This window comes from Nipponia nippon, unplaced genomic scaffold, assembly GCF_047370975.1.
Source record: "Nipponia nippon isolate SJK-2023a ecotype South Korea unplaced genomic scaffold, ASM4737097v1 scaffold_2, whole genome shotgun sequence".
Classification (NCBI taxonomy): Eukaryota; Metazoa; Chordata; class Aves; order Pelecaniformes; family Threskiornithidae; genus Nipponia; species Nipponia nippon.
The window spans coordinates 112,724,563-112,868,741 of record NW_028262336.1 but is presented as its reverse complement, the minus strand read 5'-3'; the positions used below and the strand labels follow the sequence as shown (position 1 = coordinate 112,868,741).

The 144,179-nt window shown below is 41.3% G+C and overlaps 2 protein-coding genes and 1 long non-coding RNA gene across 6 annotated transcripts; 1 reads left to right on the top strand and 2 right to left on the bottom strand.

The window, feature by feature from the left end:
* The first annotated feature begins 22,827 nt into the window (after positions 1-22,827).
* ZC3H12C (zinc finger CCCH-type containing 12C) lies at positions 22,828-70,267 on the top strand. 4 transcript variants are annotated; one of them, XM_087758662.1, is made up of 6 exons: positions 22,828-23,314; positions 44,857-45,623; positions 58,088-58,227; positions 61,114-61,348; positions 62,271-62,377; positions 63,138-70,267. In XM_087758662.1, the coding sequence occupies exons 1-6, from the start codon at positions 23,252-23,254 to the stop codon at positions 64,532-64,534; spliced, it is 2,709 nt and encodes a 902-aa protein (XP_087614788.1). In that variant the 5' UTR covers positions 22,828-23,251; the 3' UTR covers positions 64,535-70,267. The 4 variants fall into 4 exon arrangements, with proteins under 4 accessions (XP_087614788.1, XP_087614789.1, XP_087614792.1 ...); XM_087758663.1 differs by having other exon boundaries at positions 22,828-23,474; XM_087758666.1 differs by lacking the exon at positions 22,828-23,314 and adding an exon at positions 23,810-23,949.
* Positions 70,268-77,576: 7,309 nt separating this feature from the next.
* LOC148055926 (uncharacterized) lies at positions 77,577-84,272 on the bottom strand. The gene is made up of 3 exons (XR_015704486.1): positions 82,676-84,272; positions 81,927-82,008; positions 77,577-78,251 (listed from the first exon to the last, which is right to left on the bottom strand). It is a non-coding gene; the product is annotated as an uncharacterized LOC148055926 (long non-coding RNA).
* Positions 84,273-85,514: 1,242 nt separating this feature from the next.
* On the bottom strand, positions 85,515-127,662 carry RDX (radixin). Its single transcript, XM_087756142.1, has 14 exons — positions 127,356-127,662; positions 119,371-119,442; positions 108,661-108,744; positions 102,963-103,058; positions 101,072-101,346; positions 97,095-97,178; positions 96,461-96,607; positions 94,906-95,002; positions 94,105-94,268; positions 93,327-93,457; positions 91,044-91,204; positions 89,972-90,064; positions 88,880-89,122; positions 85,515-87,901 (listed from the first exon to the last, which is right to left on the bottom strand). The coding sequence occupies exons 2-14, from the start codon at positions 119,380-119,382 to the stop codon at positions 87,737-87,739; spliced, it is 1,752 nt and encodes a 583-aa protein (XP_087612268.1). The 5' UTR covers positions 119,383-119,442; positions 127,356-127,662; the 3' UTR covers positions 85,515-87,736.
* Positions 127,663-144,179: the final 16,517 nt, after the last annotated feature.

Here is a 144,179-nt window from a genome sequence, read left to right as displayed (position 1 = left end):
TGCCTGCAGCTCTCACAGAGGGGACTCTGAGGTAAACTTTCCCTGGTGTCACCTCTCCTCCCCTGACCTGCCCTCCTCTCCCACAGCACATTAATCAGATCAGCCTTCACTACCCTGTCCCAGTCTCACCTGAAGGGCATCTGCCTCTTACTCCATGTGCTGCAAAATCAGGGTGCAGATGAGGAACAGCGAAATATAAGGAGGGAAGGGACAGCATGTTGAGTATAAATGAAAGGAGCTATATGAGAGGTTGATGACTCTGCTAAATTCATTCTTGCTGTAATCCCAATACAAGTAATAAACTGCAGAGAAAAACTCACCCCAATGCCCAGGGGCTCTTGTGAATTGTCTCCTGTGGGCCCAATCTGAAGGCTATGGAAATCAACGCATCTCCTTCCTGTAACTTCAATGATCTTGAAGTGACCTTGGCATCATTTCTTCTGCTTCCCATTTTTAATTCTCTATTTTCCCTCTGCTGCAAATTTTTACTGCCTTAAATATGCTGTGAGTTATGGCAACCAGCCACAGAAATCTGATTCTTTCAGGAGTCTGTATTATGTTCTGCCAGATAATCCATCTGTGCAAATGAGCCTGAAAACAGGAATTTAGCCCTGCTGAAATTAAGCTGAGAGAAAAGCCTAAAAACAGGAATTTAGCCCTGCTGAAATTAAGCTGAGAGAAAACAGAACGAAATTACCATTTGAAATGCAGATCTGCTACTGAATTTTAAAAAGATGTGGCCATGATCTCAGTTAATCTGTCCTACCTGTGACACTCTCCTACATATAATACCATTTTCTCTGGGTTTGCATGTCTTCATAAATCTACTGCAAGTGGACAGTGTCAAATTTTAGCTACAAATGCTAAAATTCTTTATTCATCTATTGAACAAGCCCCAAGTGCCACTTTCTTCTCTTATTTCAAACTTAGGGGAGCTGGGCCAGGCTTATACATGAGTAACAGGCTAAGTCACTTCCCATGTCCCTCCTACCATGGGGGACATGCCAGTGATGCATCCAGCCACAATGCATCCAGCTAATTTGTATTATCCAGACAACCAAAAGACACGATAACAGCTTTGAATTAGTACAGCTGGGGACTTTGCTATGAATTAGCCAAACCAAGGTGAAAAGTGCTGCCCTTCTCTCCCAAACTCCTGTGTTGAAACACATTTCAACAAAGACAACAAAAACAGAAATAGAAAAAAAAAAATCAGAAAAAACATTTCTGTTTTTCCTCAGTATAATGGATATACTTCCATACTTCCATAATTCCCATTTACAGACACACATGTACAGAAAGAAAGATGAAGCACTGCTCAGGAAAGGGTACCATTAGAGAAAAGTACAGGATGAAGAGAAGCCAAACTCTTGCAAAAAGACACAAATCATCCCAGCAGTGAATAAACTGGAGATGAGCGGGCAGGAAAGCCGTAGAAGATACCGACAACCTGCTCAGAGCACATGAGGCCTCAGCTGAACCCTGCCCATCCTCATCATCCTTAAGAATATATTGGAGAAACATGTCTCAGGGATGTCATAGTTACAGTTCATTTTTCCTTGGGTAAAAGGACAACTGTAGGTGACCTGTAAGGAGCCATCCAGCCTTGGTTTTTCCAGATATAATTCTCAGCTATGTAGGAAATGGCACAAGAAAAGGGGCCAGTGCATCCAATATCATACCTGGGTTCCCATCTAGGAATGAGGAGTATGGCATTTCCCATGATATCCACAGCTTTGACACTGCTAGGAAAAACATCTGTTGGGAACGGCAGGAAGATATGCCAGGGGAGGTTTAGGTTGGACATTAGGAAAAGGTTCTTCACCCAGAAGGTGGTGGAACACTGGAAGAGGCTCCCCCAGGAGGTAGTCAAGACACCAAGCCCGACAATATTCAAGAAGCATTTGCGCAATGCCCTCAGACATATGGTGTGAATTTGGGGGTTGTCCTATGCAGGGACAGGAGTTGGACTCGATGATCCTTGTGGGTGCCTTCCAACTCGGGACATTCTGATTCTATGAAAACGATACTGATTCTGTTTCCATTTAAAACAAATAGCACTTGACTTCCTATGCTATTTCATATAAAGTAACAAGTAATTGTTTAAGAGGCTTCTTCAATAAAGGCGTCAAAGTTTTCTTTGGCTGAAAGCTGTTAAATATTACAGTCTTTTTACAATGAAAGCCATGAGTAGAAAGCAAGCTCTGTTGTATTGATTTCTAAGTACATCGCAAGGAGCATCTCCTATGACCAGGCTGAGAGTTTGCAGACTTGAGAACTATGGTACACTGCAGAAATAACCTGCTGGATTTCCTATTCTGCTATACTATTTAGCAATTTCACTGACTTCAACAGAGATTGAAGTTAACCTAACTAATCCATGGTAGAGCTTCATCTGTATTAGACGGAATTCCAATGGAGTCATCTCCTTGGTTTTGAAGGACCATGGGATCAGGCATTTGTACTCTTCCTGAGTCAGAATCTGGCCAGGAGAGTTAAACTCAGATTTTATACTCAGGATGTTGCACATCGTACATGTACTGCACACCGGACATTTGGGATACAAGTCTCATTCTCTTAACAGTGAATAACTGACCTTTTACTGCCTCCTGTAAAAAATATTGAATCATTTATTAAATTACTGTTATTAGGGCTGTCAGACAGATAATGGTAAATGACTGAGAATTTTTTTTTTCACCTTTGTGTCCTATTTCATTGCTGCCATGCAACACATGCCCTTGTATACCAACTGAATGAGGAAACGTTGCATGGTGTAGCAGCAATGAATTGTTGCTTTGTTTAAGGGACACTGCCCAGTGCGGAGACCAGGATTTTGTATGGTAATTAATGACCTTCCTTTACTTTGAGTCCTCAGCTTTAACTGATTGGCTTGGGGAGACAGTAAAGAGGGCAGTGAGTGTTTCTCTGCTTTATCTCAACAAAAACGTAAGTGGGTTTGCTGGAAGGCTTAACTGAAGGGGCTGAGGACTTTTTATCCTCCAAGATGCCCATTTATCTCAGTCCTCTCAAGACGCAGTAATTTTAGAAATGACTAGGTTTCTGATCCCAGTTCCACTCTTAATGGGAATTTATCTGCATCCCAAAAGCTGCCAGCTTCAGTCAGCAGGCTGGGACAAAGGGCAAATGGGCGGCACAAGACAAGCATCATGGCTCAGTACCTGAGACAGCTGGCTAAAGATAGCCCACGTGTTTGCCCTGTATGGCCATCACTCCCATGCTTGTTTGATAGATGCATTTTCGGACAGATCAAAACCACCATAACCCCTCCAGAAGGACTCTGTGAAATAAAAATTAAGTCCTATATATCATCTCGTGGTCTACAAATTTATATCACTTAGGCTTTGTGAGTAAACAGAGAACATCAACCACTAAATTGTCATTCTGCATCAACTCCTGAGCAGTCAGTGCTTTACAGATTGTCACTCAGTAGGTGATACGATATTGTTCATTACGTTCGGTGGGAAATGACACTACATTTTTCACAGTGCTTGAATGTGATTTGTCCACAGCACAAGTACATGGTGAACACTGCAATTGCCATTTCTCACTAATTATGTGGAAAAATCCACTGAGGGAAAAGAAGCTCTTGCAATAGGTTCTTAGCTAACAAGAAAAGGAAAAGGACATGAAAAGTAATTGTACATCTTTATAAACAAATAGAATATTTTCTCCATCCATAAAAAAGCAGAACTACTACCAGCAAATTGTTTTTCGCCCCCGAGGGCTTTGAAGAAAGAAAAGGGAAGGTTAGATTCACGGCGAAGTGTGAGGTACTGAGTCAGTGCACAGAGCATGACGAATCGTGCCCAAGGCATTGCTGCTGAGGCAAAGCTACTGGTATTTAAGGTTGATTGAACAGGACAACAAACAAGGTTGTGTTCAGGTGCTGTGGTTCCTACAACGGGGTATGTGGGCGAAGGCTTTGTGGGGTTGCATTCAGGAGATTACACCAGAGATGTCAATAGTTCTGGTTCAGAAAGGGGATTGAAAATAACAGTAATTAAAGTTTTAGCTATGTTATTAACTTTGTGCCCATAATTTCAAGGACAAAATGTTCAGACTGAATTTCCCCTCTCTTGCCTACTGTTTCTACAAATTAGATCTGGGTATCACTGCAAGTAATGACCACAGGAGCATTCAGAGGTGTTAAATGCAAGTAGATTTCAGCCCTGCCACTGGAAATGACCTACCAGGAGAGGAGTTCAGCTAATGGAAAAGCTACATTTCATAATGGGGGAAAAAAAGATTTTTATTAAGTTTTTAGGGCTCACCCATATTCCATTTCTTTTTCACAATCCTCTTAGCCAAAAAACCTACAGACATAATAAATGATAGTCCAAATTTTAAAAATTTTATTTTATATACCAATTTTCGACATCTTTAAGGGGCATGTTTTGCAGAAGATGAGTGATGAGCACTGGTTTTATTCACTAATAGAGTTAGTGGAAAAGAAACATCCTGACAGCATTGGCCCCGGTCAGCAGTGTCCCCTTCAAGGCATTGCACTCTCCTAAATTCATTTGGAGTTTATCTGAATGGTCTTTCAGGTCTAGCTAGCAGGATGCAGTATAAAGTGGACTCAGAGCAAGCCCATGCAGGACACCAACTAACAGCAGGTCTAATCCTGAGATAGACAAGGCAAAATGTCTGCAACAGGCTGATAGCAGTCATCAGCAAAGACATAAGAAAAAACATATTTTTCCGGGCATCTTAATTATTCTCAGGAAAAAAAATCCCAATCCTGGACCAATTTTAAAAATAAGGTAAGTACTTGCCACAGGCAATCCCGCTAGTGAGTCAGGAAGGAGGAGATATCACAAACACTTTGACACTCCTTAATGCCTCCTCAGATTTGCAGAGCTACAAAACTGATCGTTGAGACCCTCATCCTCAGCCCTGCTTCTCTGAGCCTGCTAAAATAGATTTTGCTGCCTGTTTTTGCCTTTTCCCTCTGCCCTCTGAACGCACCTAAAGGTCTGGGAGTGGGCTCTCCACCCTCTGTTGCGGCTGAAGTCCCTGGTGTTGGCTGCCACACTGTTATCCTGGCTCCTGCCCATTCTTGGCTCAAAGCCCAGGGCCAGCGGTTGGGCAAGGAGCTTGGCCTTTAGTGTAAATTAATCCCCTTTCTAACTCTTGCCGTGAGGGAATAGAGTATGGAGACGTGGCCAGGGAGTGGGGAGGGAGGGGCAGAAAATAAAATATATCGGCGTTTTAAAGAAAACATCACCAGTTTGGCAGGGGGAAATCTGAATCACAACTTTTCAACAACTGAATCTGGTAATTTTGTGAACATCTTTCTCATCCGTATCCCCACCCCATCTCCCTTGAGCTTCTGCCCTTCAAAATAATCACTTTAAAAGGGCTACTAGCAGCAGGAGAGAGAAGGGCTTCAGATCCCTGTTCCTCCGGCCCGCACTTCACCCTGAGCCAAGATGCTTCAGATATCTGATTAGCGGCATCTTGCTCTGGCTCCTGCAATTCTCTGCTGGCACATTTGACCTTTAATTTGGAAAGGAAACATTCAGCCTGGCCTTCTACCTTGGAAAGGATGCTGACACCTGCCACATACTTTCACTTGGAAGAGAAAGTAATTCCTGGTCTCTTTAATACAGTAGATAGCTGGGGTGACCTATGGGACAAGCTAGATGGATATTTTGGGAACGGTGATTCTTAACTAAAAGCTCAGCTTGGAAGGGCTTTCCACATTTGTGAGTCAGTTTGGTATTTATTTAGTTGCTAGTGTGTGAGTTCCTCTGACACTAAACAAGCTCCAGCACATTCAGGGCTTTAAATATTCCTCTCTCAGACCACGGTACTGCCTTTGACCTTGAGGGAGCTGGAGTACGCCTGGCTACGGCAATGGCCCTTCAGGGCCTCATGAGCCCAGGATGTCCTTCAGCAGAGGACATCTTCCACCGCACACCACACCAGGACCAGTGGGGGCCCAGGAAGCTCAGGCCAGGGTCACAAAGGGCTCTGAGGGGACATCGTGAACCAGGCACTGTAGTGGGAGGGGAGACAATACAGAGCAGAGCACAGTCATGAAGCAAACACATTGTCACTTGGCACAATCAAGCGTTGTTGTTTTTAAGCTGATTGAGACCTCATAAGTCATAATGAAGCTGTAAGAGCTCTGGCGTAAGGCACATCACAGTTCAGTCTGTGTCTACGTGATCGGGGCAGCCTTCGGGCCAGCAGGGATGGAGCAGTGCGTTGTACTCTTCCAGTTGGGCTATGTGTTAAAAGTGCTGCAGGGGAGACCAAAAGGATTCCTTGGATGCAGAAAGAGCTGCTTTTTGGATGGTTACACACTACCTGTTTTTTTTAAGAGGGCCTTATAAACGCTTTTCCTTATCTCAAACAGGGAAACAAAGAGGAACAACAGGCAGGAACAACAAGAGGCTCGCTCACTCCCAACAGCAATTAAAACATTCACATGCTTTGCAATATGGTAATGCATGCCCTTGATGGCACAGTTATTTTTCTCCTGTCATTTACTTTGGGGAAGCTGGCTTATATGCATTTACTTCTTCATGCTTTTTGAGTGTCATCTATGCTGAGCATGCAAGAACATTAAAGTAGGAAAAGAAATGGCAGAGATACATTAAACACAGTGCTCCGGTTTGATAAATAGTGCTTAAGTAGCCCTGGTAGCCACATTTTCTGAGCATCTCAGAGCTTTTTCTCAATGTATTTATTCTTATAGCACTCCTGTAATACTTTCTAAACCCATATGACAGAAGAATAATTAAAATACAGATAGTGAGGCCCATTAGACTATTTATCACACCACATCTGTACAAGTAAATGAAATATGCCAGGGACTCTTATCTGACCAGCTGGCACAGTACAGCTCACATCCATGTAGATACCCTCCATCCATTAAAGCAGACTGACCTCATCCAAACTGCCTGCAGGGAATAGTCCCAGGCCTGTGCTAAACCACGCTTTCCCAGACGCAGCATCAGCTGGCCCAGGCCAAAACGATGCGGGAAGCGTGCTACGAACTCAGCACAAACGGAGGGAACGGTGAGACAGTCACGCTGAGCACCCTGAGCTGCCATTTGGGAGCACCCACTTCCTGGCTGGGGCTGTGCATGGAGCCAGGCACCTGCAGCTCTGAACCGTGGCTGCTCGGAGTGGTCACCCGCAGACAGTGATGCCACCAAATGTGACAGCAGTTGAGGATACTTTATCCAAAAGCAACACACATCAGAGCTCCTGTGATCAACACCATCTGACAGGTTGTAGCAACAGTTTTCTGCAATGCATGCAAGTGCAGAATTAACAGAAACATGACCCTGGCTGGTTTGCAAGTTACTGCAATAAGCCTGCGATAACTTTGTTTTAGTTTAATGCAAAATCCATTAGCAGTTGCATTTGAAGCGAACAGGGCTCTTCCCATAACAGCTAGTACGTAACCTCTGTGATCAGTCATTTTTCCCTTAAATGTTGATACCATCGTTGAATGCTTTCTCTGGACAGAAAAACAGATCAGCATTTCATAAAGCCTGGCACAAAACCACCAAGCAGAGGGGAAAAATAACCCTCTATCAAAATCCTTCCTGGTGAAACCACATTCACCAAGTAGGGGGAAAAATCTGGCAAGACAAAACGATTTTTCAAGGTATCTGTTAAGTACTGCACTTCTTGAGAATCAAAAGCAATAAATAGCACAAGTAACAGGTGCAGAACATCACACGGTATGAGTAATTAATGCCACCCTCCCTGATACTACATGGATGTCAGGGTCCAGTGAAAGAAAAAAGGCATTCAAAAACATACCTCATTTGATTGTTACTCACTGAATAAAACAAGGAGTTCACAGATGAATATGCAGAAAGTATTTAATTTTATAGATAGATAGATAGATATAGATATAGATATATATATATATATATAAAAAACCTCCCCCCAGCATTAGCTGGAGCTCTTAAAAATACATGAACATACATAAGATATCTTTACTCCAGCACCAGCTGGAGTTATTGTGGTTTAAAACAAAAAAATTAAAAAAAAAAACCTTCCAAAAGGCTCAGTTTCCTACGCATCCCCCACAACAGAATGGTGAAGTACGAGTGCCATCAGGCCAGGAATGAACAGTGAGAAACTGCACCATAAAGCCGCTTTCTCAGCTGAACCAGGCACCTCCACAGTAAAGATTTTGTGACTGCATCTGCTCAGTCTAAAATGCTATTTCACGTGCAATGATCAGTGGAGTTGCCAACAGCACAGAACTAATTGCTTGAGGTTTTATCAGCTTTCTGACACACAGCATGGTATCCCAGTGTCAGAAAGCCAGACCTGTGGGACCACTGGGAAAGAGCGGAGTCATTTAACACCAATATGCTATTGCTCCCAGATTCATTTTGATATCTTCACAACAATTATCTATAAAGCATCAGTAATCACTTTTATTTTACCCCCTTTTACAAACATAAACATTCTGCCTTGGAAGTGATATGCAACTAGTATGTTCATATAAAATTCCATTTTCAGTGGCTACTTTATGAAGGGTTATGTACCGAGTTGTGAACTGTACTCCAAAAGACCACAGAGAGCTTTATGGAGATTCACTTGAGGGCTTCCTTGAAATCTTCCTTGAAGGCTTCTGGAGAAAAATGGTGACATAAGAATAAGTTTGAACCCAAATCAGAATCCATTTCAAGACAAGCAAATTTGAAGGTGAGACTCATCAAAGAACTGGATTCAGTGAGCAACCTGAGAGCTTTGTAGCTGAACGAAAAAGAACAAACCTCGCACATTTCTGTGTATTTGACATTAAACAAAGCAATGACTTTCTCACATCTTCTTCTTTAGTGTAATATGTGTTTTTTTCATTTTTGTTCTTAAAAATGCAGTTCCCATAGTACTGATACTCATAGTGCTAATGAGTGATTTTAGGGTAGCTGGAAAAGTAGAGACAAAAATACGGTGAGAGCTGTTGTGACATCTAAGGCAAGGACCTGGCATTTTCCTAATATAGAAGATTGTCGCCTGTGTAAAAATAGCAGATTAATCATACTGATTAAGTGTGATGCACATATACATGCAGTAATACTAGCAGATGATCCTGAAAATGTATTAACAGAAAATGAGACAAGAACAGCAAGTTTCATTCAGGCTTGCTGCAAGCTCGGTTCAGATAACAGGATACAAACTTAACCTTATGCAAACCATTACCGGAGTATCATCCTCCTGCAACCATAGCCTTCAGCAAGCCATTTGGAAGAAGCATACAAAGAGGCCTGGTTCATGCAGCGATATGCCTAGAGCCAGTCCTGGTACATATTATGGTAATATTTTGGCAAGATGCTTATAAACTGTTATCAAGATGGCTAAGCCAAGCCTAAGCTGCAAGGTTCTAATCTTTGGTTAGCAATGCCTCTTGCAGAAAGAGGTAAGACTGAATTCATGGTCTGACTGATAATGAAGAAACTTTCTCTTATGTTAAAGTCTCACTGCTACCGACTAAAAAGCAGCAAATATGAGTACAAGTGATTCTCTTTTGAGTAAGATGTACAGAAGGCAAAGACAGTAGCCTTGTGATTTCTTTTCGGGACTCTTTTGGTTCCCCCTAACATGACGTAAGATTGTTGCAGGAACACCCCACTCTGTCTCTAAAAGGTTACAGCTCTAAGAAGCAGCCTGGGGATTTGGTTTTTCCATGGTAGGGAACCATTCCTCTGCTCAACAAACCAGCACGGTGTGGTTCTTTGTCGACCAAAATCCCAGTGGAGAGAAACTACCCAAGGCTACAAAGCAAACATAAACCTTGTGCACAACACCTGGGTGCCAGAACCCTGAACACACGCAGCGCACAGGACTGTTAGCAGGGCCAAAAACCACAAATGGACATGAGCTAAAATCAAAGCTGTTTAATATTGCGATCAAGCAATTCTTGCCATCCCCAACAATAAGGATCCTACAGCATCACATGGATCTGGGACACCAAGGAGCTCGCTATTTCTCCCATCTACCCCAGGAAGAAAGTGGCTCTGCACTCATGCCCTCAGCAAACACCAAGACACATTTGCCTCCAGTAAGACAAAGCCACTGAGGATTTTGCAATAGAGGCCTGTCCCAAATTGGCCGGGATTTCATTAAAAGCAGCACCACGAGTGCTCTGGTACCATGGAAGATACATGGCCCAGACTCTTCCCACCTCCCTACCTCCTGCTGGGTTAGTCATTGTACTAATGTTATTTCATTGCCAGCCTGTATCTCTCCCAAGGACAAAGCATGGATGTTTCTGGTATAGGGTGGAGCCTCCACCACTAGCTGCTGAGCTCTTTCATGTACGATCAATAAACAATTCATTGAACTCCATAAGCCTTTGAAGCTGAGGATATGCTTGTCAGCCAGACCGTGTTGTAGCATACATCTAAGGTGTATTGCTCTTGGGGCCGTTGGTGCAATGAGCAGCATGGACTCTTAGCACTTCCCAGAATAGTACTCTTAACAAGTGTTCATTTTCCTTTGAACACTTGCCGCAAGCAGTGAGGCAGACGAGTCTCCCCCATGCTGTGCATGTTTATGTATAAATGTAAATCTTTCTTACCTTTCATCTGTGAAAGCTGAAACATCACCAAATGTTCTCGTTTACTGAAAACCCACATGCTGCTGCTGACAGAGAAGCAGCTTTCCATCCGGCATTATGTACATTCCTCCAGACATGCACTAAATTCATTTTGGATTGTAATGACAAATTGCAGCATTATTTTTACTTGAACCAGGGTGGCGATCACAATATATTGTATTTAATGTGCTGTATAGACAGTGAAATGCAGGAAAACTTTTGGAGACTTCAAGACAAAAAGAATAATCATGTCTAGGGTAGGTCTAGCATGGGGCAAGTGTATTTGGGTTAGGAAAGCATTTCTGAGCTGTTTTTTCACCTCTGCCTAAGATGTCACCCTTTTATAACATGTTTTGCATAACTAATTTTGGCGAATTGCATACACAGCAATCAAGCCAGTGAATTTTGCAATAGGACATATTAAAACATCAAATTGGAAATCATTATGCCTCTTTAATGTGTTAATCTTTTCACACTGTCACTTTTAAATAGATGGTGAGATTTCACCCTACAATGGTGTGTCTAAACAATAACAAATATTCCGCTAACATAGAATCAACCCTACTTAGTGTCACTCTGCCTTAGGTTCAATAGTCTACAATGCTGAAGCAAATTCAGACCAACTACAGATAGAACACCAAGTAAAAGCAACAGTGGTAACTAAAATTAACCTGACCTTTGACAAGAGAAAAAGAGAACCAGTGTCAGGGCCTTTTCTACATCCTACCTCTCAAATGCTAAACAGTGAGCCATGGTTTCAATTTGTTCATACCTGCTTCTCACGGTGCTTCTAGAGAGAAGCTGTCCTTTAACACAGGTCACCTACAACATGGTTGACTCTAAATTTTGAAAAGCACTAGTGGCATGCTTAGTAAATGCTATTAATTAAGTATTACTTGGAAGAAGTCAAAATCAGGGAAATCAACTAGAAAATTGCTTGATGTTCATGAAAAGTGAGCTGTATAGTTCATTGTACACATCCTTGTATCAGTGCAGGTTGTACCACGAGACCCAAAGAGCCTTCCCTCATCCCACTGTCCTCTAGGGAAGAGGAAGATGGCAAATAATTTTCCCATCTGAGGAAAATTTTCAAGAACTGAAAAAAATTCTTCACCCCAAATCAGTATAAGAAGTGCTCGTGTCAATTTAAAAAAAAAAAGATGAAATTACCTGGGTTTAAAAAGAGATTTCAATTTAGTTTTGATGATTTTGGTTTTTCACCTTGCGGTTTCAGTAGGAAAGTCACTTTCAAATGAGAGAAATTGAATTGTCTACATATAAATCTTGAAATATCTCATTTCATATCTCCAAAACCAATGGTTGTTCAGATCACACGCCTCTGACTGTGGCACCCATCTATCTTCACTTGTTCTAAGTTATGTGCTATGGAGGGGACAGAGATCTTCTTTTCATTCTGTGTTTGTGTAACACTGAGAACAACTCCTCAATCTACTACTACTAAGCCTTTAAGTGTAACAATAATACAAACAATAAATAATAATTGAAAAACTGGAAGAAGCAGGTTATCCTTTATGTCAGCAAGTCCTGAACAATGTAAAGCTTTATAAAGACAAAACTCATACCCGAAAGGCCACTAGGTTTCTACCATAGAAGCCTTCAGTCCATGTGTCAGGTCACATGCCATTGCTGGGACTCATCCAGGATCTTGGCTCTGCATCAAAACAACTGATCAAAAAGCCCACTCCATGCCTCCAGTGGGCTCTGCCCTGAGGATTGGAGGTGCAAGAACAGTTCAGACTTGAAAATCTAATTCAACTCTGTCTCCAATGTCCTGTCTTTCCTCTCAGATGATTTTGAACCCAGAACATCAAAGCAGCAGGAGCTAAATATGATGTTTCTAGATGAACAAACAGTGGCAACAGCGTATGAACTAAATTTTCTGTCTTCTGTCTTGGTTTCTGTCTTTCAAACTGTGATGATTTCTCTAAACCAACGATATTCATGTGAAATCCAGAATCTCAGGTTACATGTGCATTATGGTCATTATTTGCATCATAATGTTACTAAAATCAAGGTATGATCAAAGTGGTATGGATTTACCACAGACGCTCTTTGCAGATACTCCTGCATTCTCCAACAGTCCTAGTATCAGTCTGGTCATTTGTATTTTCTTTGTATTTCCCTTGTATTTCCTTTGACCTCAGACAACTCTCTCCACTTGAAGTTTGTTCCGTTATTCTCACAAAACTGTTCTGAGTTTGATTGACACACGAACAATTAGAAGATTCAAAAACAATTATCCTCCATCATAAGATGTACTAAAGTAATAAAGAATTTTTTTAAGGAACTATTATAAATCATTTAAGCTGTTTATAAAAATAGAACTGAAAAGAGTAATATTTCTGAACACTGAGCTACAAAGGAGCATATTTTTAGATTAACTTGCTTTTTAGATATATGTAAAAAATCCACTCAGTATTCCTCCCCAACAGGTGAACTTGAGAATTTACTCCACAACTTCAAGAATGAAGGCAATACCTTCTTAAACTAGTGATCGAGATAATAAAGTTTCTTACGAGCACTTCCGGCATCTTATTTTTGCAAGCATCTTTTTTAAAACATTGTAGACATAAATCATCAAGTAACAGCAAGCACACTTTTCCTGACATGATGCTTGCTGATTTTGATACTCTCCCACCAGGCCTTGTGGCTCACTGGTATCCAGCCCTCAGCTATACAGTAAGTATAGCCTGAAGCGAGCGCTACACAGCTGCACGTATTGCTTTTGCTTCAGCAGTGATGTAATGGAAGAGAGTAATGGAAGAGAGCTTTTCCTCCAGTTAAGTTCCCCACCCACTGTCCTAAAAGATAAGCTGGGGTTCACACAGTGTACATTTAATACCACACAGTCTCTCTTCCACCACGTGTTTAGTTTCGAGTTCCTTATTACGAGAACTACGTGAACCAGCTGGAAGGAGTCCAAAGAGGAACAAAGAGGATGATTTGAGAATAAACAGTGTTTAAAGAAATAGTGGACTTGTTTAGCCTATAGAAGATGAGAGGCAACATGATAAATAAGGGTAAAAGGGTACAACAAAGAAGAAAGGAATAAATTGAACTCCATACCTGTCCTATGGATGAGACAGAGCGAAATGGCTTTTGGTATAGGTTAGACATTAGGATGCTCTTTACACCTCAGATGGCTCTCATCACCTAGCTGTAGACAACTGAATCAAGATCCAGATCTCCAATTCTTCTAGCAGAAACTTAGAAAACTACAGTATTTGTAGATATATACCCGTAGACATCTCCACTTAGAGAATTAGTCCCACAGTGACTATTTGAAAGACATTTCCCAGGGAAATTATTCAAACAGTACAGACCAGTCAGTGCTGGAGCAGTTTGTCTACAGAGTATATGGTGCCTCCATCACCAGGCATTATCAAGAAGTAGGACAAACACCTTCAGGACTAATTTAGGTGGCGACAATCCTGCTGTGGAGTATAAAGATGGGCCAAATGATGTCTCTTCTCATACTATTTTCTATGATTTCTACGATTCTGCTTATAAGGTCGTACAAGGGTGGCCAGGAATGGCGGAAATAGGCCCCAAGAGGCTCAAAGACTGGAGCAGATAAAAAAGTGATTGTGTAAAGTCATTATTGCCTCCTGACTAAAATATAGACACTGGAAACTGTTCTGTTGGTTCTGTTGGGTGGAAGTGTTGATCTGCTGGAGGGTAGGAAGGCCCTACAGAGGGACCTGGACAGGCTGGATCGTTGGGCCAGGGCCAACTGTATGAGGTTCAACAAGGCTCAGTGCCGGGTCCTGCGCTTGGGTCACAACAACCCCATGCAACGCTACAGGCTGGGGGAGGAGTGGCTGGAGAGCTGCCTGGCAGAAAAGGACCTGGGGGTGTTGGTCCACAGCCGCCTGAACAGGAGCCAGCAGTGTGCTCAGGTGGCCAAGAAGGCCAAGAGCATCCTGGCTTGTATCAGAAATAGCGTGGCCAGCAGGACCAGGGAAGTGATTGCCCCCCTGTACTCGGCACTAGAGAGGCTGCACCTCGAATGCTGTGTTCAGTTTTGGGCCCCTCACTCCAAGAAGGACATTGAGGTGCTGGAGCGTGTCCAGAGAAGGGCAACGAAGCTGGTGAAGGGTCTGGAGCACAAGTCCTATGAGGAGCGGCTGAGGGAGCTGGGGTTGTTTAATCTGGAGAAAAGGAGGCTGAGGGGGGGACCTTATTGCTCTCTACAACTACCTGAAAGGAGGCTGTAGCGAGGCAGGGGTCGGTCTCTTCTCCCAAGTAACAAGGGATAGGACGAGAGGAAACAGCCTCGAGCTGCGCCAGGGGAGGTTTAGGCTGGATATTAGGAAAAATTTCTTCACTGAAAGGGTAGTCAGGCATGGGAACAGGCTGCCCAGGGAAGTGGTTGAGTCTCCATCCCTGGAGGTATTGAAAAGAAGGGTAGACATGGTGCTTGAGGACATGGTTTAGTGGTGGACTTGGCAGTGCTAGGTTAACGGTTGGACTCGATGATCTTAAGTGTCTTTTCCAACCTTAACAATTCTATGATTCTATGAAAATTGGAAAAGAAATCAAAGTGAACCAAAATCTGAGAACATGGATGCTCAGTCCCAACTATCATAGTATTGCTATCTCAAATACAATGAATAAATAAATAGATATGATTTAATGCTTGTTTGCTTTCAGGGCTTTGTTCAAAAAAAGGGGGCAGAAAAATTATATAAATGAAAGGAATAAAGAAAGTAGAGATTTTCCTCTCCCGGGAGACGAGGTATAAAGAACAGCAACCATTAGGAGAAAAGATATTACTGCTATCTCACTAATGACATGCAAAACCACTAAGAAAATGTAGTTAGCAGCTTTTGGCGAAATTGCACAGTTCCTGAAAACAATGAATTATCACTGCAACCGAAAGCCATCTTGTTCATTTGTGGTAACTGTTGTGTTGACTTCTGAGACACCATGAAGCAGAACTATATATGAAATATCCCCCCCCAGGAAAGAAAGTACAAGCATTGATTCTTTTTTCGTCAGTAACATCAGACTTCACCAAAACAAAGGAAAAAAAATGGTATCACTTCACCTTACAAAAGCACCAACTACCCACAGCACTGAGCTATAAAACTTATAATAAAAAATACTGTCAAGTGAAACAGCACACTATGACTAAAAGCCATATTGGCTGCAGGACAGAAAAGAGCTTATTGCTCTGTAGTTCTCTGCCAATTTTTGCCAGCTGGGAAAAATATAAAAGATCTAAGGTCAACATTTGATTATCTGAAAATTATCACCCAAGTGCTCTTTCATTTTAATTTTTGGCATTTAAAATATTTTAAGATAAACTAAAGGAAATTTCAGACTGAAAACTTCTTCCTAATCAAGGAATCAAAAAACCCCACTAAGGATGGAAACACAAATTATTTGACTTAATGAAAACTCTGTAAAATTTATGCCTCCAAAAGTGCTCAATGTTTTAAGGTTTTTGACTCAAAATCTGAAATTTTGAATTTTCATTGCTTCAAAATACAAACACCCAATAGCAACTAAATGGGATGAAGGCATTTTACACTCCCATATCCTTCTCTCCCTTATTCATTAAACAGCAGCATGACAGTAGCAATAGATGAATATATGGAGTAATAAAGACCTTCCTAAAAATTATTTTTCTTACGCTAACATTGGGATTCTCCACTCCCTTCTCCCAGTGCTCTTCCCAGCCTAAAGGGGATCACAGGTATGAAGAATCCCTCAGCACTAATCTTGTTCCTCTGGCTATACAGTGTCTCACAATTCTCCAACAAGTTGCTGCTCGAGGTGAATTCCGTCCTTCCTGGTCTCCAGAAGCCAGCACGTATGCATCCCGCTAAGTGAAAGCCTGTTTAATATTCCTGTCAGTCAGACATTTTCAAACATCAAACTCTTGCTTTGCTGTGCTCTGCTGGGAAGAAGATTCCCATGCTAGTTTTCAATCATATCTCTGGATGTGTTGACAGTGGATAATTCTCCTTCTTGCTGATGCTCTGGAAATTTTGAGAACAGTGAGCCTGATCCCGGCCCTGACCCACTTCAGGGATCCCCCAAGTGATGTCTCCCAGCTGCAGAAAGTAGGTTTGCATCCGCTTGATTCACTCTCCGGCAAGCACAGTGAGGGAATTTCTTCACTGCTTTCCCCACCCCCAGCATTATTGACCCATTTTGTGGCCTCAGCATGCCTTAGGATTTTGCTTGGCTTTTTCATGATGAAGGAGAAGGTGATAATGGAGTCAGGCATCTGTCCATGCTTGTCTGTGTCCACAGATGTAGGAGGCAATCTTTTTTTTTACTAAAAAAAAAAAAAAGCTCTGACTTATCAAAGGCAGATTTCTGCCTCCTGCTTATTCTTTTGATCAGTTCCCAGGCTAAGTGTCCCCCACAGTGCTGCAAGGCTGCAGAAGCACAGCCCCAGACAAGTCAAAGGGTTTCAGAGCTTTCTCAGTGAGCAGGCTAATAAACAACAAAGTGAGAATGCTCACACTGGGACACGCATCTCGGTCCAGCCCAGAACCTCTCTGTGACAGTGGCCTGCTGAAGATGTCCTCTGCCAAACACAAGAACTAAACAAGTGTATAAAGGCTCCAGTAGGGCTGGAACGTGGGGCTTGGGGCTGTCTTAGGGACTTGTTGAAAAAGAGATGTCTGTACTTTAGTTTTTAACAGCTCTAGATGGATTTTTATTTCATGAACTTATCCACTTGCTTTCTGAAAACATTGGTAGTTTCAGGGAATTTCTCCTTTTGTATCTCTGAAACCTGACAAATTTATCTGATGCTCCCTAACTCCTATATTAAAAGAGACAGTTAGTCTATTCATGGGGTTTGTGCCATCCATGGTTTACAGATCCCTTTCATAGCCTCTCTTGGCTATGTCCTTTTGAAGCTGAGGAATTTGTCTATTCAGCCACACCTCACAGAGAAGCTGTCCCATACCCCTGGTCACCCTTATCATTCTTTTCTAGTTCTGCTGCATCTCTTTTGAGATATGAAGGCAAGAGCTGCTTGCAGCATTCAAAAAACTGGAGCACCATAAACTCGTACAGTGGCATAATGATGCTTTCTGTCTTCTTTCCTTAATATCTATGTCTTTCAGCCATGGCTGAACACTGACATTTTCATTACAACACCAATGTCCTTTGCCTCACATGAGGTCAATAGTTCTTCATTGCTGGATTTTAGTTTTTATGACCCTGAGAAACCCAATATTATCACAAAATTTTGCTGCTTTATTCCCCACCTCTTCTTCCACATCACCTATGAATATGTTGATCAGCACACGTGCATGGGCAATGCATGTTTTGTGTAGAAAAGCACAGTATTAATCTTTAACAAGAAATCAGTACAGGAAGAAAATCCTCATTCTCTGAAAGGATGACTATACTATTTGCCAAAGTTGTCCTTAAAGGGAAAACCAGGTAGGTTTAAACTCCTGATGGACATTGTCTTTAAAAGCTCTGCAAGTAATAGATTCAGCATTGAGAATTATTGCAATAGCTTTTTTATTCTAGGGTGCCCAGAATGTACACAGGTCTGCTCTCACAGACATGCTGATTTAAGCCTATAACAGCAAAAGTTTGTAGAAAGAAGTAATATCTAATTAGACTAGATAACGTGGTTGGAAAAATAGAAAACCTATCAGGCATGCTGTCTGTTGATTACATCTGCCAAGTAAACAAATGGCAGTTGTTCTTGGTATAAGCTATTTATGTATAAGTGAATGTTAAACTACATTTTTTTAAAATATACAAGACTTTGCAAAAGCAAATCATGTCTAGAAAATAAGTAACATAGTACAGTTCACATTAAAAACTTCTATGGGTTCCTTGCAGTGAAGACTGGAGAATTTAGGATTGTGTGCATGAGGTAGGTCTGGGATACAATAACATTTTATGAATTGAGTAATTTTATCTAGTATATGTCTAAAGAATCTCAGATTTATGTTAACATTATGTAGGGTTTATGTGGAAGGTGTTTGAATAGACCCACAACGGTCACCTAAATAATTGTTATGGCATGTTTGACTCACATGAAATTATCATAGTTATCTCAGCAGCTCGCTGCGGTACAACTCACCAGTCTGTGTCCGTTGCAGGCTGTCAGGAAAACAAGAAAGGCTTCGGTCTTCGCCCACACTCAGAGAAAAATGGGACAAAACATTTTTTTTCTTCCAAAGAACACAGGAATGACTGGGGATTCTACTTGAAAAGAAAACAGAAAGTACAATGGGACTAGATAAAGGAATGATGATCAATGAGAAGCCTCAGATTATATGTAATCACAGAAAAATAGTTCTGGAATGGACCTTGATTAGTCACCTAGTCCATCCTCCAATTCCAATGCCAGATCAATAGTACTTACTATTTGTCCACTATGTACTTAAAGACATCCAGTAATGGAGACACTATTACACCCTCTGTAATATAAAGCTGTGCCTCACTAATGTTACCATTAAAAAAGCTTTTCCTCCTTGATGCAATTTAAGTCCATTACATCTTACCCTACCTACCAAGAATAGATTATTCCCTTTCTCTTTGCAATGGCATTTTAAGTATATGAAGACTTTTAGCGTGTCTTCTTCTGCCTTCTTTTATTTAGCCTGAACAACTCCAGCTCCTTTAGTCTTCCCATCTCCTGCTCATTCTTGTTGCCACTGCCCTGTCTCCTGTTGTTCACATACTTCCTGAGCTATGGTGCATAAAACTAGCCCTTCCACTGCTGCTCCACAAACACTGCATAGAGCCCACAGACCGCTTCCCACACATACATCTTCCTGGGATGTTGACTGGTTTTGCCATGAAAACACATCGCTGACTCATATTCAGCTTGTGACTTACGGTAGACTCCAGATGCCGTTCTGGAAGATTACTTTTCACCAGTTGCACCTTTTCCTGAATTTGTGCAATTTTTTATACCTGCCTAGCTTTAGCAGCTTGCTTTTGTCCCCACCAAGCTGTGTATTTGTCAACATCCTAATGGGGTGGGAGAGGAGTGGCAGGAGAGCTGCCTGGCAGAAAAGGACCTGGGGGTGTTGGTCCACAGCCGCCTGAACAGGAGCCAGCAGTGTGCTCAGGTGGCCAAGAGGGCCAATGGCATTCTGGCTTGTATCAGGAATAGTGTGGCCAGCAGGACCAGGGAAGTGATTGTCCTCCTGTACTCGGCACTAGAGAGGCCGCACCTCGAGTACTGTGTTCAGTTTTGGGCCCCTCACTCCAAGAAGGACATCGAGGTGCTGGAGCGTGTCCAGAGAAGGGCAACGAAGCTGGTGAAGGGTCTAGAGCACAAGTCTTATGAGGGGTGGCTGAGGGAGCTGGGGTTGTTTAGCCTGGAGAAGAGGAGGCTGAGGGGGGACCTTATTGCTCTCTACAACTACCTGAGAGGAGGTTGTAGCGAGGTGGGGGTCAGTCTCTTCTCCCTAGTAACAAGCGATAGGACGAGAGGAAATGGCCTCAAGCTGCACCAGGGGAGGTTTAGGTTAGATATTCGGAAAAACTTCTTCACCGAAAGGGTGGTCAAGCATTGGAACAGGCTGCCCAGGGAAGTGGTTGAGTCTCCATTCCTGGAGGTATTTAGAGAACGGATAGATGTGGTGCTCAAGGACATGGTATAGATGGACTTGGCAGTGCTAGGTTAACGGTTGGACTTGATGATCTTAAGGGTCTTTTCCAACCTTGACGATTCTATGATTTTAATCCCCTCCTCCAACATGCCTGCACATTGCAATTCCTCCCAGAACTGAACAGAACTGGAGTTAGATTCTAGAGGCTCCTACTTGGTAGACTCATTTTGACACCAGCCATTGATACCTACTCTGTAGGCACGGGTGTCTACCTGGTTAAGCCCCAGCTCCACAGCAGCTCTACACAGATGATGTTTCCCTAGCTTTTTATCAGAATATCAAGGTACGGTACCAAACTATGTAACGTTACATTTTCGCATGACTCAGTTGCTGTGGTAACGTAAATTAACAAAATGTACATTGTCGTAGCAGCTTTGTCATTTAAAGTCTGTAGGCTTTTCTACGCAAATAATGGCAGAAGGAGCACAAGACTCTGAGATTAAAAAGTTACTGGACAAAACGTGGTGGCTGAAAAGGGAAAATAATGCCAGGTGGAGGCTAAAGAAAGAGCTGACAAATCATCTAGGCATTTCAAGGATGCCAGTTTGGAATCAGGGATCATAACTGTGGTTAAGTGAAGAAAGGAAAGGATGAGGGTCTACCTGCAAAAGGTACTCAAAAGACTGAAGCAGAAAGCCAGCAAGAAGGAGACTTAATGTTTAGGATCTTCAAGTAAAGCAGCAGTTATTTAAAAAGACAAAAGCAACAGACACTGATAGTGATGACATTCTGCTGAAATCAGTTATCTGCTCTGGCACACCTGATAATCTCAGGAACAAGCTGATCAAGAGAGTTTTGGGCAGGGGTTACCCGAGAAGTGGGCTGTTGTGAACGGAGGCACAAAAAGCAGGTTTCCCAGGCCAAGAGGGTGAGGAACAGGTTGTTACACAGGCTGGCCAGCTCGTCGGACAACTGTGGGAATAAAAGAGGCATTCTCTGTGTTACAGGCAGAAAATATTCCAGTCATGAAAAACAGCTGTAGCTCATCAGGGGAGCACAGAAATGGCAGATGAAATGCACAACACAATTGAGAAGGTAAAGAAATTTTGAAAATACGAATGTGTGGGGTTTTAATAAAAAAAAGGTAACTGTTTTAAAGGTAACTGTAAAGCTGCTAAAGCAAGTCTGACTTGACAAAGATTCATAAAGACAGAAGGGAAATCAGAGTTAGCATGTACAGGAGGCCCGTTCTATAGAAAAAATATTGTTTATAAACTTTTGCTATTCTGTATTGTTACGTTGTAGTTACGCAAATACAGATTCTGGAAACAAAGGAGGTTCTGGTTTCAGAATGGGGCAGCCGGTCCTGTTTTCCCTCTTCTTGCTTTTAAGTACTGATTAATCCCATGAGTACGTTCTCATTTATTAACAACTTTTTTCTCCGTTTGCTGACCAGGAAAGTGTTGTGCAACATGTGAAAGTCCCAGAGAAGCTACGGAAATCCTGAGTTTCGGCAAAACCTGAAGAACAGTGATGTGGGAAAGGCTGCTGACATACAATGGGGAACCAGACCCAGAGGAAGAGAGAGATGTGGGAAGTGCTGGAGGCGTATGAATCCCCAGCCCCTGACTGTCCTATCCAGAGAAAGTCTTTTAACGCTTACAACCCCCCCTTCCAAGGTACTACTGCTGTTTTGGGGGTTTGTGGTCATGGGACAGAAAAATCCCGGATTCTGACTCCCACATGTCTGTTTTAATTGGGAAGCAACTTGCTTCCTAAGGCAATAGAGAGGAAATGAGGTTTTCCCAATAAGCAATGTAGTGACATCAAGCAGCTCACTTAATTTCGAGAAAGGCTCACATTTGAGCAGACTTAACTCGTGCTTATAACTAGCACGTTTTAATCAATTACAAAGGTACGGTAGGCTTACAGAATCACAATCTCTTCTAAACAGGAGATGAGGTCAAAAAGATCCTTTAGACAAACTCATCAGGAACTACAGTATACTAAGGAAAAAAAGTTAATCTGAAACTCTCTTGTGACTTTAAGTAGTTTCAAAATCAGTTCCACTCCGTATTATTCTGTTCTCTCTTATTCTGATAATTGAGAACCATTTTCTCCAGCGCTACAGTGCTTTTAACTGACTCATACGCTCCTCAATCACTGGCAAAGGCTTCCATAATAAGCAGCGAAGTAGCACTGCAAGTGTCTAATTCTTTAGTCTTGCTTTCACCGATCTCCTCAATTAATTTAATATTCATAGTTGCATTTGGACACCGCTCTGACATTTCTGAAACAGCATCAGCATGTCTGGGACTGAGGGAACAAGCATTTTATTTTGTTTAGTAGAGGTCTCAAACTCCTTCTGCACAGCTAAGTAACTAACCAGAGGAGAGAGCCAGCCTCTTGCACCATGAGCTGAGCCCTCCAAACTCACGCCCAAGATGGGGATGAGATACACTGAGGAATTCAACAGACCTCGTACTGAATGAACTGAACAGGCAAAATCATGCCATTGCACTTACAGGCGATGTCAGGTCTAAGAGGGAGGGTTTATTGAAACATACATAGCAGAGCAACATACCGCTCTTCCTCTTTTGTGCAAGCAAATCTATCACATTTTATTGGAAAAATAAACCCTGCAGAGCAGCCCTTCAGACTCATATTTCTGTATAGGATTTGCGTAGATGAGATGCAAAATTTAAAAAATTTAGCCCGTTTTCTGCTGGGTACCAGAAGAGTTTTTTATAAACTTCAGTAGTAGAATAGGCGCGAGTAACAATTATACACACACACTTCCCGTCTGTGAGTAGCAATAGCTGTATGTCGTATCTTGTATACGATACGCTCAGTCAGCTCGCAGGCCGTAATCACAACACCCGAGTTTCATTCATATCCTCCAAGCAGCCTCCTGGCGCTCAGCCGCCTCGGCAGGAGCACAGAAGGCCGGGTGGGATGGTGAAAGGTAGATTACTTCATCTGCATAAAAGTAACTGCGGGGTGGGAGGAAACATCTCATAATTAGAACACGGGACGGAAACTAAGGTTTCTACCAACTCCGCCGCAGACTGAGTTTATGATCCTTGGCAAAAAGCTCTCCGACGACCTCCCTTTCTCCATCTACGAAGACGGGGACACAGTAAGGCACGGGGAGACCTGAACAACAAAGGTCCATAAGCGCCCGGACATCTTCTCGGATGGCAGCAGGACCTTTGCCAGGCCGGGAGGCCCCCGTCGCCCACCCCCGCCGGCCGGACCGCTTCAGCGCCGCGCCCCCCCTCTAGCCCCGGCCGGAGACGGTAACGTCTGGGCGTTTCGGGAGGGTGTGACTACGGCGGCCTTCGCCCCCGGGGTGGGAGTCCGCCACAGGGCCGGTGGCCCGCGTCCCTCCGCCGCCCACCGCCGAAGGCCGCTGCGGAGGCCGGGCCGGGCCCTCTCCACGCGGCGCCGAGCGCCGGGGCGGGCGGTTCCCCGGTCAGGCTTCGTCGCACCCCGGCAGCAGGTGCCGCCCGCCGCGGCCCTGCCCGCCCCGGCCCGGCCTCCCAGCGGCGCGGCGGGAGGCGGGGAGGTGGCGGCGGCGGCGAGGGGGCCTGGCCGGCCGGTGGCAGGGCCCCGCGGAGCGCCTCTCGCAGCGCCGCGGGCATGAGGCGGGCGGCAGGAGGCGGCGCGGCGGCGGGCGAGGTGAAGGCGACCTTGCCGCTGCTCCTCCCGCCCGCAGCGGCGGGGCGGGCCGGGCCGCCCTCCTGACGGCATGCGGCTGCCGGCGGGCTGCAGGTGGGTGGCTGGGGCGCTGGGGGCCCGGCCCCGGGCGGGGCGGGGTGCGCGGCTGCCCGCGGCGATGGCGGCGAGGGGAGCGCCCTGCCCTGCCCGGCCCGGCCGCGGCCGGCGGCGGCTGCCCCGCTCCGCGCTCCCGCCCCGGCGCCGCCCATTGCCGGGGCCGAGCCGGCGCGTGTGCCAACACGGGGCCGCGGCGCCGGCCCTGCCCCCGGCGCCTCCCCGAGGTCGCCCGGCGGAGGTCGCCCGGGCGGCGGAGGCCGCGGCGCGGTGGGGAGGAGCCGCCGCCGCCGCTGCCGCTCGGCGCTTCCCGGGGAGGCGGGAGGCAGCCCCGTCCCTCTGCCCCGCCGCCCGGGGGTCCGGCGGGCCTCGGCAGGCCCCGCGGCCGGCCCCTCGGCGGGCCCCGTCCCTGCGGAAAGTTTTCCTCGACCTCGTCGCTGCCGACCCGGGCGGGAGCGGCCGTGCCTCCCCGCGGCGGCGGGTGGCCGCCCGCTGGGCTGCGCCCGGGGCTGGTCCTGCGGGAGCGGCGGCTGTCCCGGGGGACGCAGGTACCCGCCCGTACCGGGAGTCTGAGAAGGCATTTAAAAGTTATTTCAGGTACTCTGCCTACCCCGCCGTTCCCTGCTTCTAACTTTTGGGTTTGGGGGTTTTTAATGGTTCTGTGAGAACAGCGGAGATTCCTTCTCTGCGCTTTGGGTGAGAGAACCGGCTGCGTAAGTTGGCTTGCTCTATTTAACCAAACCCTTTTGGGCAGAAGCCTCTAAAAGCATTGGCTGAACCATTCTCAGATCCAGCTGTGGCTTTTAAGTTGCAATTTCTCTTAAAAATTAATTTTCATTCACCTGTGTGTTTTGGACCGAATTCTGCAGGCATGTCTGAGTAACGCCGGGCATGTATGGTTGTATTTCTGGAGCGGTGACGTTATTTTATAATGTCCCCGGGGGAGGAAACTCTGCTGTGCTGTGTTTGTACAGCACCTTCTGCAGCCGATCCCGGTCCTGTCTGACGCTCCCGTGCCTGACTCTGGTTTGGTAGCTTTGGCAGGGCCAAATAGCCCTAATGTGATGGCGTTGCTGAAAGTTAGATTAAGTGAACCCGTCCTGCTGAACAGCAGACCACACTTTAACAGCAGATGTATTGAAATGTCTCTGTTTACTGTGTCTTGTCCTCTTGGTTTGTGTTTGCAAAGCGGAGACATAATTCATAATTGCGGCTCTTAGGGTTATGCAATTAGCAACAGACATAAGGTAGCAGTAGCTTAAGTCTTTTGATCTGGAAAGAAAATAAACCATTCAAGTATGTCTGGGTTTTCAAAGTGGCAGAGTACTTCCTCTTCCACCTTCTCCTTACCACTTAGCATTTGCCCATATAGCAAGCCAGTGAGTTCACAGTAGCACTTCTTCCAGTACTTTGTTAGATAAATCTTAATGAACTAAACTTTCTGTCTGGGGATGCTCCAAGGTGAGATTATGCTTCAGCAGAGTACTATAGTGAACGGATCAAAATGTGAGCATGTTGTCATTTTAAAGAGTATTTGTTACATCAGTATAAAACACATTTGCAACTGTTTTAGGGAAGTAGGGAAAGGTTTCTGTGTTTTCTCTGTCCCCCTTCCCCCTTCTTTTTTATTAATTAGACCAATTAGTCTTGAGAATTCAAAAATTTCTCCCCCCTCAGAGGTAGTTGAACCAATTCAAGGTATTTCATCTCTCCACAAACCTTGCCGTATTTATGGTTTTAGTCCAACATGGTTATTACACCTTTACACTAGGCTTCCATAGAGCAGCAGTCAGTGGTCTGATAATTACCATTACCATTTGTGATCCTTTTAAAAAGGCAGTTATTATTTATGAGGTCCTGATCAACAGAGCTCCACTAACAATATTTTTAGTCATCTGCAAATCAAAACATGCTTTAAAAAATGTCGTCTTATAATGTAAATGCAAAGAGAAGTGGAGTTTATTGACGGTATGCAATTTAAAAACAAACCCCATACTCTGAACCTGACAGAGCATGAAGGGATTATCCAGACTTGATTCATCTGTGTAAATTGTGCATTTCAGGCTGACTGCTGAGCTGAGCAGCAGTCCGCTGAAGTGATTTCACTGCCTGCTTCTCTGGGTTGTACCAACCTTTAAAAGCATTACTGGTGTTCCAGAGCTGGTTTTGTTGGGTTTTTTTTTTGGTTTTTTTTTTGAAGAAAACTAGCCTCGCAGTCGATGAGACTTGAAAAGATTGGAGATTCAGTTTGATATTTGATGAAACCTATTTACTGTTCAATTTTACATAGGTAAGTTGCAAACCTTACAAGATTTTCTTCTATGAGATCTTATATATCCTATGTGCAGTTGAAAATACTCTTTAAGCGAGCTGGAAAAAAACAATTCAAAGTCAGCATGAAGTGAAATGAGGAACTTGCTTGGCTCAGGTCAGTTTTTGTTGTACTCAGAAATGGCTATGGCTAAGCAGCTCTGTGTTCAGTAGAAAGGAGATGTGTGATTTAGTTTGACGTACTTCATTAGAGAAGTCATAAAACTTGGTATTTTCTGCATCAGATTCATAACTTCTGGCTTGAATCAGTAATTAAAAAAAAAAAAATAAAATCTTCCCTTGAACACTTGAAGTCTGTGTAGTTTTTTCACTGGTTGCACTTTATTTTTTAATTAAAACAGATCCTAATCTGAATTTTGCTAGCCTCAGCTTCCAATCATGGATTTCTTCATGGTCTGTATTTTAAATAATTCTTAAAAACTAAAGTGCTTGAAAGAGAGTGACAGTAGTAAGAAAGGGGGAGAGGGTGTTATAGTAACTAAGAGGAAGGTTAGAAAGTGTGTGATATGTAAGGTTATGGTGTAAGACTCCTCTTTTTCCTGTTCTGTAAATATTATTCTGCTGCTTCTGCTATTCTGTGAAGCAGTGTCCCACATGTAGCTAGGAAGTCATGGATAAGGGGTTTTTTAAGTTATTCAAGAGAGGTTTCATCGTTCATTCATTTCCGTAGTGTTTGTTGCCATGGCAGCTAGCCAGCGGCCTTTTTAGTGATTAAGGTGGTTACACTTCGTTTTCTGTCTGGTGGTACTGGAAACTGTATCTGAGGTACCGTGAGAAACAGATGCTGTACAAAGACTGCAGTGAGTTGTTTCTATGAAGAGACTGAAATGTTTCTGTCTTCGGACTGAAGTTATTGTATAGTGATGCTTTATATCTCTTACTATGTATAGTTATGTTTAAAATGCCTCCTGTCTTCAAGCTTGCTAAATATTTACAATAAATGTACTACTTCTACCATATGTTTGAAGCAAGAAACCCATTAATTGAACAAGCCCGTATTTTTATGCTTGAAAGAATTGACACTTACTTCATTTTAGTTACTAAATTATATGTTAAAGGTAGAATATAACAAAAGCAGAGGTGAGGTGGTGTAAGAAGAAGCAGAGTCATTTTTCTTACCTCCTGGTCTCAAACCGTAGTCATTCCAGTTAGCACATAGATAGAAGATCAATTGTAATCTGCTCATAATTGCCTTCCTGATAGAGTTATGAGGTATTTCTCTCCCCATATCTCTCCCCCCGCCCCGTCTCTTTTTTTTTTTTTTTTTTTTTTAATTATTCCCCCCCCCCCCCCCCCCCCCCCCTTTCTCCATACTTTTTCCTCTGCATGTCTTGTGGAATAGGCAGCTCTCCAGAGTTAGAGGAGAAAAATACTGTATGGATATTTTTCATTGTAAAGCTCTGCATCTTTAAATGTTTTTGTGTAACAGCTTGAGGCTCTGTCAAAAAGCATGTTCCTTACCGTGTTGTTTAGTGACGAGCAGAAATTGAGGAAGGTTTTCATAACCTTGGGGCTTTCTGTTTAGATGAATTAGGCATTTCTCTTTTACCTATCAGGATCGATTACTTCAGGTTAGATTACATTTCTTGTGTAAAAGGCTGAACTTGCATTACCAAAAATCCAAACTGTATTTTGCTTAGTATGAGGTGCTGGGTTTGACACTTGATACTGTCTTTCCCATTCTGCAAGGATATTGTATTCCTCAGTTAAGGAATTACTTTAGCTTTTTGGTAAACTCAAGCTCCATTCATTCTTGAATCATAGCTGCAGAATGAGACTGTTCTGAAAGAGTACTTTCATTTTAAGACTTGTACTTCTGCTGTCCTGACTGGAAAGGTCTGGACAAGACCTTTTCAAAGTTTGCCCTGGGGAGTAACGAAGCTCACCCTCTGCAACTGTGAGATTCATCATTCCTCCAGGCTTACCTCACAGCATGTGCCAGACTGCCTCTCCTGACTGCCTGGCCATTTTAAGGTTGTATTTGCTTGATTTATGATACCGGTGTAACACTTTAAAATTTGACATACATCATCCTCCTCCCTGGGAGGGGAGATGTCTGTTTATGTATATATCTGTACATGTATATGTATGGGTAGATAGATAGACACAGAATAGAATGCTAGACCATCCCAGGGTCTGCCATCCTTTAAATGTAGAAAGCTCCTATGTGCTCACAAATACAGCTCCCAATACCTGTTTTAGACCGAAGTGATGTGGTTCTGAGTTCTTTCAGGATAACTATGTCCTTTGCATAAAGCTTCTGCAAGATTATACAAAGTACTTAAAATGTACTCTGTGTTAAAATTATAGTTTTCTTGAGGGTAGCTAGTGAGGAAGCTAAAGCTATATTCAGGAGGAGGGATTTTGCTTAATAAGAAGTTGATATCTTGAGAAAAGAGTGGGGAGAGAGGACGGAGAGACAAAGCAAGACATTCAGTGGTTGGGAGTGCAGGAGAGTTTAATGGACGTTACTAACCCTCCCAATGAAAGAAATATAGTAATTTCTTTTGGTATGAAAGGAATGTCTTGGGAGGTGGTTGAAAGTTGCAGAGGGGTGCCAGAGATTGGGGAAGTCGGCGAAGCTGGAGGTGTTCAGCAGTAAATGTGACACAGATTATTGCAGATACCTGAAAAGCGATCTGCTTGCTGCAAGCAGGTTGGGAAGGGGTGAGGCTGGGAAAACTCTTAAATCCTTGAGTCCTTTATTAGTTGACAAAAACTGTCATGATAGTTCCTAAATGACCATTTGTGTGAGCCATCCTCCCCTATGAGCTGTAAAAAGTAATGTGTTAAGTTGCGAAATCAATGAATCATTACCATCAAACTTTGAAGTTTTGTGATGAGCTGAAAATTTCTGTGGTACTGCGACTTAGACCTTTTATCTTAGGACTAATGAAATTTGGTGGTTTGGCAGAGATTGGCTGGAAAAGGGACAGATTGCATTTCCTTTAACAGAAGCTACTTTCCTACTCTCCTTTTGTTCTGCAAACTGTTAACGTAAATAGCTGGTATCTATAAATCCTCACCTCTCTGCTTTCCTAGTCACCATTATAGTTGGTGCCCTGACTCTCGACAGGTCTCTTCAATCCTTCGTCATCTGTAAAGCTAATGTTTCAATCACTGAGTTATTTAACTTTTCCAGCATCAATGCATGGCCTCATCCTTGAGGAGAGATATTTCTCTTGTAAAAAGTACCATCATGAAGACCTCCACGTTATCTACGTGGAGGGTCTGAGGGCCTCATAGTTTGCAGCAACATCCCCTAAGGTCTTTCTACCTTAAAATACTCAACTGATTTGAAAACCTCAAATGATTTCTCCTTCAGCAATAATTCCAATACGTACTATTTGTAATGCCAGATACACCTGTGGAAACAGTTTGTTCTGGCTAGGGAAGGGCTGTGATGTACAAGTGCCCAGGGCTGTGCACCTGGGTTCATGAGTCTCTGTAGCAGCTGCTTCTGGGATTGCTGCTGCCGTTCTTGCTGGGCTGCCAACTGGGCTTTTGCCGTTCTTGCCGAGCTGTGAGTTGGACTCATTAGTGTATCTGGAACTGTCGCTGTTGGGATTACAGTCTGGGTTTCTTGGGCTGTAGCTCAGCAACAAGCTCATGCTTACTGTTGAAAGATTAAAATCAGAGTTTTCTGCTTCAGCTGTTGTTTCCCCAGCCACTTTTTCACTTGTGTGTTAATAGCGTTTTATTGTAGTCGTCGTGTGGAAGAAAATAACATCTGGTATCATGCATGCATTGATGCAACTTTCATCTGGTTCCAGCAAAAGACTGTGTGGCTCATAAATGTGTTTAGGTAGTGCCTGCTAGCTGGATTTTGGCCTTACTACCGAAACTCATTCAACGTGAGCTCTCTGCCTTCCTCTCTGACTTGACCATCACTTATAAGTGAAACTTGGTAAACCGCCCTTGCCTGACAGATTAGGAGAAATTAAACTACAGATCTTCACAGAGATTTAGCATGTGCTTGCATTGTGGAATTACGCAGCCAGTCTCTTTCAAGACTTAAAATAATTGCTCTTCGGCTTTGATAAGTTTAACTGTGTTGATGCCATGCATGGTCTCTCCATAAGGTTTTGTTCAGTATTTGGTGATGGTCTTCCATGTGATTTGTTTCATAAAACCAGCAGCTCCAAAGTTTCATGAGTCTGTGGTAGCAGTCTCTGGTTCACATGGGACACCTTGCTAAAATTCAGATATTACTGTGTTACAAATTGGTTACCTTTTGATGTATACAGCTTTTGCAAGAGAGACCTCAGATAAGCAAACTCATTAGTGTGAAAACAAGCATCATCGTTTTAAGGCTGATCTTTCTTGCTGTGCTCTATGTACTTCTGTGAGCAGTTTGAATTGTTCATCTGCAGCTTGGATGCGCTCATCGGTATGCCTGTGGGAGCTCTGGAGGGAAAACGTTTCTAGCAGGCAGACTGAAAACAGATGGCTCCAGTGGCCATTGTAAATAGAGTTTAGTTCATCTGCTGACGTGGAATGCTTTTGTGGAAAGTAAAGCCTCATCCCTTGGTAAGTGCAAGATGATGTTGCAAAAATAGGTAATAAGGCCAAATAGGCTGTATTAGCAAAAGCATAGCCAGCAGATCAAGCGGAGTGATCATTTGCCTCTTTCTGGCACTCATGAGATTGCATTTGGAGCACTGCGTCCAGTTTTGGTCCCCGAAGGACAGGAGAAGACACTGACTTACTGGAGCAAGTCCAGTGGATGGCTACCAGGGTGATTAGGGCGCTGAAGTACGTCACGTACAAGGAGAGACTGGGAGAGCTGAATTTGTTCAGCCTTAGTAAGAGAAGACTAACGGGCATCTTATTGCTGTCTTCAGCTGTGTAATGTGAGGGTATAGAGAAGACAAAGTACTCTGTTTGGAGGCATGCAGCAAAAGGACAAGAGACAGCAGTTGCAAGTTACAGTGAAGAAATTCTGGCTGGAGATGAGGAAAAATGTCACCATGAGGATACTTAAACACTGGGATGGGTGCCTTGGGAGGTTGTGGAATCTCCAGCCTTGGAGATGCTCAGAAATTGGCTTGGAGAAAGCACTGAGCAACCTACTGTGGTTGACCCTGTGTTGGGCGGGGGTTCGTTGGACTAGCTGACCTCCAGAGATCCCTTCCAAACTAAATAATTTAATTCTAAATGTTAATAGCATCGCCAGTTCTGAATGAAGTCTTCCCATTTGCATCTGTCATTGTCAGATCTAACTTCATGATGAGGTGGGACTCTGAAAAGCAAAATGTGAGCCCTGGGGGCCAAAAAGGGTTTGCAATATTGACCTTAATGAAGGAATCTGCACAGGTATTCACAGGACTAAAATCTAGTTGGCTTTCCAACTTAAAAAAAAAAAAAAAAAAAAAAAAAAGGAAGAAAAAAGATTCATAAAGTGGAGGCTAAACATAAGGAAATTTGGTCTGTAATATTAATTTCTACTTTGAAAGTTGCAAACTTCTGAGTTCAGAATGAAATGACTCTGAGACTCTGAAGACCTACAAAAATTATGTGAAATCACTCACAGATGGTTTGTCTCTTTCTGATATATTAGGTTATTAAACAAAAGTGAGCAAGCTGTTTTACTGATATATAAAATACTAGGATTTCAAAGCCTGGTATACGTAGTTCAGTGTGGGGACTTCCTGGTGGTCTCTCCTGAATTCAGGGATACAGTAAATCCGAAGAAAAGGCATACCTAAAAGAGAGGTAGTAAGATAGACTTCTGTGTAGCTATTTTCTTTCTATTTATTTTTGAACTTGGATTTGCAGCTACAGTAACCCAGTTTCTGTAAGATCTGGCTATTGTTGCTACTTGTCAGGTCTATTAAAAGCTTCCCCAGAAAGTAAGAAATAATTATATGCTAAGTGTGTCTCAACAAACCGCATGACCATCTCTGTCTTCCCCAATTCTTAACTTACTAAATCCGGGTGAAAAATTGGACCTTAACATATTCTCTGGCTCTTTCATCCCCGTAGAGAGTAAATGGCAAGGCTGAAAGTCTTGCAGAAAATCCACTGCTGGCAGCTCTCTCGCAGAAGGCTCCCGTCCAAAATGACAACTGCAGCCGTGTGGTACGGGCACAGGAATTGTCTCTCAAATAAGCATAACCCTGTGAAGCCATTTAGGGCGATGCAGAGTCCAACCAACACCTTGAACTCCGTCCAGGAACCCTGGAGATTATGGAGCTCTGTTGCCAGCAGCATGACCTGAAACACAACCTGGCCATGTCGCTAGACAGTTTGAGAAGCCTATTTTCCTCTGACGAGCCTTTCAGACTCTTAATAATAGTCTGTGGCACAGATAAAAGATGTTAGGTTGACTAGCTAAATCTCTTAAATTTGTATTTAAATGAAGAGAATACTTTTTTTTCACATAACCATGTTAGTTTTGTTAGAGGATTTTCTTCTGACAGAGCAAATTTGAATAAAAGTACTTTGCTAAGCATGATGGCGTACACTTTGTACAGTTGTAGGCATTGTCTGGCTGCCCAATATTGTCACAGGGAAAGTTAATTAGACAGTTCAAATTTTCATGCTCAGAAAGCATCCAGACAGCGTGACTCATTCTGAAAGTGGGAAGAGATCAGATCTAATGTGTATTGCTGGAAACTTTTTTTCTCCTGGAGAGCTTTGTATCTCAGTGTCTCTGCTTCAATGCATAAATAATAAAATTAAGAAAGAAATTAAACAGAGTGCCCTCCAGCGATAATCTTAAAATAATCACTGTTCCCCCATTTGTTGCAGAAATTGGCAGTATGTTCCGCGCTGCCCTGGTCTTGATGAGAGCGGTTGCTTGACAGCCATCTTAGTGCATGGCAGGGGTTTTCAATGTTTTCTGGCTTGGAGACCCCTGAAAACTTTCTGGTAGGGCTGGAAGGCCCAACATCAAAGTAGCCAAACTGTAGGTTGGATTTTCTTGGGTTTCTTTGGCAAAGTGTGTAAAAACAGGATAGACCCTTCGGTGTCTGTAGACTGGAATTTGAAAACCAGTGGCAGGTGATTTTTTTTTTTTTTAAGGATTTTTAATTTGGGTAATATTCTTAATAACTTAAGACATTTTAGACTCTTGCATCCCCAAAACCGGCAGAAACAAATACAAGATATTAAGTGCAGTTCTAAAGAAAGCTAAAAAGACTATTAAACCTACCTCTAGGTGCTAGTGGCAGCTGTTGTATTTTTTCCTTATATTTGCATTTTTAAATAAAATAAAAAGATTATTTTTTTTTTGGATAGGAAATGGTAACTGAGGCCTTGGTCCTAAAGGAAGACTCACAGAATGGAGTGGGTCTTACACATGGCTGCATCAGAGTAGGGAGTGAAGGGATCTACCCCTACGAACACAGGCATAGTTGCAAAATTGAACCTTAATCTGCCAAACTGTGGAAATGGTCACATTGCTTATGTGCCTAGTGAAGGAAAACATTTCCCTGACGCATTTGGTGGAATGCTCTTGGTTGTCTATTCCAAAAAAAACCCCAAGAATTTCTGTCCCTTGGAAACAAGACTTCTGCGATCACGCTGCCTGTGTGCGCACGCCCTGGTGTACTTGTACAGGTGTGGTTGTAGTGACTTGTATGTTTGTGCCGGGTTTTAACCACACTTGAGTTGGAGCATCCACTTAAAGATGGGAAAATCCTTGAGCCTGTGATGCGTCGTTGTGGCAGAGGTGGCTGGCAGTGTCCTGGGCTGCGTTAGGAGGAGTGGTGCAGCAGGCCAAGGGAGGTGATCCTTCCCCTCTGCTCAGCACCGGTCAGACACACCTGGTGGGCTGTGTCCAGTGCTGGGCTTCCCAGTATAAGAGAGACATGGAGCTGTTGGAGTGAGTCTAACAAAGGGCCACAAAGATGATGAAGGGACTGGAGCATCTCTCCTGTGAGGAAAGGCTGAGAGAGCTGGGACTGTTCAGCCTGGAGAAGAGACGGCTCAGGGGGATCTTATCAATATGTATAAATACCTGAAGGGAAGGTGCAAAGAGGGCAGAGCCAGGCTCTTCTCAGTGGTGCCCAGGGACAGGACCAGAGGCAATGGGCACAGACTGAAACACGGGAGGTTTGCTCTAAGCATCAGGAAACACTTTTTTACTGTGAGGGTGACTGAGCACTGGCACACGTTGCCCTGGGAGGTTGTGGAGTCTCCATCCTTGGTGATATTCAGATGCTGTCTGGACAGGGTCCTGGGCAACTGGCTCTAGGTTGCCCTGCTTGAGCAGGGTCTTGGACCAGATGACCTCCAGAGGTCTCTTCCAACCTCAGTGATTCTGTGATACTGCGGAAGGAGCATTGCTTAGGGATCCACGCCTACAATGGGTATCTGAAGTTATGGTGCTGAGGCAACTACTTTTTCATTATCCTCTTAGGTGAACATAGTGGGTTTTTATTTTGTAACATGCTCAAAACCATTCGCTTCTTTCAAAATGAAAGTCTTTGCTTCGGAAAGCATATCTCATTTCAGGAGCTACTTCTCAGTGTGGTACTGACGGGTGATGCCAGTGCTTTTGCTGTTGCAGAATGCTGCTTTATGCTTTCTGCATGGTTGGCTGTTGTGGCTCAAGCCTGTTGGGCTCCTAATGTAGGCAAACTGCAGTTAGGTGCAGCTGCAGGCAGGCACCTTGTTGTCTTGTGATGAACAGCTCATGGTCACGGCCTTTGTCTACCCACAGACAAGAAAAGACTGGATCTGTTTATACCCATGGTTAGCAAAAAAGTAATCACTACTTATGATAAAACTTACGGTTTTCCCCTTCTCTTCAAAACATATCAGAGGATGTCATGATAAATGTTGCAACCATTTGCTCAAGGCTTACATGCAGCCAATACTGATGATCTAATGGGATTATACTAGAAACTGTAGACCTTCTAACCTTCTTTTAAGATGATGGCCTGTGGGAAAATGCATCTCTGCTTTTTTGAATTTTAAGGGTAACTACAGACAGCTGAGTCTTCTTTCGGAGTGAAAGAACTCTTTGCTGCTTTGTTTTAATGCATTTGAAAGTGCATATTTTTCTATAGAGAAATTACACTGCATTTGAAAATGCAATTGATCCTTTTAAAATATTTTTTTTTAAGGCTAGTTATTCTCTAGGCAAAGCATTACTTATCTTTATCATAATATGAGTTTTTCTGAATTCTAGGCACTTTTTACTGGTCATTTAATTCACTGCTCTGTATGGCTGTAGAGTGGTGGTGGGTTTTTGTTTGTTTTTATGACTCTGTGTAGATACAGTCTAGAGCACCACTTACTATTCCTCAAAACTAAGTAAACTTCTTTCAAAGTGTTCTACTTAAGGTAGTTTGCATCTCAACATAGTAACTGGAAAAGATGAATTTCTGTTGTATTGCCACCTTGTAATTTTAAAGATAAGCATCTCCCTTGCAGCTCCCAAGTCCAACAGTAAATGTAGGGTATTTTGCAATGGCATAGCAGTGAGTTTTGTCTGTAGCATTTCTATTTCATAAATGCAGTGGTATGTGATTGATTTAACTTATGCAGTGTATTCTTGCAAATGCATCATTTATTACTGGAGGCTTAGCATAAAGTTCTACAATAAAAGATAATGAAATACTTTAATGGGACAAGTTGTCTTTCTAATTGCTGCAATAATACCACTTGAGTTACAGAAGGACCATTTTGTGTGCTTGCATAAAATAATTTATTTTTAAATAAGGCTTTGTTTTCAACGTGTTTGAAACAACAAGAGTTGGCTGGAGCTAGCAGCTTTTTTTTAGGGTGGTTTTTTTCCCCTTATAGTAGTGCTTCCCTAATATCTTCAGCCTACGCTGTCTGAATTTCCCAGCTGCTCCAGCTCTCCCTCCTTTGGTCTTTCTGATCCTCCCATGCGTGCTTTTCATACCAAACTGGGCAGCGGAGGGGAGGGGATGCTCTCCTTCCCACCCCTTGCCCAGCTGAGAGGTTCACCCTGGTCCGTGTTTCTCTGCAGCATCCCATCACCTTGCTGTGTGCCGTTCAGAAATCTCCTTCCATCATGGAGTCTCTGAGCCCATCACCTCCAGCCAGTTCAAGGATTTTGTGCTGGTCTGCTGTTTAATCAAGTGGCTTTAGGGACCTGATGAGCACTGCACACAGTGTCCGATCTCTAGGAGCCACAAAAATAGCTGTTTATAGCTTACTGATCTTGCAAGACCAGAATGTGAAGAGCTGTTAAGTTTGCTGTATTTTGGGGACTGGATTTAACTTACTGACTCTTTGTATTGTAGATACGGTAATAGGAGATTGCTGAATGAGTCAGATTATTGAATTTGGAGGTTTCAGCACAAGAAGTAGAACTTGCTTTGTCCATTTGCTCTGTGTACCTCTTAGTGATGCTGCTATAGCCTCTCACAGATGTGATGGGAGAGGCACAGCGTTTCTTACTAAGGTTTTTGTTGAGCTCATCATTTGCAGAAGGAAGCCTCGTGTACTGGTTAAACCTTAATATGCATGCTTTTGTGTCATCACAAGCGTGATTTAATAGGATGATCTGACACCTTGTAAACCATGGACAGTCCAACTTCTTTTAGGGAAGAGCTGAGGAGATGCTCCCAGAACAGACAGCTGGTTTAAGTAACTGATTTTGTGCAAAGGATAGAACTAGAAAACGTTGTCTTAATTCATGCAACTACAGCTTGCTAGAATAGTTTCTGTAAATTAAACAATATAACGTAAGTCTTCAGATTGTGTCTGTTCTGACTTTGGACATAGTCAGTGCTGCAGCATGGCATTAGCATGAACATTAATCTGCAACTAAAGTTTAGACCTGGTTCCCTGAAGACATGCACTTGGAGTATGGAGAGTTGTTTGGGGAGGGGATAGTCATATTGTTACTGTAGAAGACATTGAGGGGGCGGGTCTTTGCAAGTAAACCTCTTACAACCTTATTTTTAAGGCACATTTTTAAGCCCGATCATACGCTTGCCCTAGTTGAGCTTGTAGAGCCCTAAGTATACGACGTCTGTGCTACAGAGTTCTCGGTTTGTTACAGATGTACATAAAGGGTATCATATGCATCCTCTGTATGTGTATGATACAAGCATTTCTGGTATTGCAGAAGTGTCTGGCTCTAATTAGGGAGGTATTCAACTAATGACTAGCCAAGTGATCCTGCTTGCATTTAAGGGCAGTTCTTGGACATAGGTGAACTGGACTGGCTTCCTATTTTGCCTACAGAAGTTTTAATATGCTTAACGTTATCCAATACCAGCAACTGAGGTAGTCTAAATACCACAGCAGGGACTGATTAGCTTTTTCAGATCACTGCTTTTATTCGCTGTTTGCAAAGAGGCTTAATCCAGTGCTGGAGATCAGGCGTCCCACTGTGCTCGTGGGTAGCTTTCTCTCACTCTTTGTGTTCACAGTGGCAGAAATTAGTGAGGAGTCTCCTTCTGCCTCCGACTTAAAAGCTCCAAAATAGCGGTGTTAGTAGTTGTTCTTAGGAGTGTAATGGCCAGTGCAGAGAAACTATAGTTGATGTTTCTGCTTTGCAGCTTAATATCTGGGCTCATGATAAATGCATCAGTGTAATGGCATGATGATATGTGATTTCATTTACTATGTTGAATCGCTTTAATATCCACATAAAGCTTGGGAAATTACTCAAAACAGTTCTAACAAACCTATTCTCATTCTTTTCTTCTTTTAAATCACAGTAGATGTTTCCCAGCAGATCGCCTGTCCTCCCAAGCAGAGGAGGACAGCTGCCTGTGTGGTTCTCAGTATTGCTTTTAGTCATGTAATGATGCTAAAGTTCAGTAAATATGCTTTTCTAGTAGTTACTCAGATGAACATTTGCAAATGTAGAATCCCCTCCTTCTGTGTGCTGAGCTGTCTTCACTGAAGTTACCAGCAGTGGCAACTTTTTTTTTCAAAGTCCACATTGCTTCACTTTTTTTTATCAGGCATCAAACCTTGCTACCATTATATCGCTAAATGTGTGTGTTGCAGGGCTTGGTGGTATTGGAAATGTTGGGCAGTGAGGGGAGGGGAGGTGTGGACTGGAGTTTTTGTTTCCATGTGGCTTACTTCAATAAAAATAAAACCAATAAAAAGCTGGCTATGGCCTAGCTCCTGACTTTTGTTCAAATATTTCATCGTTGCAAAAAGACAGGAGGATCTTGGCATCTAGAACAGATCTGTGAAATAAGAGGGAAAGAAGTTCTGTTGCAAGCAAATATGAGTGACTCCAGAACAAAAGAGTGGTTTGTAGTTCCTTTCTATCAAGTGCCTTAATGTTTCAATGCCACTGCTTAAAAATTTCTCTTATTCCATATATTAATATTACGTGGCTTTAGTTTAATCAGTTTCACCTTCCATTGAAATTACCCACAAGTACTCTGTTAGAGTTTTGTGTGTAAATGCAAGTTTATTACATTTATTGACTGGTGTACAAAAGTGTTGGGAAATTCAGAAAGCGGTTTCTGAATACATTTCAGTGTTTAGCGTGGTCTCCTTTCATACCTCCTTGCACTTTATACCAATATGATTAATTCTGCTAACAAGAAAAGGGGACTACAATAGCTACTGATAGATTTATTTCTCTTTAATATTTTTCCTTACAAAGAACTTTCTGTTTCCATAATAGAAGGGATTATATTCCTTAAGACCGCTATATTTTAATAGGAACTCACAACTTTTACTACTTAAAAATAATTCCTTTCTTTGTTTCATGAATTAGAAACAATGAGGAGAAGCTGAAGTCTGCCCAAGCCAGGTGTTTCTTGTTGGCAGCCTGCTCCCTAATGACTCTGGCTCTCATACAGCAGCTGCCTGCTAGTCTCTTTTGTATGGCCTATTGTTGCTGCACACCCCTCGTTAATACACATGCTGCCCGGGGCAGACCCTGAGAATGACATCAACTTGCTTATCTTAGAAACCTCCGAACCTGATGCAGGGTGGGGAGGTTGCCTTGCATCTGCCCGGCCAGCTAATTGTGAGCTCTGCCAGTCGTGATTGGCTCCGCGGCCGCTCAGTAATAGGTTAAGCAAAGACATTGCGGGTCCATCTGTTCGTCCATTCATTGTTCTGCTTGCTTGCCTGAAGTCTGCAGCTGAAATCCTGTTAAGGAGTTGCTTCTGGAACAGCTACAAGAAACCAATGTCTGTGTGTTTTCCAGCGAACGTAAGTATACGGGCTTCTCTCTGCAGAAATGGGACGTTTCGCCTTTCTGGTGTTTCAGCATATCAGTTTGCATTTGGACAACGTAGCTAGCGTGTGTGTCGGCTGAGATTGGCACACTTTGAGTGTCTCTTGGAAAAAGTGGGAAAGAAAAAACAGTTATGTCTGAAGATTAAGTGTATTGACGAGCAATGATCTCACTGAGTGCGTTCTATTAAGGAACTTTCGAAAGCATCAGTAATGGTGTATTTCCAAGAAATTGAAAATGGTAGGCAGTAGCCATCAACAGAACAAATTCTCCTCTAGCCCCTTGGGGGGAAGGGGAGGTTTCAACTTTAAGTTATAGGTATTTACCCTTCTTTGCAAACAAGCTATTATTTACTTTCATTTGTGACTGGTAGGAAAAGCTTTTAAGAAAAAAAAAAAATCAAACAACTTTTCCATTATAGCATACAATAGGTGAAATTTCCTCTGTTTGTGAAAATAGGAATAGCTCCATTGTGGGCTATCTGAAGATACTGAAGTGCGAGATAGGGTGCTCTTAGGTGGGAACATGTTCCAGTCAAAGGTTTTGTGCTTTGAAAGCTATTTGTAAGTGTCAGATCTAGCCTGGCTATTTTTATAAATTTTCTAATCTGTTTTGTTTTATGTTTTGAGTTCAGATGTTAGGCTGAAGAGCAAACACTGTATACTCCATGAGCCGGTGTTCCAAGGATCCTGTAAAGAAAAAACAAAACAAAGACCTTCATATATCAGTTGGGAGGGAAAGAGAGCATATAAAAGGGTTAAAAAGAGGTTTGCATTTCTACCACATGCCCTATTGTGTGAACATATGCATGAGTCTATTGAAAGTTTTCAGAAGATGGGCAGGCCACCAGTTGCTGGTCTCCTGCAGTTCCAGTAGACATCTGTTGCCCCAGAGCATTAACCAATCTGTTCAATGGGACATCCTTCCTTTGTTGGGTAGAATGATGCAGACAACAGCACTCGCTGAAATACAATGGTAATTAAATACATAGAAACTACAGCAGTGGGTATTTATTACATATTCATTATTTTATTTGCATTGTTGCAGTATCTTTATCATTTGGATAACTGATACATTCATTTTTTTCTTCTCTGATCAGCCCTGCACTTCTGTTTGTGACAAGTAATGACAGTGTTTCAAAAACTGTGATTTCAATGTTTTCCATTTTATGTTTAGAAGACTTAGAATAAGTCTGCCTGTGTGCAAACATGCTGAACTATTTCACTGTAGAATGTATCTTCAGAAACTTTTGACGGTCCTTTGAGAATGCACAATTTCTGTTACACTGTGCCACATGACACGCTATTTTACTCCTTATTTTCCTCTGTGAACTAAATTTGCATTAAACTACTTTTCTATGTTCAGTTGTAAGTGGAAAATATTCTGAGTACATATTAAAAGATTAGGTGATCTCCTTGCCCGCATCCCTTTGAGAAATAGAAATATTTTGTGTGAAGGTGAATTGATGAGCTGGTTATTGTTAATGGTGAGTGGAAAATAGTGGTGACTTAAGAAATGGGAAAACAATACAGTTCTACAATGTAGTAGCACAGTGCTCATGCAGAGTATTATACTTACACTTGATAAATGTCTTTGACTCAGTAATACAGTATTTTAGGCCTTTAACAACAAACGTAGTGTGAGATACTGTAGTTTTAAACAGGCTATAAATATATATATATATATACAGTTTAAAACTTATCTTGTCATAAGTATGTCTAAATCGGGAGTTACCGGTTTTATTAACTTTTTCATAAGGACAAATTCTGTTACTCAGCTGTGGTGAGCATAACCAAAAGTTGAAAACTTTCTTGACAAGAATTTTTTGGCTGATTTTGTTTGTTTGGCTCTCAGTTGAGTCAGAATTCATAGCAGATATTTTTCTTAGCTGTATTGCCTTGTATCGGTTAGCATACTTTAAAACAATATGTGCCTAATGAGAGTTGCTTGTAAATAAAGAGTGCAAGGAATTCTTATCTGATGTTACTCCTTGGATAAACGTGACCTTTTCTGGTCTTTGTGAGTTTCATTGTCCTATATATAGGTACACTAGTGTTTATTTGGAATACAAATTCATTCAAATAGACTGGCTAGCATGTTGCTCTTCACTAACCAGATCAAGATAAAATAATCAATTCCAGCAGTGTTCAACAGTGACATCTGATTTTCATGGTTCTAATCAATGAATCTCATAAAAGACATCATGTTGGGAGCTCCAAAGTCTAGCGTTTCTAAGAGATGCTGCTGACCACAAATATGGCGTACAAAGTTCACAGACATTGCAAAAATTTATCTGAAAATAAATTCAGTTTGCGTGCAGGGTTTAGTCCAAATGCCAGGAATAGGGTACTGCTTATGCAAAACTATTTCAGAAATCTTTAGCTTTGGATTTACAGTGTAAGCGTCATTTTAACTACCCTTTTAAAGCAATAGTATGCTGGCTATTTACTATCTGTGGCAGATTTTAAAGTTGCTGCTCTTATTACTCTCTTATTCTTTAAATACTTTCTGAAACACAGTAGAGTTCTGTGCAAAAGAAGGAATTATATATTGGAGCAAGATGGAGATTGACAGGAGACTTAAAGCAGATAGATGCGAGGCTGATTATGTATACATTCCCAACAATGGACAAGGCTCAGTTTATGGTCTTTTTTCATACGCAGTTGATGTGCAAATCATCTAAAGTATGTTTCATATAATGTCTGATCTTCAGACACATTTGTATGTTAATAACTTCTTTGGATCCCACTGGAGGGTATTATGATTGTAGTCGCTGTAAAGCACTTAAACTTCAAGGAAGAAGCGATTGGAGAATGACTTAAGTATTATTTTAACGCTAAAAAAAAAAAAAAATCCTCTTTCTGATCCGTGCACTTCAAGCTTTGTTTATTCCATGCTGTTAATATGCAACCTCCTCCTCCCCCCTTCCAAAAAAAACCCTCCCTCTACTTTTAGTTCAATAGTAAAACGACATTTCACAGTACACGGATTTAGGCAGTGACCCATTATCTCCCCGTATTCTGCGGTGGCAGTACTTGAGCCAGCTCAACTTTTCAGTCCAGCTTAAAAGTGTTGCCCATTAACTAGACTTCCTAGAGTCAGAGCAGATTGTGGGGTTGGTGGAACAATGATGTCGGGGCTTCCAGATCGGTTTGGCAGCTGCATTGTTCTCCGAGGGGAAACCAGACGCACTTAAGTCTCGCTCTCTTTCATGGGCTTTTGTTCATACCAAATTATTCTTTCGCTGTGCTAGTATTCATGATGGTATGTTAAAGGAGCGCATCCTAGCAACTAAAGGCTGGTTGCTAAGCAGCCTCGCTTCCAGTAGGGGTTTCTTGTTGGAGATTTTTTTTTAATATTTTTTTTTTGGGTGTCAGTTCTGTGAAGGCCACAGTGTTGGGTTTTTTAACTGTATCCTTTTATTGGGATATTGTTGTGATTTGTTACTAGTGCTGTGCCATTGAGTGCATTACTTCAGTTAATAAATCACTGTGTGAAAAGGTTCATTTCCTAAATTCTCATTGTGTTTAATCTGCGGTGTTGCTTGAAATCCTAAAGCTTCGAGTGAAGAGAAAGTAATACTCCTTGATACACTGCTTGAGAGTGTTACAGCCCTACCACCTTCTAACAAGATCAGATCTAAATAAAACTTTAAGAGTATTTTCTTTCCTATCAGTCTTGCCTGGATTGAAGTGTTGGAGATGAAAACGCAGATGATAGATTTGTTTATTTATTTATTTTAACTAGAATTGCTTAGGTAAAGTAAGTTTTTTGTGCTCCATAGCCAAAAAACTCCACCACAGTGGTGATGTCTTGGCACTCAGCGCCTATAGAGTCTGCTTTTACTGAACCATGGATTGGATTTTTTGCTTGATTCTCTCTAGTCTTAAGCCTGGATGAATTTCTTTTGTGTGTACTCTCAGATCTTTATCCCAAGAAGAGGAAAGTACACCATATTTTAAAAATACTGGGTCATTCTTAAATGGTAACCTGTAAGGGGATGGGAGAGTTAATGTATTTACTGACAGAGATTTTGGCTGTTGGTGAGACATACTTGTAATTTGTATTAGTATAGATCAAGAAATTCTGTTTGACATAATGTTTTTTATCAAGATATCCTCCTTGATGAAATTTGTGTCTGTAGTGTATCTGTCAAGTTCAAGTGAAGTTCTTTGCCTCTAGTTCTTGCTTTTATGTTCTGCCTTGCAAGATGGAAGTGTGAAAGAACTTTGTTTCATAGTCTTCCCTTAATGTAAATTCTTCTTTTTCATGGTAACCTTGCAGTACAATTGGTCCATATGGTCCATTTTTATCTATGAGAAATAATTTCTCTTTTACTTTCTTTATTGAAGCAATTAGCAAAGATTCCTGTTTAAAAGAACAAAATAAGGGAAAGAGGTAGCAATCTGCCTTTAAATGTAGACTGTGGAAGTAATCCTTGTGATGAAATGGTTAACTAAATTCTGTATAACTACCGTTATGCAAAATTCCTCCAGAAAAACTGATGTGGCAAGTGTATGAAGTCCAGAAAACCACAGCTTTTCTTCTTCCATTCTTCCTACATGATTTCTATCTATATACTTAGTTTTGATTCAGCAAAAGGCTTGCACAAGTCTAGTCCAAGAGTTGAAACCAGATTTTAATTTTGTTGCCGTGTTGGCTTGATGAATGGTCTGTTGCAATCAGTGTACAGACTTCCATTGGCTTTATTGGCCATTAGATCAATCCATGTCTCTAAATGCTGTATGTGTTAGTAATGCAGCACTCTGTTGAGAGCAATTAGTCTTTCTTGACTTAATTGTCACTTTATAAGGGAATTCAGAAATAGTTTGAGTGTATTCAGTTGAACTGATAGTGTCTTTTAGGGCCAATAAGTTTTCATTTAATCATGTTTTCTGTTACTAATTCATTTTATGTGTTATGATGTCTCATACTTGCCTAATAAGCCAGATAATCTAGTACTATGCTAAATTCTTTCTATTCAACAGAGAGTTTAAGGTATTTAGTTTAAAAAGCTTTTCTAGTACTTGTATTTTATAGCTGCATTTTTTTTACATTGTTACAGTACTGTCCTAAGCTAGAAGAAATATCTTGGTTCCTTTAAATTGTGATGAGACTTCTGTCTCTGTGTTACAGTAGGTAAACTTGCAGTGTTTGGTTTCCTATTCTTTAATAAACCCATTTCTAGAAAGGTTTAAGTAAAAGCATTTGATACGCTTAGAAAACAGATAATCAGTTGTTTATCAGCTTCACTATGGATGTTCCTTAGGAAAAGTTTTTCCTCAAAAAAGTTTTCCATGTTTTTTTTTTAAAAAAAAAAAAAGGTCATATTTCTCTGCTGGGAAGGAATAAATGCAGTTCTGAGGAAGCAGCAAGAAAAGACAAACAAGTAATATGTGTAACCAGTTGCAACGTTTTTGTTCTCTCTTTAGGAATACGGAACACTTTATATTCAGGAATACAAGAAAAACAGCAAAGTGGAGTCAAGTACATGCAGCAGCTTCATGGGCTTGAAGGATCATCTGGGGCATGACTTAGGCCACCTTTATGTGGGGAGCACTGGCACACAAATAAATGCAATTGTACCTTGGTCAATGGTGGAGAAGCCAACGATGGATAAGGTTAATTCTAGGAAAGAAGATGTAGACAAGGAGGCATCTGAAGAGACTTCTGGAAGCTCCAGCTGTGACTCTGAAGAAAGCACAAATTCTGATAATGATTCAGAGAGACTGAATAATTCTGCATCAGAATCACATTTATTGCCTAAGACTCACCGACAGCTGTGCCGATCTCCTTGCTTAGAGCCTCATATACTAAAAAGAAATGAAATCTTGCAAGACTTTAGGATAGAAGAGGCTCAGATAGTACCTAAGGAAGTCAAAAAGCCCCCTGATGCGGTGAAAGAATATCAAACCAAACTGGACTTTGCACTTAAGTTGGGTTACTCTGAAGAGCAGGTTCAACTTGTACTAAATAAACTTGGTACTGATGCTTTAATAAATGATATTTTGGGAGAACTTGTCAAACTTGGGAATAAAACTGAGACTGATCAGACCGTAACTAATGCTAACACTAGTGTAATGCGTGAAGCGTCTTCCATAGAGTCTCAGAGGTCAGAGTCTCCGCTGCAGGAGGATGTGACAGAGGATGGTGACAACCTGAGGCCAATAGTTATTGATGGCAGCAATGTTGCAATGAGGTATGTGACCATGAAGAGTTTGCTTTTATATTTAAATGGTAACAGAATGACCTTGTCCTGTTCAAGCACTGACGTTCAGTATAATTGCCTAAAACTGTGTGCAGGTTCTCTCACAAGCGTCTTTGGTGACGGCACAGTATGCCAGTCTTGTAATCAGGCTAGAGGTCTGTAAGAGTTCAGTGGTTTGTACTCGCTGTTAGAACAACCATAGGTTAATGCCAGTCTTCCTTTGTAGGCAGCTATCAAATCTCTCCTTCCCACTGCCAGTCTAGTACTTAATTAATTTTTGGTAGGCACCATTGCTATGGGCAATTGCTGTATCCAGTTACATACAGGAGGTTAAAGCAAATGTAAGGTTCCTTAAGATTATAAAATAGTAATTTAGAATTAAGTGGCTTAAGGGATACTTCTCCTTGGTAGGCTAGTCTATGATAACTGCTCTGTCTGTAAAATTGGTCTTGGTTATCAGATTTGGAGTTACGTTTTATTTCCATTAATTCCTGAGATTACTATGCTTCAGACTTTCACTTATATGTCCACAGATAACACATTTACCTACAGCATCCACCCATCCTGACTCCAGTCATCTAGGTGCGTAGCAAGAAACTTGTCTGTGGGGACGCGAGAGGCTCTTGCTTCATCGGTGATTAGAGAGAGAAGGAAACGGCAGAGAGAGAGATGCTGGGGGGGGGGGGGGGGTTATGGCTATACAAATGATTAAATGACAGATTAATTAGTAACTAATTGGGTAATTAATAAGGATTATCTGATCACTAGCACTATGGTTTAGGAGGTCAATTTTAGTCTTCTGATGACTTGTGTGGTTTTCATTAGCTTAGTAATAAAAGTTTGTGTAAGACATTTGTGGGCAAAAGGCCCAGGTTTTTTTAGCTCCTAATCAAGTCAATTACCTTTCCATGAGGCTTTTTAAAATGAAATGTAAATACAGCTCTTATTTACACCAATATGATAGTTTTTGTTTATTTAAGTAGATGTGTTAGCCCATAAAGCAAGGATATTACTTCTTTGTAAATGATGTATTCCTGTGAGTTCTTTCTACCCGACATGTCATTCCTAATCTTTTTATTCAACTTGAGCTGTAAAGGAAGTATGTCCAGTTGAACAAACACTGTTCTGGTACTCAACCAAGAAGTTATCCAGAGACTTCTAAAATAGGTTTGGATTGTATTTCACATAAATCCAAAACAGTTGTGTAAGTGTTAGCTGGTTAGCACAGCTCAGACTTAGTGGGTGGACTTAGGTTCAGCTTCTCCCACAAACTGCACTGAACACATTCCAGAAGTAGCTCCAGATCAGTCACTTTTCCTTAATGTTTATTCAGCTATTAGCATAAATATTTAGGACCTGCCTTCCTATGCTCAATTTACTTTCTTGACCACCTACATAAAATGAGCCAAATATGAATGCATGCTGTGCATGCTACAGAGTCTTAAAACAGATTAAATCTATTAATATAACAGTCTTTCTGTAGCCAAGAATCAAATTAACAGGTCTTTACTTGTTTTCTACTGAATTTAATCACAGAATCCTTCAGTTCGGAAGGGACCTCTGGAGATCTTCTAGTCCAATCCCCTGCACAGAGCAGTGTTAATTCAAGACCGTGACAAGTTGGGTTTCGAATGTCTCCAAGGGTAGAGACTCAACATATTCTCTGGGCCAGTGTTTGAATGCCCTCACTGTAAGAAAGTTTTCTTTTTTTATGTTTAAACAACATTTCTTGTATTCCAGTTTGTGCCCATTGCCTCTTGTCCTGTCACTGGACGCCAGTGAGAAGTCAGTTTCTGCCCTCTTTATTCCCTCCCATCGGGTGTTTATACACATGGGTAAAATCCCCCAAGCCGTCTCTTCTCCAGTCCCAGCTCTCTTGGCCTCTCCTTGTATGACGGGTGCTCCAGTCCCTTGGTTAACTTTGTTGTCCTTCGCTGGACTCTTTCCAGTATTGTCCATGTCTGTTCTATAGTGGGGACCCCAGAACTGAACGCAACACTCCAGATGTGTCTCACTAAGGCTGAGCAGAGGGGAAAGATCACCTCCCTTGACCTGCTGGCAACACTTTTCCTAACACAGCCCAGGAGGCTGTTGGCCTTCTGTGCTGCAAGTGCACATTGCTGGCTCATGATCAGCTTGGTGTTCATCAGAACCCCAAGGTCCTTCTTCTCAGAGTTGCTTTCCAGTTGGTTGGCCTCCAGCCTCTACTGATACCTGGTGTTAGTCCTCCCCAGGTGCAGGATTGGCATTTCCCTCTGTTGAACTTGCTGAGGTACCTGTTGTCCCATTTCTCTACCCTGCCAGGTGCACCCATCTGGTGTACTCCTCCAGTTGTGCGTCCTCTGCAAACTTGCTAAGGGTGCACTCTGTCCCATTATCTAGGTCATTAGCAAAGATGTTAAGCAATGCTTGCACCAGTATCAGTCCCTGGGGTACACCATTACTGATTGGCCTCCAGCTGGACTTTATGCCACTAATCACAACCCTTTGAGTGCAGCAGTTCACTCAGATTTCAGTCCACCTCTCTGTCCACTTATCTTACCCATACTTCATTAGTTTGTCAGTGAGGATGTTATAAGAGACACTGTCAGAAGCTTTGTTAAAGCCACAATAAACAGAATCCACTGCTTTCCTAATCCACTGAGCCAGTCATCTCACCATAGAAGGCTATGAGGTTGGTCAAGTGTATTTCCCTTTCATAAATCCATGCTGACTGTTCCCAATCACCTTCACCCAATCTACAGAATTCGTTAGGAAAGGGCTTCCAGGAGGATTTGCTCCATCACCTTTGCAGGGATCGAGGTGAGTCTGACCAGCCTGTAGTTCCCTGATTTATCCTTCTTTCCTTCCCTGAAGATAGAAGGGATATTTGCTCTCTTCTAGTCCTTAGCAACATCCCCAGTCACCACAACCTTTCAAAGATTACCAAAGAGTGTCCTCATAATGTTATCGGCCAGCTCCCTCACCACTCTTGAGTGCATCCCATCAGGGCCCAGCAGCTTGGGAATGTCCCATTTCAGTGTTCCCTAACGTCTGCTGAGGGAAAGTCTTGTTCTGTCACCTTTGCCCAACTTCCTGCACATTGGGGTGGACCAATCTTGAGCTTGGTGGAGGTGATCCTTGAAAATCAACCAGCCCTCCTGTGCCCCTCTTCTCTCCAGGGTCATATTGCGTGGGATTCTCCTGAACAGGCCAAAGTCTGCCCTCCTGAAGTCTGGGCTTGTGATCCTGCTTTTTGCCTTGCTCTTTCTTCACAGGATCCTGAATTCCACCACTCAGTCACTGCAGCCAAGGCTGCCCCTGACCTTCACATCTCTGACCAGTTCTTCTTTGTAAGTATGAGGTCCAGCAGGTTCCTTTGTTGGGTCCTCAGTCACCCATGTTAAGAAGTTCTTGTCAATGCACTCTAGAAACTTCCTGGATTGCTCATGCCTTGCTGTGTTGGGCAGCCTATTGGCAAAGACACTTTCACTCTGCTTTTGGTCAGCCAGTTGGCAACGATGCTTTTGTTCTGCTTGATCGAGTGGATCCCACCTTTTCCTAGAAATCAGTCCTTGAGTATGAAAGCCAGTACCATGCTTGTAAAAGATGAGTCCCTGTTGCTGACACCAGCTGTGCAAGCAGTTGTTTACTGGCAGGATCTGTCCTTTCCCTTCAAGAAAATAGGTAATAGTAAATAAGCACTTTAAATACTTAAAAGGAAAGATTTCAGCTTTTACATGCAAAAGAACAATGTTCAAAGCAGTGGGGGAGATACAGGAATTCACCTGCAGTCTAGACAATCTCTTTCAAATTTCTATATCTAAATGTCCAGGGTCCTGTTACGAGTTACTAACCTATAAATTGGCACAGTCTATTGTTTTCTTTCCTCTTTGTTTTTCCAAGCTGTGGCCAATGAGTTCACTTCGGAGTTGCTAAAGGGAAATGGGCCTGTGCCCTAAGCAAGACTGTAGAGAGTCTTTTGAGAGATATTCTTCGGAGCTCTCATATGTTCTCACAGAAATGGGTACACTCTGATCTGTATTCTTACTCCCATGTTGTTGTAATACATGTACTTGATGGTACCATTTACTATGAGAATTATTCTAGATAAGAACTGCTAGTTTTCTTTTAAAGGATGTATTTGATGGGGCAGGAGTTTTGTGGAGAAAGTTGAGGTGAGTGATGTCCAGTAATACAAGTAGGATGAGACAGCTGTCCTCTTCTGGAAGGATCAAACACTGTATGCTGCCCTGTCTCTCCATTGCATGACTAATTAAGGATGCGGTTTCACAAAACATCTAATGGGTGACACAGAGCGAGTTACTTTCAGCCTTGCCTGGATTTGAGGGGTTGCCTCTGTCTCACTGCCAGGGATTCTTTCCTACCTGCATCTCACCTAGTGACTGCATGGCTGCAAAATGAGTTGATTCAACTTCTTAGTACAGAGAAAAAAAAATCAGAAACAATTATTTTTCCATTAGACCTGTAAATGAAACCCAATGTTTTTGAGGTTGGGAGAACAGCTAGGTCTGACACAAAGAAGGAAAGATGTGTCTGATTATGTGACTGAATGTTCATATTTGTGTAACTGGTTGCATCTAGGCAACTGATGATGGGTAGATTTGTGAGTTCCTTGAGGGCAGCACAGAACAAGGCTTGGGCTAGAATAACTTATTCTGGCCAGCCAGCGCCAGCATGTATGCTGGTCTAGTCTGGTGACTACTCCTGTTCCAGACAAGCTGCTTTAGCAAACTAGTTAAAAAAAGAAAACTCAATTTTTCTGCCTTTTGGTAATGCTTGGAAAGCTTTTCTTATACTTTTGCTTGTCATTTGTCCTTTAAACTGAAAGCGGTTGATCAGATGTGTCTTGGGTATTTCAAGTTTAAAGCTCCAATATTGGCTAAAGAATACGAAATGGTTAAAGTTTTAAAAACAAGCAAACCCTCTCTTTCAACTGAATAGCAGAAAGGTGACTTTTGCAGGCTATGTCTTGAAGAATTGCCATTTAGTTTGTATGGGATGCTTCAAAGCTGGTCGTATTCTTTCGTTATTCTAGCTTTCATGGTGTTGACTTAATCCTTTTCCAGAAGAGGAAAGGTAACTATGTGTTTAAGCCTAACACACACAAAGTCTTTTGTTAGAACGCTCTTACAGATGAGACTGATTTTTCTCTATGTGTGTGTAAACTTACAATCAGGCCTGAACAGCAAATTAGACAGTCCCCTAGAGCAGCTGAGGAGCTCTTGATAGACACTTCCCACAGCTGAGAGTGAGGCTGGACTAAGGGGTAGGACCGGGGATTCAGTTGTGCCGTACCTGAGCCAGTGGTCTGTGTTAGCTTTCCAGAGAACTGTGTAGCTCTAAACCTGCTTCATAAGGTGGGGGTTTTTTGCATGTAGATGATGATGATGTTGTAATGCAAAATCTTCATTTAGAACCTTAGTCCACATGAGTAAGAAAGGCATTTGTCCATTGACATAACAGTGCACTCAGGACCTTATTTAGTGTAAACTGCACGGCGTAGATACTAGACAGATAACACATTTCAGTCAATGGTAGTTCTGTATCCTGGTGTGATGAGATTTAAGCTACCCTAAATTTTCCCTTTACATAACTGAGATAGGTGAAAGAAGGTGATCTGTGCCCATCTAGCAACAGCAGATCGTCAGCTCTTCACCCCTACATCTGTCTGTTCTCCGGTGTGTTCTTGGACCTGCTCTTCATGCATCCCCCTTCCTCAGCTGAGCCTCCGCAGTCTGGAACGAAGGGGAGAAGGTCCTGTGTCTCCATGAGGCAGCAGAGGCAAGGTTTTGAGATTCTCTTTCGCCCCTTCATTTTAAGACTTCCCTTTACTACTGAGGTTGAGAGAGAGGGATTTCCTTCTGAAGAGAGAAATATACTGCAGCATATTTACACAGTCCTTTTCCTTTGCTTGTCCTTTTCCAAGGATAAGGTTGGGATGCTGAAAATTGCCTAAAATTAGTTATTGCTGTGATTCTTCTTTTTGCTGGAATCAAAGTCAGGTTTTTGCCACCAAGAAGTAAAGAATAAGGAAAAGAGTTGTTAGTTACAAAGACAGTGGGAAGATTTTAACTATTTTATTCATTTGCTTCTGTTCCGTATTTGTTAGTTTTCCCTGGCTACCCTGAGTGCCTTCAGATTTTCTTTGCTAAGAGCGAAAAGAATGAGTTTCAATTTTTACGTAAATGTACATAAAACTTCGTGTTGAAAACATACAGGCAAAAAAGTCTGCTGTGCTTACAGAGAGCAACATGAAGACAACACCGATAAGCAAATAATTGGATATTTTACTTGCTGTATTATAATTTTTAGATAACCACTTTCAGATGATACAGGCAAAAGAATTGAAGTATTTTGGTCACATGCCATCTGGGTTTGCAGGTTGAAATCGATGAATCTTGTTTTGAGCAATTAGATTCTTCTGAAAACTTCACCCTCAGGATTCCCAGTCCATGGAGGTGATGCACTTCAGTTTCCCCTTTTGGAAAACCTTGGCCTGTATATTTAAACGGTGCCTGATGGTACTTCATTGCACAAGGGAAAATGCAATGTGAGATAACCATTGCATACTTAATTTTTATTTGTAAGAGGAAGATGCTGATGTGGGGGGGTTGGTTTTTTAGTTAAATGCACTCCCACTTGAGACAGGTATTTTACAGTTTTCTTACAGCTTTCATGCCCAGCCATCCCGCCAGCTGTGAGTGAGTAGGTGCTTGGTGGCATCAGAAACATACACCCAGGCCTGACAGATGTGACAGAGACCCCAGTGCCATTCAGGAGTGGCATTCAGCTGGAGGAAGTGTGAGATACCCAAAGATGCCTCAACCAGCATTAGATATCTCTTTTTAGGCTGCTGAGTCTTGTCCCCCTGTCTTAACCACAAGGCAGGTCATTTGGCTGTAGTGAAAGGTTTGCTGATACCCTGTCTGCATAGAAGTTTTTCCACAACTGCAAATTACTCCCTGCGGTGTCAACCAAAGGATGGTTTGATTTGTCTCATCTATGCCAGATGTAGTTTTCATCCGGCAATTTAATTGCATATGTATTATAACAATCTAACTAAGAATTTGGCTCCATTAGCCTCTTCTCAGAGTGTGTGTTGCTGAGCTTGGTAGACGTGATGGTACCTTGGTACCTTGATTCAGACGTTCATCTTTCAGTGGCACTGGCTGTCTAACGCAGCATTTTCCTTGTAGCCTGGCTTGTTTCTTAGGTTATTTTGAGAAGTCGCTTTAAGGAATAGATAAAAATGTTTTTCCAACAAGTAACGATCATGCGGATAGGAGCTTGTCACTGGCAGCTTTGAGTATAACTTCTCTTTGCCTGATGTGACCTCTGCCTGCTGAGTGCGTGACTCTTGCTTGGTCAGACACCCGTGTGCGTGTCTGGCTGGCGACCGCGCTTGCCGTGCTCCGTAGAGTGCCCCAGCGTTGGAAGCCCTACAGACAAAAGATGTTTTGAAAGGTGTTACAGCTTCCAAGGCTTTTTTTCCTTCAAAGACCTCAAAGCATTGGAGTAATTTGTCACGGGGTAATGGACAAAAACCGTTTGGGAACTGTTTCATCCGTTTTGTGTCAGCACCAAAATGTATATATAAGAAACAAATGCAGGACTGACAGAAGGCCCAAGGTACTAAGAAATGCTATGGGACAAATTATTACTGTGATAAGGAAATTAGTGGAGCTTTAAAAAAAAAAAAAAAAATTAAAAAAAGGGATGAGGCTAGTGACAAAACCAGGCTGCCAGGCTAATGAGTCACTAATCTGATACAGGGTGGAAATTCTTATCCCTCTATGCTACGGACTGGACACTGTTTTCCTCCTATAACATGGTGGAAGAAAACAGTTTGGTAACTCTCTAATTTTACTAGGCTGATCTTGATGTGTCCAGATTTCAGTCATATAAAAACCTGTATATATGTTACAGCAGATGTTACTGTAGACCTCAGCTCTAATGTCTCTTGTCATCAGTGTGTATGTTTTTTGTAGCTTTCAAAATCTGAGAGCTCTGTGTTGGTTTGAATATTGGGTTACAGCATGCCAGAAGTCTTGCATCTACTGTAAGTAGTCAGTGTTTTAAGAGTATACCACAACTCTTCAAGACTTTAGTCACTTGAAAATCTCATCTGGGGCCTAGGAAGGTAACGGAGAAAATGAAAATGGTTTCATCGTATTTTACCACTTTCTACTAACTCTGCTAGCCTCAAAAATCTTGATTGATTTTTTGCTCAGGAAGTGTTATATTGCTTTTTTCTTTTAAAAATAAAGCAGCTATCAACAGGCCAAATATAAAAGTGGTGATAAAAAGAATTGTTCGTGCATGGTATGAAAGAGAAATAGATATGTCTTAAGGAATATACTTTATCTTCCTTCAACTCAGAGTGGTAGATTAAATATAGTCAGCAAGCAGAACCAAAGCAGAATACACCAATGTCTCATCCAGGGCTACAGCTGTCACCCTGACTGCTCTGAGCTTTCGCATACTTGTAATAATTGGGAAGAGATTTTTAAAAGAAAGTTTCTTGACAAAGAAGTACAAACGTTTCTCCTCTTTCTTACAACTAAGCAGAAGGAAAAAAGTCAGAGAAAGCATGATTTCAGTCTTTTCACCATACGATGTATCATAAAGCTGATGAAGCACAAAGATCACAAAAAGGAGAGCATCAAATCTGCATGACAACAAAACAGAAGAAAAGAACAAATTTTAATTGCACATCTTTTTCACAGACTTTCTCACTAATCATTTAAATTTCTTGGAATTTGTATCCGCTCAGATACCAGCTTAGGCATGTGTCTGAAAAGGCGTGGAAAAAAATGTGAAGATTTATATGAGCTATAAATCCACTTGCTCAGCAATGCAGAAAAGCTAGTAGTATGCATTGTAATGCATTTCCTATTTCTGTTTCTTACAGTTTAAGTATATTTAAAATTTATGTTCTGGATGAAAGAATTTTAATGATCTGTATTAGGCAAGAAAAAACTGAGCAGCTGAGCTGCCTGGTCCTCCCTCTGCCTTTAAAACTGTGGCTTGAATTCCAACCCAATGGAAAGCAATAAGCAAGAACGTCCATTTCTTTCAGAGAGGCCAGGATTTCATTCCAGAAATGATTTCTCAGACTTACGGGAAGAAACATACTGTAACTAAAATGCAGTCTAACAAAAGGCTTGTTCGCTGTCAGGAGTGAAAAGTGGTTTTATCCATTTGAAACCATGGAGACTGTTTAAAGTAATAACAGTACAGTGATTCCACTGGAATTTAGTAGCTGGAACAAGCTCTTCCTGACTGTTTTAAAATGGATTGCAATATGTTTATGGTTGCACATGACCTGCTGATAGCATGCACAGTAACTTCTTGTATCTCAGGCTTTGCAAAGGAGGCCTTATGGCTGCCCACTGGGTCCTGAATGCACCCGAGTGTCCTGATTTTGTGTCTTCAGGGGGAGATGTAATTAGACTTGTCGTGGCTGGAAATACTGTTGGGCGTATTTTCTACGCATGTGTGTAAGTGCATTTTAAGTGTGGCATATCTGTGTGTGGTTTCGTTCCCGTTCCTGGGAAGTTATGAAATACGCAAAGATACTACTCTTTCAGCCAAAGAAGCACAAGAATAATTGTATAGTATAAAACGATGCCTAGAAAAAATATTGCTATGTGTTTTGTGTTATTACAATGTAATAGTGTATTACACGACATCACTGTACAATACAGGGAATGTATTATTGCAGAGGGCTATACCCATAGCTAAACAGGATATTAAGGTACATAGATGTCTTGTTCCTGCCGGTGTTTCTAGTATAGCCCTATAGGCACAGAAGATGGACTTAAACTATCCTTGGGAGTACCTTGTGCCAGCTAAAATCTACAAACTTTGATTATTATATCCATCAACAATTGCAATATCTTAGTATATGATGATGTTTCCAGGTCTTGTCTTCAGCATCTTTAGAAAAGGAAGTAGTACAGTTCCTCGCTTAAACCCAGATAATGGTAGTGGGCTCTTTTTTTCCCCTCTTTTTTTTTCTTTCTTTTTTTTCTTTTGTTTGGGGCCTGTGACCTTCAACACAGCCTCTGCTGACGTGATGCTTTGTGAGAGGTGTTAGCCATGACTCATTCTCTCTCGACACCTAGATGCAGGTGAATGTGTACGCCACCTCCTTTGCAGGCTTCTGGAATCTGAGCATTGTTTTGAAATTTTTCTCAGTTCTACTGTGTCACTTTATCCATTGCACAACTACTCAAGCTCCCTCAAAGTATCAAGGAACATATGGCAGTGCTATGTTTTAGAAAGCTGGAAATAGTAAGTACTTTAAAATGGTCCTACTAAAGAAAAAGTTTTTAAATACCTTTCTGATGTTTTTATTTACCTCAAAACATGCAAGTAGGAGGAACTTTTAGGATCCCTGTGTCTATCTATCATCATATTGTCCCCTTCACAAATCACTCCACAGTGAAAGAATTGTCTTTTACCTTTCCGGAAAGCAGATTGTGGCGCACGTGCTATACATGGCAAGCCAGCCAAGCGAAAGGTAACAGCTTGCTGCCGTACCCCTGTGTTTCTTCTGTTACAGAGAGCTGTGGGGTTGGGAGAGACCTCAGAAAAGTTGCTCTTCTCCTGTGCATGGAGAACCCAGACTGGCCCCAGAGGAGCCGTCTGACTTGTTCTGCAAAGTGTCCAGTGAGGAGATCCCAAAATCCACAGGCAGACTGTCCCATTGATCAGTTAGAAAGCTTTTTCTAACATACTGCTTAACTGTTCCTTATGCTAGTTAAGGACTTTTCTGTCCTTACCCAGTGGGACTACGGTGGGTTGGCCGCGGCTGGCACCCGGGCACCCACCCAGTTGGGTTCTCGCTCTGCCCACCAGCAGAACAGGGGAGAAAACAGGAGGAACAGGAGCAAGAAAACTCATGGGTCAAAACAGTGACAGGGAAATCACTCACCAAGTACTGTTGCATGCCAAACAGACTCAACTTTGGGAATTCAGAATAGAATAGAATAGATTATTTCAGTTGGAAGGTTAACATAAATATTTAATTACTGATTCAGGTAATGGGAAACAAAAAAGACAAACATTTAAATGCTTAGGGGGAAAAATGTCTATCCTCTCCTTTTCTCAGGCTCGCTCCACTCCAGCCACGTCTCCTCCACCTTGTCATGGCCACAGGTGACACTCGGTCCCTTCAGAGAGGCAGTGAATGGTGCCAGGGCTTGGGATCAGGACATGGCAGTTTCTCTCTGCCGCTCCTTCCTCTTGTGCTTTTCTTCCTGTTCTTCACAGGCTGCAGTGCCTCTGGGGGTGTACCTGTTCCTCATGGAGCACCTTCTCCTCCTCAGGCCTTGGTGTTCCCTCCATTCCCTTCTCCTTGGTTGTGGAGCTGGCTGAAGCTGGGCATGCCCGGCAATGGGGCAGCCCTGACCTCTTCTCACAGAGGCCACTCTGCAGCAGCCCCCTGCTACCAAAACTTTTCTATGGACACCCAATGGTTGATTGCTGTCCTCTATTTTAATTACCTCCTATATATTGAAGATTTTGTTCCTCCACAGGCCGCCTTTTTTCTCCAGATTAACTAAATGCACTTCCTTCAGCCTTTCCCCATAGGTCTTGTTTCACTTTCTTTTGGATTCTTTCCAGTTCCTCTGTGTCTTTTGTAATATGTCATGCCTGAAACTGGATGTAAAAGCTGGCTTGAGGACTCATCTGCATTTAGAAAATGACATAATTGCGTCTCTTGCCTTACCTCAGACAGTTGTTGCACAGCAGATGCACATCTCTTGTTTTGCTTGTGTCTGATCGGTTTCTGCTGAACTGTCTCTCCACGGCTTTTTTAATACACGATTAATTTCTCCTTCTGAAGTGCAGTACTAAGCAAATTCTTAGTTTTGTCATGTTGGTTTTGGACAGTCTCTCCAGTTTGCCTAATCTGTCCTGCAGGGTGCCTGCCACCTCCTTGGGCTTGGAGTACTTCTCCTCTCTTTCCCTGTTCAGATGGGACATCGCAGAGCTCCTGCAGCGGGGATCTGCTGTCTCTTCCCCTGCCGCCGTGCACACCGGTGCTCCCTACTCATCTGCTGGCATTTCCTACACACACTGCCCTCTTTCATGTTGTTATTTCAGGCCTCCTGCTTTCCCTCATCAAGTCTCCATGGTGCCTGTTATACCCCATACTTTTGGTTGGGCTATGAGGATTTGTAACACTCTCTACTTACATTTTTTCCTTACTTGTCGAATCTGCGAACAGATGCTAAAAACATTTGGTGGATTTAGTATCCCTCTCCCACACCATTTTGCATGTGATGGCAATGTTTGGGCAAGGCTCAGACTGACTCCCAGGTGCTTTTAGAAACCATGGTGCAAGTGAAGAGCATGGCTTTGAGATACGCGTTTCGCTGTGCTCCGTTTATAGTCATAGAAAAGCAAAGTCATATGATAAGGAATTTTAATGTGTGTTTCAGCCATGGGAACAAAGAAGTATTTTCTTGTCGAGGAATCAAATTGGCAGTAGACTGGTTTTTGGAAAGAGGCCACAAGGATGTTACAGTGTTCGTGCCAGCATGGAGGAAAGAACAGTCGAGACCTGATGCTCTTATCACAGGTAAGCTCTGTTCCAGCTTCACTGGTTTGTTTGATGCTTTGCACAACATGAGTGCTACTGCTCAAATGAACAAATCTTTAGAAATGAAAGGCTATGGTAGAAAGTATCTTTGGTGTAGTAACTTCATTGTGATCTTGAGGAAGGAAAAAGATAAAGCAATGCCCTCTCCAAGTCCTCCTTTTCTGCTCACCTGATAAATTTTCCATTAACGTTGCTACTTATTTCTTGAAAAATGTAATTTCCAGTTGTTAAATCTGTTATGCCCATGTAGCATATGCAGCGAAGAGGTTTGAAGTTAGTGATTCACTGGGTGATCTTGCTTGTGGTGAGCAGCTTCTGCCAGGCTGGCCTGTCTGCCGGTCACCTGCAGTGACTCACTGCCTGCGCTTTGGGAATTATCCTGACAGAAAGGGAATGGTTCCCCTTTTCATCATTACTATTAACAAGTGAGATAGCTTTTGAAAAATCTTAATTTTGAACCTGTTTATCTAGGAAAGAAGATCGGTAGAGGCACTTATTTCTTGATCAAACTGATTGATTCTCTGTGAAGGCTGGGGGGTCGTCCTCCCTCTGCACTAAAGTTGAAGCAGAGGAGAATTTGGGTTTAAAGAAAAACCTAGAATTTAGGGGGAATGGGGAATTGGGTTTTTTTGGGGGGTTGTTGGGTTTGGTTTGGTTTTTTCTTTTGTTTTTTTAAGACATGGCTACCTTTAAAGGGAGGGAAGCTTTTGAGAGTAGTAGCTATGGCTTCTAAAAGAATATGGAAGCATGTTTTGATGACCATGTGCATTTTCAAATATCTGGAAAGATCTTCACAACACTTCATTTGCTTGATTGCTACTAGAATATATCACATTAATGCAAGAAAATGTTTGGAAAGGTGCTGTTCTCCCGTCATTACAGGCAGTGTGGAGCCTTTCTCTTGAAGGCTTTCTCTTTCACTGTACTAGTGTTTGAGGTATGAGAAAAGCATTGGCTAAGTAATAAAGATTTGGCTGTTTAGAAATAAATTGTGACATCTGCTGGAGCTGTGGATAGGGCTAGCAGCCCGAAAAGGAGTTCCCAGAAAGCAGCAAGACTTAGAATTGACCAGTTATCTAGCAATGAAAAATCAGTTTGCCGTGTGTCATTATGGACCCTGAAAATGGGAGGAAAATCAACAAAGGTTATTGTATCTTCTGTAAAACAGAAGTTCTTCAGGTTTTTTTTATCAGGACGCTGGGAGCCTTTTTGCTACCAGTCTTGTGGAATACATTGCGCTGACACTCCGTTTCCAGAGATATGCACCTGAAATATGCGGCCACCTGCAATTTTGAAAAAGTCTTAGATGACTAATGTGAGGATGCTTCTAGACTATCAGTATTTGTGAGAAGCTTATTGAATTAAACAACAGCTGCATCTTTCTTATTATTATCTCCCAGTCATCACATGGCAAATTTTTTTATTCTTTCTTAGTGAGGGGAAAAAAAAAAATCACCTTCCATCACACTCTTACTCATCACTTACCACGTGGTGGGGTGATGTGTGAATACAGAAAGGCTGGATTTCATTGAAAATATTGTGCTTTTTCTACTAAGCAGATAAATGCTTGTATCAAATATATTGCTTATATGTAATATTAATGCTGTATTTCTTCCTGTTGGAGTCTTTTTTTTTTCTAGATGGAACATGTTCCCTGTCAAGTTTCTTGTGCTACAAAACAGTTGAGTTATTTGAGATCTAAATCATTATTAAGAGCCGTGACTTATATTCACTGCGCAAGCATCTTCTGCCATTTTAGATGTTGCCTAGCTTTTTGTTTATTTTTCTTCCATAGCTTGTCTGGTCTGAGAAGAGTGATAGCTAGGAGAATTGACTCAAGGGGTATGTGCTTCAGTGCTAGGTGCACTGGTGCTACATCCAGTATCTTAGTTCAGACCAACCTCCTTAGGCCACCTTTCAAAGCTCCTTGGGATCTCCAGGTCCCACACAAAGAAAGAGAAAAGGCTTTTGGATAGGTGATTGATGGACTGTGTAGGACAAGAAGGAATTAGATAAAATGTTAAACACATTTATTTAGCAGGATTAAAGAGAAATCTGTTTGGACTTGCTAAGACTTTATATATAAAACTGTAAACCCTTCAAGGAAAGACATGTTCTGAACTATTACTGAAGGTAAAATAAAACAAACAAAAAAACCCCACATTTTCTCTTGGTTACAAGATGACATTTGCTGTCTTTTTGGGGGATGCTGTTAACACTTGTGAAGAGCCTGAGTGTTTGTACAGAATGTGGGTTTTCTAGTCTTTGTGGGTACTAGTAGTAACCCCTTCTCTTGTTGGGCAGAAATTGTATGAGGCAATCCCATTAATGTGAGCTATTGGAATTATTTCAAAATCTGTTTCTTGCTGGGTACCACAAAGGGTCTGTCTTTACCAAGGAGCTCAGTTATGGGAAACCCTTGGCTGTACTTGAGTGTAGCCCTCCTATTCGCTGAAACATTCAGTAAGATTTAAGTTTGTGGTTGTGTTTTTGTTGTTTTTTTTTTTTTTTTTCCCCTCCTCAACCAGAGGAGTTTTTGACAGGCATTTTGATAAGTAGTGTTTCTTTTAACCACAGCAACCTGAACAAGGTCCCCTGTGTTGGTCTTAGAGAAATTGTGTGGAGCAGGAGGTTTCGATTTGGTTTGGGTTTTTTTTTTTTTTTTTGAAAGCATTGCCAGTTGACTGCTGACTGTAACTTCAGGTATCGTATATCAGATACCTGCTGCTGGACTATAACCATTTAAGACATGTTTAGTCCTAAATGTTTGGATTTTCTTCCTCAAATCTAATGTCTTTGGAGATTAAACAAACATCTTCTTTTCTTTCTTTTTCTTTTTTAACTTTCGGTTCTTATTCCTTGTAGATCAAGAAATCTTGCGTAAATTAGAAAAGGAGAAGATTCTTGTGTTCACGCCATCCCGCCGAGTTCAAGGGAGAAGGGTGGTATGCTACGATGACCGATTTATAGTGAAGTTGGCCTTTGAGTCAGATGGCATCATTGTTTCTAATGATAACTACAGGGATCTAGCTAATGAAAAGCCTGAATGGAAGAAGTTCATAGATGAACGCTTGCTGATGTATTCATTTGTTAATGACAAGTAAGTCATTCTATCTTTATATATGCCACTAAAATAATTGAGGAAAGGACAGTTTGAAGATTGTATGAATTTCTTATCTTACACCTAAATCATTAGGTACATGTAGGAAAACAGGAGGAATAGTCAATCATAGATTTGGTCTTCTGATTAAAAGTACTCGAACTCTGGTTTTTGCTAGAGCTTTTTTATAACAATATCTTTATATCTTTTTATGCTATTCTTTTCCCATATTGGTGTATGCCAATATATATGCTATATTTGGTATATGCTGTGGTATAGTATTCCAATTCTCTTGATATACTGAGCCAACATTTTTGAGTGCCTGTGGTTAGACTCCTAAACCCTAGAGTCATAAAAAAATCCATGTTGGAATGAACCTCAGGCGGTCTCTAGTTCAGCTGTCTGCCTAGGTCCATCTACAGTATCTTCACACCCCAGCATACGCATCAACTGCAGTTACTACTGGTGCTTTCTTGTAGTGGGAGGGACTCAGTACTCTGCCAAGCAGGCACTTGTATTTGAGTGCCTAAATAGTGATGCAAGAGTCCTAGACAATGAGCACAGTTTTGCGAAGTTAGTTGTGATGTTTTAAGAAATCGCTGCCTGTATTGCTGCCCTTACTTTGGTTTAGGAATGGGCTGTGTGCAGCCCTGCTTTGCCACAGAACAGTCAGCTGAGCTAGACTGAAGGTGTCTGAAGCAGACAGGGGTGTCCACACGGTCTCTTTCTATGACTTATCTCTCAGGCAGTACCTGCAGCAGAAAGTTGCCCTTTCAAAACAGTTCTCAGAGTACCCAGGCTTAAAAATGTTAGCATGGCAGGTTGTGTTGTAGGACTCAGTCATGAGGTTCCTGGTCATTGCGTGAGGAATATGAAAAGGCTTGTTTGCTTCCATAATACTTTTTTATTTTTTACTTTATAGATTTATGCCTCCTGATGATCCTCTTGGCCGCCATGGTCCAAGTCTGGACAATTTTCTTAGGAAGAAGCCTATTGTGCCAGAACATAAGAAGCAACCATGTCCATATGGTAATTTGATTTAACTTGTCAGTTTTCTATACTGCTGGGACTGGGGACTGAGCTCCTACTTTATTTTAACACTGCCAAAAATAAAAGCTTTTTAACAGAGGTTTTTCCATTGTTGTCTTAGCCTGAGAATGGTTGAAATGCTGAGCTGATGGTGGAAACTAATTTTTTTTCACGTGCTGGTTAGAGAACACTTCTATCTACTAGTTGAACTAAAGGAGCAACTTTATTAATCATTCATAGGAATAGATCCAAAACAGCCCCTAAATTCTGCACGCTTCAGAAAGCCCTTTTCTAATGGATTTGGTCATAACACATATAAGTTTTCTCCCAGAAAATTGATTGATCTGTCTGAAGTTTAGCTACTGAGCATCCCTAAGGCACACCACCATCTTGACTGAGTTGAAACCTGCTGGTCTTATGACTCTGTGGGACTTAACCCTATTAAGTTTTCTGTCTGTGTATCTCCTTGGCCCAATACAGCAGGTGTGTATAGAGACACTGACAGTGTCATGTTCAGCTCAGAATGTGGCTGGTAGTGTTGATCTGCATTCCTAGAGCACTAGCTGCAGCACACTACCACTGCCTCTTTTTTCCCGCGATACAAGAGAGATGATCTTAGATCTCACTCTGTGTCACGTAAAATGATTTGCAAGATCTTTGGAATCATCACTAAAACTTTAAATGAGGTGCATTTCCATTGTTTGATGATTAACAGATTTTGGTTGAAGTTTTTTTAATCTGATTATGTTTGTATTAATAGGGAAGAAATGTACCTATGGACACAAATGCAAATACTATCATCCAGAAAGAGGAAATCAGCCTCAGCGATCTGTAGCTGATGAACTTCGTGCCATGTCTAGAAGCACAGCTGCCAAAACTACAAGTGAAGGAGGACTGGTAAAAAGCAACAGCGTTCCCTGTAGCACTAAAAATGATGGCACTTCTGAGCTAAAGCGTGTTGCTCCAAAGAGGCAATCGGATCCTAGTATAAGGACTCAAGTCTATCAAGACTTGGAGGAAAAGCTTCCCACCAAAAACAAATTGGAAACCAGGTCTGTACCTTCTTTAGTTAGCATACCAAGTTCCTCTGCTGCAAAACCCCAAAGTACTGCACCTTTAAGTAACGGCCTTCCATCCGGAGTTCACTTCCCACCTCAGGATCAAAGACCACAGGGACAGTATCCTACAGTGATGATGGCAACCAAAAATCACGGAACGCCAATGCCTTATGACCAGTATCCAAAATGTGAGTCTCCTGTGGATGTAGGGTATTACTCTATGCTGAGTGCATATTCAAATCTGAGTATATCTGGTCCACGTAGTCCTGAAAGGCGCTTCTCCTTGGACACGGATTATAGGATTAGCTCTGTAGCTTCCGACTGCAGCAGCGAAGGGAGCGTTAGCTGTGGCAGTAGTGATTCCTACGTGGGTTACAGCGATCGCTCTTACATGAGTTCACCTGACCCACAGCTAGAGGAGAACTTGAAGTGCCAACATATGCACCCCCATGGCCGCCTTAACAGTCAGCCCTTCCTACAGAGCTACCACGAGCCTCTCACGCGAGTGCAAAGCTACAGTCATGAAGAACCAAAGCATCACCACAAACCTCCAATTCCATACATGGCTGTGCATCTACAGCATCCGACAGTCGGTGCTCGTTCTAGTTGTCCAAACGACTACTCTACATCTCAGAGTTCGTCACATTCAAAGACCATGCATCTGGGGAGAGCTCTCGTGTCCACAAGAATAGACAGCATTTCAGACTCACGTTTATATGATAATTCTCCATTAAGACACAGAAAGCCTTATTCTGGCCAAGATGGGCTTGGAAGTTGGGATAGGCAGGGTTACGGGATGGATGCATATGGCTACCGCCAGAATTACTCCTTGCCAAGTAACCCCACGCAGCCGTGTTATGAGCAGTTTGCCTTCCAAAGCTTACCTGAACAGCAGGACCAGACCTGGCGTGTACCTTACTGTGGAATCCCTCAAGACCCTCCAAGGCACCAAGACACTCGGGAGAAGGTTTACATTAACCTCTGCAACATCTTCCCCCCTGATCTTGTGAGGATCGTGATGAAGAAGAACCCTCACGTGACGGACGCTCAGCAGCTCGCTGCAGCCATCTTAGTGGAAAAATCTCAGCTAGGTTATTGAGAGATGATGCATCTTTGTGGTGTCTAGTAGTTTTCAGCTCAGCTCTAACGCTGAGGGAGGTTTGCTACAATAGCATTTGGGATCTCCTTCTCAGCAAGGAGGTTATATAGTAATCCGTTTATGTGAAATACTGTATCATGGAGTCTGTATGTATAGCCCCATGCATCAGAAGTACCAGATATGTTTTGTGTTCTAGTTTGAAAATTTTAAAATGGCTATTTTCACAGCTGGAGAATGTTCCAGTTTAAATTAATATATATATATATATATGAAAAAATCTGTGGTCTCTGGTTATAATCTTTGGTGCATCAGGGGTTTATATGCAGCACTTTCTATCCTTGTTACATGTTGTTGGGATTTTTGTTTTCATTTTTTAACTTGCTGGATGTTTGTCCTTGGGCTGTGTGGTATTAAAACAACCTGCAGAAAGCAGATTTTGCTACTTCTGGCAGGCAATTTTCAAGCCAAGTTTTGGAACTTTTTACACCACCACAAGTATCTATGTTTGTTTGGTTGGTTTTGTGAGCTTTTTTGTGCTATAATCATCTATTTATATGAAACAAAGATTTACTACAGCACTGACTTCATTTTTTTAAATAAATAATTAAGTTACCAGTTAACAGTGAAATGGGTAACAATATATTGGTAATTTATAGTATGGCACTTTTCATTGCTTTCTTTGTTTTGTTTAAATAGTTACATGTTTTGTTGATGCAGTCGATTAGTAAGATCAGATGCAATCAGAGAAGGAATTTTTTTTTTTTCTGATTTATGGATAAGGTAAAAGCCTTATTGCCTGATTTTCAAAGGTGCTGAGAATTTGCAGCCCCCTTTGAACCTAACAGAAGCTGCAAACACTCAGAACTTCCCCAAACCAGGCCACCCTGTTTCAGTTCCTGTGTGTCGTTACCCAGCTCTGTAGTTCTGGTCAGTAGAAGGGGGCCTGAAATCATAGGGTCCCTTTTAGTTGTTTTATGTGTTTTTTTCTTTGTATTGCTGCACAAGTGTACTGGATAAAATACGCTTTTCATAAAATATTTACCTGTTTTTAAATGAATTTAATTATCTCAATGCAAGTTTTGTATTTAAGATACTGTTTGATTTTTCTTGCTATTTATCAAGGCTGGCCTGAAAAGGTTTTGTGTGTTGAGGATATGCAACATTTATTAACTGCACTATGGTAATGATATTGTAGCTCAAAGTAATAACTTAAACTTTTTTTTTTTTCTTCTTTCTGTTTCGGTTGGGGAGGGGAGGGTTGCAGGGAGAGGAGATACCGTATGTGATCCTGAAGTTAGTTTTTGGCCTGTTGTATCGTGTAGGCCTGATTCTTGCCACAAATAGTGTAGTTTTAGAAACAGACAAACAAAGTCTGTTTTAGTACTAGTAAGGGATATTTCTGGTTTTAAGTCATGGGTTTTACTAGCACCTCGTAAGCTTTTTTTATATATATATAATAGAAATAGATTTTGCAATTGATGTCAGATGTACTTACGTGACATAGTCAGTTGCCAACAGTTTTAGGTTTCCATCCATTGTAACAATGTTCCATGTTAAAACAAAAAAAAAAATTCACTAGTTTACACTATTACTGCTGATAATTTTGGTACGCTAGCTGGAATTTAAAGTAAGGCCCTGAAGAACCAGAAAGTACCTTTTACTGTTGATACAAATTGTATCTTTTTAACTGAGAACTATTTTGATTTGTAGATTTAGTAGAAACACAAATGTATAACTATTAACTAGTCTTTTGGGCAACATTTTATCCCTTATTTAAAAATTAGAGATTTCAGACATAGAATAGACTTAGGCAAGTAAAAGTAGATATTTATTTAGGTGTCTGTCTCAATTTCACATGTTAAAAAGAAAAAAGAAACTATTGGGATCTTCTTCCTTCTAAAATCTTTATAGTGGGAACTCACTAAAATAAAGGTAAAATGCTGCCTGAAAATGATGTCCAAGCACCTTTGAATACGAAGACATTTTCACTACTTGTGCGACACCATGTGTTGCAGCGAGTAGGGTTTGGGTATACAGTAAATGCTTCTAAAGAGCATTGTGCTTATAGACATATCCAATAATCTGAACCATGTTCAGCAAACCGATTCAGGACGTAGTGCTCATGCAGCTTCCGCTGCTGATGTGCTGCGGGATCTGCCGTCGCCTGTCCCTGCGGCGATACCGGCGGGGCTCTATGCCATCTGTCCTGCGTTGTCTGTTTAGGGAGAGGACCTCTTCACCTGTGGCAACAGTTTTTCCCTGGATTTGGTTGGTCGCCATCTGTAGAGCACGTTTTAATGTAGATCGATGCAGCGCTGATGCTGAGGTTTGGACTGGGAAATGGGTCTCATCTTAGTTGTACGCTAAGATTTTTTGAAATTGAATTACACTTAAGTACTACACCATAGTGTAGATGCAGCTGTTTTAATAATGCAATTATTATATTTGTGTTTTTAATGGGTTTCTACATTTATTTTTTATGTAGGAATTTACTTCTGCCAAAAGTTGAATTCCTTTAAGCATGAACAGAAACATGTGTACGTAATAGAGGCGTTTCGTCTTTTTCCCTATGAGCATCAGAATGCTTCCTACTACCTACATGTAGCAGTCGGGCCTAGAGTGTTGGATCAGCAGGCTTAGCCACGTTGTTAAAACGGTGCGAGGAGACGCATGGGACTGTGCGCTGCAGCACCCAGACCTGGGTTGTCAGTATTGGTTGCCTCCGCGTACGTTTAATGCAGTATTGAATCCCTGAAAGTGTGTTGATTGCTAGAGAATTCTTGTAATAGGTTCTGTGCTTTGTATTCGAGCACTGAAAATGCTTTAAAAGTGTAAGAACAGGAGTAATTTGGTGGTTTTTAATGTTGTGCAATGATGTGCTAGTTCCCCTTAGACTCTCTTTATGTTGGGTAAAGCAAGTTTACTGTGGACAAAATACGGGCCTTGATATTTCCTTTGTTTTTGCTGTGATAATAGAGAGAATGAGGCGTTGCGTGTGAAATCCTCCATGATCAGTCTTTATATTTAACAGCCTTTAGAGAGAACGCCAGTAATAAACATGAGCGCCATGATACTGGTTAAATACGTTTGTCAATGTAATTGCGTTGATGCAAATAACTGAACTGTAACATCTTGTGTTACTTAAACACTAAAGGTAGTTCAGTGATGCTGTCTTTGCCCCAGCTGAGTGCTAGAATGGCAGTGAAGGATTAAGTACCTTCAAGTTAGGCCTGTCCCACTGCTAAGACGAGGGCAACACTTTCCCTTATCTTTGGTACTTAAGAGCTGTTTTGATACTTAGCAGAAACTCCCATGGTTTTAGATACAATCCCAAGCTGTTATAGCTACCTACATCAGTAACAGTACAGAGATACACAGTATTTTGAATGCGCATTTACATTAGGCATCTGCCCACAACTGTTTGGTATACAATGTGTTGCCAATATTTAAAGTTTTTAAACATGTCCCATGGATACCTAACTTTGAGCTGAATATGCCCAGGCTATGACAGTATTAATCACTTTGTTGTCGTCTTATTTTTTTTCAAATGTGTGTGTGTGTGTGCATATATATGTATATATACACACTCACGAATACTTGGCAGGTGGGTTTAAGACTACTGCTAATAGTCTGAGGTAAAAATCGTATATTTTCAAGTGTCCTCTTTTCTTTGGTGTGTCTGAATTGTGGCTTGGTCCTCCACTGCAGAACGCCTCTGGGGAGAGCCAAAAGCCTGCTGTGTTCATGTGACACCCCAAAAAGAAGGCGTGCCGGTCTGGTGAAGCCCTTGAAGGGGACTTTTGCAGCCTTGGAGCGTGTGGACTGTTGTTGAGCTGTTGATGATCTTCTGCTGTGAAAGTCATAGCTAATAACACTTTTCCAAAAATATCAAAGCTGTCAGTGTAAACCAGAGTACCTCACTTGGAATGGAAAGCTGGGGACGTTTGCCCCAGCAAGGCGAGCGCCGGAGGACTAAATGCCTTGGGTGAGAGATACCGCAGCATCTTGCTGCAGTAAGAGACTACCAAAACATTTATCAGTTTTATCGGTTGATGGTTTGACCAAGGTATTTTCAATGTGTAAAGCTTGAAAAATGAGACACAATGCTTTCATACTCTCTGGAGCATTTAGAAAAATACCCAACTGACTTTTCATTGCTACTGAAAATTTAAAATACTGTGCAATTAAAGAGACCGTTTTTTTAAATAAAAATAATTTAGAAGTTATTTATTTTAATTTACAGTGTGACTCTTGCTAATTTATTCCTTGCGTTATAAGGCCGTGGTGGAGTGCCATTTATATTTTTTATTTATCATAGGAACTAAAACTGCTGAGAAGAAAAAACAATAGATTTAAAACAAAAGTCTATGGCCTTGTTTTGTTTTTTTATAGAAGGGCTGAGGTTTTATAAATGTCAAATCATGTGTTTTATATACTTTGTAAATTTTAGAGAAGCGTAGTTTAAGAATTTTGTTCAAATTAAATGCGTATGTGCACATTGTTTAGACTAACCGTGTAACTAATCCTAAAATCATCTGTGTTTACATGATTGTTCCAGCTAACCTCTTGCTAGGTAACATGACAGATGTTCAGACTTCATCTTTAGATGTTCTAGGATACATTTCATATGTCTTAAGGTTTCATCAGAAACTGGTGATCTAGCCACCTAGTCACACGTGAGATGTCTGTCTGCGTGTGAATCCTCCTCCTGTGTGCTGGGTTTTCCTTGCGGTGCATTACAAGGTAATACACCCGTACGTGTGAAGTATGTAGCAGTTTATAAAGGCACTATCAAATACAGTGTGTTGTTCATAGTAGCAAGTATGCTTTAAATAATTTTCCGGCTTTCATTTTCAGGTCTTAAAGGGTTGCCATAACTTGTGCTTGAAGTGTTTATTGCTCTGTCTACCCTTTAAGCTAAATGATTGCAATAGTTCCCATCCCCTCTCTTAGACTTAATAGCCATTCGAGAGCCCAGTCTCCTGAATGCTTACACATCTGCCCAACTTGAGCACAACTGGTATGTGTGTAAGTGCGGGAGGACTGGGGGCCTTGAGGAGCACAGCTGGGGAACTGCCTGCTCCCAGAAAGAGATGAGAGCTCACTGGTGCTGGCAGGTCGTTGGGCCAGGATTGCACTTTGTGGTCATTGGGAACACCTACAAGCCAAATGTACTTAGATGTTTAAGCACACATCCATCCTCAGTGCTTCAAAGATGTAACAGTCTACTCTTCACCTTGTCAAACAAAACCTTTCTGCCTTTTGTAAGCCAACTTTTTCTTTTGGTCTCAGATGAAGTCTAATTTAGCAAGTTAGGTTGGCTGGTTGGATACTTTTTATCATCTGAATGACGTTCTTAATGAAACTGATATTTAAAAACTGTTTTACCAGCATATTACAGAACATCCTGCAAGGAAACAGAAATGCAGATACAGCAGCAATAATTGTGTTTTGTAGTTCTTTTTCCCCTCATTATCTCTGTACTTGTGTTGAGTAGGTGAGATTTTAATATTGTCCTGAAGGCCGCTCCGGCAAAAACATCAGTTAAAAATAATGTTTGGACTACTTGATAAAGCAATTGTCAAACTGGCTCTTCGTTCCTTCACTGGTTGTTCTGTATTATTTCTGTGATGTGACTATTCACATCTTAAAACCACCTTCTAAACTATACAGAAGAACATGTACATGGATTCTGCCTTTAGAGAAAAAAAATAAAGATTCATTTTCCTCATTGATGGGTTGTTTTTGTTTCATAAAAAAGAAAATAATCTTGAGCAGCATAGAAAGTAGCAGTGAGTTATAGACAGCTTTGTGGTCCTACCTGCACAACAAAACTGGTCACTCTGAGTAAATTTAAACAGATAGGGAGTTTCAAACATAAAAAATTATTATAGATTATCAGTTCATTTTTAATGCAGTAATTCACATTTAATAGGTGCTTTCCCCTCATTTTGCTTACTGAAAAGACTGAAACTCTGGGGTTAAATAGCAATGTCAGTCACTTAGTAGCAGAATTTGGATGGAGACTTTGTGCCGGTGGACCTGGTCTCCGTTCAAGTACTGCTACACATCTGTTCATCTTTCATTGCATGATTATTAGTGGCCTAGCTCAGAATATTGCAGGGTAAATAGAATAGAATTTAAACTAGAATAGAATAGTTATCTGATGAATGTAAAGATAAAACAGAAGCTTCTACAAGCTGTGATAAAAGGGCTGTTCAAAATACAGGGAGCTGTTGTTTTTGTGCCAAATGGCATTGCCTGGCTGGGGCCTGCATGCCAAGCTGGCTGGGACCCCTTTTCCTTCCCCCTCCAGCCCTGCCTGTGGGCGCAGGAGCAGCCTGCCAGCCCTGCAACAGGGAGCGAAGCGGTGTGAGGCATATGCAAACGGAATGAGCAGTTGGCCTAAAAAAAAACCCCGTAGTGTTGCCCTTCATCAGTTGTGACCACTGGTAATTTGCTTAATGCAAATGTTTTGCACAGCTGTGAACATCTGCTGTTTTACTGTATCCAGCCTGAGCATATGATATGACTGCCTCCTTTCAGGGCAAACGAAGGCACTGGAGTGGAACGTAAAGGTCTCTCCCCAGCAGCTGGGTGGAAATATTACAGCGATGTACCTCCGGGGATGCTGATCTCAAAACTCATCATCCTGTGCATGAACCGTGACTGATCGCGCTGGCAGCGGAGCAGAGGAGCGATAGGAAGCTGCGTGTCTGTAATAGCAGGGGCGGGAAGCGCTTCCCTGCCTGGCGGGGTGAGGTGGTCCCGTCCCAGGAGCTGCCCGTGCCATCGTTCACGTGCTGCTGGGCTTCCGCTTCTGGTTCCTTTGCAAGCTCCGGCGTGAGGCTGCTTGGTCGCTAGCATACCATTTTGTGCTTGCATTGCATTTTTCTGATCTGCTGCTGGACTCTGAGCACCTCTGTTGTCAGAAGGCAGGCTGGGGTGTGATGGGGCATCACTGGCCCGGGTGTTCCCATCGCCTCCAGCTCAGCTGAGCCTTCGCACTCGCCGCGTGGAGATACATCATTTTTTCTGAAGCACTGTTTGAATTGTCGTAGCTACTTTTCAGTAAATCGATGCTTGGAGCTTGAGCAAAGTGCGTGTCTGTAAACAGAGGGCGGGCTCAGGGTGGATGATCACATCTCCAGCGAGAAGAGATGGATCGATGGCCTGAGGTGAGGTTTCCTTGGCTGCTGATCTGCACGGCACGGCACTGTCAGTCCCTTTGGCCAGCTGTTTGAAGTCTCTCGCTCGAAAGCATTTGCGTTGTGTCTCCGCATGATAGATTCAGAAATTCTGTTTGCAGTAGATGAGGAAATTAAATAGCATCATCTGCAAGCTTTCCCTTACATTTTTTAAAATAGTATCTTATGTTATTCATCTGGCAGGAAAATGTAATTTTTAGAGGGCAGAGGCTTGATTCCCCCAAAGCACAAGTAAAGGACAGACCCACTTTATGGCCTCAGAGGTGCAAATCACTTCTGCTGTATATATCAGGCTGAGCAGGGGTGTCTGAAGGACCCCCCCACATCTCTGAGGGCCCTGTCCTGCTCTGCTTGACCTGCAGCCTCCACCCAGACAAGTTAAGACGACAGGTTGCTTTTCCTGCAAGTCGCTGTTCCCTCGAAGGCATTGCTCCAAGCAAGGGAAGAGAAAAATCCATTTCAGATACAGAAGCAAACTGCAGGTAGGAGAGACGTTGAAGCTGAGCCACTCCAGAGCTGAGAACTGTAAAGCCAGAGAGCTGAGGAGCAAAAGGTAGGGTTGGGTGGGTGCCTGCAGCCCGACCATAACCATCAGCTTCTTGGCCCTGCAAAGAGCAAGAGGTAATGGGGCCTAGAGCATATCCTGAGCTGTCACCAGGCTTGGGTTATAAGCCTAGTAGAAGATCTAATGAGCAGGTTATAACTTTTCTGTTACGTAGTTGTCTAGCACACTGAAGTTATTTTCCAAAAAATAGTTGCCGCTTCCCTGGTTGCGCTGCTCACTTCCCTGTTTGACTCTAGACCGTCGGATGCTCTTGAGCTGTGGGATGGTACCTGGCGGGAGATGCGGGGTGAGCATCACAGTCTTCCCTCCTGTGAGAGGGCCAAGCACCCCCAGAGCGCAGCTTCCAGTCAGCTTTCAGCCACAAGTGCCCTAAAAATTGCTTAATTACTGAACTCATTGCTTATGTTTATGGTTGTGATGCTGCATGCAGCCCACTGCAGCATGCAAAAGTAAAGATCTACCCACTCTGTTCCACACAGTATGCTCATCGGGGATGGTGTTAAAACACTGAGGGAAGTGCAGTAGAAGTGCTGCAGCTGATCTCAACCGAGAATCCCTCGGGTAAATCCCTGGACATGCTCTTTTCTTCACGGGTGGTTTGCTGGCATAGGCTGGATTTCATTTTATGGGATTGCTTCAAGAATGCCAAATCCAGCCTATTTTTTGCTCAAGACCCTGAGCTGCTGATGCTTGTGTAATCTGGTTTGGTCTCTTTGGATGGTGGTTGCACCACCGCCCGAGGCCTCTCCTCCATAGCTCTGATTTCTCCCTTGGGCTGATCAAGGAAAGCAAGTTTCCCCAATTCAGTTGAGTCTTTTACATCCCACAAGGCTCTGCTTGCCTGCATCACGCAAGGCAGGCTCGGACAGCCTGTTGCCAGGTTACAAATGTCTCTTGCGATGGCTTTAGCAAGAGCCCATGTGAGCCTGGCAGGCACCATAGCAGCTCCTGACACAGGTTGACGTGTTGTTACATTGGAGATGAAGGGGCTCTGTCAGTCGTCCTGGAGCTGAAACCTGAACTAGCCAACCTGCGTGGCCTTGTCCAGAGGAGCTACAAGGGAGGCTGTTGTACAGCCAGACAGGGATGCTCCGCGCGAGGCCATTTCCCAACAGGAGAAGGTGTCACTTTGGCTGCTCCAGGCAGTGTCCTCCAGCCTCGCAGGATCTTTGAGCTCATTCTGTGCTGAAGAAATGTATGAGAGATTATCATCTGCTCCAGTGCACGAACTGTCCCCTTTGCTCCAAAAGTTTGCTGTGACTGTATAGAAAGGCTGGCAAGGAACCGGGCACGTTAGGAGTGCACGCATTAAATGCCACCCTCATCCTGCTCTTCAGCATAATGACAGAGGACCTGTGTTCAGTAGCCCCGGGACCCACTCCTGAGACACCCAGCATGGCAGAAGCAGCAATGTGTCGAAAATTATTGAAATATCCTCCACCGATCAGGTTTGTTGCACACCCTGTTCCACTGCACCTTCCCAATTGCATGGCGGGCTCCTGGGGGCCTAAGCCACCGCCAGGAAGGAGCTGCTGCCCTGTGTTTCTCTGCTCAGCCCTGGGGATTTATCCAACCCCACAAGCCTCTCCAAGGAGAGCTTGGGAAAAGCTCCAGGCTGAGGAGGACCTGCCTAAAACCAGCTTGTAGGAGACCAGTCCTCACTGGAGTCCCACAGGGCAGGACCAGGGTGGGTTGAGGAGCAGGGGTGCCCCTCTCCCGCTGTGGCCAACAGCCGGGTGCTGGGACGTACGTGTGAGCACCCCGGGGTAGGTGTGGGGAAGACGGTCCTGGTGGCTCTGTTTAATGGCCTCCATGGGAAGGGTTGGGCTTTTTTCTTCTTCTCCCTCCCCCCGCAGCTGAACTTGCCCAGAGCAGCAGGTAGGTACAACAGACATTAGACACCGCTATTAATTTACATGAGGTGGGTGAAGCACAAGCAAGAGGAGGGGGGGGATAAGGAGCTGGCAACAGGCGTTCACCAGGCAGGTCCCCTCCATCGGCCAGGCTCGCCTTACAGAGATCCCCGACTGCGCCCTGGAACCAGAGCTGCGGCGGTGGCCAGGGTGACCCAGCACTCCGCCCTTCGGGAAGCAGCCTGAAAAGGGGAAAACTGCACTGGGATCTTGCCAGGGGTGCTTGGGAGGCAGGGAGAAGGAATTTGGTTTTCATCCACCTATACAAAACTTTCAGGCACACACAAACCTGGGTTTAATTTATATTTTGCCAATTTCAGAGATGATAGAAATGCTCTTTTTTTTTTTTTCCTCTTTTTTTTCCTCAGGGGAAAAAAAATGAACTGAATTCAGTAGCAAAACTCCCCTTGTCGGGTGGTGTGTTTTCCTACCTGCCATCTTGCAGGCCACGGCAGCACCGCTGGCTGCTCCAGGAGCTGCCAGTGGCTCCAGCATGAGCCATGTATTTGCAGACCAGCTGTAACCACCAACCTGCTGGGGCTCGGCCCCAGTTAAATGGGCTTGCAGGGGTGCAGACCGCGGTGTCCCTCAGCCCAAACCTGCCCCCAGCATTCGGGGGCTGAGGCTCTGCCCTGGGCTCGTCGCAGTCACCATGGCCAAGGAGAGGCAGATGCTCCGGGAACTGCAGAGAGGGATGATGTTATGTTTCTTTATTGATTTATTTTATACAAGAAGAAATGAGTTTCCCTTGGCTCCTTCTGTGATGAAGTGATTTAATTAATGCTGAAACTCCGTGCACACAGGACGCAGCAGAGCTGCTCGTGGTTGGCATGGGCTACATCTAGGGAATTATTTCAGAGAAAGGAAAATGTCAGCATGATAAAAATGGAAAGCATTCGTGTGCCACGTGCTGCCAGGAAACAGGGCTGTTACCCTATTCTAAACCCGGGTCCGACTTTTAATGAAATTTGACTTGTTCACCCCACCCTTTTCTTTTGACATTTAAAACTAATTTAGTGGGATACCACCCCCACCACCGAGGGCCAGCACGTGCTTCTGTAGGAGGCTGCCGGGGTTGGGGAGGCACACACGTTTTCATTCACTAACTTGCCAGCGCACATCAACTATGGAAAGCAAAGCAGCAGCAGAACTTCAGTCACGCCATCACAGAAACTGGGGAAAAAACCAAAAATGTATGTAGGTTTACGATACTGCCGTCCGCAGTCAAGGCGGTCGAGCCCTGAGACGCAGGGTGCCTGCCCTCCGGCCACCGTGTGCCCGCCTGGCCCGGGCCAGCTGCAACCCGGCTGCTTCCAAATCCAGCCCCTGCTGCGGCCACAAATGCAAAGCCGACTTGTGAAATCAGAGGAAAGAGCCGTGATGAACTTCCGCAAGGAGCAGCAAAGCCGCTGGCCAGCCACCAAGCTCAGAAATAGCACGGAGGCGAGAGGTGAGGGGGACAAGGAGGGAAAACGCCACTTCAAGTGGTGATCAAGTTGCTTTCTGCCTTACAGGCCAGGCACTGCTCTTTCATGCCGGGTATTCGCAGGCAGGATTGAATTCACACTTTACATCCCTGCAGGACAGCATCTTTCATCATACACCTCTGCTACAACAACACTTCAGACAGACCTTTACCTACAGGTAAATACCAATCTGCTGTTTCAACATCATCATCTTCACCAGGGCAAAATCCTGACCCCCCCCAGGGTGACTGAGAAACCTCCTGTGGTCTTCCCACAGGCACGACTGTCACCCCGCATGGAAGACCGTGACAATTTTCAGCCATCAAGGCTTATGCAAAGAGGCTGCTGCAGGGGAGGAGGCGATGGCCCGGGGCTGGGTCCTCCGGCCAGGAGCGGCCACCCCTTCCCAGACCCGCTCCTGCTGGCCACCAGTGCTGGCTGTGACCCTGCACGCTCCAGCTAACGAGCAGCCGATCTGATCTGTTACAGCTATATCAGAGCAGCTATATTTTGATCAGCAGGGAGAAAGAGCCCAAAGCTTTCATTACATCAAAATCACTCTGGTTCAGGTTTCTATTTTAAATCTGGCTGCTAAGGTCCATCACCCTTCATCTTGCACCATTCTGCCTCCGCAGGACGTCCACCAGAGAACTTCAACACTGACAACAGAAGCCAAAAAGCATCGTAGGCAGGCATCAGCAAAAGCAGCACGAGCGTAAATAAAACCCTCGGGAACATTTTGCAGTTGTACTGAAGATGTATCTGCATGAAAGGGTCTTATTACCTTTTACTGTTAGAAACCTGAAGTAAACACCGTCTTGGGTGCTTCAAGTTGCAGTTACTGCAGAAACACTTTAAAATCTGGCTGGAGAGAAAATTCATGGAGGCCACCATGCCTTGATTCCCCTGAGCACCAGGAGCATCCCTAACCCCCCACATGGGTCACGCAGGGAGAGAGAGGCTGCAGAAACAATTTTAAAAGAATCACCCAAGTGCTGAGCAAGCCAGTCCCAAGGTACCAGTGCTAGCCGAGATGTGCAAAGCAGCCCCTGAAATCCCACAGCTATGGATTTTATGTTTGCCTCAGGGTCCTGAACCCAAACGTTGCCCTCCAAGAGCTAAGCCAGGGTCTCCCTTCAACTGGTGGTGCCCTGGTGTAACGCAGCACCGGTCAGAGGTGGGGGGAGGCTTCCTTCCAGCTCTGCAGGGGTTTCAGCAGGAGGCCGGCAACGACCCACAGCCCGCCCTGCCCATCCGAAAACCTGCCCGGACAGAGAGCCCCAGCAGAGCTGGGGGGCTGCTCCCTGCAGACAGTGCCGGTTGCCCACAGGAGGCACAGCAGCGAGCACCGAGGCAGCGTCCCCGTTCAACGGGAGGCTTGCAGAGCACCGAGGCCGTTCCCTCGTTGGGCAGTTATCAGCCACCTATTTTGGACACATGCTGTAAGGCTTTGACAGCCACCGTTTCAGATCTGAGTTCTCCAATGGATCTATACCTGCACAGTTCCCAGTGCAGGAGGCCATTGTGCAGGAAGGCACCACAAGGAGTACAAGTGTTTCCAAGGTTTGTTATATTCTCAGGGGATGCTAGCTGAATTTGGGAATAATTCAAGTGTCCGTCAACTCAATTACCAGCTGCCTTAATTACCAGCTCCCATCTTTTCCTTCAAGAGTGATCCATTCTTTGCAAATCCAGCCTCCCATGGCTCATCTGATCACAGGACAAGACGTATACCTGGAAACCCCACTTTGGATTGGTGCCACAAAAAGAATTAAACTTCTCAAAGAAATAAAAAAAATGGTACAGTCTAGCGATAAGCAACACTGATCATCAAATGAATAGTGAGTGATTCTTTGGATTAACATTAAAACCCATTTATTCAGGCTTTTGTGCAGGGTGCACAATTCAACGCAGTTACGTATACACAGTATGCACATCCTAATAGCGTACAAAAAGGCAAGTAGCAACGGGTGCTTACACTGGAAAGGTATGTACAGACATAATAAATTGGGAGTTTTACATTAGAAAATTATCTGACGCTATTCATGTATCATCGAGGCTATTAGAAATTGTGTAGAAAACCAATAAAACTTGGATAGTATCTACTCTTACTTCACTTGACCCAGGCTGGATATAGAGTCAGGCTTCCCACGCTACATCCTATTGTGGGCAAAGCCTACAAGATCCCCAAACACTTTGAAGGGTGACATCACCGTTCACTCTAACACGTCCCATTACATGTTAAAGATTAAAATATTAGTATTATTTCCTGTTTTTCTGGGAAGAACAACAGCTTAAGTACTTCAAAAAGCTAAGTTTCTCCTGGGAAAAGACAACAAAGGATTTAGAGAGACCATGAGAGAACCAAACATTAACGAAATGTCGTAACAGCACTTCTGGTCCTTCCAGAAAACTCTTCACGGACCAGGCAGCACCTAATTTAAAGCGCTGTAAACTGTCCGGATTTACAGAAGCGCAATGGCAGGCCTTGGCAGACCCCAGGTCTTCTGCTGATCTTTACCTTGTTCCTATCCTAAGGGCTGCAAGAGATCGTACTTTTGTAACCTGCACAGAAAGACACAGAGAGATCAAGTAGATTTAGCAAAAGGATACTAAACAAAAATAATAAATAGAATTATGCAGCAACATCGTAAGAGCCATACTTTACTCCCTGTAACTATTCTGAAAAGTATCAAATTCCTGAATTTAATCTCCAACTGAATTTTGTTCAAGATGTCAGCAGAACGAGGGAGCACCCGAAAAGGATGATTTAAGAAACACATGGTTCTTGTGGCCAAGGCCCCCAAGGACACCCAGAACCCATCTTCATTGACTTTCAGCTTGAAGAGCAGATCCAACGCTGTTTAACTACTCTTCTATGCCAGAGTCAAATTCTTGCACATACCAGTACAGTTTTGATGACAAATTTTACCATTATAAAGAACCTAACCTAAAATCCACCCAGGGAGTAGTTTTAAAGGACTAATTTGCTAATGCAGATGACACAAACCACAGCTGAGTGCGACGTAGGTAAGACCGTCTTAAAACTGCTCCCAAAGGTGGCTGAAGTAAGATGTCTTGTGTATAAATACACGAAATATAGGACATATTTGTAGAACATTCAATCACAGCCAATAATATGATTTCAGACATCTCTTCTTTTTAGCACACCATTTGCCGTATAAGCTCTGGGGTTTAGTTTATTCAGTTCATTGCCTTGCATGAGTCTTTTGGAGAAAAGGGGAGGACAGAATAAAGAATCTCTCTCAAATTTATTTCTCTCCTAAAGTTCAAAGTTCTCTGGTGGAAGTCTGTACAGTGGGTCAAAACCTACTTGAGTAAAGATATATTTCAAAAATGTGTATTTTCCATGTTGATTTTTATGAAAATTCGTTGTTGAAGTGGCTTGAAAAATCCATGTTGATTTTTATGAAAATTCGTTGTTGAAGTGGCTTGAAAAATGTTTTCCTTTTAGAGAATGACTTCCTTAAATATATTATATTGTGAAGAGGCAAAGAATAATCAGTATTTTAATTCAGCCTTCCTATAGCGTGAACCTCTCATTCTGATTGTTTTAGAGAAACACTTCAGCTATACGTATTAATAAATCAGAACTGTATTCAAAAGGAATCAGGAAAAAAACTTAACGACCGGATTCTCTTTGTCATTCAATAAGCATAGGGAGTGAGTTGCTATTCAAAAGTAGGAAGCCCCCAATAGCACTTTTTTATGTTTACGAGTGCAGCTACAGCAGGTAACACGTAGGAGCATCACATCAAATTTTATCCCACAGCCTGTTTCCCGCACAAATCATTTTCTGGCACAGAAAGTCAGTGAGAACTTCAAGGGCTTGAGCATAAGCAAACAAGACGTGTGGCTAAGATTTAGAAGTACTAAAACCACTCTGGCGTTTTAAAAGTCTGACAGCGATTCCTGGCCGGGGGGGGAGGTGAAAGAGGCTTCTGGCAGTGAGTGAAACTGTAAACTGGGAAGGCACCACCGAAACCAGTGAAATGTTTCCCGGTGCTAAGAGATCCCCAGAAGCAACTGGCTTTTGCAGGAGGATAGAAACAAACATGCAGGTAAATAGATCTGATTTTGGTATCAAGGACAAAACTGAACATTACTCACTCTGCATGCTGTAATATTTTCAAAATCGTTTTTTAAACATAGTTAGCTTTAAAAAGCTTGATTTCTAAAGCTATTCAAGATCAAAGTTTATATAAAAATAAGTAGCAGCTTGTGTATTTCACTTTAATACAGCCATTACAAGGCCTGATGCCACATACTGTAATAGAAATCTCCAGTTTAACCGTGCTATATATACATCTTTTTTTATATATACGTGTGTGTATAGCTATGTATAAATTGTCAAGCTCAGTTAAACACAAAGCAAATTATACCACCTTTCCCTCAAAAAACAGTTTCATTCATTAAGCTCCAGATTGCAAAGCTAGTTGCAGTGTCATAGGCAAAACACAATTTTACAAAATCACTGGGGAGCAAAAAGGCATTTTTACTCTTAAATTGATAGAATAAGCCACAACAGAAGTAATTAAAGGAAATAGGACTGAAGAAAGAAATACCGAGTGTTCTCTTCTCCAGTGCCCTCTAAAGAATCCAGCAAATGTCAATAAATAAATAAATAGCTTGGTGAATTTTACCGAAGTACTTTGCTACCATAAATTTAGTTTGAGAAAAGCCTGCCTCGCCATAGGTAGCTGCCTGCCTCTTGTTTTCACCCTGTAGTCCAAGTAGTCAGCTAATGCAACACATTTCTTTTGGTAAGTCTTAGGGCTTAAACTTTTTTCCCCACAATGTTTTTAAACTAGTAATTATGCAACATCTTCCTTCCCTGTCTTAATTTGCATTCTCACACTGAAACAAAGTTATTTAATTGCATTAAAGCTCTCAATGATCGAAACTGAAACCTATTCTTCAGATGAAATAAATGGCATGACACACTAGCAAGGACAAAAAAACCCCCAAAAACATGACAAAACAACAGCGGTAAAGCAAGGTGAGAAGTAAGAACCAGTTCAAAGACTGTGAGAAACACGTATGGAAAGGGCCACCCAAAGCATATGGAAGCCACTGCTAGAAAGAAGGTTCTCCAGAATTTATTTTCATGGGCCCATATAAAAATGAAGAGAGACAGGTAAGGGATCTTTTCCCCCGACACCTGCCACTGCTTCTTAAAGTCAGTGCAGATGGATGGAGAACTCCTCAAAGATACCTGAGCTTATGCTATAGATGACTTCAGCTTTTACCAGGGTGACCTGCAGACGAGGTTCGAAGCCAGGCAGCAGTATAACCATAATTCTTTTAAATAAAGATCCACAGGAAAAGGTCAACTATTTCATGTTTTTTTCTTTTTAGTATTCTTACACCCAGGACGACTGTTGTGCAGAAAAGCAAAGCCCCAGCACCATGCAGTTGTGCCCGACGGCTCTGCTGTTTGCGGGCACAACCATCCCATTCCAGCGCTTTCTCTGGCACAGTCCAGCCAGGCAGATAAGCTACACAGCGAAAGCCCAGAATCTCTCTCCCACGTGCTCCCTTGTGTGCGTGACTAGGGCTAGGCTCAAAGTTGAGCCTCTTGGGTATAAACACTGTGATTCAGATCTTCCCCAGTTTTCTGCATGCATTAACATACTTGTTTTCTGACATTTTCTGTTCTCCAGAATGCTACTAGCAATTATTAACAAGTCAATGCAGTTATTTCTTCTACAAGGTGTCATATACTGTGCATGCCTGATAAGAGGATCTGTAGCCAAAACTAATCCAGATATTGTTCCAAGAGGAGCAGTAATAGTTCTAAATTTAAATATGATGAGTTAGCCGGCTTTGTTGAAAACAACACTGTAAGATCCCAAATGCAAAGGAAGAAAGAAGAGCTGCATTTTCAAATGGCACAGAGAAGTACAACTGGCACGGACCAGCGAGACAGATGCCTGAAAGACTGTTCACAAGAGAAGAGATCCAAGAATTCAAAATGTGAAATAAACTGAAGAAAAACTATTGAGTACAGGAAACATACAGCAGAAGCGCAGATTAGTGATATGAAGATTTCTTATCATTTTTAGAAATTTTTCTGATGTGTGAACAAGCTTGCTGTCCTGTCCCAAATCCCTAAGCACCGAATCTGCTCATGTAAACGTAAAAATGAATTTGTTCCCAGTAATAAAGGCGGCGGCAGGTCTGCGTATTCTGGATGTTACCTACACATTCTCAACTTACTTTGTTGAAGATTGAAGTGCACTTGGCAGAAAAGTTTTCAGCTTCAGCCCCGATGCAAATGAATCTCTCTCTGGCAATACGACTGCAATTACCATATTCATAGAGATTATTAATTAATCAGAAGTGCTGCTTAAATAAGAGTAAAGCGAGACTATTTCAACTCATCAGCATAATGTATTTTAAGAAAACATTTGACACAATAGTCAACCATTTACTGAAAGCTCAGTTTAGTAGAATATTATTGAAGTTATAGATTAAGAAGTTAAATACTGTATCGAGTTTAATGAAGAAATCAAGGGTGATTAAGAAGCGTGAAAGCTGAGGCCACAGGGAGCCGTAGCCTTGATATGAGATCCCGCGGAGTTCGGCATATGTGCTCACAGAGCCTGTCACGCGATCGCTGTTTCACATGGGTACACATGGGTTTCACATTGCTGGAACAAGCCATGGGGCAGCTAGAACTGTGGATGCACACAACTCTTATCTTGTCAAGGCAGAAATGCTCCAAGGCAAAATTATCAGGCTGCAGAAGATGTCCTCTGCTGAAGTTTAGCACATTATAATACAGAGGCCAGTCTGGGTACACGCAGCCTGAAGAACTCCAAGACCTTTCAGTGCTGGGCAGCAGGCTTTCTAAAAGCCTGCCATTAAATATTCAGATAATGGCAACTGCTCTCGTGTAAATAAGGTAGTTTAAAAGCAAACAAAAAACCCCAAACAAGCAAAAAGCAGCAATGCAGTTGTCCTACCTCTGAGCTTGATCTCTTTTCACCTGATCCACTTATCCAGAGCACAGGGAACATTAACTCTTAAGCACGTGTGCATTAGGAATATTTGCACCAACCAGGCGGCCTCCTTTGATGTGCATTTCCATCTCCCCTCGCTTCTTCTGCTGCCTAAAGCCTACTGCTGTGAACAGAAACACTGACACATTATTTACGGAAGCCAACATAAACACCTAATGGAATCCCAGCAATTCCAAATGCTCCATTTCCCTTTGCTAGCTTTGTCGTTCCCTAAAATATGAGCTATGTGGGCATAATCTCTCTCTTCCTGAATATCTAGAATGTTGCAGGCACTGAAGAAATTTGATGGTTTGGGATTGGCGTTTTGGGGGGAGGGTTTGTTGGGCTTTGGTGAGTCCACCTCATTCACATTAAATGAAACATATACATTTGATATGTCAACAATCTTTGCACAGTGAAGGGGGGGGGAAGGCAAAACAAGTCAAAGCTTATCTAACTGTACTCCACAGGAACAATTTATCAACTCAGAATCTGCAAACAGTAAAGTGAATATAAGTGATAGACTCCATGAATCAAAACAAAATCAGGTAACTGGCCTGTGCCTATAGACCTGGGCTCCGACTCTGGGAAATGAAAAGCTCCAACTCCCGCCAACAAATTGGCTGTTGAATTCGCTAAACAAATCATTGGTCACACATAGCGAATTTATGGATGCTGCAATAGTACACTGAAAAGCAGTCCTCAACACAAGCGAATAAATGGGCCAGTTAAGGATTCTAGCTCACCACAAGGCTTTTTTTTTTTTTTTTTTTTTTCTTATAGTCCTCTACCATTACTCTTCACCATTACACCATCCCTGCCAGCCCTGAGCTGCTCCTGGCTGCTGACTGGGTCCCAAACTGGGAAAAGGACCAGCCACGTACAACTCGCGCGCCTGCAGACCCGTTGGCTGGGGAGGAAGGAGACGCTGCATGGCCGGCCGGGGAGCGGAGCAAGGGGAGAGGCCGCCGGGCAGGCGCCCGCAGCACCCGGCCACAACCATCCCCTCCCAGCCGCCCACCCAGCCGAGCGACCAGCACGGCCTTTCGGCTGGGAGGCAGGCACTCGCCATCCCTACGCATAAAGATATGCTCTGAGGGAGACAAAGAAATGACCGCAGTTTGTATGCTGATCCATTGACACTTGCTACATTTTCCAGGAAAAAATCTTACCACCTAGCCAAGACACATTACATGATGTGTATGAGGCAACTTCTATTCGTGAGTGAAATTTGCTTTTTTGTAAAGAAGCTTTCAATTTTATGTTGGTATTTTTACCCAGAAAGTATCTTCATGAACACTAGCATCAACCACCTCATCCCACTGGGATTTATCCTTGTTAAAATCCGATTCTTCAAACTAATCTGATGTCTTGGGGAGAACAAGAGTTTTTAAATGATCCACATGTGAACAGACATTGAAAATGCTTGCATAAGAACTCCTTTTCGAAAGCAAAAGGTTTTAACTAATCATTCTAATCTCTATTCTTTCTTTTAAAAAAATTAAGAAAATATACCTGAGGTACTTTCTCCTCAGAAGTTTAAAATATTTTATTTAGGACAAACCTCCTTTTTCCTCAGAGGTGCTTAAGCAGGGTACTTGAACAGCCCTACAGAACATGTTTTAAGAAAGAGGCAAAAGCACAATAATGCTTTCCAAACTAGGTTTATAAAGGCAGATGTGAATTTTGTTTGTTTTGGACAAAATAAACAGAGTATACAAGAAACATGTACTCGAAGAGTACAACCAGCAGAAAAACGTAGGTTTTGATGTGCCAAGGGGACTGCTTCCAGAAGACAGAATATCTTCTCTCATCGAGGCATTCTGGGTGATTGTATTAGTCTGGCCTGTAAATAGTGGCACTATTTTGTATCCTTTCCTCCCCACCTCAAGAGCGTATTTAAAAAAAAAAAAAAAAACAAACACACAACCCAAAAAAACACAACACCTTTCAAAGCACTTACCTCCCCTTTAAAGCACAATATTCTGTAGTTACATACCCATGCAGAGGCTCTCTAATAAATGAGAAACCCTAAATCTAATGCTTCAGCAGAAGGGGCTCCGAGAGAGGTATAAAACTAGAAATACACGCGGTAAAAAGTATGAAGTACAGACATTTTAATTCATCATAGCAATTCTGTCATACAGAGTAACAAAAAGGGTCCTGTGCTTGTATTGAGTGCAAGGCCAAACAAATGCAAGACGGAACGGAATATCACCTGAGAGGAGGTCTCATTTATGCGAGAGCTGCTTAGCAGATCGATTTGTACACCTACTTATATGGGACTGTTCCTGCTCTCTCCAGGCGTACTAGACAGGTGAAAAAGCCCATAAACTTGCCATTACCTAAAGCATATGGCCATGCATATATTTGACAGCACCGTCCACTATCATGTGCAGTATCAAAAAACCACGTCAAGGTTTCTCGATGCTTAAGACATCGGCCTATTAAACTAAATTTCACTTAACCTGGGGCAAAGCAATATGTAGGCAGTGATTGAAAGTTCTTTAGTGGCCAAATTGCCCCCCTGTTCTCAAGAAAGCCCATTTGCTCTGATGATTCACATCCTGTTTTGAATTGACAATCACCAGCGCTTCCTCCCAACTGCATGTGGTAATGTCTTACACAGAGTACCATTCTCTAGGGACACAATTTGAAAATATTTTTTTAAAATTTCATTTTGACCAGCGAAACAAAAGATGATCAAAATTTGTACACTGCTCTGGAAAAAGGCTATTACAGTGCACTTAGGAAAGCTGCCAGAAAAAAGTGTGTTAAATAACAACAATGGACCTCAGAGAAATTAACTGTATCTCTTTATTGTTAACCAATGAATGTTATCCAAAATAGTAGATGTAATTGTAGCTTAATTGTACAACACAAAACATGATGGTAAAGGAAAAAGCATGTGGAAAATTACTTCACCAAGTAATCATTAAATGTATTCTTAGTATTTCCGCACCAGTAAGTGTTCCCAACTGCTGGTGACACCAGCTATTACCACTTTGTTCATTGTGAAAATCCGTATTACAAATGGTTGTTCCTGGTTGTTTAGAAAAAAAAAAAAAATCACACAGCTTTATAAATGGATCTAATCCATTTAGCCCTACTCTATATATTGTAGATTTATGAACAGCAAACTTCACTGGTATTTTTTCCCAACACTAAAACTGATGTGTCAGTGTTAGTGCACGCTTTCCAGGGAAAAATGAAAACTCACTGGAAGCACAGTATTTCACCTGCTATGGCAACCTGTTCGAATACTTCAGAAATTTGCTTAAGCTTCCGTGTGTGAAGAAGCCTATGAAACAGAAACTGTTCTTACAATACACTGCAAGTAGAAACACCAACTTCCACCAAACAGCATTTTGAAGCATGTGCACACCATCTGCACACCAATCTTCACGGTCAACCAGATACGTTTAGCCCCACAAACCAAAAATATATTAATGTATCTTTATTTTATTTTCATGATGTCACCCCACATAGCCAACCTTTAACTGCGCAAAATAATTAAAAAAAAAAAGAAAAAAACTTAGTTGGACTGTTCATAAGAAATTTAAACCTATTGTGCATGAAAAAATGTTTAATAAAATGGCAAATTTTAATAGATAAGTGTAAATTTATGAGTGCATAATATCAAACAGAAAAGAGCTGAACCATCCTCAGAGAAAACAGGGTTCTTCCACTGTAGATATTTGCTAGGGTACTATAACAGAAGGAATAATTGCAGTCCACATTATCTGTAAAGTTATTTCTAAAATTCAATTTCTGAGCAAATTTTTCAAAAAAACCCGGGTCTCCTTTTCAAGAGGGAAAGGATTTAATAACAATGATCTGACATCAGATGTGACAATTACAATACTAGCTTCACTGAAAACTGAAGCTACGGACACTTTTACTCCAATTCTGGGGACTTTCATTTTGTATTTGGAAACCCAAACTAACTCACACACACACATTCTACACCCCTCCCAGGAGATGGTATACCAGTGACGGGTTACAGCTTTAAAACACACAAGATGCTTTTACAATTTAAACTCAACAAAAGGCAGTTAGACAGTATTTAGCACTATAAATCCATCTTAAAGTAAAAGAAAATCCTAGGAGTAAGGGCTCCTAGCGTTCTATGATATTACTGTTTAGTGATAGTCAATTTAAATAGCTTTTTTCATGGTGTTTGAAGGACCAGTCATCATGTATATAGTAGTGAGGTAGGATACTGTCCCCTCCCTGGGACTGATGTTTTCATATGCTCCCTTGCCAGAAAGGTCCAGGTCTCCCTACTGCAAATAAAATAATTACAAGCAAATAGCACATGAAGCTTTATGGTTTTTTTTTTCCTTTGCTGCATTAGAACATTTTGCGCATCTAAGAATCACCTAGGAAAAGCAATGCTTATTCAAGCCTATCAGCAGCCACGTGCTGCCCACAGGTAGTGTTCCATTTAAAAATATTTCCTGGAACTACCACCTGCCATCCAGACCTTTGTGAACAGGTAGGCAAAGAAAACCATCAATGATGACAGGACATGAAACACCAAAAAATTTCACTTGGGAGAAAAAAACAAAACAAAACAAAACTGAAAGCCAGCAATATCAAACTCTTAATGGTGTAACTACATTGAAAAAATGTAATTTCAAACTTCATACTGAAATAGTACCTATCCAGCTTAGGTTCAGTTTCATTCTTCTTTCTATTCCTTAATGTTCAGGTAATACATATGCTTGTCAGTCATTATATACTTCACATCAGTTTCCAAAGAAAAAAATATGAAACAATGAAACTGAAAACATGATGGGGGAAAAACTATCATTCTCCACACCCTCCCCCCCAAAAGCTAGGGATGACAGACTGCCTTACTGTTGAATAGCTTCCCCTAAATTTGTCTTCTAGACACTGTAGTCAAACTGGTATTAAGTGCTTTGGCAAAGTGGGGTGCAATCCATCAGATCTGCAAAGGCCTGCTTTTTTCTCTGTTGGTGGTTCAGCTTTACGAGGAACATATATGCAATATAACAGCTCTCACATTGCTTCAAACTCATCAATGCGCTGCTTTGTATTGCCTTGTCGGATTTGTCGAAGAGTCTTGTACTTATCACGGCCTGCTTTAACATTCTCAGCATGAAGGACATCATTTTGTGTTTTCTTGGTTTCATCTCTGGCTTGGGCCAACTCAGAACTTAAAGCCTGTTGAATGAAATATTTGCATTTAAGTGCTTTGACTAATCTTTTAATGATTCTGGAATTTCTGATAACAACTATCCTGAATAAGGATTTCTTGAATGCCAACCTATGAAATGCTTGTTGTGCTGTTGAGTAACTCAAGTTGTGAGGTCTATCAGAAAGACTGCTGAGGGAAAGAGAAGGAGTGCATAGGATTCTTTCCTTATGTAAGTGTGGGCATCAAGCTAAAGAGAAAAGGCCTCATACCATAACATCCAAGAAGAAGGGGAGCGGCAGGATAAAGCAGGAGAATGACCTTATTTTTCAATTTCTGCTTGACTAAATACAGCTCTTGTTTACCTCCTTGATCCCGTTCTGGCCAAGCAGAAAGGATATTACACATACAGGTTACTAAGATGCTGCTGTCAGAAAAAGCAGCAGCTTTCCATTTCTTTTATTTCCTTCCCAAATAGACATTTCATAACAAGACAAAGGGTTACCACTAACACAGATTATTATACTTTAAGAGGTAAAACTAGTCTAGGAGGAAATGCTCCATTTCAGGGAAATAAGATTAATCCAAAATGGGCATAATTCAGTTTTTGCATTTACAACATCTGTGAATGACTGCAAATAAACACAAATACTATTAAGCAAGCATCTGTTCATACCACTTAATGAATTTCAGTATTGAGAAAGGAAAGCATTACTTTTTAATGTTCAGTGTCCTGGACATCATATAATTATTAGAAATGTTTACTGGCCAATGCGACAACATACTAATACTTTTAAGCTATAAAGCACAATCTGACATCCAATCTTTCTATCTATTCCACTTTTAGAACACTATGAATGATATTGGTTGGTAAATTAGTAATAAACCTAGTAAATGATAAAAAGGCTGTTTCCTTGGCACACCATAATTTCAATGAGATTTTTGACAAACAAAGAATGAAAACCCAAAGCCTGAATTATGTTAATACAACTATGAATCTTCATTACCTGGAGCTGTTTCTTAACACGTTCATTTTTCTGTGTTTCTGTTACCCGTTCTTCCTCACTCCTGTGATTCATGACACCATCAGAAGACAGTTCTGCACTGGCTTCAGCATTGTTCTCATCATGTTCATCGTGTTCATTCTCTGTTGGAGGAATAACTGGTGGGGGAGGAGGTGGAGGAGGAGCAGACATCACAGATTTAAGTTCTTCTTTGGTCTTTTCCAAGTCCTCTTGGGCTGCAAAAGCCTAAATATAGTAAACAGTACTTAGCATCTTTTAAAATGATTTATGAATAGTCAGAAAAATAAAAATAAACATTTGACATGTTTTCAGACACATGGAAACTGTCCTTTATAAATGACACAACTAGCTTACGCACTGGAAATTGTGAAATAAGAATACAGGGTAAAAAAGATACGACTCAAAACCAGCTGTATCAGAGTCCAGCTATTTCCAGCAGTAGACAAGATAAGAGTGAGAGAATAGGGCAGTCATACCAATTGCTTTCCAACTTTCCTAGCCTCCTGAAATGTGAGGCTCAGGGACTTCCTAATCAAAGGTGATGTCTTCAAATTTCATATTTGACCAGAACTTACAAGAATTTGTTCAATCACTTTTTGAAGCTGTGCACACAATTAGTATTCACATCCCATAGCTAATTACAGATTTTGTGAAGAAATAGTAGTTTGCTTTAAACTATTGTCCAGTTGCATTTGATGTGCCTTTGTTATTGTTCGGGTTAATCTTTTCACCAGCACTCAGGGTTTTATACATCTCCCTCCTGAGGTGTTTTCTTTTCCAACACGAAGCTCCAATCTATTTCATCACCATACGTAAGGAAGCCATTTCAAATCGTTGACCATACCTTTGTGATGAGAATTTCCCCCCTTCGTGACTATTTAATGAGAAATGAGTTAAATAGAAGCACAGGCTGGCTTCAGTAGACTGGAGAAAAAAAAAACAACCTTTAAGAAAGGCTTCTCTGAAGCCTAAGGGAAAAGAGAGATTCAATCCCATGGACTTCCAGTAGGATTTATGCACTCATCTCCCTTAGTTTCTTTGAAGTTCTGACTTCACACAGCATGAGCTCATTACTTTGTGCTGCCATTCTGAGGCTTCCTCTTCTTTCTTTTTCTTGGCCTCCTCTAGAAGTGCAATCTTGGCCGTGAATTCAGCAAGTTCTGCTGCCTGAAACAAAAAAATTAAGTAGAAGTTTTAATTTGGTATCATTTTGGCTCTGCAGTGGAAGAAAGCAGAGCCTTTGCTGTGAACTGACTTGAAGAGAGTTAGTTACCATCCATCACTTCTCTGCTAAAAATAGAAGTTTTAAGCATACATGACAAAGAGAATGAATCAGCACTCCTGCCTGATGGAAATAAGTCCAGAAAAAAAATATTTATCTTCTGCATTTCCAAAGCTTGCTGGGAAAGAGCGAACTGTAGTTACTAATTAGCATTTGGGGCTGTTTCAGTTTAATACAACTTTAATGGTCCCACCAATAAGGTTACGACTCTGGATCATAATCTCAGTACTGTTAAGCTAAATCTTGCCTTCAGAATTGTGTGCTAAGTTTACAGAAGACCAAAAGCTGTTTTATAGTTGAGAAATAATTTCTTCTACTATTTTCATGCCTTTCTCAGTTATTATGTACAAATCTTGAATTAGAAGTAGTCTAGCACAGACTGTGAGAAGATACTGTGAATGCTGGAAACAGAGGGGGAAAAAACCAACAAAAACCCAACCAAACAACAACAAAAAAACCCCATAGTGTCACCAACTCCCCACCACCACCAAGCTTCAGATCAGACCTGCTTCAGAGAACAGACTTCCCAGTGGACTGCAGAAGGAAGCTACTCTTGTTCTCAGCTGGATAAGCCTGACACTATTAGAAAAAGAATGTAGTGGGTGTTGTCAGTCTGAAATGTCTACGCCATCATTTAATTTCCTATAGCCACAGAGTTTGTTGGTTTTTTTTCTTGCCAATAGTGGCAAATCTAATGTAGTTTCCTAAAAAAGTTCCCAGAACAATCTGTAACAGTATTTCACGTACTTTTATTTGTGTTTCAACATACTTGTCCATTTGACAAAACAGATATAACCAAGAATAAAGGCTAAATTTCCAACTATCTTTTTCAATTTGCTTCGAAATAAGGTTAAAGATTCTTACTAGCTGCTCCTGGTTCTTCATTTGATCAGCTGCCTGCTTGGCTAGAGCAGCTTTAGCTTCTTCAGCTGCTCGACGCTCTTTTTCCAGGCGCTCTGCTTCCTCTTTTGCACGCTTTCGTTCTTGATCCAGTTCTAGAGCTCTTCTAGTCTGTTCCTCTAGCTCTGCCGAAAGGAAAGTTTGCAGACAAGATATTACTACCTAGCTCTTCCTCATACGTTAACGCAGATAACAGCTATAACATGCTCAAAATGAAGTAACCTAGAAAGCCGACAAAGATTTACAAGGCTGCCTCAAGCTAAGAAGAGCATGTTACCTGAAGCTGTGCTCCACACGTCTGATTTTCTTCCCCGTCTTTAAGACATACTTTGGTTATACTTCTACTGACAGTTCTGACAGCCCAGTGTTTCAGAAAATTATCACCTCACTGATAAAACTAAATACTCAAATATATGTACATATACATGGACATACACCCGCACTCTTACTACTGAGATTTTATATACATTAAATCATACTCTCTTACAGTAAAAAAGCAAAAAACCTCTTCTACTCTATTGAAATGCCTGACAAAGATTCCTTAATTGCAACAGACAATTTAGGCACGCGCCTCCAGAAAAATGACCTACGACCCATTGGACAGGTCAGAAAAATTCTCCATAGAACAGAGCCAAAAAGGAAGCAAACAGGAAAATTTTAAATCAAGGGAGGGATAACAGTTGTCTAGCTGCCTAGTTAGCAAAATATTGCAATCTAAAGGACAGAACTCCGAGTAAAACAGGAATAATAATCTACCAGTACTGCAAGGTAAGATTTGCACAGGCAAAATACACTCCTCTGATACGCGAAATGAAGCAACTATGAAAAAGGTCTTTCCGAAGCTCCTTTCTGGTTCTAGTGATAAATTTTCCACTATGTTTTTGTCTAGGCTAGCTTCCTTCACCAGAAAACCTAAACAACTGCTCAGTTATTGGAACAACCTATTTGCCCTTTACCATATGCTTTAATACTAAAAAAGCATCTCCCCAGGTATGCTGACACATGCTTAATCTTTGCACTTGTAGTTTTAAGTACATCTCATGTAATCAATATTCTTCAGTTGGTTTCTGAGGACTACTGCTTCAGTTACAAAAGGAAATGAACAGCATGACAAGTATGTGGAGTTGTACAAATGCTGTACTTAGAAAATTAAATAAAATGCATAAATATTTAAACACACTACTCAAACAAAATCTTCGCATGAAGATGGAGAACACTTAACTACCAAGTCAACTACAGAATGCAGACACCATTGACATAAACACTTCCATATGTGAATAGAAGGCTAAAAAGACCAACAACACATGAACATTATGTATTGCATCAGAAGTTAGGCTACATTGCTTACAAAAGTTACGAAAAAATGTATATTGTTAAACCTTTAGAATGACCCTGACACTGTTTTGTCCTAGGCTAAATAGCTCTCCCTTAAACAATTCCAAGGCACAGTTCATGTGTTACCTGTCTGGATGTGTCCAACCTGTCCTGCATTGAAAGACTGAAAAATATGGGGGTAGAGCTAGAGAACAGTGCCAGGCATATGTAATTTATTTGCATAGATTTAGTCAGTGATTCTATCTATCGTGCCTGAAGCCAACAGTTATGAGCAGAAGAGAGGAATAGAACTTTTATGAATGTGAACCAAACCTGAAGCAAAAAAAGAACGTGGAGAGGAAGGACTGGGAAGCAGTGGAGGCAGGGGCTCTACAGGGTGGTTCAACACAAAGAACTGTGGTTGGTGAAACTACCTTTATTCACTGAAATCTGACAAGATTGTAAAATTAAAAATTCTCAAATCTTACAAGGGAAAAGGAAAATAAAGGAACAAGGAATTTCCAAATGAAAAGCTAAATTCAACAAAATCCTAGAGGAAGTACTTTGAATCTTCCTCTCTAATTTCCCTGTTCCCTCCAACTCCAGCTTTTCAGCACTTTAAGCATTTCATAATTCTGAGTTGAACTGTGTACACATTAATTTCTTTTTTATTAAAGAAAATTGAAACTTTTGCTATATTAGAAATTTATTTTATATTACAAATATACAGACATACACACCATCTTTTAACTCTTAACACTGAAAAAGAATCTCTCTTCCTAAATTAAATACATCACTAAATCCCTGCTATTATTAATAAAAGTAATTAAAAAAACAAAAACAGACATACTAAGAGAACTGTGGAACTGAACTACCTAACTGAACTAAACATTGTCATCAGATATAAAAAATCCAGGACCAGCAAGAGCTCACCTTTCTGGGCTTTCATTGTTTGTTCCTCAATTTGTCTTAAGCGTTCCATTAATTCTTCCTTTTCACGCTCTATTCTTTCCTTTTCCTTTTCTGCTATCTCCCTTTTCTTCTTCTCATTTTCTAATTGTGCCCTGAAAAAAATAGCAAAAAAATTTTTTTAACCTCAGATTAAGTTCTACTCTAAGGATGCTGGTAGTCTTATTTTTCAGTTTAATCAGCTAGTAGAGAAGCACATAATTTTAAATGTTTCCAATTCAGTTTACAATGCAAGAATCGCCAAGTTTCTGTTTCAAAATACTGTACAGAGAAACAATTTATGAACAGAACTGATTAACAGCCTCCGCTGTAGTTCAACCAGGCAAATCCACAATTATACTTGCATTTTAGACATGGCTGACGTTTCACTTGGGCTAGAAATGGCAAAGGTATTTTTTAAAAATACAAAAGGTAAGTCATGACATTCTTCACTGAAGTTCTTTAAAGGTTCACCTGCAGAGTATAAAAGTCCCTAAGAATCAAGCAACAGAGAGTTAAGACTGTTTCACAAAAACATAATGTGAAACAACAGTACAGCTACTATTACTATGCTGAAAGTTCAAAAAAGATACGGCTTTCTATTAAGACAGGTGAGCCATGCCAATCCACAAACCTGCTTACATATTACAGCAAAAAAGCAGCTCTCTCTTTTCTAGAATGCCAAGATGTCTGATATTCTATGACCTAGTTTTCTTAAAAGGGTAGAAGAATTTTTTCTGTTTCATAGAAGTTGGTTAATTACCTTTCCAATTGTTTCTGATGTTTCTCCTCTCTAGCTTGGGCCTTCATCTGTTGCACTTCAATTGTATCAGGTTTCCTCCTCCTCATGTACAATTCATGATTTCCCATACACAGTGCCAAAATTCGCTTGTTAATTCTCAGACGGGGTGCATAAAAAACAAAATCCTGGCAAAAATAATTGCAGCATATCCATTAATCTAAAAATACAGTTGTGACAAGACTCAAAGCATTACTGCATGCTTGCATTTGTTAAATTTAAACTTACAAATATTTTGACATTCAATCTCTGAGCAATCCAACACCATAATCTATAAATCTAGTTACTGTAAGGAGCTTGCAAGATAAATTCAAAATTACACCTGGATTCCTCCATGTAGAGCTTATCTATTTTCCACAAAATTATTTATTTAAACTTCTAAAAAAGTGAGATGATTCTCTATTTCAATAAGTTAGTTAACTGAAGAGTTTTGACCTAGAAGGTCTCACGAAATGTGCTGCTGTAATATAAAAAAAGAAAAACAGAGGTGGGTGGGGCCAGAGAATTTAGCATCTTACACTGTGGCTTTTCAATACATCACAAAATATTAGTTGACTTAAATCTTAAGAGTATCAACCAGAATTAAAAGAGAGAAAATAAATATACCATACTTCAAAATCAAAATTGCCTTTTGATTACTGACTATTCGACCAATAAGAATAATAAATGTCACAAAATATTTACTCATGCCATAATGCCAGAGCAAGTCCCTGCAGGCTTATATCTCTTCATATACAAAGGCATACTATTCTACACACTACTTACAGGGGCCTTTTTGTCAATTGGCTTTATGACAAATTTTTTGTCATTAAAAGAGATGTTTCTTATTTCACTCCAAGGAAAACCAATCTTGGGTGTCAGCCTTAGAAAAGAAAGTTCTCATTAGAAGCAGCAAAGATACACATTTTATTTATATCCACTAAGTCATAACTCCATACCATTTTCACTATCACAATTACATTTACAAAATTTAACAACAGTTCAAGCATACTTTGGTAGACAATTTTCTACATATTATTCCATCAAATGAATAAATTACATGGCACTGTAACAAAAGGATTTAGAAATTTCAATTTGGAACTTATTCTACTATCATTAAATAGATGCTAAACATCACAATCATGTACTGATTCTTTATAAGCTATTGATAATTTTAAGTGAAAAGAATAACTATTTAAATTTGAGAAGTCTGACATTCCGAAGGCTGAAATTAAATTAGCCTTCAACAATGTTGCACTTCGGTTTAATTCAAATGTGAGAGATGTGTTCTTACACTTCCAAAGTTCAAGTTAAATTTATTTCCCTCGCGTCTTAAGTAAAATAAATTCAGTTCAGAAACCATTATTATGTTATGCACCAACTGCATAACCGTAAATATTTTTCTCCGTAAGCACAGAAAGTTTTTTTTTCAATTTATATTATCTTAATTACAGGCATTAGAAAATGTTTAAGTATTTGATTGCTAACTATGGGGAGTTAAACCATACCAAAAACTGGTTGATTGCTCACTCTGATCTGAACATTTTCTGAATGTTTCCTTCTTTCAGGAGTTATATTGCCATCTAATGGCAATTAAGTCTTACAGAATTTTGTTACAGAGCATATACATCGAAGAGCATTAAGTTTCAGTTCAGCTGACAACTGTTATCTGGTGTTTGACACATCACGTTTAACTTCAAATCACTGTGAGAGGACTGTTGACATCAGATACTACTAACAAGTGTTTGAAAAGAAACAAAAGATTAAGTCTGTTGTTCTGTTCTCAGATTTTTCAAGTTTTGTACATTTCAGCCTTATCCCTCTTCAAGTAGGACAGAATCTTTGATCTCTTTATCAGGACACAAGATTCATCTATTTTCTTTGATGACTAAAAGGTTTCACTTTTAAATACCAAAATTTCTTCATGCTCTAACAGCTATAATCCTAGTCACTGCTCTTACAAAATGTTTCTCATTAAATATGTTGCTCAGCTTCTCAATGTCCTTTTCATCCTGACTCAAGAGGAAGTCTTGAAGGAGTGAAAAGTACAGAAGGAAGCCATCTAAAGATGGTCTAGTTATCACACATCCACATTAAGCAACATAAATTTAAGCTTACACAGAACTGCTCTTCCTTTCCCTTCTTTTGCATCCCTATTTAATCTTTAAAATTCAAATATTCCTGCAGTTAATGTCTATGTCTTTCTATCTTTTACATAGATTACAAGGTCTTTGAGAACTTGTTTTGCTAGATGTTATTGAACACACAATAAGGTGGGTTTTGTATAATCTCAGCTAGGATCTCCTAGGACAGAACTGCAAAATGAGTATTAGCCACTTACTTATCATCATGCTCATAAATATTCAGACCCAAAGCATCAACTCCTAGCCACAATTCAGTTCCTTTTTTATTCTTTATTTCAAAATAGTTGACTCCATACATTTCCAAGTCTTGTGCTATCTTAAGGTATTCCATCATAGAATCTTCCCTGATGAAAGAAGAAAAAAATGTTATACTGTAGACAAATCAAAAGTACATTGTAAGAATAATGGAACTGCAGAATAACTAATTAGTGTAAAATTTAGTTAGGACTTAAATCTCTCTTCTTTGAAATTCATGTGTACATTGATTCAGGTACTTGTAGAGCTCTACATGTAATACCCGAGTATAGTTCAATCACCGCTCTTTGTCTTTTCACCCTGTGAGCTAAGGAAATAATAAGTATATTTTAGAGGCAAGCAAGTGTGGACAAAAGCAGCTGATGACCTTACCACAAATCACATAGGTAACCTAACTGGAAACTCTACCCTCACTGCGGCTTTCATGGAAGGTTTTGATAACTGCCTACCCTGGTCGGAATGAAAGAAAGCAGTTTCCAAACAAATACAACATCTCCCAAAATACATCCTAATAATAATAATAAAAAACCCCCAAACCTTAGAGGTCTTGGAACATTTTCTAACATTTCTAATTACCTTAACATTCCCCTGTGCTCTTCATGCCAGTTCTGTATTCTTTCTTCCCACTGTTCTTTTGTCAGTTTGTGCTGTTCTAACACACTGTGAATAGAAGTTGTTGCTATTAAATGACACTGACAACCAATTTAATCTCTTAAAGTTATAAAAACAAGTTTGATTACACAGCATAACATATGTGTCAATTGAATAAACTTAAACATGACTTCCTATACACTGCTCATCTTTTTAACCCAGACAGACACAGAAGCTTTGTATTTCAACAAATACACTTTTAAATAGTATGAAATCACTTATTTTTTCACGGTATTCTATACTTTTTGTAATATAAAAGTCACACCATGGCATATCTCAACTTTTACTGAAAGTCACGAAATGTAATGTTTGCAACACCTGAAAATGCAGACCTATAAAATCCTCATACAACAATGCTGCAAATTAATCTCTAGGTATGCACAGATACACTCAAGCTTTCGTTCTGCTGCAGTTTGAAAGAAAAAGTAACACATTAAGACTAGTTTGTTGGGGTTTGTTTTTTTATAAATAAAATCAGTAATGAAGCAGTTTCAGAAAACTATTTGAGGTTTATCTACAGCAGGCTGCAATAATGGAATTATGTTTTGACCTACTAGAATTTTTGACCTCCTAGAATTTTTTTTGGCCTACCAGAATGTAGTACTGCACTAAGAAATCAAATGCATATAACTTTATTATGCTTTTATTCCATGCACTTAGCATTTCAAGCATTCCTAGAGAAATTATTTTAAAGGACAATTAAAAAAAAAAAGAGACTGCAAAATAATCTTATTAAAGAAGTCAGAACAGTTGTTTTCCTTCCTTTCTCTTTACTGAGAAAAGTAAGGGTTTGCTACTTTTCTCTACATGTTTAACAAAGTACAATAAGGAATAGACTGAGTGATGCAGAAGATACTAATTCAATGTTTCTTCTGTTACAGGATCTGTCACTTGATTTGCTACTCTGCCCCATATCTAGTGAAGCGCACTTTTCAGTGGGAGCCACATCATCAGTGCGCATCCATATCAACAAGCTTTCCTCCTCAAAACTGAGGCAGAGGTTTCAGTTTTTGCACCTGCACAAAGCTGATGTGTTCACATCTAAATGATACAAGAACATGCAATGACAAGGCATCCTTTTTGTTTATTTGTTTCTTCATCTTTAGCCTTGAATATAAGTATAAGCACTAAATATAATACTTACAGAAGCCTCTTACAGAATGGACAAAGTAGGACTGCCTGCTTCAGCTGTAATAATCTAAAAGCAACCTGGCAATCATTTACAAGTTTCTATTACATAAAAAAATTAATTCCAAGTCTTCTAGGACAATGTTAATTTATTAAAGAAGTTCTGTAATTAAATCAGGCCTGATTTTTACATTGTGATATTTACACTGTGAGCTGCTTTCCACTATTATTTCTTCTACTCCTCCTCCAGCAGATATTCACAAAATGTTCAAAAGCTTTCATAGCAGTACAACATAAAGCTAACAATCAAAAAAAAGGACAAAACAGGATACTGCAAAATACACGATCCCAGGATTATGTCACACAAGTGCCCATCTGAAAATAAAAGCCCTGCTCCCAAGCTCTTTCTTCACAGAATCACAAAATGGTTGAAGTTGGAAGGAACCTCTGAAGGTCATCTTCTCCACCCTTCTGCTCAAGCAGGGTCACCTACAGCCAGGTGCCCAGCACCATGTCTAGACAGCTTTTGAATATCTCTAAGGAGACAGACTTCACAAGCTCTTCAGGCAACCTGTGCCAGTGCTCAGTTACCCTCATGGTGACTTGTGCTTTCTTGGGCTTTCCAAATTAAGTTAAATTTCTACTTCTACAGAAATTCTTTGCACTTTCCTCTTTTTGAATTGAAAGACACGAGGCAAAGGGCACAACTGAAATAGACTTGAACACAATTTTTTATTTTATTTCTTTACTGCGAAGGTGGTCAAACACTGGGACAGGTTGCCCAGAGAGGTTGCAGAGTGTCCATCCTTGGAAATATTCAAAACCCAAGTGGAAAAGACCTTGAGCAACCTGCTGCAATTAGAATAAAATATTTCAGCTGGCAGGGACCTACAATGATCCTCGAGTCCAAGTGCCTAACCACTTCAGGGCTGACCAAAAGTTAAAGCACGTTTTTAAGAGCGTTGTCCAAATGACTATTAAACACTGACTGGCATGGGGCATCAGCCACCTCTCTAGGTGAGCCTACTTTGAGTAGGGGGACTGGAGTAGATCTTCAGAGCTCTCCTTCCAACCTCAAACGATTCTGTGTTTCTATGACACCCTCAACAAAGCTGGCAACACCTTTGGCAATAGCCATCTTCTCATTTGGTCCCCTCCATTCTCTCTTCACATACTACTGATGAAACATCACTAGCAGATATGCAAGGGCTGCTGCAACAGAATAACTCAGCAAGGACTTGATGCCTTGTTGCTACCCAGCTCATAGTTTTGAGCCAAGCAATATGCAGTAGTTTTGACAGGTGAACATTAAGACTCTATAATTAACGGGAAACTGCAAATCTTTTCTCACTTTTTTCAGTAAAATTTTGCAAAGCTAGTCTACTTTGGGAAACAAGTAAGTATTTTTGACGTTACATTGTATGTTGTTCTGAAGTATTTTTATGATGTACTTGTTAATTTTCTGGCAAATCTCCTGGCAACAGGAGGCAAAACAGGAATAATTGTGTTAGAATGAATACAAAAGCTATGTGCTCACTCAGTGCAGACTGGCACACGACTGGTTGAAAGCATATGCTGGGAAATCATCTGAACATTTGCCTACTTATAAAGGAGCATCTTAAGTATTTGAGTTTGTGTCGTACACCAGCACTCCAGTGTTCACAAGCTGTCTTCATAACTGAACAAAACCAAGATCTGTGAACTAACATATTCAGTAATGACAGTTTTACTGGTTCTGCATCTCCCTGCCTTCCTAACAAAGGGTATTTTGTAGAAAGTGGTATATAGACTTCACTGTCACAAGAAGGAAGTAAACAGCCAAAACCAAACTCTTGGCCAGGATTTTTTAAAAAATCAAACCTTTTCAGAAATATTTCTTCCAATACTTCACCACAATCCTTTGAAATGCTTTTTTGCTTGCTAGAAAATTCTCAAGCTTAGTTACAAGAATAAGAGAGTTTCTGGTTTTAGTTTTCAAACCAAAGAGACAAAGCACATGACTTTTAAAGAAACCTCAAATTATTCCATGGCTCTCATTTCTCTGAAGATGCATTAATGTCACATATTTAGTAAGCACACATTGGTCCACAATACATCACTCTGGATTCATCTACGCTAACAGAATTGTCTAACTTTTTACATTTGTGTTGCAATGCTTCTCTTGCTGCCAATACATGCCAGGAGCATGGTTTCAGTCGCATAAAGAAACAGAACTATAATCTTGGTGCTTACTTTTCCTAACCACTTAGATGAGTGACTGATACAAAAGAGTTTATACTCAACAGCAATGGCAACAATTTAGCTTCTAAATTTTCTGTCCAGGCTAGCAGTTATCTGCAATATATTTTATTTGTAATACACTTTAATTATTTTCAGGAAATTATCATCATTTAAGCATACAAAAACATCAAGAACTGAAGAAAAGGAGTGAGTATCAAATGGATCTTAGTAACTTCTATATTGGAGTATCCTAATTTAGCAGAAGCAAGCCTCCAGGAACATTAGATCATTTTGGAGTACTTTGGAAATTTATTCAACTAAATCTGTGCAGATGGTTGTGGACGGGACAGGAAACAGGTATCAAGAAACCCATGGTTGTGATGCTGCTTTGTTATTTAGAGTCTAAATTGGGATCTCTAAATTTTACTAGCAAAACATGCACTCTTAAGAAAGCTACCATTAAATGCACATTATCACTTAAATATTTTAATTATAAAAAATATGCTGTAATCAAGTTTATATGCAGCAGATGATGCAAAAATGGTCTCACTCACCGCTGAGGGAGAAGTCTGTCATTGGCTAGGTAGCCTAGTTTATGTATCTCCTTACTGTAATCTCCATACTTGGACTGGACAGCATAAGAAGCCAGAAGAACGGCAGTTTCTGGTGGGCAATATATTTCATCATTTAAGATCGCTTCTTTGACTTGCAGGAAGAAAAGTCTCTGAGTTATTTCCTGAATTAATTCTTCAGATACATCCTCTGGAAAAAACTTGGCCCTGAACTTAAACTGCAAAGGATTTTCTTTCCTTACATCTTGCTGTGTTACCTGAGGGGGAGGAACAAAGAAAAAAAATTAAAAAAGAGCACCAGATGGTATATTAAATATAATTAACTCAGTAGTAATGAACTCTCTTAGCTCCTCTAACACTGAAATCCAGTGCTTCCTGACAAGCCTACTGTGGAACTCACTAGCGGTTCACATGGCACTGAATCAAGTACACCAATTTGGATAAGTCAGACAGTCTTGAAATACTACTCAAAGGCTGTTTAAGAGGTTTTTTTGTAGGCTTGTGTGAATTTGTATTTATCACAAGACCTTGAAAAGAAGAAGTTGTATTACCTGTTAAAAGAAATCAAAACTACATTCAAGGATGAATTGCAGGAAGTAACAAATTAGGGTCTAACGAGGTTTCTTTAGCAAGAACCACAGCACATTTCTTCAATGTAAGTGTAAAGTTGGATTCTTTTAAGAGTCTTTGAACCATTGAACTAAATACATGTGCTTTGTTCCTGTGCAAAAACCATAATTCCATTAATCACATTACTTTTCTAGAATGGATAAGCCTTATAATCATGATTTCTGTTAAGAGACCAGATGTGGTCCTCTTAAGCTTTAAGTAAGTGTCTACTTCAAATTTCAACAAAAACTCATTTTTATGTAGAATTTTCCATTTCATTTGGGCTCAGCTTTCAGCACTGATTATGACTAAAGCAAAAACATTCAAAATTAAACTAATTTTAACATTAAATAATACAGTGATTGTTAAAAGGTACATTCATAATAAAATAAATCTCATACATCCCAATTCCTCAAGCACTTTTTTACGCATTTAATTTTATGTGCACTAGTAGTCCCTCTAGAACTTCTTCACTACGCATGAAATGATGCATCTGTGTGCTTGACTTGTAGGAAGTATCAAAAACTGTAATATAATGCAACCATTTAATTATGTACGTAAGGCAGCGTAAGTACTATATTCAACATTTCAGATGTCAATTCAGATAAAAGAGGTATTCTTGATTAAGTTAAACTAAAAAAAAAAAAAAAAAAAAAAATCTCTTTAAGAGTGCCATTAATAACCTGACAGCCAATATTAAAATAAAAAGTGACCATCCGAATTCATAAATAGAATTTAAAAGTAAAATGACCTGGTTCCCAATAGCTGGGAAACAGAAGGTGCTCAGTGCTGTTGGGGAAAAACAAAACAAAAATTATCCTACAATCTACCTATGAGATACCTAAACAGAAGTTCAGGATCCTATGATTGGTGCCTTGCTTAAGGAGAGCTGTATACATGCAAATTCCTGAAGCTCAAATACTTCACAGACACCCCCCCAACTGTAAAACATTTATTCTATTATATTTTGCTACATGACAACAGGACAATCGTATGAATTTAAGTTTTCCTAATGCATGCATCACCATGGTACTGGAAATACAGAAAACGGTATCTCCTTCTCACATTAAATGTTGATGCAGCTTTGCATATTCTTTTATAACTAACCAAACTTAACACTGTGTTTTGTCATTTAAAGCAAATGAAAAACAACTTTTCAACTAAATTTGAAGCCAGCTATATCTCACCTACAACAACAAAGCAGCAAGCCTTATAGAAGTATATTTCAAACTGTACACTTGACTAAATATTAAGGAATTGTTACCTTTTTATTTAGCTTCAGCCAAGTTGAGTAGCCTTTACTGTCCACGTACTGTAGCCCAAAAAACCAGACTTCTCGAAGACCAACAGTTTTCACCACCTAAAGATAAATTATCCATAATCATCAGTGGTCACTACAAAAGGATTTTTTTAGTGGTAATTAAGCTACAGAAACCATCTCAAACTGAAATGTAATCAAATTTTAAAAGAAAAAAAAATTTAAAATAGTAGCAAAACATCAGGTTCAGGGAAGCATTCACCCCAGAGTTCTAAATAAACTCAAACACCATGTTGCCAAACCACCAACTGGAGTGCGCAGCTTACTACCGCATACGTAAAACTCAGCATCTGAAGAATACAAGGTAGCAAACAGGACCCTGATATTTGAAAGCACATCTGGGAATTGATCTGCAGACCTACAGACAAGTACATCCACTTCAACAGAAGACAACTGGTGAAACTATAATAAAGAATAATACTTGTTGACAAGTATGAGGTAATGAGGATGAATCACCTCCTTCAAATAATTTTGAGATCTTCTAAGAGTTAATGATAAAAGGGATAAGGATGATCTAGCTGATAAACCACACGTGGATTTCCTGTAAGATTTCTGATCAGGTCTCCCACCAAAGGCTACTAAAGAAACAAAACTGTCCTTGAATAGAGGGAAGGTCTTTTTACGAATATACTAGTTAAAAAGAAAGAAAAAAATAAACGAACTGTTTTCACAACAGACTTGTAGTGTAATCACTGGGAAGTCCCCCAGGACTTCATATGTGATCTGCAAAAAAGGATGAAACTCATGTGACAAAATCTGCTGTAGAAAACCTTCCATAAAGATCTGTGAATGAACAGTAAAAAGGAAGATGAACCTCAGTAAAAGATGATATTTAATAAAAACAAAATACTGTACATAAAAGACAACAATTTTAATTAGGCAAACAAAGTTCTCGTTGTAAAGGAAAAAAGCAACAAAGCTGTTATATTACTACACATGTCTATGGTATTCCCAAGTCTCTAATACTACATCTGGACTGGTCATATCAACTTAAAAAAGGATGCTGCAGCACTGGAAATGTTTCAGAAACATTGAAAAGAATGATCAGTGACATGTAACATTTTCTGCATAGCTAAGATGAGAACTAAGGCTACTGACAGAGAAACGAGGAAAGAAAAAATATGTTATAGGTCTATAAAACTTGCATGGCAGATAGAAGGAAAATAGAGAATGATTATTCATTATTTCTCATAACGTAAGAATTAAGAGAATCAACAGAAATCATTAGATGGCAGGTTCAAAGCAAACAAAGAAGCACTTTTACTACACAGAGTATAATGAAACTTTGAAACTACCTTACAAGTCTTTTGCATAGTAAAAGTACACATGGATTCAATAAGCAATTAATCAGAAAGGTCCAGCAAAGATTATTCAATAACTATAAACTCTGGCTCCAAAAGATCCAGTATGGCAGTACTTACGTATGTTCTCAGGTTGGACCATGCTGGCAAGCTGGTTTACTGAAGACTGTTTTATGGAAGCATTCAGATGCATGTGAAGTAAATAGAATTTTACACATAGATCCTCCTCCATTTTAAAGTAGTACTATCGGGTTGCAAAATTAAGATTTTGAAAATTAGAAAACGTCACAAGACAGCTGTGCAAACTTACTTCTGATGCCTTGCATATTTGCATTATTACTTAACAATCATTCAAGTGCACCTTTTTTCCTCCTCTGCCCTTTCACCTTCAAGCTCCAAAGCACAGAATGGACAACGTTAATGGATCCAACCTGATTCCTTTAGCAAGCAGTTGTTTTCTCTAGAATTCCTACATCATTTACTTTAGAACATAAGAAACGTTAAGAACAAGTTTATGTTACTAGTATGGTCCTGAGTAACAGTAAATTTGGTGTCCCAACACAGAAATTTCAGACCTGCTGCTTCTTTTGGCACAGATCTCCTATATGATGCTAATCAAATTACTTATGGCTTTATCAGATGACTCTGAGAATGCTCTTTGCTGCTGTTCAAGTTGAGCCTTTGTACCTGATCAGCCCTCTGAGCTGCAAAAGTCAGTAAGAACTGCAGATGCTCAACAGCTCTGCCCATAAGGCATAAGGAGACAAGTGCTTATGCTCACGTCAAAACATTTTGCTCTCACCTGCTAACTACAGCCCTCCAACTGAGATGCACATTGCACATTATTTAAATACAGACAACTTGTCTGCTGCAATGCAGAGTTACACATGCTTGCAAATCAACACTAAAAACAGCTTACACATTAACCTGTTTCACTTTAGACTCCGCAAATAAGGAAAGAGCATCGTCTATCACTGCCTCTCAGCTCAAAGGAAAAACATTTTCTGAAACTTTGTACCAAGATAATATAAGCGCTTATGCACTGCAGTAGCATGATATGAAAAATAAGTACAGAATGAGAAACTCAGGAGTTCAATTCTGGCTGAAAAGATTCATTAAGTGGCTTCAGGCAAGTCTTCATCGCATCTGTAAAACAGATTTATCCACCATCACATCCTTCAACTTGACTATTAACAGGCAATAATAACTCCTTGGCGAAGAAGAGCAACCAGAGCAATAGACATGTTTTGGCAAATCAAAACATACACATAAAGACAACCTAGCAAGGATTTCATTGAGTCAGCTTCCAAAGATCGTAAGGGAGGCTTCTGAGACATCTGGAAAGGACAGTGGAGTATAACTTGAAATAAAGGAGACAACCCTCCCATTCTTTCTGAATGGCAACTACAGTAAGCCAGAGGTACTAATGCTCAGTGCTAACACCTTATTGAAAACCAAACAACCCCCACCATTACTACCAGTGCATGTAAACATACCCACCACAGGATTCTTCCTCTCCTAGGAAAGTTACAGGTGCTAAACTGGTTGACTAAAGGAGGACAGATCCCCTCATGCCCATTCTGACAACTGACAGGATAGACAGAAGGACTAATGATAAATATGTTAAGACACCTTCTGAAATAGGAGTAATTTTTAAAAAATGAGTTTGTGCAATAAATAAGAACTATACTGAGTTTCCCAGTGGCAGAGAAAAGAGAAAGCCACAAATGTCAAATGCTGAATTCTTGTCTGCTAGCAGATGAAGATGATGAAAACACACACAGGGAATGGGAAACAAATCAACAACTCCAGAAGACAACAATTAAAAGCTTAAAAGAACCGCTGACTGAAAAAAAGGACAAGTTGTTCACCAAAAATGTAGAGAAGCACCAGACAACAACTAAATTCATGGAGAGGTTATTTTCTGCAAGCAATAACCAATAAGTCTACTGTCATGTCCACCATTTCTGCATAAACCTTGAAGACCAATTGTCTCAGTAACAGCTGAGCTGGTTTTGGCTGGGATAATTTTCTTCATAGTAACTAACACAGGGCTATGTTTTGGATTTGTGCTGGAAACAGGGTTGACAATAGAGGTGTTCTTGTTACTGCTAATCAGTGCTTACAGAGTCAAGGCCTTTTCTGCTTCTCACACCACCCTACCAGCGAGCAGGCTGGGGGCGCACAAGAAGCTGGGAGGGGACACAGCTGGGACAGCTGACCCCAACTGACCAAAGGGATATTCCATACCATATGACATCAGGCTCAGCATATAAAGCTGGGGGAAGAAGAAAGGGGGGGACATTCAGAGTGATGGGATTTGTCTTCCCAAGTAACCGTTACGCGTGATGGAGCCCTGCTTTCCTGAAGATGGCTGAACACCTGCCTGCCGATGGGAAGTGGTGAATGAATTCCTTGTTTTGCTCTGCTTGCGTGCACAGCTTTTGCTTTACCTATTAAACTGTCTTTATCTCAACCCACAAGTCTTCCCCTTTTACCCTTCCGATTCTCTCCCCCATCCCACCGGAGGGGGAGTGAGCAAGCAGCTGCGTGGTGCTTAGCTGCCCGGGTTAAACCACAACACAGTGCTACTAAATTATCTTTCTATAGAGAAACAGCATAACCTCTGTCTGAAAAGTTCATGCTGGTTTTGCAATACAGTTCAGCTCTTGATGTTACTCTGTGGAACTCGTATATGAATTTAAGATCAGGCTGAAAATGCTTCTCTCCTCACATACAGCTACGCTGGTTGATTTTGCTTGACCTAACAGTTTTTCAATTTACACTTCCAGAAGTTGATTGTAAGAGCTGGTGAGATGTCAAAAGCCACACAGTGAATTAAGAAGCAAAGCTGAAGAGACCATGAAGAAGAATTCAGAGCTGTATCTTTGTTCCCTGTTTGTGAATGCCCCAATTTGGATGACCCTGATTACCTGGGCACAAGACGTTACACAGCAGAACGTCACCCCACCCAATACTGCATGGCAGAAGATAGCAAAGGTTGGCAAAAGAGAAGTAACAGCTTGAGGCTTCTGTGCCACAGAATACCATACTTTTCATTTGATGTTGGTTAGACAAAAAGCAGGACAGCCCCTTTCTTCAAGAAGTCTTTGTAAGAGTCATGAAGCCTAATTCTATGTAGAGGCTGAAGATATACTGCTACTGATGTTAAAGAAAGGGGCGGGGGGTAGAAGTGTTAAGAGTCAGACAGTCATTTCAAACAAAAATTGCAAGTGAAATTTCTTTCCTCTAAAAGAAAAAGCTCAGTGTTACAAAACAATAAACATTCTCCTTTCAACTGATATATCAAGACATTTAATCAACTTTTAAAGGTCAATTAAAAGTTTAAGAGTTCTTAAAGAACTCTTTCAATATGTTACTTTCTCTTAATACCTGTCATTACATACTTTAAGCATCTATAGTGGAGTGGACAGAAACGACAGTTCTACTAGACATAACTGTTGATATAGTTAAACTGTTTTTGAAGACTTACTTCGAATATTTCTGCATTTTTAACTAAATGCATACATCTTGTATTTAGATAATAATGTATTTACTGGCTTCTTGAGGAAAAATGAAACGACACATTGACAAGCTTAACATTTTCTAGAACTCTCCACAACCTAGACCAAAAAATTGTTTCAAGATTCTGATGGCTAACATCACACAAAATGAACGTGAGAACAAATCTTTTTAAGAAATCATTTGTTTAACCCTTTTGACTGGCGTACAACAGACACACTATCAAGTGAGAATGTGTAGTTCTGATGGGTCTGCAATCCCTAAGCACATTAAAGCCATCGTTTTCATGTTTCCACTTCGGTTGTTTGGTTTTGCTTTTTTTTTTAAACTTAAATTTCAAACCGGATCATAGGATGACATTACTTTCTAACATTTAGAAAGTGAAAAAGTATCTACAGCTTCCATTCTTGAGAAAATAAAAAAGATGTTAGCTTTCCTTAATGAACTTTTATTGTTACATTCATTGTTAAGTAATGAAAGCTATATAAATTTCTAATACACATAAGTCTAACAATTATATTATAGTTGCAACTATGATGTGATTAGACATAAAAAATACCATTAATTTCAAAGCAGTTCTATATACAGGATTCAGCTGAAGCGTCACTGTTAACCTATTTATGCAGAGCTGTCTTTGAATTTAACACATTCCATCAGAAGTAATGAGGAAGTTCAAACTAACCAAGAGCACACCTTAGATAATGTAAGGAAAACCACAATCTATACACGAAAACACTTCCACTTTCTCAAACCATGCCTTAATACCCACAATAGCTTTATGTGCTTGTACACATACATACACAGACACACACATAAGTTACCTGATCAAAGAGCTGCTTGCCTGTTGTGTTGGGCTGGATAGCAAATTCCAACTCTGCATCCATGGTGGTTACTCTGACATTGATCTACAGAAAATAAAGAAATATTTAAATCATACTGTAACAGTGTAATGCTTCTATATACTGTGATTAGCCTGTAAGAAACAATATACGGTAAGTAAATTCAACAGTTTTAATGGTCTTGTATACAGACAGAACACAGCAGATATAAAAATGGAAAATTTGAATCTGCAAAAAATGTCATCTTTTTAGTATAAAAGCATATTCAGGATAATATTTAACACTAGGTTTGAAGGTCAAACCAGAGAACAAAGTTCAAAATCAATTTAATGGGACAGCTGACATGACTACCGAACACTCAAAGAACACTGGGACATTCAGCTACTGGGCGCTGTCTTTCAGTGGGCTTCCCAAATGCGTGCAAGAGAAAAAGTTCCTAGTCATATACATTATCATTTTAAGGTATTTATTACTTGCCAGTATAAAAAGACAAGCAGCCTCCTGCCCTGCCATTTCTAAAATAAAGAGGTTCAGCGGTCTTAAAGTATATAGGACTAGAGGTTGTAGACCTCAGGACAGACTAATAGCATATTTTTCATCAATGGAAGGAAGAACTATAGAAGTCAGCTCCCCTTAATACTGATTCCATCCAATTCCCTTACCACAAGACTGAAAAGCCACTGCTATTCAATGAACAACTTCTTTCTCCTGAAATAGAGGAGCATTTTCCAGATGACTCCTAACAGTCACTGCTTTTATTTGTTCTAAAACAAGCAGTCAAATATTCCAGGAGATATCTGGACGCCTACCTTACTTGGAAGTACAACAGTCTGTTCCAATTTCTCTTCAACTGGTACACACAGAAGTGAGAATTTTCATGAAACAGAACAAAGTACTAAATGCACAGTATTGTCTTCTCACTGTTAAAACAGTCCTCCATTCCTACTGCCAGGGTATCACATTGTATTTATCTTTAGCGAATAGGAATATAAAGTGTTAAAGGTCAAATCTACTTTGCTATAAATGCAAAAACCAGAAACATGAAACTTATTTAAGGCACACAGATATATTCTAATTTCTCTCTACTATAAAATATGGAACAGGAATAAATTAGGACTTGTATTACAGGTCCTTACGCTACTTGATCTATGCCTGCGTAAACCATTTCCATTAACTATTTCCCTAATTTTGCCACCAGGTGGAATACTTTGAGAACTGAGAGTCTGGAAAAGTCTCCGCAAGACGGGGAACACAAAAGGGAGATCCAAGGTGTGAAAAAGAAAACTGGAGAGAAGTTAGTCCCCGTGCAACAGATTAAGCTTGTTCACTCCTTTCTTTAGTATCAAGGTAAACACTTCGGGCATGAGCTGGAAACACAAGACAAGAGTAGCGGGAGTCTGAGGACCTCTAGGTTATAGACCTGCAAACAAGGAAGATAGCGGGGGGTTAGCAAACTGTTTTTGTGTGCAAACACTGATAAAGAACAAGAGTTGAAGGCTTTGGAATAAAAGATAGTAAACTTTTATTGAAAAAAAAAATAAAAATAGAGGGGGTGTGTGTCAGGAGGAGGGAAAAGAGGTGGTTTTTGCAGATTCTCTCACCCTGCCCATTTCAAGAGAAAAAAATTTGCTTATTCTCTAACAGAACAAGACAATTTAAATAGCAGATCTAACTCACTGCCAGTTGCACTGGTTTAAGTGGGGGGAGTTGCCCCTTAATTACAAGAAGTTAATTTTTCTTTACGCAGTTTTTCAATTTTAAAAACGAAGCCTGCTTAAGGCAGCTACAAGTAAGCGAGTTACAAAGGATAAGGCTAAAATGTAACTTTATTAAATGCCAAAGCACCGGGTTATGTAACAGCAGCACTGCCAGAAGGAGAAGCGCCAGGGAAGACCTACAAAGCACAGCAAGTTCAACTAACCGCAGCAGACTTTTTAGAGCTGCAGCAGAAACTTCTCGCATAAATATCCTCGCAACAAACGTCATCTTCTACAAATGCAAGAATTACTACCTGAGAGTCTACGTCCCTCACAAGAACTAAAACACCCAAACAGTAAAACAATAGATGCAATGCAGAGGCAAGCTGAACACAGCCTGTGGGTGCTGTTTGCTTCTGGAGGTTACTGCCTCAGAGGAAAGCAGAGTGCTATCAGAGCGCACAGCTGCTGCAGCTGCCAGAGACACAAATACACGTTAGGAATACCTGGTCGCTTACGGGCGTTACAGTAACTGCTTAAGTCTTCAGCAACTTTCTTTTTCTTTGAACTTCCGATTAACAGATCACCCAACTGCTAATTAATATTTACACTTTCAGTTCTACCACGACAGTTGCAAATTAAATGCGAGCAATATTAAAATGTTACCTTATATGATATTATTTAAGAAGAGACTTGCAAGGGTAACACTACACTTGATCATCTTCCTTCTGAAGACATTTGGACCAACTTAGATTTTTGGCATACAAATAATGAGCTTTTACAACCTTATAACATTGTTTCACAGCTTCAGTTATTTCTGGGCATGGAAAATAAGGTTACTTTTGGCAAAACCTGAGACTGAGCCCAGAAGGTTTACTTATCTAATCCAAACCTCGATCACACCGCACGCTCTCAACAAAATCAAACCTCTGGTGTCAGTGGCACTGTCTGTAAAATAAAGCTAACCAACTACATTAAGAAGAGTCATGGGGGAAGTTTCCACGTTATCAATAAGGCAGGGAAGTGAGAAAATGCAGGCAGAGAAAGAAGGCCCAGTAAATTCTGCAATGGCCTGTCACTCGTAATCTGCTGTTGGGTATCCAGCTACTTTGAAGCAACACTCCTAACGTGACATTGGTGACAGGGGGAAATTATCTCAACCACAAAATTATGAAGACAGACGCTAATCTGAACATAATTACTCTGAACCAACTTTACCACATGAATACGGGAAGAGGAAGCTCTTGCAATGGTGACAAGAGAAATGGATGAAGGTTTCCTGTAGCGCGCGTCGGAAGGCTACCACTACTCCTACCACAAGACCCATTTAATGACTGCTTTTCAATCTTGCCCTCACCAGGATTGCACATCTTCCTTCAAAACTCAGAAACCATGACCAAGCACTAGACAAGACTCAGGCAATTAGTTCAGCTGCTCAGTCATGAGACAAAGCCCATTCTGCTGCGCACAGGCTCAGGGTAAGAGCTGCAGCAAGTCTCATTTGGCATTCGTGTGTAATTTTGACCGAACTCTGAGTAGATGCCTTTTAAGGATCCTACCCTGGTAAACTAATCAAGACACTCTCTAGGTGGTTCTGCAATTCATATGAGTATGCCTGAACAAACATTATGTTGTTTTGTTTGTTTGTTTGTTTTTTTTAAGGTTAAAAAGTGGCTATATGCAAACATTTTTGGTGCCACAATTTAACAATTTATATCACTTATTACTGGCCTAGAGATCTCTATGCAAATATTAAATGCTAAAATATCATGCGGATCACGTCCAGGAAATACTTTAAAATGCTATTGTAGGCTTAGTAACTGGGTAACTTAGACTTTGTGAATCCTCTGGCAAGGTCCATGTGGTGAGAGATCCTCCCCTCCTCCTCCACAGATCAGGCAACGTCACACCCAAACGGCAGCTCTGCGATGGCAGACAGCACTGGCACCCGGCAGTACAGCACTCCTAGACCAGCCCTCTTACATCCAGCACCAGAAATCACCGACTTAGGCCACTGTGACATACACAGTAAGCAAAAAAAACCAACAACCAACCACAAAACTCCAATGCTTCCAACACCCAACCCATGGAGCTACGTACAGTTTTAATGCAGAGGATATAAGACAGCTTCTCAGCTCCCATTTTAGATATATGACTATACTGATGTTCATCCAGTAAAGCTAGGACATGAAGTGCACTCTTGTGCTGGGAAGAAGGTGCCATTTAAAAAAAAAAAAACCAACCCACAACCCAAAATGTGAACACCTTTAGGGTTTGCCTCTTTCTGGCAGAATTTCATCCTGAATATATTGCCTTTGTGCAACTATATGTTAAATTACATAAGCCAAGGATCTAGAAAAGCACAGGCTGCATTTAAAAGGCCATAATGGAAAAGATAAAAGGGCAGGTTAATGAGTTACTTTAATTTTTAAAAAAAATTCTAAGAGGAAGAAAATGCTTAGCACAAAGTTTTCTTCAGCTGGCTACCTTTAAGAGTGCATTTTATAAACAAAGCTGCTGTTAAGAGAGAATAAAGAACACAGTGAAGTTTAGCACAGCATAGAAAAAAGCCTGCTAGACATTTAGGAAAATGCTACTGCAAAGCTCTATTTTAGAGCATCAAATCTCTGTGTAGAATACCAATACCTACCTCACAGCTTTTAAAGTGATTATTTAGCTTGGCTCATTTGCCTATACTGAACAATGTAAACAAATGGCCGGGGACAGAAACATTTCACCATAAAAGGTTCACCAAACATTTGGAAAAAATTGCTACAAAAAGTATAGTTTTTCTTTATTTCCGACAAAAACACTTTGTCCCAATATCTGGGTATACATACATAGTTTTTAATCTATTTCTAATAAACTTTTCCCAAATAATAATGCTTTAAACCCTTGCATTGTGACAGTTATCTTCTTCACTTTATAGAATCATAAAATAGTCTGGGTTGGAAGGGACCCTTAAAGGCCATCTAGTTCAACCCCCCTGCAATGAGCAGGGACATCTTCAACTAGATCAGGTTGCTCAGAGCCCCATCCAGCCTGACCTTGAACGTTTCCAGGGATGGGGCATCTACCACCTCTCTGGGCAACCCATTCCAGTGTTTCACTACCCTCACTGTGAAAAATTTCTTCCTTATATCTTGTCTGAATCTACCCTCTTGTAAGTTTAAAACCATTACCCCTTGTCCTATTGCAACAGGTCCTGCTAAAAAGTTTGTCCACATCGTTCTTATAAGCCTTCTTTAAGTACTGAAAGGCTGCAATAAGGTCTCCCTGCAGCCTTCTCTTCTCCAGGCTGAAGAACTCCAACTCTCTCAGCCTTTCCTCACAGCAGAGGTGCTCCATCCCTCTGATCATTTTTGTGGCCCTCCTCTGGACCTGCTGTAACAGGTCCATGTCTTTCCTGTGCTGAGGACCCCAGAGCTGGATGCAGTACTGCAGGTGGGGTCTCACCTGAGTGGAGCAAATGGGCAGAATCACCTCCCTCAACCTGCTGGCCACACTTCTTTTGATGCAGCCCAGGATACGGTTGGCCTTCTGGGCTGCGAGCGCACATTGCTGGCTCATGATCAGCTTTTCATCCACCAGCACCCCCAAGTCCTTCTCCACAGGGCTGCTCTCAATCCCTTCATCCCCCAGCCTGTACTGATACCAGGGGTTGCCCCAACCCAGGTGCAGGACCTTGCACTTGTCCTTGTTGAACCTCATGAGGTTCACATGGGCCCACTTCTCAAGCTTGTCCAGGTCCTTGGCATCAGAACTAGCCATCTGAGTTTATCTGTATTTTACCAGACTTCATAGAATCATAGAATGGTTTGGGTTGGAAGGGACCTTAAAGATCATCTGGGTCCAACCCCTCTGCCACGGGCAGAGACACCTTCCACTAGACCAGGTTGCTCAAAGCCCCATCCAACCTGGCCCTCAACACTTCCATGGATGGGGCATCCACAGCTTCTCTGGGCAACCTGTTCCAGTGCCTCACCATCCTCGACTGAAGAAATTGACTTGCTTCAGGATGATTAAAACAGTCAAGGGAAAGGGAAGAACATATACATACTTATATGTGGATTATTCTTTGTGAAGGGAGCAACTGATGTTTTGATAACAAATGTTGCTAATAGGTTATGAGGACATTTGCTACAGCTCACAGAATAGTATTTATAAAAAACAATCTAAAGCAATTTATGTATGAAAGAATTTATCCAAACCAATAAAGAATATAGTCAATGAACATACCTGGAACAATAAACATCAATGTGCATATATTAAAAGCAGGCATTTCATATGGGAATTATATTTTTGTTGTATTCTTCCACTGCTTTGAGGACTTGAAAAAAAATATTTCTACACTTCCTTGTAGTATCTAACTTCAACCCTCCACAATTTAATGGGATATTACACAGTCATGACATTAACCTTTGGACCTATTCTCAAACACAGATACACTCCATAGGATATGCACAAAAACTGACTGTTAGCTTAATAGTCTAATACTTGCTATTACCGTACTTCAGCTGTCATTCGCTGATATTAGTCATGGCACTTCAGCTTTCATCAGGAAGCCCAAAACTGAGTAGGTACCAATATTTAGTCAGAAAGCCATTTAAAATTACATGAAAAAGGTTTCCAGTGGTTTTGCTTTGTTTTAATAAATGCAATATGAATTAGTCACATGTAAAAGCCACAGAAACCAGTCCAATTCTTATAAATAAGAGAATTGCATATAGCAAAAAAAGTTTCTTCCAAGAGTTTCTTCATACTAGTTCAGCTGATTACTGTATCAAGTTTGCATATTAAATTATTTGTGTTAAGGAATAGCAGTGTGTTGGTCCCACTGCTTTACACACTGTACAAATATACACAGCACACTCTCCACATCAACCTCAAAGCAGACATAGGAAGAGATGTAAGAGAAAAATTAATGAAGAAGATAAGGTAAAAAGGTAAGGATTAAACAGCATGAGGAACAGAAGGCTATAGAATAATGGCAAATAGATTTTACTAATAGACAAATCAAAAGAAAGCAGTCCTCCAAACTGACATTGGTTGTCTATTTATGCTGCAGAAATAAATCATATATATTCAAACCATAATTCAAATACTGCACTACACATATCAAAGATTTTCCTGTAAAACACCACCACTCTAGTCAAAAATTAATTTATACACTGTTTCAATTCAACCAGTTTACAGAAATTAACTTGATCTTGTAAATACTAATTCAAATTTTAAACATCAGATTCTGAATAATATGTAGAGCTACTCCTTCCGAATACATGATATCGTAAAATGTTGAAGAAGTCTAAAAAAAGGAATTCTTTTTTAATCTTAAGCTTTGACATCTACCCCTGTTACTACCTAGCGTAATGCTTTCTCTTTCACGCCTTGCAGTCTTGTACAAAAATGCTGCAAGCTACCAGCAAAAATAGCTGATAATTTTAACTCCTGGTATACCCTACAAATGCAACTAATATTTCAGTCAATTAAACCTAATCTTCTTAGCCTATGAAATGATTAACAGTTATGTAACTAATGATGTCTAATTTTAGTTTCTATGTTTCTATTTTTGGTGAAGATGTGGGAGAATGGCATACAACTGAGAAACATTTTGTATCTGTTCTTTTAGGAAGAAAGCACTGAAAATAAGATTCAACAAATTTCCTATTCTTCACTAATCACACTGAAAACAGCCCTATTAACAGCTCCAATTTTGATTACAGCAGCGAAGACCTAATTAAACAAAGAAGTCATCTTTTTTTTTTTAGATGGATCACAACAGAAGCTAAATGAAACTTAATTTTGCACTGCTAGGCAGAACTGAGAATATTAAATCTCAGAACTACTTTGTTTTAAAAGTAGAGGAGATGCTGAGTGAACTGCTTGGAAGAATGGAAAGCCACTTTGTTACAAACAGAGCCAAAGTGAACAGACTTTTCCACTGAAGCAATCAAACAAGAAAATGTTTCAATAATGTATATTTCTCAGACACATATTACCTTAATATATTGTCCTGAGCTATTAAGACACTTTTACCCTTTCAAAACAGCCTTTTCACTCAAGCTATTTAACCTAGTAGCCTCTAAGACAGAAAATCCCAAACACATAAGAAGAGTGACCTTTTACTACCATGTATAAGACCACCGTTCACAGTGGCACGAACCTTATTTCAGACTGAGACTTCTGGGAAAAATGAAAGAACTTTGCTTTAAAATTCAACTATGCCAAGACCTTTTACTGCTCTTCATTTACTTAATTTTGTCTGGAATACTACATAAAACTTTTCAACATGAAAGCAAAAAAGTGAAACCAAAATCTATTCCATTGTTTTTTCTCTGATTTAGTGTTTACTGATTTCATTTAAACCAATCTATAGCGTAATTATTTGTTATGCATAACAAAAAAAATTCATTCCAAAAATGTGGAGAGAATTTACTTATAGTTGTACTGCACAGGTTCACATATTTACAAGACTACCAGATTTTCTGAAAACTATCAATTAGATCATTACAGCAGAATCTGGGGGAAAAAAAAAAAATACCTAAATAGGTCACAGTAATGCAGAGAAGAGAGCTATAAAATAACACTGTCAAAAATCTCACCAGTTATGTTAACTGGGTTTTCTTAGGTCTTATCCATGATTATTTCATTGTTTTTCAGGTTAAAAGACCTCCAATAATAAAACTACAGAACACTGACAGTCTTACTGCAACAGCTGTCAAAAATAAAGAACAAGGAGTTGAAGCACAAATAGCTTCCGGACTAGAAGTACATTTAGTTATTGTGGATTGTCTTTAAAGACAACTGGAAAGAGCTACAGTGAATGTCCAGAGCAAGAGACCTTCTACAGTCCAGTACTATCAAACCCTAGCAGAACAGCAAGACTCTTCAAAGAACAATGTCGGATTCATTAAACATCACCAATGACTAGGCTCTTACAGTCTCCAAAGAAGGGGGGGGGGGGGGAGGGAGGAAGCTCCAAAGTGATCTAAGAAGCAACCAGAGCAAAATCTGAGGCTTGATTTTTATAGGGAAAATTACTTTATCTTTGGCATGTGTGCTACTTCTCCATTCACTGATTACCAATTATAATTACAGCAACCTGTAGTTTACAGGAAGAAATCCATATGACATTTTTCAAGAAATGCGATCAATTTGATTTCATTTCTTAATGGCTCTTTTCACTTTGCTTCCTTCTAAGACGTCACACATGCCTACATCATCAGGAGACATACAAGAACATCCCAACATGAGAACTCTTTATATAAAGCCTCTCATAAAAGGAAAAAAAAAATTATCTCATCTTTGACATGAGTCCAGCTTCTTTCCTAAGATCTGGTAGCTAATTTCCATTCCTAGCGTGGATTGTGAGCTCTTCCAACACCCCTACAATCTCAGTTCTAAGGATATTGCTTTTCTTCTGAACAACCCTTAAACTGTATTTCCTACGATTTTCTCAGATCCTTAAAACAGAGGGAACCCTACCTGCCTAAATTTCATGGTTCCAATCCCAGAATTTAAAAAGAAGTAACCTCACTCAGGCTGTCTTTTTTTCTAGTCATCACTTCTATGACTTCATTGCTCTGTAGCTGCATGAAGTTGGGGGACTCAGAAATCACACGGGCTCACAGTGACTTTTTGCCTTATTCTTAAAATTCAGTTTTCCAATTGAGAAGCTCTATCAAAGGCACTACTCAATTACCATAGCCAGGGCTCCAAAAAGGTCAGAAAACTGCATGCTGCTAATTCATTTTCCTGCCCTTAATTGTGCAGCTTTCTGTAAGAAGGGGGCAGGATACAAATAACTACTTCCAACTTCGGAAAGCGCTAAGATATTGCTCCCAATCCACAGGGGGGAAAAGAAGAAATTACAGAAGCAATATGGTATGGGCAGCTGGTCAGTAGACCAACAGCAAAACTAAGAGCAGAACTTCTAGCCCTTGAACAGTCCCATGGTCACATTATTCATTAAGCTGTATCAGTTGCAAATACTGCTATGCAATGCAGACTGTTTACGCCGGTAATTTCTGATTAATAGCAAAAACCTTTTATACATCTATGTATAGGTATGTCTATGTGTACACACACGCACACAGACATATTTACTCTTAGTAATAGATCTGCCCTACTCCTAATCTACTACCTCAATGAAACATTAGCAAACAAAGAAAGCCTGAAGGCTACATAAACCAATTGAGTTGAATACAAATAATCTCCCCTGACAATTTGGTTCCCTTTCTGAATGCTTTGCTCACTGCATACAAGGGGAAGAGACAATCAAAAGTCATGGCAGATGAAATCCTAAGCAACCAGTATTACATCAACAGCAAAAGAATCAAGCTGCTGAATAATTATTTCCTCAAATAATTCTAGAACTATTATCAAAACAAAAGTTGGAGACTTCCCCCCCGACAGAAAGTAGATAACCCCTTATCTTAGCTGAAGTGAGATGAATAGGAGACCACAAACATTGCTTATTTCCTCCCTTCAACACTTACCTTTTAGGTTATACCCTCTACCATGGTAAAACTACCACCTAACTTAGTGCTGTTGCTGTCACAGACACTTTACACGTTATCTTCCCCTGCCAAATCCTGCAGCCAATCCTTCCGCTGATTCTCACAGACGTTAAGTCAGGCTCAAATTATGCCTCCATTAACCACTGTATGTCATCTCATCTCAAAGTCAACAGTTCCTGAAAAGTCATTCCTCCTGCCAGCCAAATGGGCTTTAAGTTCATTGTGGTTTATAAGTACTGCCCCATCTCCAAGTACACTCCATGCAACTTGCAGTACCAAGCTTTCTTGATCTTTTTTCACACGTTGGTATTAAACTCTCTCAACCCCAATTGTATATTATCAGATCTTAGGAAATCTAGAAAGGGCAGAGTCAAAACAACTAGAGCTGTTATAAGATCACCACTCTAAAATGTGAAAACCCTGTTAGATTTCATATGAGTAAGCTCATCTTACTTAAGATGAGAACAGCTACTTACTGGTTTCGGCATTTTTCTTGTTTTCTTCAGTCTCTTGTCCACTTAAGTCTTCTACAAACTCTTTATCCCCTTCTGTCAAAAACAAAATTAAAAGGGTTGTTTTTAAATTAATCATAACAGAGTTCATGTACATCACAGCAAATAGTACAAATTCCAAAGCAGCTAAACAAGTGCTCTACATGTACAAAATACACTTCTCAGTAAACAACGTAAAAAGCAACTAAGTTAGCCAGTACCAGAATCTACAGGTCTCTAAGCAGTAACCCCCTTTCTAGCTTTTGTAGAATAATAATCCACTAATGTTAGAATAAAGAGACAACAGTTCCCCTAGTGCAACAAATTCTTTTTAAAACGTTTGATATCAGACATCTTCTAGTATTAAAAACCTTTAACATTATTTGCAAGGAAGTAAAATTTGTACAAGGAACTCCAAAGCTGCAATTTAATCTGTCAACTCTAGTCAAACTTGAAACATCATGGAAACAAAGAAAAATCCTAACATAGTTTTAAAGCATCGAAATTGTATTTCATGTTTCTCTCAGTGAAGGAATGATACGGTCATTTTTCCCAAACGAAGAGAAATGCAAGTACACTGTCACAATAAAAAAAAAAAAAAGGAAGAAAATCTGCTCTGGTTAAAATAATAGAGCTTTTTTTTTTTTTTTTTTAAGCAGAAAGGTTGCAAATTATGTCTACATGGTAATGAAACTATTCACTATTGTGTTGTGTTCCAAACAAGTTTTTATGCCTTGAAAAAAATAAGCTTGCAATGTTATTGGTAGATAGCATCCTGCCTCCTTTTCAGTTCACTCTAACTCAGAAAGAATAAGCAGCTAGTCACCTTCTTGCACACTTCTAAAGTAATGACTTCCATGAATCAGTCCTGCCGCTGGTCTGCAAAGAGTACCAAAGGTGGCATTGCCTTCAAAAATAATATTAAACTGGAATTATAGTTATACTAAGAAAAACGAAAGTGACATACTACTCTGAATAATCCAAGATTCCAGTATAACAACTCCATGATTGCATCAGATTAATAAAATTTTCAGAAATGCTTTAAAATATATATAAAGGAAAAAAGCAAAATGTTTAGAGTAATTCATTTATCAAATGCAAACATTTTTATAAATGATTTCTCATTCATAAAGAAAATGCAAATATAAAGTAGTTATACATATATTACAAAAAAGTTATTTTCCTTGCTTCTTGGCAATAAAAAAAATCAGTAAATATTAGAAACATTTGCACAGCAACCTAAGATGCATTAGTATTTAATTTTTATTTCTTTTTCTAATCTATAGAGATGTATTTGAAAAGAGGAAATGGAAAAAAGAGATAAAGGATGAAAACAGAATTTAATAAGTCTCAGTGTTGCTGGCTGGTAAAGAAAAATGAGTGTTAAGACTAAAGATTGCAGAAAGAAAGATCGAATGGTATAATGCAGATATGGAACAAATTTTGTTTAATGAAAAAACAGCCTGAAAAAATTAAAACAGTATCTTTAAGTTATATTCATTATGACATAATTAATGTAGCACAACTATAAAGTTACAATACTATGTTTACCTAACATAAAGACCATCACATTCCAGCAGATTATTTTTTTAATCATGGAAGATATTCTAAAGTATTAGACAGTATCAGTAAGACTACTATTCTAAGATATTGTTCAATATATTCTTGAAAAATATTAATATACTTTTCCAAAATTCCCCCCACACCTTTTTTTTTTTTTCTTTTAAGCCAAAAGAGCTTTCGGGGGGGGGGGGGGGGGGCAGGGAGTTTGTTTGGGTCCTTAGGACACTGACTTTTGATAAAATTCAATAGCACATTTCCAGTTCACAGAAGAGACTGCCCCCTCTTCTCCCCTCCTTTCCCTAATGTACTCCTCAGAAAAATTCAAAAGAGTAATAAAAAGCAAAACAAGCTTGGCTCTAATATCTGCTAACAGTAAGCAGGATTCCGAGCTGTAGTAATCCCTGTGTTCACCTTTTTGACGGAGGCTCATTGCTTGCAAAAATGAAGGCAGATTGAAGCCCTAGAGTTAAACTCAGTTAATTAACGATGCAAAAGCTGAATTAGATTCTCATCCACCATTGTATAAGCGTGCCAACTCAACAGTACTAAAAGAAATAGAAAGTAGCACAACTATTTTTATGTGCCTGTAGTTATATTAGCACTGACGAGAAGGGGTATGGTAAGATGACTGATAAGTCAGTCCAGTCGCCAGGAGACAAATGAGAGCATATGGCAGAAGGATGAGATCTGTGTCATCCACTGATTACTCTCTCAGGTCTTTCTAAGAGAGACCATGTCTATCACCTTCTAAAATGCCTGTCATACCCTCACGTGTTTTATCATTGCAAATTCTTCCATAAATATGTCCCAGCTTTTTACTTTGGGTTTTATCCAAACATTTTGTTATAAACTACTATCAACTAACCCTAAATTACTTATTTGAAAACATGTTTGAAAACCTTAAGGTAATTTTTAAAATCAGAAACATGACTACAAAGTTTTATAGGATAATTCTATGTCATCAAATCACAATTGGTAGACATGTAATTTAATTTAGTTTACAGAATTAACATTTACTGTTCGCATGCAATAAAACACAGCTATCAGCTAAAAGTAAGAATCCTCTTGTGCAAAGCTCAATAAAAATGAAGTCTTACTGCCAGCCCCACAGATCTCATGGGCCTGATAAATTATCACAGGACACAAGCAACAGGAAAAAAAAAAAAAAATCTATGCAATACAAATAATAGCCCAGGTGTTTTTTGTTGAAGTGTTTGTTGTAACATCTTTTACTAGAGTAAAAAAAAATTCTATCATTTCTTTAAAAACAAAAATTTAATAAATTCAGAGCCAACTATGCTGAAACTTGTTTTTATTTAGATCATAAAGACCTTGTGCCATATTATAAGGGAAAAAAAAACCCCAAACTCGACAGATAGGGTCTGCAACTTAAATTCATTGACCGTTGTTTCCATTTTATATATAATGCAAAAAACAGCCTGTGTCTATATGGTTTCATACTCAAAATGTTATGCAATTTCAAAACAGTATATTCACAAAAAAGCATTGCAACTAAGTATTATAGGTATACAAAAATCAATAAGTTCCCAGATCTTAAAATTGTGCAAAATTTGAAATCAAATAAGCATCAAATAGAAAAATAACACCGTATCTTTCCCAATTATTGGCACCAGCTAAGATTAAAAACAAAACAAATATAAGGAAAATATTTGGCCAGAAGAAAAAAAAAAATCACTACCAAGCAAAATATTGTGCATCTCCACTATTATTACTGGAGTGGGAGTTCACTTCTGCTACTTAGGTGTTTCCAATAAATTTATAGTTAGTGGATGCAACCGTACGAGTTTTACTAATTTTTTATCTTTGAAACAATTAATTACTATACTTACTTTTATCTTAATACTCATGTGAAATGGCATTGTAAATATAGGGAAAAAAAACAGGCAGCTGGGATTGGGAACGATATCCCTGTTGCTTCCTGCATTCTGAAACCAGCTTGTGACCTACTAGACATAAAGGCTCATCCCTTTGGCATTTCAATTCCCAAAGCTGCCTCTTCCAAGTCAGGATTAGCAGGGCTGTGACTCTGCAGAGTTCCTACTGCTACAGCCCTCCAGACCTCAAGACCTTTGCAGCATATGCAGTCATCTGGACTCTGGACCAAATCGCCAAAATATCAGCAGGCTCCACATCACAAACAAACAAAAACTCATCCAGAACTTCAAGAATTCTCTTGAAATGCAGAACTGTGACTTCAATTCATTTCACTACAAGGCAGTTACGATTTTTAAATCGGTATCATCCATGTTTCCAGTTATGCCACGGAAGCCAACAAATAAAGCAATTGTTGAAAGATGACAAAGAAAGCTTTCTTCAGAAAATGATGGTGCATAAAATGCTTGATGCCAAAATTCTGTCAAATAATTTATGCAGCAGCTGTTTTCAAAAGAAACATTCATACACACAGCCATGGGTCTGAGGTCAGGTGAGGATGGGCTAGGAGGCAGAAGGCTTGAGCAGGACGCCTGACTGGCAGAGAACCAGCCCTCAAAAGCAGGATCCCTACCTGACAGCTTAGGACCTTCTCTCAGAGGCAGTCTCTTCAGCAGTGTGCCTCCTAAGCTCCAGCAAGAGGAGCATCACCTATATTCCTACATACAGATGGCAGGGACCACAGAGCTTTAGCCACAGCAATACAAATAACTCATTTCTTTACAGGAACTTATTTAAAATTAATATACTTTTTCATTTCAAAGTCTTAGACCATTCCGTTTTTTGTGATACCTAGAAGTTTTACATCTTTGGGGAGGCAGCAATAGGCAACTTACAGGCCACTGTACCTGACTAACTGGTCTCAGCTTTCTACAAAAACGCCTCTCTATTCCAAAGCAGCCTGTGAATGCCTGCAGGGCAATCATCTTTTACTCTAACAGCTCCCTAATGACACACTTGCTGCCGTCCAATAAAGAAGTTCATTTGCCACAGACTTCTGCGTACGTCTTTTTCAGACAGACAGAGAGGTCGTCTACACAACTGTCTGCGATGAAAGCAAACCAAGGGGGGAATGAAAACAAGCCATCTATCTCACAAAAAAGGAAAAAGAAAAATAAAGAGCTGAATTCTATATCTAACACGCAATAATTGAGATTTGATCAGTGCTAGATATCACATGCAGAGTATTACATACCAACTGGGTTTTTTTTAGTACTGTATCTTTAGCTTCTTAAAACCACAATTTCCCCCAATCCACCCTTCCCCGAAATACTTGAGATAGGCTTGCTGTCTCTCTGAAAAATAATTGCAATGTAACCAATACAATTGTTATGCATTAAATATATTTATCGTTAAATATATTTTGAAGAGTGAAGTGTTTCTTCCAAACTGGAGTTCCTGAGAACTTCAGAAGTACAAATGAAAACTTGGGAGTTGCCAACACAGTAGTTAAAAAGCAACACAGACCAGCCAAAGAATATTCCTGCAATACTTGCAGTTTTACCAGTTAATAAACTGGTATTCTATAGATGTGCTATACAATTTACATAGTTTATATTTATTAAGTTTAGTAACCTTACTTCAAATTTTAGCTTCAGAGTACCCACAACTGCACTACTGGAAATAACTCAAAAATTTTGAAGAGTCCTTCAATGACAGGATGGCCAATCTTCCCACGTGCATCTGATATACAAGCAAAGATGGAAATTAAGAAGCGTGACTGATGCAGGTACTCTGTTGTTTCAAGGTGAAATAAACTTTTATCTAAAAATACAGTTAGCAAAGAATTATGACATAACCAAAATTCTGGGTACATCCCATTTCAAAAGCAGGTGTTATATTTTCTGAATAACGCTGTTACATCTCTTAGAACTAGTTCCATAAAATAAAGGAAACTTATGAACATGAACTGGCCCCTCACATCAGTCTCCACATACACCAGCTAGAGTTCTTAAATCAAATGTTCTAGTGTAAAGATTAACAACTCTCTTTCTGGGCCAATGTAATATTTCTTTTTCCTTGTACTACACGACTTGAAGGTTTCATTTCACAGAGTGATTAATAAATGCCTAAAGCAGAAAGGAAAAAAAAAAGTTTTTGAATTCAAAGCACAGCTAAGAATTAGGTACTGGTAAAGTTAGCCCACAGATGCAGCCCTTCAATGTTGAAAGGAAAGAGTTTACCTAGGCCCCTTCAGCTCTGGAGTAAACTCGCTGAGCATGCAAGATACGCTGAGTGCTGCTTTAATGGAGCAGTATCTTTCAACAATCAGGACTTTCTTCAGAAGTTTGTGTAAAGCTTTGTTTACATTTACAGACTTGAAAATCCTCCCTTTCCTCTACTCCCACAGACTCCGAATGCAACACAACGTGATAGGACAGCTTTGATGTAAATATTTAGCATATCCAATAGAAAGAAGTAATGCCTTAAACAACTTCCCTCTTCACCTCTGCCAACAGAAGTGCCCCTTCTCAAAAAGCTAAGCAAGGTTCTTGAAGGAGAAAGGCCGTATACCTATCCCGGCAGTGGCTAAAGTAACCTTCTTTATCAGGAACTGCCTTCTAATATCATAACCTCTACACTTACTCCCCTCATTTTGCTTCTTCTAGATGGATCCATATTTTCACTCTCTTTATGGCTTTATCTAATTTTCTGTGAACAAACTTTTTTTCTGGCAGCTTGATTATCATCAAGCCCTGCAACACTCTCTACTGCAATGGCAGAAATAGTCAGACCAGAACTCTCTGTCATCTCTACAAACGCTTTTACGCCGTTTCTTTCAGTCAGCATGCAAGGAAAGCTCTCTGGACAGCTCCTGACATGTCACACCATGTCGTTTGCTGTGTGTTTTCTAAAGCTGTTTGTTGTACTTTTGCTCTCTAGTCTCCCAACCTGATGGAAGAGCTGTGTCACTTCGGCACAAAGCTTGGAAATATGCCACTGCCTTGCAACTGCCATTTGCTGGGAGGCTGCTTATCTGGGAACATTGCACTGACTTGCAGTTTATTTTTCTGATATTCCCTCTTATGCTGAATCAATAGATCAATAGAGACAAGTCTTATAATTCGATAAACAGACACTACTTGTCTCTTATCTTTAACGATCACGAAAACTACCTCATTGCAGCAGCCATAACGTTACTGTATACCAGCTCCACGTCTTCCCTTGCAACACACGCTGCCCAGCAGCTTCGTGCCAAGGCACTATATAAGAGCTGAGAGCAACAATGGTATTTCTATGGTCTTCTCAGTATGTGAAGTGCTGCGCAGGCAGATGCATCCTCAAAACGTTTCTGTGACATAAACGCGATGACAAGCATCTCTGATGAAAACAAAACAGAGCAAGATGCAGGGACACGTCTGAGGCCTGATACAAACCAGTCACAAAGACAGAATTAATTAAAACTCAGAATTGCAACTCCCATAACTCAGTTAAAAAAAAAGGCATCTTTTTAAAAGCCTGTACCAGAAAGAGGAACGTGAAATACTTGTCTAGGGTGTTACACAGACTGGAAAAGACAGCTTAATAGCACCTTATAACTGATGCGAGTAGTTGTGTTGGCATGGAGTCCAAAGAGTTATTTTTTTCCATTCGAATTAAGAAAAAACTGACAAAAGAGAAACGAATTCCACAAAGTTGAAACTAAAACCCCTTATCTGCGCTAGACTTTAAGCGGCAAGGTTCATCACAAATGCCCACGACTTGTGCAAAACATTAATCCATTCAAAAAAACAATGCACAAAGGCTCATTCAGGGCCGCTGTGCCCATTACGTCGGTCAGTATTTAAGGACTGTAAAAACGTGCATTTGTTGAAAACAATAGACAGCAACAGATGCTCCACAGAACTTGTTTATGAAGTAATTCCTTATTATTCCCCCACACCGCCACAGCCAGCCGGCCGACCCGACTGCCACATGTCTACGGTCACCTCAAGAGCCACCGCGCTGGGGGAGATGAATAATGCAGCGGGGGCTGCGCGGCTCGGGCACGCCGAGGGCGCGCTCCCGGGGCTTCCCCAACAAAGCGCCCGCCCGCCGCCCCCGCCCCGGCGAGCCAGGCCCCGCTCCCCGGCGGCGGCGGCGGGGTCGGCGAGCCAGGCCCCCCCCACCCCCCCGGCGGCGGCGGGCGTCGCGCCCCGGACCCGAGCAGCGCGCTGCAACGCCGCGCCGCCGCCGCAACAAGTCGCCCCGCTGGGCGCTGGTGCCCCCCTCCCCGCCCCCCGAGGGCTGCGGGCGGGCTCCCGCCTCAGGCTGCCGCCAGCGCGGCGGGGGAGCGGGCCCCCAAGGCCGCGGCCCGCCGCCCCCGCGCCGCCCTCCGGGGCGCCGCGGCGGGGGAGACCCCGCCCCCGCTGACAGCCGCCCCCGCTCCCCTCGCCTCAGAGCCCCGCGGGGCCGGCGCGGCCCGGGCGGCCGCTCCCTGTGCCGCCGCCTCGCCTCGTCTCGTCTCGTCTCACCTGCGGCTCCGCTCCCCCGCGAGCGGGGCGGGCGCTCCGCGGCGTCGGGCGGAGGGGGGGGGACGAGACCCCGGGGCAGGGTGCCGGGCGCGGCGCTCTCCGCTCCTCCTGGGGCAGGGGGCAGGGCAGGGCGGCGCGTCCCCCCCCGCCGCGCAGCTCCCCCCTGGCAGCGGGGCAGGAGGCGCTGCGGGGCCGCCCCGTGCTGCTCGCGCCGCCGCCGGGGACGAGGCGCCAAGCGCGGCCGCCGCTGACAGCTCCGCAATATGGCGGCGGCCGCCGCCGTTCAGATTTTCCCCCCCTATCAGAGGCTGCTCCTGCGCCCGCACTGCGCATGCGCGGCGCCGCCGGGCGTGCGCGTCGGGCGGCGCGAAGCCGCTGCCCGTAGGGCCGGCGCTGGCGGCGGGGGCGTGGGGGCCGGCGGAGGGAGCCGCGCTGCGGCCGTGAGGGGGCGGTGGCTCTCGTTGCGGGGCACGGAGGGTGAGGGACCGGAGCTGGCGTGGGGGGCACAGCGAGGCTGAGGGGACGGCGGCGGGCGCCCACCCTGTGAGGCGGCGTCCGGGGCGCGGCGGCCCCGAGGCCCCTCTGCACGGAGCTTCCCCGCGTCCCGCACGGCCGGGCTGAGGCGGTGCTCGGAGGGGCGAGTGCCCCGCGGACATCAGCCGAGCCCGGCCCTGCTCGCGGAGCGCTCCGCTCACCTAAGTGAGGAGAAGATGAGGGGAAAGAGCGCCTCCGTTAGCCCAGCTGGGCGGCCGGGGGGAGGAGGTGTCCGTAACGCCTGAGGAGGGCGGGGGAGCTGGCGGCGTGGGGCCGGGGCGCGGCGGGAGAGGGCGGCACGGAGCGGGCCGGCGCCGTGCCCGCGGCCGGGGGAAGCAGCCGGCGGGGTCGGGGCTCGGGGCGCGGCGAGCTGGGGAGGCCCAAGCTGCGGCGGCTGTGAGAAAGGGGAGGCCCTCAGAGAGAGCGCGGAGTGCGGTGTGAGGGGAGAGCGCCGACCCTGCTCCCCCCTTCCGTCGGGCCGCAGGGATGGGGCCCTCGCGCCTCTTCCATCGCTCGGGTGGGGGAAGGAGTCACACCGGGGGATGGCATCACGCTTTTTTTTTTTTTTTTCATATACATATTTTTATTTCTTCATATACAATCCCAATGGGGATGGAGAAAAAACAGCACTGAGAAGACTCCTGCAGGACGGAGAGGTTGAGGCAGCGCCGGCCCCCTCTGTGCTTTTGCAGTTTATTTTTGTTTGCGCAAAGCGAGGCGCTCCCTGGGCCCGGTGGCAGCACCGGCGGGGAGGCCGAACGGCAAGGCTCAGGGCAGAGGGATCCACTTCAGCTACCGGCTCTGAGTCACGCAGCTGCTATTAATACTGCTCGCCCTCCGGCTGGCTGATAAAGAAAGAAAGGTTGGGGGAAGAACTAAGAGGAATTTTCAATTAAAGCTGCTTCAGAAAGAATAATAAGAACATTTTAAGATGAATCGGAGGTGGGGAGAAGGGGAAGAAGGGGAGAGCAGGCTGGCAAACAACGAGGAATAATCTACCAGAGAATCTGTGGGAGCCTCACTGACCAAATTTTTTTCAACTTGTTTGGACAAAATTTAGAGAACGTTGCGATAACCTAGATGACTACGTAACACAAACTATCATGAAATTAAATTGAATTACATAAGCTTGAGTTTAATTGCTTCTCCTAGAGGCATTTAATGAGCTTAATCTGTGATGATTTTACGCATTTCAGCGTATATTTCAAAAAGGCATTTCTCTCGCAGTCGTCACCACAGAAGTAGAGGTGCATTTTGCTTCCAAAATAGTCCATTGCGAACTGGCTCAAATACAGGATTATTGCAGAAGGGCATCTTTACTAGTGTTGATAGCCTGTGGAAGAAAGTTCCTTTCAATTGGTGCATTATCACCGTAGGATATGCTTTATCTCTTATCCTGTTACATGAAGAACGTTATTGCTCAAAAATGTCAAGGTAAATAATAGTCTTATCTTCCTTGTCAACAGTATAATGTGGTTTTCTTCTCACCTTGCTTACTTAACAAGGTGTAAAATTGCAATTTGTCTGATAAAACAGGGCAGTAAAAACAGAAGTGTAGTTAGAGATCGTATTCCTTTTAGCCATGAAACTGAAACTACAGAAAGAACTACAGGCAATAAAGAGAGCTTTCAGATACCCATATCAACTTAAATTACACAGTTCTTTAAGAGGTAGGCTGTAAAGATAAAGTTAATGATAAGTAAAGGTTTCTGAAAGTAAGACTTCCGGGCCAATGCTTCTCTTCTTTTTTCAGTGCAACTGCAGAGGCATAAAGCGTCAGTCTGTGAAGACCCAGTTGTGTGTTAGGGTCTACTTGTATTAAAGCTAAATGTACAATCCAAGGGGCATTTACTGGACAAGGCATTTTGGAAAGGAGAACTAAGGAAAAAAACACATTGAGGAATTTATCATTTTTTGGCATGTTAAATGATATGCAACACACCTTTATCCTCTAATTCAGGTAAGATTTATGCCGTCAGCAGGGACAGAAGTGTAGTTCTGCCCATACCGTGCCCCTAACATGAAAAGTTATGCATGGACTTAGCCTACGAGCCTGGAAGCTAGCCACCCTGTCTGGGAATATTTATGCATATGACTCAACACACACATACTCATCTATTAATATGTTTACAGAAGCAGGCCTTACATAGTCTAAAATTATTGCAGGGTAATTTTACTAATTGTATGGTCTAAAACCAAATTGTTTATTCTTTTGTTAGTATTTGAATAACAATAATAGGATATGTTACCTTAGTGGACATGAATCATATTTCTTTTCCCAACAAGTATGTTAGATTGCCTTTTAAAGTCTTTGCTAGAAACAAACTGAATTGAAAGAAGTTTGTGGTCATTAGATGAATCCAATTCACGGATATTTTAAATATTTGGTGAAATTACAATAAATGTCTGAAGCAATAGTTTTTATGTCTGTTAAATTTGTCTGGCATTTAAAATTAAATGTATCTATTTCCAAAAAATATTTTTCATGCATTATTAAAATACCAGATTTCAATAAAAATACAAGGGTTCCAGTAGCAACACTGAGCATTCCAAGTGGCCTTTATTGCCTGCATGTATATATAGTCTCAGCTTTGATCGAGTCCAAAAGCCAAAATAGGGTATGACTCTGGAAGGTTTTGTCCTTTTCCTTTCCAGAATGCCATGTGAAGCTCACTTGGCGTCCCTCCGTGCTGCGATCCTGCAGTCGGCAGCGCCTCCACGAGCCTCGGCTCCGGGAAGGTGTCGGGGAGTTGAGGCCCAGGGCCCTTCAGCTGGATATTCCCCTGCACGAGTGTTGTGATGAGGGAGAACAGCCCCAGCGTGCAAAAAGCCATCTGGAAGGGGGATTCTCCCTCCTCTTCAGGGACACGTAGGAAACAAAGGATAAAGCAGCACCCACAAGCCTGATCAAAATGCCTGAAAAACAGTGGTCAGGATAATCTGCTAATGCGCCGCTGTGCTGGCAGCTGGCTTGGTGTCAGGCCGTGCTACCGTTTGCTTTAACAACCCAGCTGACGAGGCTGAGCCTCTAACATTGGCATCCATACTTGCCTGGCCAGCAGTCACCTTTCGCTGTTGAAAATCTGTCAGGTTGTTTGCAAAAGTTTTGTCCTGCGGCCCAGTGGATTCCTGCTGGTGAAGGACTTGAGGAGAACGTTGCTCCTTGTGATGACTGTTCCCACCAGAAGCGGACGCGTTACGCTGGCTAGGGCCGGGGGGAGCGAGGAGCCCAAAGGCTTTCCCACTGACCGCCTCTTCCAATGACACGTCCTTGTTTTCCCCTCGCGTATTTAGTCGCCGGTACTACAGCAAAGGTACCGCAGTGGTGTCAGCCTATCTCAGGACCAAATTTTAATACCTTTTATGCTCAAGACTGAAAGTAGTAACGTCACTTGTAGAGGAGTGTGTTTATTCAAGAGCGTCAAATACGGATCTTAACAATTCATTCTAAATGAATCAGTATTTGCATCTCTGTGGTAATAATTTGCTAATTTAATTTTTGCACACAAAGTATGTATTGCACAGTCCTTATGTTCCATCTATTATTTCAGCCACCCTTATCATTTTATGATTTGTTTTTGTAACTGTCGGTAATTGCACAAGAGACAAGTTAACAAATTAAGCTGCTTTGCAATTAAGGTTGGGGCAAGCTGTCTGATCTCCTGTCCCCCAGATGGGACGTGCCTGCTCATGTCACTGCTCTTGTGTCACGTCACCCAAACAGGCCTTCGCTGATACATAAGGTTGTCATCAAACAGCTAACACTTAGCTGCAGTTACTGCTTCTGGCCACTTCATGGTTTTTATCTCATTCATAGTTATAATTATTATGACAAGTGCAAATTGTTCTGCAGTGACAGCGTTGGTTTTTTAGTGACAGTGCTTATTTTAGTTATAATGTGGCTGTAGCTGGGTCATGTCCATAGTATTGGAAATCAAAGCTATTGATAATCTTGGAGGTATTTACTTCAGTGAAATGATGTTAAGCATTTATAATGAAATAAAATAGGAGGTAAGGTACTAGGCAGAGACAAAGGCACCAATCCAGACAACAACTTTTTTTGATGAAACTCTTTCTGTGGGCAAAAAAAGGAATATCGTTACCAAGGAACTGGATGCAAGTGTTTGAAAGCTTGAAAAATATATACAACTGATAAAGCCAAAGCAAATGCTTTGAGTTTTGGTTTTGTTTTTTTTGTCCTAAGGCACATGTATCCTGTTCCGAGATACTGCCATACAACTTTGTGAATAAATAAAATCATATTAAAAAGTAGAGCTTTTTACTAGGAATCAGTCACTGAAGTATTTTTAGGTCCTGACCCTTTCTAATTTTACTGCATTTACTTGCTTCCTTATTAACAAGCAGAAATAAGCAAGACTGTGGAAGGAGCATTACAACTTTTCAGGCAAAATATATTCTCAGGATTTTGTGTCATCTCCTTGTTCTACCAAAATGGACACATCAAAACCTCAAAATAGAAGTCCACCTTTCCCCTCAACTCTTTCCAAATAGAGTGGCTAAGACTCCTTTTTCTAGATGGGAATTTCCTGGAACATTTATATATATTTAGAGAAAAAGAGTGAAAATTGAAGTAGACTCTTCAGTTTTGTGTTTTTCAGACACAGGACATTTTTGATAGCATGCCAGTAGCATCACAAAAGATGAGAAAATGCCCGCGGAACCAAAGGAAACACCCCATCACCTCTTTAAAGGGGATATTCCACAACAGTCTCCCCAGCCCACTTTTATTAAGAAAATGTTTTAGTTAGAAGAAAACAGATGGCATTTTTTGCCAAAGTTGTTTTCAGCTAAACCCTGCGTAGCCCTTCATCGTGAAACTCTGCTGAAAAAAGCAATAGCAAAAAAAGAAGTCCCAGCATGAACATTTTGTAAAGAAGTAGGGACTGAATATAATTCCTCTCTTATTTTAGATGTTATGCCTCCTCTGAAATCACTGGCTTATTTCAAAGTTAATCTGCTAGTACTGAGTACAAGGTTGTAAGTCCGCAGACATTCTGGGCTTCTGAAGGAATTTAGGAACAAAAAGGCTGAGCTGATATTAGCAAAAGCGTGTGTCCTTAAAAGCAGCGACAGCTCTATTGCTGGAGTGGATACCCCCCCAGATTCATTTTTTGTCACCTCACGAGCATACCAAGTGCGGAAAGTATCAAAGCACTTCATTTGCAGAACCAGATTCACCTCAAGGCTTTATCATCAGCACACCTACAAAGATGCAATTTTGAGTCTGGAAGGTAATTTAGCCTGAAGAGGGCACGTGCTCTTGCAGCAGTTATTATGTTGCAATCGAACCTTATCAGAACAAATCACCCTCCATTAAAGTTCATCAAAGAGAAACATAAGGCAGGAAAGGGAGAAAGGCAAGATAATTCTAGGATGCTAAGAACTTCAGTGTGCTGTTTCTCCAAGTATATTTTTAAAGGCTGCTCCTTTTTCATTTCACTGTGTATGAAGAGGGTCTGAAAGATTTAAGAGTATTTATTCGCCTTTAGAAAAAAAAGACACAGTCTTTGGCTACTCTTAAGGATACCTCACAGGCAGTTGAAGAACCAGGTGGACTAGAATATTACAAGAGTAGCAAAGCAATGAAATATGATTAAATTGAAATGGAAAATTAGTTTGACAGTCCCCTTAAGGGTCTGAATTCTGCTAATGATTTTCTATTACACGTCATTCGTGAAGTTCAGTGGTGAGCAGAGATTGAAAGGATGGCACATAATGACAGATTTGATACTTCAGATGCTGCTGACATCGAAAATACAAAATAGATAAGTTGCTCCATGAAACTAGATTGACTGGGGTTGTGTGTGCTTGGAAACAGAGCCCTGTAACTGAGTGACTTGGTGTAGCTGTAATTCTTCCCTGGGGCTGAGGCAGACTTGAGAGCTCTGCCCTGGATTCCCAGCTGACCGAGAAGGTATGAGATCGCCCAGTCAATCCCTCCCAACTTGGGACGCCTCAGTTGTCTTTTTCTTCTCTCCTGATGGCCACTTACAGGAAATTTGTAGGATATTAATTCTTCCAAGGCCCCTACCTTTGTTGCATTTGGTTGAAGTTGGCTAATAGTTTTTAAAGTTACCAAGTAAACTTGCAGAGGAACCTAGTTTGATGACAAAAGCTGGGCTGAAAACAGTTATAAAACTGAGATCCACTATGAAGGCAGAAGAAGTACCGGTCCAAGTCATTTATCTTGTTAAACAATGAACAATTTTTTCTTATATCCCGAACTAATATTCAGACTAGACTATAGATAACGCATTTTTAAGTTCAACATTTGGCATTAAATGCTACTCACAGCCTACATTGAAACCAACAGGTTTGGTTACTACTTTTTCCATCTGAAAGTTCCAAATTTTGTTACCTCCTGGAGTTGACAAATTCTGGGAGCAGTTTGAAAATCTGTTTGGTGCATGCCCCTCTATGGCTCAGATGTTCATCTTTTGAGTTTAATTAGACAAGATGAAGCATTCCTCCTGCTAAGACCTCTGGTTTGGTCATTTTTTGTTTCTTTTAAACAAAACATGTTCCTTGCTCCCACTTAACAGGTCAAGAGGAGAGTTACTCTGGTTGCCCTGCTGATTGCTCATCATCTTCTATATGGAATTTCTTCTACACGGAGCCAGGCAAAACCACTGAGGCTTTGCATGCAAATGAAGGTTTGGTAGCTTGAAGACCTGCCCTTTCTTGCTTCTTTACATTATTTCCTATCATGTAAGTACAGTTGAGAATTTTTTTCCTCGTTGCTTCAGCTGAGCCCTGCAAAATTCATTTCTATTGTCAATCTACAAAAGACTGGGGGAATTTCATCAGTGTTGGTGTACAGGGAGGACAATGGCAAATGAAGTTTGCACAAACTAGAGAAGGTGAAAAATCAGTCTTGCACATTATATGTTAATAATCTTGTTTCCAGAAAAAGACAGAGCTATCAATATAGACAGTAAAGTATGTGGCTACGATCAACAAAATGTTTAAGATTCATGTATGTACAGATCATACAACCTCAGCTGAAATCTGTGTACAGCTCTGATTGTTGCAGCCTAAAAGACTACAGAATTAGGAGACATTTGGAGACACTGAAGGGGCATGAAAAAAAGGCCTCTAACTGAATTAGAACTTTTTGCCTAAGAAATGAAATAAATAAGAAGAGATTCAAATATGCAAGCCTGAGGGTTAGGAGAGAAAAAAAAAAAAACCAGCAGCCCTTTCCTGAGCACTGTGGAGGAATGGAAAACCAAGAGGGGGTGAGTGCTCCGTTGGCATCTTGTGGATAGAAAAGGAGCTGAAGAGAAACAGGCAGGCTTGGAACCTTCTGTTGGAAGTTTATGCTTTGTGGAATTTCTGTTAACAAGTCAGCCACTGAGAAAAAAACAGGGTATAAATTTGAAACAGTGTTGTAATTACAGTAATGTGTGAAAAGCCTGGGCAAACTAACTCAGTGTAAATGTGCTCGGGGCTAGCAGTCACCCTAATCAAAAACCTCCCTTTCCGCCTGGGGATGCAGCAGCTCCTAGAAGGGGAATGGAAAGCTCTGTAAAAAACAATCTTCCTGGGGCAACAAAGATTATTTGTGTCTTTATATGTGATCTCCTATGAAAAAGCACAAAATCACTAGTGAGAGACTAACAAAAAGGAACAGCCAGCAGGATGGTCAGTAGGAAAGGACAGCAGGTGACTGGGAGCAACTAACCCAAATTACATGGTGACATTTCGGCATGCAGCAGCCTAAAGTGAGGCAGGTGGTCAATCCACTGGACTTGACACCAAGTACCAGTGAATAAAGTACTACCTAAGGAGGTAAGTAGCTGCCCCTTGCACTAAGAAATCAGAGGACAACTCTAAATTATAACTACTGTCCTTTAGGGAAAATGTAGTTGCTGTCCCATTTCCCTTCCTTTACTTTCCTCCTTTCTAAGTTCTGCTTTGTTAAGCTGTTTGTAAATGGGAACTACAGTATTATTTAGGTCACCTTTTAGTAAATATTCCCTAGAAATTCTGGGTCAAGATCTAGCAAAAGGCTTGCAAACGTAAAAATAGAATAGAGAATGTGGTTGGTGAGCTTTCATTTTCTTAGTCTTGTAGTGCAAGAGGAGGCAGACTGCGTAGCTGACAAGCTGGATATTGCAAACCGAGTGTTGTCTTTTCATCAAAGAACAAAATAGACTGTGAAACCCACTGCTCCAGGATGTTACTGAAGTCAAAACACTCAGCAAGAGTCTAAGAGAGAGGGCAATATTCTCTTGTCCAGAATTACTGTATTTCTGGATATTCTTGTAAAGAGGTATTAAAAGAAAAAAAACAGCTTGAAACACAAAGTTTAAACAAGTTAGCAATTAAGATGAAGTCTCCGTCACCCCAATTCTGCTGAAAATATGTTTGAGTTTGTTTTGGTTTCGCATCTTCTTAGAAGCATTGGGAATTGACAACAGTTAGAGATACACAACTGGGCTAAATGAACATAATGCAGTATGGCAAGTTATATGCTCCAGTGAGCTCAGCATTTTCTTAGAAATAAAACTAGGTTTAGCCCACAGAGAGAGCATGTCAGTGATCAAACTGTATATGCCTTGAGGAAGAACACGGGAAGGAATCTCTAAGGTTTAATTCTGTAAAGCAAAGTTTCAGAGAGACTACTGAAGAGCAAGTAATTGCACCAAACTCCCTCTTCCTGAAAGGTCAATTTTTAGTTCCCTTTAGAAGAATGTAAGAAATACATGTTACACAACTGTTCAGAAAATCCTTCCTTTCTGTAGGAAGCCAGTTCTTCTAGGCAACTTAGGCTTTTGGGAAATTTATTTATGCAGAGATCCATTTCAGGTGTTACTGTACAACTCTCGGGGCTCAGAAAACCTTGTTTGCAAATGCAACAGGCCATGAAAATGGTGAGTTAGACTCCTGTTTATAGCTCTGCTTAGCAATTAAAATTTCTGACTTAAAATGCAATCGTCAACTATTAAGATCCTCGAGAGTGCTACTATTCCCTGTGGAAGGGTCTGTCATGGTTCCACCCAAGATTCTTTAAAGTTCACTGGATTTGCAAAGGCTTGTTTTCATATTCATTCTCCCACACATACAAAATCTGATGACAGTAGTCCCACTATACAGCTCTGCGTGGAAGAGGAGAATCCAGCTCTTACTGTAACCTGCTTATTTTTCAATAGTAGCGTAACCACACTACTGCTGCTAATGGTAGCGGAGCAGAATACAACATTTTTGCTTATGTGTCTTTTTCATTAGTAGTTTTACGATAACACTGAAACACCACATCCTGGAAAATACAGCAAGGGAGGCTGTATTATTAAGGTGGTTTTACAAGCAAAATTAAGATATGCCCAAAGTCTGCACAGGGGCTTCTAATCCAGATATTGTGAGTAAAACCAGCAGCTGCATTGTCACCTGCACTGAGATTTAGGCGTGCTCTGTGTTCACTTCTTCACCTTGCCATATGAGAACGGCTGCTGAAATTTCTTCATCAAGACGCCTTCAGAGCAACACTGTATAAAAGGTTCAGGCCTTCTTCAAGATGTTAGTATAACCAGATGTCATTTGCTTCTCATCACATCATTGTCAAAATCCCTGGAAGAGATTTTGAATTGCTAACATTTTTCTTTGTCGGTTTAAAATACTCAACCTGCTAATCTGTATCTTAATATATTCAGAAATCAGTTACAAAAATATTTGTTTAGTACCTAATGTAATCTATTACTCAAATGCTGACTACATTCTATTGCAGTAAGTTAAAATGCAGGGTAAAGTTAGTCTCACAAGACCTATGAGTCTCAGTAGTCCTAATCATTTTAGTCAAAGAACTGATCATATGCATTTTGGTTCACAGAACTGGTGATCTAAATTTTTCCAGATTCAGTGAAATCTAAACCACTGGACTGGTATTTTTCTTATACAGTAAGCAAAGCCACTAACAAATCTGTGGAAAAAGATAATTCAGCAAATCAAGCAAAGATGGATTACCAGATATTGTTTACCCTAAATTAAGCTGGGACCATTGTACTTCTTTACACAAGATGTCAGAGCTCTAGCAAAAATCTGGGAAGAGAACACGGGATTTCCCCCAGATTTTTTTTCTTGTGAAGCAGAGGAAGATGCACTTGAAACACTGATAGTGCAGAGAAGGATGTGGGTAATTCTGGTTTCATATTTGGCCTGAGTGGGTGTTTCTCAGCTGCCCTTTGAGGGATGCTCCACACTCTTCCTCTAGAATAGAGGCACTCCATCAGGCATAAACCCAGCTGTGTCAGGTCAGGCCCCCTGCATGGGGATCTGAGAGCAAGCAAGCATGCCTCAGAGGTTGATTCACAGTAGGCAGGGCTCCGTTCTGGGCACCACGCTGCATCGGTATGGAACCAGGCTGCCCGTGGGCTGCCCGTGAGCACATCTGCCCGAGGGACAGGCACACCTTGACACAGGTTGTGCTCCGGTGTGGAGGGGGTTGCCATTATAACTGCTAACTGCTGTTGTACTTCTATTAAAATACAATACACTCAAATAAAAGCATGGAACTCTGTGACCTTGTGTTTGAATCGAAGTATTTTTGCTTCAGTAAAATTTGAGTGTTTTGTAATAATAAAGATGTAAAAATCTGAGTATTTTTGCTTTAGCTGTTGTGTGATGACATTTTGGTCTTTCATGCAGTGAGACTAGTCTTTTGAATAAAACCATTCATATGTTTGCAGTGCCAGGGCCTTCAGTCTTTCATACACACCCTCTAAACTATAAACCCAGGATGGGTAGATACAAAAGGAAACAAGTTCAGTCTAATTAATTGGATGTCCCAGCTAGCGAACGACGAAGACACAAGCAGGTCGGCAATGACTGCAACAATGCTGGCTCAGGAAACAGCCCACACACCCCCACCCTCCCTCAGTAAACAAATAGTGATTTCTGGAAAAGCATTTGCTTTTCCATTATATAACTGAATAGTTAAAGTTTCTTCCACCTTAGTAAGACATCGGTCTACAGATAAAAGCTGTCAAGTGCAACAAACACCAGTCCTGAAATCCCAAAGGCAGGCGAGTCAGTGAGATCAGGGTGTTACAACGGAACTTTAAAAGACATTTGCTCTTAAGAGGGTTACTAAAAGAAGTATCATGTTTAATCACATAGGGCATAAACACCAGAGTTAGATAATTAGTTTACTTGGCTTTGCACAGGCCTCTGCATCGTGACGGCCAGCCCAGCTCTGTGCTGGTATAATGCAGCAGAACAAAGAATTTGGCCTGTTTTAAGACTTGAGAGCTGCAGGATTCCGTTACCCTTGTTTCTATATAGAAAACAGAAGTGTATAAAAAAGTAATAGGGTAGAGTGCTACCTCAGCAGTTTGGAAGGACGGTGGTACTGCTACGGGTTACTAACTCCAACCTTGTGCCAGCAGTTTGGCTAAGAGCGCTAGGAGCAGTGCAAGAGAAACCTGCTATACGATATATATATATGCCTGCAGAGTGCTCTGCCTTGAAATAAGAGCTGGCAGGCAAAGCCAGTGCAATACATTGGAAGCATTGTTTTATTGCTACCTTACTGCTGAGATTGCTGAACGGTCACGAAAATGCCTGGCGTTGCTGCTGCACTGTTCCAGCAGGACGTGACCTGCTACAGGAGATGTGCCGCACGCTGTGTCTGTTTGCTGTGCAGCAGCAGCTCACGTAAATGCTGAAGAACTGGAAATATCAGACGAGTTCTCTCTACACAACCGAGTTTCCAGCAGTTGGATTATTGCCAGCTAAACTAGTGCAATTTAAAAGTAAAATAGAATTCCTACACCAGTCGGAGTGTGTCAGCTGCACTAAACCCCTGCAGAAGCTGGTCCTGAGGAGCAGAGTGGGCCCTTGGCCCCTCACCCCAGCCCCACGGCCCGCACCACCAGCCAGGCCCCACGGCTTTGGGTCACTTTGTTCATTTTCTGTGCTTAAGGGTTCTTGACTGCACATAGCAATCTTGGATTACAAAGGAGCATAGGCTACATCTCATCTGTTTTAAGTGCTGCCAAGAAAAAAGGGGACTTGGGTCAAGCCCAAGCTAGCCAAGCACAGAATTGCCAAACCAAGGCTTTCAATAAATCAGTTCCCAGAAAGTCATGAGACTGGCATTAAAAAAAAAAAACCCAACTCATGAGGCCTTAATAATAGTTTGGGGTTCTCTCTATTTCCTTTCCATGCTCTTATATTCAGATTTCTCTTCAAGCCTGGGAAAAGAACTTTTTGTTTGCTTGGTTTTAGATTTTCAATTCCTAGCTGATTACCTGATTTTGAAATGACAGAAAAGGCTTTGATTACCATACTTTAAAAATTACAAAATTTAGCAGCTTTGAAGACCCCACTGTTAACATTCCTGTTGTGATATACATGCTCCTAGCATGTCAGAGAGAAGGATCATTGTTTCTAACTCCAGTTACACTGTTGGAGGAGAAACATAACTGATAAGCTTATTACAACCTGGATTCCTGTGGAGTCCCAAATGTGAAAGTACTTATTGGTAACACTCTGGCTGGTTTTGTAATCTCTTTTATAGTTTTAAGGTATAACAGATATGATCATTCCCATGCATAAATGTTGACAGCATCAAAACTTTGTCCTTCTCCACATGTACAAGGAGGTGTCTATTTTGGCGTCTTACACAACTGCCGGTGTATACTTCAAGAAGCTGAGCCCCAGTATTGCTTTATAGACTGATTAGCATTTTTATTTTCAGTCATATCAATTTTGACTTCCAATGACTGTGAACAACAGCAACAAAATTTATTTGAAATTATAGCTTTTGACCAGATAACATTTTGACATATATGCATTTTATGACTTCAGCTTCTTGCCAGTTCTCCGCATTCTCATTTTTATTCTAGAAATCTCTCAATTTCTGACTTCCAGATGTAAAAACCTGATGAAAACTTTTGCCTCCCTTCATTGCTGGTACGTGCAACTTGTTCAGTGCTGTGAGCAAGATGGAGCCCTAGCTTGCTATGCCTCCTGGTGGACACACAAACCGACTGCCTTAGTACACTACCTTTGTGCATCACACTTTCTGTAAGAATTTCATACTAAAGACTTTCTCATGTGTAATTGAGCTGCTTCTCATTACAAACCAATAGGCTACCACTAAAAGTAAATGCATTACTTTCTAGAGGGCTATACGAAGACGTATTTTTCAAGGGTAGTAAAGACCAGCATGCAGGACCTCGTATATCACTCACTCCACTCGCTACTGACAGGACAGCAGGACTTGCAGCATCCACAGCAATCAACATCCTTGCTTAATGGAGAGATTTTGCTTACAGTTTGTTGCATGTGTTCTTACCAAACAACTGTGAAGACTCCTGGGAAGACAGTAAAAATGTGTTACTGATAATTCATAACAGCATTATCCAGAGAAGAGAAGTGGGCACCAGTAGGCCACAGGAGAGGATATCAGGCTCATTGTCAACACAAATCTTGTGCAGTTGCAAAGTGGCTTTTTTGTTTAATTGGAGACTACAATTACTGTCTTGATCAGGAGTTGGGACACTGGTAGTAGTGAAAAAGATTGCCCCAGCCCAGATTCAGTAGGGAAGGTGTGGTAGATTTTGGTCCTCAACTCCTGTCCTCCAGCAAGAACTCCACAACTTCAACTTCAGGGTGTTATTACATGCATGAAAATGAGGAAGGAGTTGGACCAAAGAAGAGTCCATTTTATGTTAGACCAAATGTCCCTCAAGCCCAGTATTTTGTCTCCAGTAACTGTGAAAGTCGACACCTGGGAAACAATGTAAGAATGGAGCAAGCATTGACTTCCCCAGAATACCTTCCCATCTTCCAACAACTTGCAGATCAAGGACTTCAGGAATGAGCTGGACATGGTGGTTTTGTATTTAATAGCCTGCTGTGGAGTTCCCTTTCATGACCTTGTACAGTTGTATTTTGAACACACTTTAAGATCCCCTATTGATGGAGACAAATATACACAATGGAAATCTGGCTCTACTTCAGCAATGACAAATTCTTCTTTGTTTTGAAAATTCCACATTAAACTGTCCACGCACTTTTTCAACTTATCATCTGAAGGAGCTGTTGCTATGAAATGTTATGCATAACATGAAGCAGAAGAATTTCAGAAATTCAGAAGAGTCAGAAAAGTTTTCCTGTGGAAACACTCACACATCTTGCTATTAAAGAGTGTCAAGACTTTGAGACAACTAACTTTTAAATCCCCTACTCAGAGATGCAAATTCTCACACAGATTTCACAGTCTCTTATGTATGATGGAACCATGGCTTTGAAGCAACGCATTATTTACAGTTTAGTAGAATTCCATGGCAGTAATTCACCTTCCTGTCATAAGACAGACCCACCTCCTCAGCTTTCCTCTCTGAGTGGATAACACCAGGCTCTGGCTTATTCCCAGAGCTCCACCTCTTTGAATGACAAAACTGCAAACATTTCTATCTGTTTCCCACTGTATTTCAGGTGCTATAGTGAAACCAGCAAAGACAAAGCAACTGCAAAAAAAAACACTCTCCTGCCCTGCTGCACTGCAGTTACTGGATCCTCACAACAAAGTGCCAAAAAGTTCCCAAATCTCCCTTTAGCTGCAGAATTGCTTGGCGGCTACACACACACTTTGATGGTACTCAGATTACATCCCTTTTACAGAAAGACTTACAAACCACTTTAATTCCCAAAATAAAAACAACCACCTCATGAGCATTTTACCTACCCATTAATCCTTCATTGGTTAATGTATTGGGTTTGTGTGTCAAGGTTTTGGTAGCAGGGGGGGCTGCAGGGGGGGCTACAGGGGTGGCTTCTGTGAGAAGCTGCTGGAAGCTTCCCCTGTCCAATAGAGCCAATGCCGGCCGGCTCCAAGATGGACCCGCTGCTGGCCAAGGCCAAGCCCATCAGCGACAGTGGTAGCGCCTCTGGGATAACATATTTAAGAAGGGGAAAAAAAAAAACTGGGCAATTGCAGCTGGAGAGGGAAGTGAGAATGTGTGAGAGGAACAGCCCTGCAGACACCAAGGTCAGTGAAGAAGGACGGGGAGGAGGTGCTCCAGGCACCGCAGCAGAGATTCCCCTGCAGCCCATGGTGAAGACCATGGTGAGGCAGGCTGTCCCCCTGCAGCCCATGGAGGTTCACGGTGGAGCAGATATCGACCTGCAGCCCGTGGAGGACCCCACGCTGGAGCAGGGGGGTGCCCGAAGGAGGCTGTGACCCCACAGGAAGCCCGTGCTGGAGCAGGCTCCTGGCAGGACCTGTGGCCCCATGGAGAGAGGAGCCCAGGCTGGAGCAGGTTTGCTAGCAGGACTTGTGACCCCACGGGGGACCACACTGGAGCAGTCTGTTCCTGAAGGACTGCACCCCGTGGAAGGGACCCATGCCTGAGCAGTTCATGAAGAACTGCAGCCCATGGGAAGGACTCATGATGGAGAAGTTTGTGGAGGACTGTTTCCCGTGGGAGGGACCCCACGCTGGAGCAGGGGAAGAGTGTGAGGAGTCCTCCCCTGTGGAGGAAGGAGCAGCAGAGACAGCGTGTGATGAACTGACCGCAACTCCCATTCCCCGTACCCCTGCGCTGCTGGAGGGGAGGAGGTAGAGAACTCAGGAGTAAAGTTAAGCCTGGGAAGAAAGGAGAAGTGGGGGGAAGGTGTTTTTAAGATTTAGTTTTTATTTCTCATTACCCTACTCTGATTTGATTGGTAATAAATGATTTTTTTTCCCAAGTTGAGTCTGTTTTGCCCGTGACAGTAATGGGTGAGTGATCTCCCTGTCCTTATTTCGACCCACAAGCCTTTTGTTATATTTTCTCTCCCCTGCCCAGCTGAGGAGGGGAGTGATAGAGTGGCTTTGGTGGGCACCTGGCATCAAGCCAGGGCCAACCCACCACAGTTGATGACCTCTCCTTCACGTTCCTGCCTTCTTTCAAGCATGGATTACTTCAGACCTCACTGCTCGCAAGTCCTGTGCTCCTGGGCTGAAGGTAACAACAAAGTGCATGGACTGTGTGTCCCACTCACTCAGCTACAGACTGAATCTCCACTGGTTTCTGACTGGCTGGAGCTTCCTACGATCAATGACTACATTTTATTTATGTTTGATTGCTTAAAATTAGATCAAGGTCTGTGTTACTGAACTGTCAGGGGCAGGTGGAGAGAAAGACCTTGGTCATTTACTCGGTCTCAGAATTAGAAAAGTCAGGTTGAAGAGATGCCATTGTTTGGAGGAACAAACATGTAGAAAACGTTCTGTGTCAGCAGCTCACATGACCACTCCTGCCCCCAGTCACATGAAGGTTG

What these genes read in the sequence shown, in the direction of transcription:
- ZC3H12C (XM_087758662.1), top strand. Translation starts at nt 23,252, where the DNA reads ATGATCCTTGGCAAAAAGCTCTCCGACGACCTCCCTTTCTCCATCTAC. An exon ending in GGCAGCAATGTTGCAATGAG is followed by an intron (nt 45,624 to 58,087) that starts GTATGTGACCAT and finishes TGTGTGTTTCAG; the next exon opens with CCATGGGAACAAAGAAGTAT. An exon ending in ACCTGATGCTCTTATCACAG is followed by an intron (nt 58,228 to 61,113) that starts GTAAGCTCTGTT and finishes TATTCCTTGTAG; the next exon opens with ATCAAGAAATCTTGCGTAAA.
- RDX (XM_087756142.1), bottom strand. An exon ending in CAATTGACAAAAAGGCCCCT is followed by an intron (nt 94,269 to 94,905) that starts GTAAGTAGTGTG and finishes TATTTTTGCCAG; the next exon opens with GATTTTGTTTTTTATGCACC. An exon ending in GTGTTAAGAAACAGCTCCAG is followed by an intron (nt 87,902 to 88,879) that starts GTAATGAAGATT and finishes TTCATTCAACAG; the next exon opens with GCTTTAAGTTCTGAGTTGGC.